Source organism: Leuresthes tenuis, unplaced genomic scaffold (assembly GCF_036924035.1).
Source record: "Leuresthes tenuis unplaced genomic scaffold, fLeuTen1.0.hap1 SCAF_23, whole genome shotgun sequence".
In the NCBI taxonomy this organism is placed as follows: domain Eukaryota; kingdom Metazoa; phylum Chordata; class Actinopteri; order Atheriniformes; family Atherinopsidae; genus Leuresthes; species Leuresthes tenuis.
In genome coordinates this window covers 12513788-12622115 of record NW_027325377.1, presented here as the reverse complement: position 1 = coordinate 12622115, position 108328 = coordinate 12513788, and the positions used below count along the sequence as shown (strand labels likewise).

At 42.1% G+C, this 108328-nt stretch overlaps 6 non-coding genes and 7 pseudogenes across 6 annotated transcripts; 7 read left to right on the top strand and 6 right to left on the bottom strand.

Annotated features, from left to right (window-relative positions):
• The first annotated feature begins 3289 nt into the window (after positions 1-3289).
• LOC140283420 (U2 spliceosomal RNA) lies at positions 3290-3466 on the top strand (annotated as a pseudogene).
• Positions 3467-15051: 11585 nt separating this feature from the next.
• Positions 15052-15242, bottom strand: LOC140283321 (U2 spliceosomal RNA). Its single transcript, XR_011910027.1, has one exon. It is a non-coding gene; the product is annotated as a U2 spliceosomal RNA (small nuclear RNA).
• Positions 15243-20228: 4986 nt separating this feature from the next.
• LOC140283417 (U2 spliceosomal RNA) lies at positions 20229-20405 on the top strand (annotated as a pseudogene).
• A 6734-nt stretch (positions 20406-27139) lies between these two features.
• On the bottom strand, positions 27140-27330 carry LOC140283572 (U2 spliceosomal RNA). The gene has a single exon (XR_011910166.1). It is a non-coding gene; the product is annotated as a U2 spliceosomal RNA (small nuclear RNA).
• A 4959-nt stretch (positions 27331-32289) lies between these two features.
• LOC140283416 (U2 spliceosomal RNA) lies at positions 32290-32466 on the top strand (annotated as a pseudogene).
• Positions 32467-38526: 6060 nt separating this feature from the next.
• LOC140283571 (U2 spliceosomal RNA) lies at positions 38527-38717 on the bottom strand. The gene has a single exon (XR_011910165.1). It is a non-coding gene; the product is annotated as a U2 spliceosomal RNA (small nuclear RNA).
• A 4897-nt stretch (positions 38718-43614) lies between these two features.
• LOC140283466 (U2 spliceosomal RNA) lies at positions 43615-43791 on the top strand (annotated as a pseudogene).
• A 9485-nt stretch (positions 43792-53276) lies between these two features.
• LOC140283289 (U2 spliceosomal RNA) lies at positions 53277-53467 on the bottom strand. The gene has a single exon (XR_011909998.1). It is a non-coding gene; the product is annotated as a U2 spliceosomal RNA (small nuclear RNA).
• Positions 53468-58428: 4961 nt separating this feature from the next.
• On the top strand, positions 58429-58605 carry LOC140283415 (U2 spliceosomal RNA; annotated as a pseudogene).
• Positions 58606-86158: 27553 nt separating this feature from the next.
• LOC140283288 (U2 spliceosomal RNA) lies at positions 86159-86349 on the bottom strand. Its single transcript, XR_011909997.1, has one exon. It is a non-coding gene; the product is annotated as a U2 spliceosomal RNA (small nuclear RNA).
• A 4778-nt stretch (positions 86350-91127) lies between these two features.
• On the top strand, positions 91128-91304 carry LOC140283414 (U2 spliceosomal RNA; annotated as a pseudogene).
• A 10476-nt stretch (positions 91305-101780) lies between these two features.
• On the bottom strand, positions 101781-101971 carry LOC140283287 (U2 spliceosomal RNA). Its single transcript, XR_011909996.1, has one exon. It is a non-coding gene; the product is annotated as a U2 spliceosomal RNA (small nuclear RNA).
• A 4966-nt stretch (positions 101972-106937) lies between these two features.
• Positions 106938-107114, top strand: LOC140283383 (U2 spliceosomal RNA; annotated as a pseudogene).
• Positions 107115-108328: the final 1214 nt, after the last annotated feature.

Below are 108328 nucleotides of genomic sequence, written 5' to 3'. Positions count from 1 at the left end.
GAGCTGTAGCAGCTTCGGTAAAAGAGTATAAGTTGAAGAGTTTGTGAATAAAGGTGTGCGCACACATAGTGAGTTGTAGGAAAATAGGCAGGGAGCAATGCCGGCTGGGGTATAGGTTCTTGTATGTTGTCTGACTGTTTGATTTGAATGTGTTGTGTAAGTGTCCTGTTGAATGTTACATGTTTGGGCTTTGACACGCTTCACTGTGGTTGTTAACTGTGTGGTGTGTCCTGAAATGTTATATGTTTGGGCTGTGTGACATGCTTAATGCTTTTCAGTAGCAACCCACTTATTCATATATAGCAACTGACAACATAAGAAGTCCGGACATACTTTGATAGTAGTTGTAGAAGTATCCTTATTGATAATAGATAAACTAATTCATAGTGATAGAACAGTAGATGAACAGGTGCCTGCACATGTCTCATGAAAATAGAATGGGTGTATGATTGCTGACGGCAGAGCAATACTGCCAAACTTATGAGTTCTTGTGGCAAACTTGATTCAGTGTCTTGACGTGTATACGCTGTTTCGCTGACTTGTCACAAGAAACAAAGTGTGTTTGATAAGATCCGACCATTTTATTACGGGAGGATCAGTATGTATGGATTCTGATGTGACTGATAAACTCATTCGTATCTTAAGCATTATCTAATACGTGAGACAACGCCCTGGCACACAATCAAAAAAAAAAAAAAGAGAGAGCGGTTTTGTGTCCCCACAGTGCAGAGTGTAGAGAAAAGAGAGAAAAGAAAGCCGTTTTGGTGTCACGGGTGTTGTGACTTACACACACACATTTCTGAATTGAGAAAGGAAATTATTTTAGAGGAAGCACTAGAGTTTAGATCCCACATTTGTTGATAGGCATTCATTTAATTTTTCTTTTAATCAGTTTTAAAGTGAATACTAACTGAGAAATGAAAAAGGTGAAGAGTTTAGAAGCTTGGTTCAAGAGCAAAACTTGGTTTATGATCAGCTGAGTCTCTAAACAGAACAGCAAAGGGCTTCATCGAACATTTAAAAAAGATTCAGATTGTTAGAATATCCAGAATTTATAGGAATGGTGGTGATTACTCTTATTTTCTAGAATGGAAATAACTGCACCATGTCTGTTTTATGAATTTAAGGGGCTAAAAAGTTTTGTTAGATGTTATTCAATTGCCATCTACAATAGACTCGTATGAATGACCGGAAGGAAAACCATACTGCCAAAGAATTTGTTTAAATATGCTGCAGTATTGAGCCACGGACCATGTCATGTCTCAACAGGAGGGATGGAAGCAATAATGAACCAGGTTTTTACAGCATATGGTTTTACTAATTATTAAAAACATTTTTTTAGAATAAATAAATGAATAAAGTTTTGTCTAGCAGGTCAAATATGTGCAAAATACATTCCACAGGGCAATCTAAGACCAAAACGAAGATAATTCCCTAAGCCAGTGTATCTTTTTCAACATATTTGTTTGGATTTCATTATTTTGTAGATTTCATTGAACTAAATTGATGTTAAGGGAAACGATTCTGCTCAGTGACAACAGAGGTTTTTACCAAATGGTCTGAAATATTTCCATGTGCACAAGCAGATGCACTCTCAGTAGCAAAATCACGCGTAAAATAACTCATTTCTAGATTTGAAATTCCTGAAAAGATCTTCAGTGATAATTTGACACACTTTGTAAACAATGTCATCTCACTGATGGCAAAGAACTTAAAATAGACCTTAGAAACCACTGTGATATAGAAGGTTTCGCTAACACATTGGAATTGTTTTACTATTTACATATGCATGTGCAGTGAAGAATTGCTTGCTGCTGATAAATGCAAAGAAGAACAGCTTACACATAAATGCTCACATATAGGCTGCTGAATGCAATGAAGACCTGCTTATCCAGTAAAGTTCAATGTCAATGTGTAATATTCAATTAGGATTTGCAAAACAGTGAAGTTAAACAATGAATGGGTCCATAGTCGGTATGAGAAGACTACAGGAATATTTACCTGGGTGTACGTTCAAACAGAGATGAGAAAATTGCGATAAATTATTGTTTGTTTGTTTGTTAGTATGTATATGAATGTTATGTGTATAAACTGTGTTGAGTTGTAGTTACTCAGTAGTGTCTCAGTGAAACAACCGACGGGGGAAGCCTTGCGGTGACAACAAAAGCAGTGTTTTACTGATCAGTCAAGTTGCTCCAGTGTACTCCATACAAACTGGTTGGCTACTGAAGGGATAGAAAATGGGGAATACTTGTTTTAAAGCAAACAAGGAATTAGATGGGAAAAATACATGTTTTAACGGGACCCAGACAATATTAAATACTCAGACAGATGGGAGAAGAAGTGTAGTTTTGTAGGAAATCACAAAATTATTACATAAAATTAGTGAAATCAATTGAAGAATGCCTTTCTGAAGAGCTGTTTACCACAGATGAGCAGCTTTGCGACCAAGCACATTGTAGATCGCTTTACTGCCAAAATGATCTAGTTTAATGGATTGGTTTAGACATTTATAACAGCATTTTAAGAACAAAGAGAGAAACAAAAAGGGACAACGCTTCATGGTGGAAGGTGATGTATAAATAACTGTGTATATGATGAAGGAGAGACCATTTGAGCAGCACAGCCATTTCGCAGCACAGGGACAGCAGTCCAAGTTAAAGGATCTCCCATGTGGTATCACCTGTCACACTGTGTCAAGGCATCAAAAGAAGAAAAAATCACCAAACTCAAGGACAAAGAGACGAAGACTCCGGTGAACGAAGAGAGAGGACTTACAAACCAGAAATACAAAAGGATGCTCGATATCAAGATCCAGAAGAAGAGGCTAACAATGCCACGAACACTTACAATGCTGGGAATGATGCCAGCAATGAACAGAGAAGAAGATTCAGTGTCATCAATCTGCAACACGTGCCTCTAATGAGGGGGTGAATATAGAATCTTCAACGATTACAACGTCTCTGGGAACTGTGACAACAACAAGGTTTAAACCATTTTGATATATATTGTAACCTATTGGCTAAGGAATAGTGCTGAAAATGAGGTAAATCTAATCCACCACTGTCCTTGGTCTTCTGTAGGGTTTTTAAACTAATACGTGGTGGTTTGTTTTTCCACAGAAATTTGGAGATGCATGAATCTAGTGACTTAAACCAAGTAGCAGATGGTTTTATGGGGATCATTGAGAACAAATAGTTAACTTTTGGTAGTATCATCATTTTAATGGTTGTAACTCTCCCCATAAGTGATATAGGTAAGGACTTCCAACGAGACAGATCGTCCTCTACTCTCTTTACTAATTGCACATAATCCATCTGTACTTATCAGTTTAATATGTGATATGTCTATGCAAGGACTACATATTAAATGGATTTTTATCAATAGGAGTTGAAAAAGGAGCTTGCTCCGTTCACTCCAAGCATCGACCCGGTACTGCAGTGCCGCTGGGAACGGTGCGCTCTCCTCTGCTCTTGTGAAAAAGCTAACAGCGGTGCAGGATGGAAGTTTCTTTTAGTCTGCTGAGAAAAGAGAGTGAATGCGAAGTAGACTTTAACACGGCTCTGGGAGCGAGCCGAGTGCGGGCTAACCAGGAGAAATGCTTGAAAGAAACGCGACACCGAATGAGCGGTCAGAACAAAGCCTCAATACGGTGTTCCTGTGGTGTTTTTATAAAATGCGGTGAAAATAAAGGTGTGAATGCCCCATAGAAAACTAAAAGGTGGAGCGGAAGTGTTCGGCTGCAAGAAGGTGTGAATGTCCGACTATATTTGGTGAAAAGCAGGTGAAGCAAGGTCTGAATGCCCAACCTTACATCATCAAAAGCGAGATCAGAGGTTTTTGGCTGCAAGAAGGCCATAGTTTGCCAAAAGTGGGTAAGGTGCGAATGACCGACTAAATATCAACAAAAGTGGGGGCGGAGGTCTTCGGATGCAAGTGGGTGTGAATATCCCACCATACAAGTATGGTGGAGAGGAAGCTGTGAATGGCCGACAATAGTTTGCAAAAAGCGTGTGAGAAAAGGTGCGAATGTCCAACCATACATGATCGAAACAGGGAGCGGAGGTGTTTGGCTGCGACAAGGTGTGAATGTCCACCCATAATTAATGAAAAGCGGGCAACAAGTAGGTTCGAATGCCATACCATACATCATCAAAAGCAGGAGTGGATGTGTTCGGCTACAAGAAGGTTTGAATGTCCGAGCATAGTTTGTAAAAAGCGGGTAAGAAAAGGTTCGAATGCCCGAACATACACCATCAAAAGAGGGAGCGGAGGTGTTCCGCTGTAAGACGGTGTGAATGTCCGACCATAGTTGGTAAAAAGTGGGTATGAAAAGGTGCGAATGCCCAAATTCGGCTGCAAAAAACTGTGTTCGGCTGCAAAAAGGTGTGAATGTTCGACTAAAGTTTGTAAAAAGCGGGTAAGACAAGGTGCGAATGCCTGACAATGTATGATCAAAAGCGGGAGCGGAGGTGTTCAGCTGCAAGAAGGTGTGAATATCCTACCATAATTGCTGAAAAATGTGTTAGAAACGGTAAGAATCCCGGACCATACCTCATCAAAAGCTAGAGAGGTGGTGTTCGGCTACAAGTAGGTGTGAATGTCTGACTAAAGTTCAAATATATTAACAAAAGCGGGAGGAGAGGTCTTCGGATGAGTGGTTGAGAATTTCCAACCATAATCTATAAAATGCGGTGAAAAAAAAGGTGTGATAGAAACCTAAAAGGTGGAGCGGAAGTGTTCGGCTGCAAGAAGGTGTGAATGTCCATCTATAGTTGGTGAAAAGCAGGAAAAGCAAGGTCTGAATGCCCAATCTTACATCATCAAAAGCGAGATCAGAGGTGTTTGGCGGCAAGAAAACGGGTAAGGTGTGAATGACCGACTAAATATCAACAAAAATGGGGGCGGAGATCTTCGGATGCAAGTGGGTGTGAATATCCCACCATACAAGTATGGTGGAGAGGAAACTGTGAATGGCCGACCATAGTTTGCAAAAAGCGGGTGAGAAAAGGTGCGAATGTCCAACCATACATGATCAAAACAGGGAGCGGAGGTGTTTGGCTGTGACAAGGTGTGAATGTCCACCCATAATTAATGAAAAGCGGGCAACAAGTAGGTTCGAATGCCCAACCATACATCAACAAAAGCAGGAGTGGATGTGTTTGGCTACAAGAAGGTTTGAATGTCCGAGCATAGTTTGTAAAAAGCGGGTAAGAAAAGGTGCGAATGCCCGACAAAGTATGATCAAAAGAGGGAGTGGAGGTTTTCGGCTACAAGAAGGTTTGAATGTACGACCATAGTTTGTAAAAAGCGGGTAAGAAAAGGTGCGAATGCCCGAACATACACCATCAAAAGAGGGAGCGGAGGTGTTACACTTGAAAGACGGTGTGAATGTCCGACCATAGTTGGTAAAAAGCGGGTAAGAAAAGGTTCGAATGCCCGAATATATACCATCAAAAGCGGAAGCGGAGGTGTTCGGCTGCAAGAAGGTGTGAACGTCCGAACAAAGTTTGTAAAAAGCAGTTAAGAAAAGGTTCGAATATCCAACCAAACATAATCAAAAGTGGGAGCAGAGCTGTTCGACTGCAAGTAGGTGTGAATATCCACCCATAATTCCTGAAAAATGGGTAAGAAAAGGTGCGAATGCCCAACCATACATCATCAAAAGAAGAAGTGGATGTGTTCTGCTACAAGAAGGTTTGAATGTCCAACCATAGTTTGTAAAAAGCGGGTAAGAAAAAGTTCGAATGCCCGAACATACACCATCAAAAGAGGGAGCGGAGGTGTTCCGCTGTAAGATGGTGCGAATGTCCGACCATAGTTGGTAAAAAGCGGGTAAGAAAAGGTTCGAATGCCCGAATATATACCATCAAAAGCGGAAACGGAGGTGTTCGGCTGCAAGAAGGTGTGAACGTCCGACCAAAGTTTGTAAAAAGCGGGTAAGAAAAGGTTAAAAAACTGGACTGTACACAATCAATAGCGGGAGCGGAGTTGTTCGGCTACAAGAAGGTGTGAAAGTCCGACCATGGTTTGTAAAAAGCGGGTAAGACAAGGTGCGAATGCCCGACAATGTATGATCAAAAGAGGGAGCGGAGTTGTTCGGCTGCAAGGTCTGAATTTCCAACCATAATTTGTAAACACCGTTGAAGAAAAGGCTCGAAAGCCCGACTATACACCATCAAAAGCGGGAGCGGAGGTGTTCAGCTGCAAGAAGGTCTGAATGTCCACCAATAATTACTGAAAAATGGGTAAGAAAAGTTGTGAATGCCCAACTATACATCATCACAAGCAGAAGTGGATGTGTTCGGCCACAAGAAGGTTTGAATGTCCGACCATAGTTTGTAAAAGGCGGGTAAGAAAAGGTTCGAATGCCCGAACATACACAATCAAAAGAGGGAGCGGAGGTGTTTCACTGCAAGAAGGTGTGAATGTCCGAGCATAGTTTGTAAAAAGTGGGTAAGAAAAGGTTCGAATGCCAGAACATACACCATCAAAAGAGGGAGCGGAGGTGTTCCGCTGTAAGAAGGTGTGAATGTCCGACCATAGTTGGTAAAAAGCGGGTAAGAAAAGGCTAAAATACCCAACTCTACACAATCAATAGCGGGAGCGGAGTTGTTCGGCTAAAAGAAGGTATGAAAGTCCGACCATGGTTTGTAAAAAGCGGGTAAGAAAAGGTGCGAATGCCAAAATATACACCATCAAAAGCGGAAGCCGAGGTGTTCGGCTGCAAGTAGGTGTGAATGTCAGATCATAATTTGTAAAAAGCTGATGAGAAAGGTGTGAATGACCGACAATAATTGCTGAAAAATGTGTTAGAAAAGGTAAGAATGCGGGACCATCCATCATCAAAAGCGGGAGAAGAGGTGTTCGGCTGCAAGAAGCTGTGAATATCCAGCCATAATAACTCAAAAACGGGTAAGAAAAGGTAGTATTGCCAGACCATAAATGATCAAAACAGGGAGCGGAGGTGTTCCGCTGTAAGAAGGTGTGAATGTCCCACCATAATTGGTAAAAAGCGGGTAAGAAAAGGTTAAAATACCCGACTGTACACAATCAATAGCGGGAGCGGAGTTGTTTGGCTACTAAAAGGTGTGAAAGTCCGACCATGGTTTGTAAAAAGCGGGTAAGAAAAGGTGCGAATGCCGGACAATGTATGATCAAAAGAGGGAACGGAGGTTTTCGGCTGCAAGAAGGTCTAAATGTCCAACCATAATTTGTAAAAACCGGGGAAGAAAAGGCTCGGAAGCCCGACTATACACCATCAAAAGCGGGAGCGGAGGTGTTCAGCTGCAAGAAGGTCTGAATGTCCATCAATAATTGCTAGAAAACATGAAAAAAAATGTTCGAATATCCAACCGCACATGATCATAAGTGGGAGAGGAGGTGTTCAGCTGCAAGAAGGTGTGAATGTCCACCCATAATTCCTCAAAAATGGGTAAAAAAAAAGGTGCGAATGCCCAACCATACATCATCAAAAGCAGGACTGGATGTGTTCGGCTACAAGAAGGTTTGAATGTCCGAGCATAGTTTGTAAAAAGCGGGTAAGAAAAGGTTCGAATGCCCGAACCTACACCATCAAAAGAGGGAGCGGAGGTGTTCGGCTACAAGAAAGTGTGAAAGTCCAACCATGTTTTGTAAAAAGTGGTTAAGAAAAGGTGCGAATGCCCGACAATGTATGATCAAAAGAGGGAGCGGAGGTTTTCGGCTGCAAGAAGGTCTGAATGTCCAACCATAATTTGTAAAAACCGGGGAAGAAAAGGCTCGAAAGCCCAACTATACACCATCAAAAGCGGGAGCAGAGGTGTTCAGCTGCAAGAAGGTCTCAATGTCCATCAATAATTGCTAGAAAACATGAAAGAAAATTTTTCGAATATCAAACCGCACATGATCATATGCGGGAGAGGAGGTGTTCAGCTGTAAGATGGTGTGAATGTCCACCCATAATTCCTGAAAAATGGGTAAAAAAAGGTGCGAATGCCCAACCCTACAACATCAAAAGCAGATGTGAATGTCATCATAATTTGCAAAAACCTGATGAGAAATGGTGAGAATGCCCGACTATACACCATCAAATGCGGGAGCGGAGGTGTTCGGCTGTGAGTAGGTGTGAATGTCCGACCATACTTGCTGAAAAATATGACAAAGCAGTTTTCACTTGGTTTGAGTGAAGGAATTCATTTTATATCAAAATCCGAAATTGTGTAGAACTCGTGGAAATAAGTTTATTCTCAGATTCCTAAAGGTTTAGTGTTGTTCTTTGGTATACTGCAAAGTAATACTTTCTATTTTGTTGAAACCGATCCAGACGTGGATAAATATGAAGGAAAAAGCAGTTTTAACTTGGTTTGAGTGAAGGAATTCATTTTATATCAAAATCCAAAATTGTGTAGAACTGGTGAAAATAAGCTTATTCTCGGATTCCTAAAGGTTTAGTGTATTTCTTTGGTATACTGCAAAGTAATACTTTCTATTTTGTTGAAACCCATTCAGACATGGATAAATATGAAGGACAAAGCAGTTTTAACTTGGTTTGAGTGAAGGAATTAATTTTATATCAAAATCCGAAATTGTGTAGAACTGGTGATAAGAAGCTTATTCTCGGATTCCTAAAGGTTTAGTGTTGTTCTTTGGTATACTGCAAAGTAATACTTTCTTTTTTGTTGAAACCTATTCAGACATGGATAAATATTAAGGACAAAGCAGTTTTAACTTGGTTTGAGTGAAGGAATTCATTTATATCAAAATCCGAAATTGTGTAGAACTGGTGATAAGAAGCTTATTCTCGGATTCCTAAAGGTTTAGTGTTGTTCTTTGGTATACTGCAAATTAATACTTTCTTTTTTGTTGAAACCTATTCAGACATGGATAAATATGAAGGACAAAGCAGTTTTAACTTGGTTTGAGTGAAGGAATTCATTTTATATCAAAATCCAAAATTGTGTAGAACTGGTGAAAAGAAGCTTATTCTCGGATTCCTAAAGGTTTAGTGTTGTTCTTTGGCATACTGCAAAGTAATACTTTCTATTTTGTTGAAACCCATTCAGACATGGATAAATATGAAGGACAAAGCAGTTTTAACTTGGTTTGAGTGAAGGAATTCATTTTATATCAAAATCCGAAATTGTGTAGAACTCGTGAAAAGAAGATTATTCTCGGATTCCTAAAGGTTTAGTGTTGTTCTTTCCTATCCTGCAAAGTACAACGTTCTTTTTTGTTTAAAGCTATTATGACATGGATAAACATGAAGGACAAAGCAGTTTTAACTTAATCGGTTTCAACAAAATAGAAAGTATTACTTTGCAGTATACCAAAGAACAACACTAAACCTTTAGGAATCCGAGAATAAATTTATTTCCACGAGTTCTACACAATTTCGGATTTTGATATAAAATGAATTCCTTCACATTTTTTTTCATGTTTTCTAGCAATTATTGATGGACATTCAGACCTTCTTGCAGCTGAACACCTCCGCTCCCGCTTTTGATGGTGTATAGTCGGGCTTCCGAGCCTTTTCTTCCCCGGTTTTTACAAACTATGGTCGGACATTCAAACCCTCTTGTAGCCGAACACATCCAGTTCTGCTTTTGAGGATGTATGGTCGGACTTTCACACCTTTTAGTAGCCAAACAACTCCGCTCCCGCTATTGATTGTGTACAGTCAGGTATTTTAACCTTTTATTACCCGCTTTTTACCAATTATGGTCGGACATTCACACCTTCTTACAGCGGAACACCTCCGCTCCCTGTTTTGATCATTTATGGTCTGGCAATACTACCTTTTCTTACCCGTTTTTGAGTAATTATATCTGGACATTCACAGCTTCTTGCATCCGAACACCTCTTCTCTGCTTTTGATGATGAATAGTCCGGCATTCTTACCTTTTCTAACACATTTTTCAGTAATTATTGTCGGTCATTCACACCTTTCTCATCAGCTTTTTGCAAATTATGATCTGACATTCACACCTACTTGCAGCCGAACACCTCGGCTTCCGTTTTTGATGGTGTATATTTTGGCATTCGAACCTTTTCTTACCCACTTTTTACAAACTATGCTCGGACATTCACACCTTCTTGCAGCGAAACACCTCCGCTCCCTCTTTTGATTGTGTATGTTCGGGCATTCGAACCTTTTCTTACCCGCTTTTTACAAACTATGGTCGGACATTCAAACCTTCTTGTGGCCGAACACATCCACTTCTGCTTTTGATGATGTATAGTTGGGCATTCACACCTTTTCTTACCCATTTTTCAGTAATTATTGGTGGACATTCAGACCTTCTTGCAGCTGAACCCCTCTGCTCCCGCTTTTGATGGTGTATAGTCGGGCTTTCGAGGCTTTTCTTCAACGGTGTTTACAAATTATGGTTGGAAATTCAGACCTTGCAGCCGAACACCTCCGCTCCCTCTTTTGATCATACATTGTCGGGCATTCGCACCTTGTCTTACCCTCGTTTTACAAACCATGGTCGGACTTTCACACCTTCTTGTAGCCGAACAACTCCGCTCCCGCTATTGATTGTGTACAGTCGGGTATTTTAACCTTTTCTTACCCGCTTTTTACCAATTATGGTCGGACTTTCACACCGTCTTACAGCGGAACACCTGCGCTCCCTCTTTTGATGGTGTATGTTCGGGCATTCGAACCTTTTCCTACCCACTTTTTACAAACTATGCTCGGAAATTCACACCTTCTTGCAGCGAAACACCTCCGCTTCCTCTTTTGATTGTGTATGTTCGGGCATTCAAACCTTTTCTTACCTCTTCTTCTTTTCAGTAATTATTGGTGGACATTCAGACCTTCTTGCAGCTGAACACCTCTGCTCCCGCTTTTGATGGTGTATAGTCGGGCTTTCGAGGCTTTTCTTCAACGGTGTTTACAAATTATGGTTGGAAATTCAGACCTTGCAGCCGAACACCTCCGCTCCCTCTTTTGATCATACATTGTCGGACATTCGCACCTTGTCTTACCCGCGTTTTACAAACCATGGTCGGACATTCACAGCTTCCTCTCCACCATACTTGTATGGTGGGATATTCACACCCACTTGCATCCGAAGACCTCCGCCCCCACTTTTGTTGATATTTAGTCGGTCATTCACACCTTACCCGTTTTCTTGCAGCCAAACACCTCTGATCTCGCTTTTGATGATGTAAGATTGGGCATTCAGACCTTGCTTTTCCTGCTTTTCACCAACTATAGACGGACATTCACACCTTCTTGCAGCCGAACACTTCCGCTCCACCTTTTAGGTTTCTATCACACCTTTTTTTTCACCGCATTTTATAGATTATGGTTGGAAATTCTCAACCACTCATCCGAAGACCTCTCCTCCCGCTTTTGTTAATATATTTGAACTTTAGTCAGACATTCACACCTACTTGCAGCCGAACACCACCTCTCTAGCTTTTGATGATGTATGGTCCGGCATTCCTACCGTTTCTAACACATTTTTCAGCAATTATGGTAGGACATTCACACCTTCTTGCAGCTGAACACCTCCTCTCCCACTTATGATCATATGCAGATTGATTTTCGAAAATTTTCTTTCATGTTTTCTAGCAATTAATGATGGACATTTAGACCTTCTTGCAGCTGAACACCTCCGCTCCCTCTTTTGATCATACATTGTCGGGCATTCGCACCTTGTCTTACCCGCGTTTTACAAACCATGGTCGGACTTTCACACCTTCTTGTAGCCGAACAACTCCGCTCCCGCTATTGATTGTGTACAGTCGGGTATTTTAACCTTTTCTTACCCGCTTTTTACCAATTATGGTCGGACTTTCACACCGTCTTACAGCGGAACACCTCCGCTCCCTCTTTTGATGGTGTATGTTCGGGCATTCGAACTTTTTCTTACCCACTTTTTACAAACTATGGTCGGACATTCAAACCTTCTTGTAGCAGAACACATCCACTTCTTCTTTTGATGATGTATGGTTGGGCATTCGCACCTTTTCTTACCCATTTTTCAGGAATTATGGGTGGACATTCACACCTATTTGCAGTCGAACAGCTCTGCTCCCACTTTTGATTATGTTTGGTTGGATATTCGAACCTTTTCTTAACTGCTTTTTACAAACTTTGGTCGGACGTTCACACCTTCTTGCAGCCGAACACCTCCGTTTCCGCTTTTGATGGTATATATTCGGGCATTCGAACCTTTTCTTACCCGCTTTTTACCAACTATGGTCGGACATTCGCACCATCTTACAGCGGAACACCTCCGCTCCCTCTTTTGATGGTGTATTTTCGGGCATTCGCACCTTTTCTTACCCGCTTTTTACAAACTATGGTTGGACATTCAAACCTTCTTGTAGCCGAAAACCTCCACTCCCTCTTTTGATCATACATTGTCGGGCATTCGCACCTTTTCTTACCCGCTTTCTACAAACAATGCTCGGACATTCAAACCTTCTTTTAGCCAAACACATCCACTCCTGCTTTTGTTGATGTATGGTTGGGCATTCGAACCTACTTGTTGCCCGCTTTTCATTAACTATGGGTGGACATTCAGACCTACTTGCAGCCGAACACCTCGGCTTCCGCTTTTGATGGTGTATATTTTTGCATTCGAACCTTTTCTTACCCGCTTTTTACAAACCATGGTCGGACTTTCACACCTTCTTTTAGCCGAACAACTCCGCTCCCGCTATTGATTGTGTAGAGTCGGGTATTTTAACCTTTTCTTACCCGCTTTTTACCAACTATGGTTGGACATTCACACCTTCTTACAGCGGAACACCTCCGCTCCCTCTTTTGATGGTGTATGTTCGGGCATTCGAACCTTTTCTTACCCACTTTTTACAAACTATGCTCGGACATTCACACCTTCTTGCAGCCGAACACCTCCGCTCCTTCTTTTGATCATACATTGTCGGACATTCGCACCTTGTCTTACCCGCGTTTTACAAACCATGGTCGGACATTCACAGCTTCCTCTCCACCATACTTGTATGGTGGGATATTCACACCCACTTGCATCCGAAGACCTCCGCCCCCACTTTTGTTGATATTTAGTCGGTCATTCACACCTTACCCGTTTTCTTGCAGCCAAACACCTCTGATCTCGCTTTTGATGATGTAAGATTGGGCATTCAGACCTTGCTTTTCCTGCTTTTCACCAACTATAGACGGACATTCACACCTTCTTGCAGCCGAACACTTCCGCTCCACCTTTTAGGTTTCTATCACACCTTTTTTTTCACCGCATTTTATAGATTATGGTTGGAAATTCTCAACCACTCATCCGAAGACCTCTCCTCCCGCTTTTGTTAATATATTTGAACTTTAGTCAGACATTCACACCTACTTGCAGCCGAACACCACCTCTCTAGCTTTTGATGATGTATGGTCCGGCATTCCTACCGTTTCTAACACATTTTTCAGCAATTATGGTAGGACATTCACACCTTCTTGCAGCTGAACACCTCCTCTCCCACTTATGATCATATGCAGATTGATTTTCGAAAATTTTCTTTCATGTTTTCTAGCAATTAATGATGGACATTTAGACCTTCTTGCAGCTGAACACCTCCGCTCCCGCTTTTGATCATACATTGTCAGGCATTCGAACCTTGTCTTACAAACTTTAGTCAAACATTCACACCTTTTTGCAGCCGAACACAGTTTTTTTCAGCCGATTTTGGGCATTCGAACCTTTTCATACCCACTTTTTACCAACTATGGTCGGACATTCAAACCTTCTTGTAGCCGAACACATCCAGTCCTGCTTTTGATGATGTATGTTCAGGCATTCGAACCTTTTCTTACCCGCTTTTTACAAACTATGCTCGGACATTCAAACCTTCTTGTAGCCGAACACATCCACTCCTGCTTTTGATGATGTATGGTTGGGCATTCGAACCTACTTGTTGCCCGCTTTTCATTAATTATGGGTGGACATTCACACCTTGTCGCAGCCAAACACCTCCGCTCCCTGTTTTGATCATGTATGGTTGGACATTCGCACCTTTTCTCACCCGCTTTTTGCAAACTATGGTCGGCCATTCACAGCTTCCTCTCCACCATACTTCTATGGTGGGATATTCACACCCACTTGCATCCGAAGATCTCCGCCCCCACTTTTGTTGATATTTAGTCGGTCATTCACACCTTACCCGTTTTCTTGCCGCCAAACACCTCTGATCTCGCTTTTGATGATGTAAGATTGGGCATTCAGACCTTGCTTTTCCTGCTTTTCACCAACTATAGATGGACATTCAAACCTTCTTGTGGCCGAACACTTCCACTTCTGCTTTTGATGATGTATAGTTGGGCATTCACACCTTTTCTTACCCATTTTTCAGTAATTATTGGTGGACATTCAGACCTTCTTGCAGCTGAACACCTCTGCTCCCGCTTTTGATGGTGTATAGTCGGGCTTTCGAGGCTTTTCTTCAACGGTGTTTACAAATTATGGTTGGAAATTCAGACCTTGCAGCCGAACACCTCCGCTCCCTCTTTTGATCATACATTGTCGGACATTCGCACCTTGTCTTACCCGCGTTTTACAAACCATGGTCGGACATTCACAGCTTCCTCTCCACCATACTTGTATGGTGGGACCTCCGCCCCCACTTTTGTTGATATTTAGTCGGTCATTCGCACCTTACCCACTTTTGGCAAACTATGGCCTTCTTGCAGCCAAAAACCTCTGATCTCGCTTTTGATGATGTAAGGTTGGGCATTCATACCTTGCTTCACCTGCTTTTCACCAAATATAGTCGGACATTCACACCTTCTTGCAGCCGAACACTTCCGCTCCACCTTTTAGTTTTCTATGGGGCATTCACCCCTTTTTTTTCACCGCATTTTATAAAAACACCACAGGAACACCGTATTGAGGCTTTGTTCTGACCGCTCATTCGGTGTCGCGTTTCTTTCAAGCAATTCTCCTGGTTAGCCCGCACTCGGCTCGCTCCCAGAACCGTGTTAAAGTCTACTTCGCATTCACTCTCTTTTCTCAGCAGACTAAAAGAAAGTTTCATCTTGGGCTCCCTGAAACTTCCATCCTGCACCGCTGTTTGCTTTTTCACAAGAGCAGAGGAGAGCGCACCGTTCCCAGGGGCACTACAGTACCGGGTCGATGCTTGGAGTGAACGGAGCAAGCTCCTTTTACAACTCCTATTGATACAAATCCATTTAATATGTAGTCCTCGCATAGAGGACACATCAGACATTAAACTAATAAGAACAGATACTACACTTGATCTTAGCCAAAAGGCAGAGAAGCGATAACTGTCCACTGGTTCACGTCTGAGGGCCCTTCCTGGCACAATGCGCACTTGTAGCGGTGTTCTTTTTATGGCCATAGTTTCACTTTGCACCTCGGCCCACCCGCTGCACTGAGCACTCTTCAGCCCTTTTAAATGGTATAACTTTACACTACCGCACGCTCCAGCGAGCACCATTCAAGCAACAACTTTGCACTCCAGCTTCGAACATTGGCACAGTCGCAACAAGTAAGGCGACTCTACTCAGAGAAGTCACTCTGCACAGTAACAAGATTTCTTTTGCACAGACAGAAAGGGCTTCATCCGCAAAGGTAAAGCCTGCCAAAAATAGAAACAACTCATTAGTGCTGCTCAACGTTGTACTTTGCAGTAAAAGAAAGAGCAAATCTAAAGATTCAGGAATCCGAGAATAAGCTTACTTCCATGAGTTCTTCACGATTTCGGATTTTGCTATAAAATGAATTCCTTCACTCAAACTAAATTAAAACTGCTAAACCGCTAATCTGTTACATGCAAGGCAGATGTCAAATTCACCGAAATAGGATCTAAGGGTATTTGGCCAATCGAGCTGTAGCAGCTTCGGTAAAAGAGTATAAGTTGAAGAGTTTGTGAATAAAGGTGTGCGCACACATAGTGAGTTGTAGGAAAATAGGCAGGGAGCAATGCCGGCTGGGGTATAGGTTCTTGTATGTTGTCTGACTGTTTGATTTGAATGTGTTGTGTAAGTGTCCTGTTGAATGTTACATGTTTGGGCTTTGACACGCTTCACTGTGGTTGTTAACTGTGTGGTGTGTCCTGAAATGTTATATGTTTGGGCTGTGTGACATGCTTAATGCTTTTCAGTAGCAACCCACTTATTCATATATAGCAACTGACAACATAAGAAGTCCGGACATACTTTGATAGTAGTTGTAGAAGTATCCTTATTGATAATAGATAAACTAATTCATAGTGATAGAACAGTAGATGAACAGGTGCCTGCACATGTCTCATGAAAATAAAATGGGTGTATGATTGCTGACGGCAGAGCAATACTGCCAAACTTATGAGTTCTTGTGGCAAACTTGATTCAGTGTCTTGACGTGTATACGCTGTTTCGCTGACTTGTCACAAGAAACAAAGTATGTTTGATAAGATCCGACCATTTTATTACGGGAGGATCAGTATGTATGGATTCTGATGTGACTGATAAACTCATTCGTATCTTAAGCATAATCTAATACGTGAGACAACGCCCTGGCACACAATCAAAAAAAAAAAAAAGAGAGAGCGGTTTTGTGTCCCCACAGTCCATAATGTAGAAAAGAGAGAAAAAAGCCTTTCTGATTTGTTTTGTGTGCTCACAGTGCAGAGTGTAGAGAAAAGAGAAAAAAGAAAGCCGTTTTGGTGTCACGGGTGTTGTGACTTACACACACACATTTCTGAATTGAGAAAGGAAATTATTTTAGAGGAAGCACTAGAGTTTAGATCCCACATTTGTTGATAGGCATTCATTTAATTTTTCTTTTAATCAGTTTTAAAGTGAATACTAACTGAGAAATGAAAAAGGTGAAGAGTTTAGAAGCTTGGTTCAAGAGCAAAACTTGGTTTATGATCAGCTGAGTCTCTAAACAGAACAGCAAAGGGCTTCATCGAACATTTAAAAAAGATTCAGATTGTTAGAATATCCAGAATTTATAGGAATGGTGGTGATTACTCTTATTTTCTAGAATGGAAATAACTGCACCATGTCTGTTTTACGAATTTAAGGGGCTAAAAAGTTTTGTTCTCGTTTTTCTATGATTAACCGAATGTATGTGAGAGTCCAAACAGACAGAAGGGTTACGGCCGAGCGCTGGACCTTCCAAAAAAGATGAGACAGGCTGGACCCGTGCCATACTAGTTAAGGCCTGCCTGTGGATTACAGGTTCTTTAAACTCTCACACACACAAACTCACACACGTTCGCACACATACACCCATACACACACACATTCTTGAACTTGCTGCAAGATTAAACCTTTGCATTAACTGACTCCAGCAACTCTGAGTCTCATTGAGAGACTTTTCTCAACAATTGGGTCCTCAAACCAGATCTCAACGTTTTTTCCGCTGTCCAGGGTCGGAGCTGAAACCGTGCACGGGGGAGTCCAGTACTCCTAATGAAAGACCCCCTGCTGAATTGCGGTAATTAGGGGCCAGTGTCCACTGAAAGGGGAAAAAGGGACGAGATCGTACTTTTGAATCAATGGCCAGAAGCCATTGGCAGTGCAGGCATCAACAATAATGGTGTTATTTCACCCATTAACACTTAAGGTACCTCATGCAGTGGCTGTGATATGGTTACTTAACAAAATATCTTTACCAGACATCTCTCCTACATAACAGTTCTTCTTTCACAGCCACACCTTGTTGTCGAGAGATGTGCTACACTTAATCCATCCACACTGCTACCTACCCCACAGATGGAAAGCCTCATGATTGCATGTCAGAAATAACCATCAGTGTTTTACCCAGGCCAGACTTAACTGATATACATTATAAAAATGCAGAAATAACTATATTTATTCAACAGATCAAGGAAAAAAACCCTGATGGCACAAATGCTACAGGATTTGCAGTAGTAACAGAAACTGAAGTTTTCTTAAAACAACCACTACCAAAAAATTACTCTGTTCAAGCAGTCGAATTGGTAGCTTTAACTGAAGCTTGTAAATTAAATAACAAAAAGGTTGTTAACGTTTACACTGACAGTCAGTATGCCTTCTCAACTGTACATGTGTTAACACAGCATTGGAAAAACAGGTATGTTGACATCCACAGCTAAATGTATAAACTACAAATATTTTAGCATTATTAGATGTTATTCAATTGCCATCTACAATAGACTCGTATGAATGACCGGAAGGAAAACCATACTGCCAAAGAATTTGTTTAAATATGCTGCAGTATTGAGCCACGGACCATGTCATGTCTCAACAGGAGGGATGGAAGCAATAATGAACCAGGTTTTTACAGCATATGGTTTTACTAATTATTAAAAAATTTTTTTTAGAATAAATAAATGAATAAAGTTTTGTCTAGCAGGTCAAATATGTGCAAAATACATTCCACAGGGCAATCTAAGACCAAAACGAAGATAATTCCCTAAGCCAGTGTATCTTTTTCAACATATTTGTTTGGATTTCATTATTTCATTATTTTGTAGATTTCATTGAACTAAATTAATGTTAAGGGAAACGATTCTGCTCAGTGACAACAGAGGTTTTTACCAAATGGTCTGAAATATTTCCATGTGCACAAGCAGATGCACTCTCAGTAGCAAAATCACGCGTAAAATAACTCATTTCTAGATTTGAAATTCCTGAAAAGATCTTCAGTGATAATTTGACACACTTTGTAAACAATGTCATCTCACTGATGGCAAAGAACTTAAAATAGACCTTAGAAACCACTGTGATATAGAAGGTTTCGCTAACACATTGGAATTGTTTTACTATTTACATATGCATGTGCAGTGAAGAATTGCTTGCTGCTGATAAATGCAAAGAAGAACAGCTTACACATAAATGCTCACATATAGGCTGCTGAATGCAATGAAGACCTGCTTATCCAGTAAAGTTCAATGTCAATGTGTAATATCCAATTAGGATTAGCAAAACAGTGAAGTTAAACAATGAATGGGTCCATAGTCGGTATGAGAAGACTACAGGAATATTTACCTGGGTGTACGTTCAAACAGAGATGAGAAAATTGCGATAAATTATTGTTTGTTTGTTTGTTAGTATGTATATGAATGTTATGTGTATAAACTGTGTTGAGTTGTAGTTACTCAGTAGTGTCTCAGTGAAACAACCGACGGGGGAAGCCTTGCGGTGACAACAAAAGCAGTGTTTTACTGATCAGTCAAGTTGCTCCAGTGTACTCCATACAAACTGGTTGGCTACTGAAGGGATAGAAAATGGGGAATACTTGTTTTAAAGCAAACAAGGAATTAGATGGGAAAAATACATGTTTTAACGGGACCCAGACAATATTAAATACTCAGACAGATGGGAGAAGAAGTGTAGTTTTGTAGGAAATCAAAAAATTATTACATAAAATGAGTGAAATCAATTGAAGAATGCCTTTCTGAAGAGCTGTTTACCACAGATGAGCAGCTTTGCGACCAAGCACATTGTAGATCGCTTTACTGCCAAAATGATATAGTTTAATGGATTGGTTTAGACATTTATAACAGCATTTTAAGAACAAAGAGAGAAACAAAAAGGGACAACGCTTCATGGTGGAAGGTGATGTATAAATAACTGTGTATATGATGAAGGAGAGACCATTTGAGCAGCACAGCCATTTCGCAGCACAGGGACAGCAGTCCAAGTTAAAGGATCTCCCATGTGGTATCACCTGTCACACTGTGTCAAGGCATCAAAAGAAGAAAAAATCACCAAACTCAAGGACAAAGAGACGAAGACTCCGGTGAACGAAGAGAGAGGACTTACAAACCAGAAATACAAAAGGATGCTCGATATCAAGATCCAGAAGAAGAGGCTAACAATGCCACGAACACTTACGATGCTGGGAATGATGCCAGCAATGAACAGAGAAGAAGATTCAGTGTCATCAATCTGCAACACGTGCCTCTAATGAGGGGGTGAATATAGAATCCTCAACGATTACAACGTCTCTGGGAACTGTGACAACAACAAGGTTTAAACCATTTTGATATATATTGTAACCTATTGGCTAAGGAATAGTGCTGAAAATGAGGTAAATCTAATCCACCACTGTCCTTGGTCTTCTGTAGGGTTTTTAAACTAATACGTGGTGGTTTGTTTTTCCACAGAAATTTGGAGATGCATGAATCTAGTGACTTAAACCAAGTAGCAGATAGTTTTATGGGGATCATTGAGAACAAATAGTTAACTTTTGGTAGTATCATCATTTTAATGGTTGTAACTCTCCCCATAAGTGATATAGGTAAGGACTTCCAACGAGAGAGATCGTCCTCTACTCTCTTTACTAATTGCACATAATCCATCTGTACTTATCAGTTTAATATGTGATATGTCTATGCAAGGACTACATATTAAATGGATTTTTATCAATAGGAGTTGAAAAAGGAGCTTGCTCCGTTCACTCCAAGCATCGACCCGGTACTGCAGTGCCGCTGGGAACGGTGCGCTCTCCTCTGCTCTTGTGAAAAAGCTAACAGCGGTGCAGGATGGAAGTTTCTTTTAGTCTGCTGAGAAAAGAGAGTGAATGCGAAGTAGACTTTAACACGGCTCTGGGAGCGAGCCGAGTGCGGGCTAACCAGGAGAAATGCTTGAAAGAAACGCGACACCGAATGAGCGGTCAGAACAAAGCCTCAATACGGTGTTCCTGTGGTGTTTTTATAAAATGCGGTGAAAATAAAGGTGTGAATGCCCCATAGAAAACTAAAAGGTGGAGCGGAAGTGTTTGGCTGCAAGAAGGTGTGAATGTCCGACTATATTTGGTGAAAAGCAGGTGAAGCAAGGTCTGAATGCCCAACCTTACATCATCAAAAGCGAGATCAGAGGTTTTTGGCTGCAAGAAGGCCATAGTTTGCCAAAAGCGGGTAAGGTGCGAATGACCGACTAAATATCAACAAAAGTGGGGGCGGAGGTCTTCGGATGCAAGTGGGTGTGAATATCCCACCATAGAAGTATGGTGGAGAGGAAGCTGTGAATGGCCGACCATAGTTTGCAAAAAGCGGGTGAGAAAAGGTGCGAATGTCCAACCATACATGATCGAAACAGGGTGTTTGGCTGCGACAAGGTGTGAATGTCCACCCATAATTAATGAAAAGCGGGCAACAAGTAGGTTCGAATGCCATACCATACATCATCAAAAGCAGGAGTGGATGTGTTCGGCTACAAGAAGGTTTGAATGTCCGAGCATAGTTTGTAAAAAGCGGGTAAGAAAAGGTTCGAATGCCCGAACATACACCATCAAAAGAGGGAGCGGAGGTGTTCCGCTGTAAGACGGTGTGAATGTCCGACCATAGTTGGTAAAAAGTGGGTATGAAAAGGTGCGAATGCCCAAATTCGGCTGCAAAAAACTGTGTTCGGCTGCAAAAAGGTGTGAATGTTCGACTAAAGTTTGTAAAAAGCGGGTAAGACAAGGTGCGAATGCCTGACAATGTATGATCAAAAGCGGGAGCGGAGGTGTTCAGCTGCAAGAAGGTCTAAATGTCCATAATTAATTGCTAGAAAACATGAAAGAAAATTTTCGAAAATCAATCCGCACATGATCATAAGAGGGAGAGGAAGTGTTCAGCTGCAAGAAGATGTGAATATCCTACCATAATTGCTGAAAAATGTGTTAGAAACGGTAAGAATCCCGGACCATACCTCATCAAAAGCTAGAGAGGTGGTGTTCGGCTACAAGTAGGTGTGAATGTCTGACTAAAGTTCAAATATATTAACAAAAGCGGGAGGAGAGGTCTTCGGATGAGTGGTTGAGAATTTCCAACCATAATCTATAAAATGCGGTGAAAAAAAAGGTGTGATAGAAACCTAAAAGGTGGAGCGGAAGTGTTCGGCTGCAAGAAGGTGTGAATGTCCATCTATAGTTGGTGAAAAGCAGGAAAAGCAAGGTCTGAATGCCCAATCTTACATCATCAAAAGCGAGATCAGAGGTGTTTGGCGGCAAGAAAACGGGTAAGGTGTGAATGACCGACTAAATATCAACAAAAGTGGGGGCGGAGATCTTCGGATGCAAGTGGGTGTGAATATCCCACCATACAAGTATGGTGGAGAGGAAGCTGTGAATGGCCGACCATAGTTTGCAAAAAGCGGGTGAGAAAAGGTGCGAATGTCCAACCATACATGATCAAAACAGGGAGCGGAGGTGTTTGGCTGTGACAAGGTGTGAATGTCCACCCATAATTAATGAAAAGCGGGCAACAAGTAGGTTCGAATGCCCAACCATACATCAACAAAAGCAGGAGTGGATGTGTTTGGCTACAAGAAGGTTTGAATGTCCGAGCATAGTTTGTAAAAAGCGGGTAAGAAAAGGTGCGAATGCCCGACAAAGTATGATCAAAAGAGGGAGTGGAGGTTTTCGGCTACAAGAAGGTTTGAATGTACGACCATAGTTTGTAAAAAGCGGGTAAGAAAAGGTGCGAATGCCCGAACATACACCATCAAAAGAGGGAGCGGAGGTGTTACACTTGAAAGACGGTGTGAATGTCCGACCATAGTTGGTAAAAAGTGGGTAAGAAAAGGTTCGAATGCCCGAATATATACCATCAAAAGCGGAAGCGGAGGTGTTCGGCTGCAAGAAGGTGTGAACGTCCGACCAAAGTTTGTAAAAAGCAGTTAAGAAAAGGTTCGAATATCCAACCAAACATAATCAAAAGTGGGAGCGGAGGTGTTTCACTGCAAGAAGGTGTGAATGTCCGAGCATAGTTTGTAAAAAGTGGGTAAGAAAAGGTTCGAATGCCAGAACATACATCATCAAAAGAGGGAGCGGAGGTGTTCCGCTGTAAGAAGGTGTGAATGTCCGACCATAGTTGGTAAAAAGCGGGTAAGAAAAGACTAAAATACCCAACTCTACACAATCAATAGCGGGAGCGGAGTTGTTCGGCTACAAGAAGGTGTGAAAGTCCGACCATGGTTTGTAAAAAGCGGGTAAGATTTTGATTTTGATATAAAATGAATTCCTTCACTCAAACCAAGTTAAAACTGCTTTGTCCTTGATATTTATCCATGTCTGAATCGGTTTCAACAAAATAAAAAGTATTACTTTGCAGTTTACCAAAGAACAACACTAAACCTTTAGGAATCCGAGAATAAACTTATTTCCACGAGTTCTACACAATTTCGGATTTTGATATAAAATGAAATCCTTCACTCAAACCAAGTGAAAACTGCTTTGTCATATTTTTCAGCAAGTATGGTCGGACATTCACACCTACTCACAGCCGAACACCTCCGCTCCCGCATTTGATGGTGTATAGTCGGGCATTCTCACCATTTCTCATCAGGTTTTTGCAAATTATGATCTGACATTCACACCTGCTTTTGATGATGTATGGTTGGGCATTCGCACCTTTTTTTTTACCCATTTTTGAGGAATTATGGGTGGACATTCACACCTTCTTGCAGCTAAACACCTCCGCTACCACTTATGATCATGTGCGGTTTGATATTCGAAAATTTTCTTTCATGTTTTCTAGCAATTATTGATGGACATTCAGACCTTCTTGCAGCTGAACCCCTCTGCTCCCGCTTTTGATGGTGTATAGTCGGGCTTTCAAGCCTTTTCTTCCCCGGTTTTTACAAATTATGGTTGCACATTCAGACCTTCTTTTAGCCGAAAACCTCCGCTCCCCTCTTTTGATCATACATTGTCGGGCATTCGCACCTTTTCTTACCCGCTTTTTAGAAAAACATGGTCGGACTTTGACACCTTCTTGTAGCCGAACACATTCGCTCCCGCTATTGATTGTGTACAGTCGGGTATTTTAACCTTTTCTTACCCACTTTTTACCAACTACGGTCGGACATTCACACCTTCTTATGGCGGAACACCTCCGCTCCCCTCTTTTGATGGTGTATGTTTGGGCATTCGAACCTTTTCTTACCCGCTTTTTACAAACTATGGTCGGACATTCAAACCTTCTTGTGGCCGAACACATCCACTTCTGCTTTTGATGATGTATAGTTGGGCATTCACACCTTTTCTTACCCATTTTTCAGTAATTATTGGTGGACATTCAGACCTTCTTGCAGCTGAACCCCTCTGCTCCCGCTTTTGATGGTGTATAGTCGGGCTTTTGAGGCTTTTCTTCAACGGTGTTTACAAATTATGGTTGGAAATTCAGACCTTGCAGCCGAACACCTCCGCTCCCCTCTTTTGATCATACATTGTCGGGCATTCGCACCTTGTCTTACCCGCGTTTTACAAACCATGGTCGGACTTTCACACCTTTTTGTAGCCGAACAACTCCGCTCCCGCTATTGATTGTGTACAGTCGGGTATTTTAACCTTTTCTTACCCGCTTTTTACCAATTATGGTCGGACTTTCACACCGTCTTACAGCGGAACACCTCCACTTCTTCTTTTGATGATGTATGGTTGGGCATTCGCACCTTTTCTTACCCATTTTTCAGGAATTATGGGTGGACATTCACACCTATTTGCAGTCTAACAGCTCTGCTCCCACTTTTGATTATGTTTGGTTGGATATTCGAACCTTTTCTTAACTGCTTTTTACAAACTTTGGTCGGACGTTCACACCTTCTTGCAGCCGAACACCTCCGTTTCCGCTTTTGATGGTATATATTCGGGCATTCGAACCTTTTCTTACCCGCTTTTTACCAACTATGGTCGGACATTCGCACCATCTTACAGCGGAACACCTCCGCTCCCTCTTTTGATGGTGTATTTTTGGGCATTCGCACCTTTTCTTACCCGCTTTTTACAAACTATGGTTGGACATTCAAACCTTCTTGTAGCCGAAAACCTCCACTCCCTCTTTTGATCATACATTGTCGGGCATTCGCACCTTTTCTTACCCGCTTTCTACAAACTATGCTCGGACATTCAAACCTTCTTGTAGCCAAACACATCCACTCCTGCTTTTGTTGATGTATGGTTGGGCATTCGAACCTACTTGTTGCCCGCTTTTCATTAATTATGGGTGGACATTCAGACCTACTTGCAGCCGAACACCTCGGCTTGCGCTTTTGATGGTGTATATTTTTGCATTCGAACCTTTTCTTACCCGCTTTTTACAAACCATGGTCGGACTTTCACACCTTCTTTTAGCCGAACAACTCCGCTCCCGCTATTGATTGTGTAGAGTCGGGTATTTTAACCTTTTCTTACCCCGCTTTTTACCAACTATGCTCGGACATTCACACCTTCTTGCAGCGAAACACCTCCGCTCCCTCTTTTGATTGTGTATGTTCGGGCATTCAAACCTTTTCTTACCTGCCTTTTACAAACTATGGTCGGACATTCAAACCTTCTTGTGGCCGAACACATCCACTTCTGCATTTGATGATGTATAGTTGGGCATTCACACCTTTTCTTACCCATTTTTCAGTAATTATTGGTGGACATTCAGACCTTCTTGCAGCTGAACACCTCTGCTCCCGCTTTTGATGGTGTATAGTCGGGCTTTCGAGGCTTTTCTTCAACGGTGTTTACAAATTATGGTTGGAAATTCAGACCTTGCAGCCGAACACCTCCGCTCCCTCTTTTGATCATACATTGTCGGACATTCGCACCTTGTCTTACCCGCGTTTTACAAACCATGGTCGGACATTCACAGCTTCCTCTCCACCATACTTGTATGGTGGGATATTCACACCCACTTGCATCCGAAGACCTCCGCTCCCACTTTTGTTGATATTTAGTCGGTCATTCACACCTTACCCCGTTTTCTTGCAGCCAAACACCTCTGATCTCGCTTTTGATGATGTAAGATTGGGCATTCAGACCTTGCTTTTCCTGCTTTTCACCAACTATAGACGGACATTCACACCTTCTTGCAGCCGAACACTTCCGCTCCACCTTTTAGGTTTCTATCACACCTTTTTTTTCACCGCATTTTATAGATTATGGTTGGAAATTCTCAACCACTCATCCGAAGACCTCTCCTCCCGCTTTTGTTAATATATTTGAACTTTAGTCAGACATTCACACCTACTTGCAGCCGAACACCACCTCTCTAGCTTTTGATGATGTATGGTCCGGCATTCCTACCGTTTCTAACACATTTTTCAGCAATTATGGTAGGACATTCACACCTTCTTGCAGCTGAACACCTCCTCTCCCACTTATGATCATGTGCAGATTGATTTTCGAAAATTTTCTTTCATGTTTTCTAGCAATTAATGATGGACATTTAGACCTTCTTGCAGCTGAACACCTCCGCTCCCGCTTTTGATCATACATTGTCAGGCATTCGAACCTTGTCTTACAAACTTTAGTCAAACATTCACACCTTTTTGCAGCCGAACACAGTTTTTTTCAGCCGAACTTGGGCATTCGAACCTTTTCATACCCACTTTTTACCAACTATGGTCGGACATTCAAACCTTCTTGTAGCCGAACACATCCAGTCCTGCTTTTGATGATGTATGTTCAGGCATTCGAACCTTTTCTTACCAGCTTTTTACAAACTATGCTCGGACATTCAAACCTTCTTGTAGCCGAACACATCCACTCCTGCTTTTGATGATGTATGGTTGGGCATTCGAACCTACTTGTTGCCCGCTTTTCATTAATTATGGGTGGACATTCACACCTTGTCGCAGCCAAACACCTCCGCTCCCTGTTTTGATCATGTATGGTTGGACATTCGCACCTTTTCTCACCCGCTTTTTGCAAACTATGGTCGGCCATTCACAGCTTCCTCTCCACCATACTTCTATGGTGGGATATTCACACCCACTTGCATCCGAAGACCTCCGCCCCCACTTTTGTTGATATTTAGTCGGTCATTCGCACCTTACCCACTTTTGGCAAACTATGGCCTTCTTGCAGCCAAAAACCTCTGATCTCGCTTTTGATGATGTAAGGTTGGGCATTCAGACCTTGCTTCACCTGCTTTTCACCAAATATAGTCGGACATTCACACCTTCTTGCAGCCGAACACTTCCGCTCCACCTTTTAGTTTTCTATGGGGCATTCACACCTTTTTTTTCACCGCATTTTATAAAAACACCACAGGAACACCGTATTGAGGCTTTGTTCTGACCGCTCATTCGGTGTCGCGTTTCTTTCAAGCAATTCTCCTGGTTAGCCCGCACTCGGCTCGCTCCCAGAGCCGTGTTAAAGTCTACTTCGCATTCACTCTCTTTTCTCAGCAGACTAAAAGAAAGTTTCATCTTGGGCTCCCTGAAACTTCCATCCTGCACCGCTGTTTGCTTTTTCACAAGAGCAGAGGAGAGCGCACCGTTCCCAGGGGCACTACAGTACCGGGTCGATGCTTGGAGTGAACGGAGCAAGCTCCTTTTTCAACTCCTATTGATACAAATCCATTTAATATGTAGTCCTCGCATAGAGGACACATCAGACATTAAACTGATAAGAACAGATACTACACTTGATCTTAGCCAAAAGGCCGAGAAGCGATAACTGTCCACTGGTTCACGTCCGAGGGCCCTTCCTGGCACAATGCGCACTTGTAGCGGTGTTCTTTTTATGGCCATAGTGTCACTTTGCACCTCCGCCCACCCGCTGCACTGAGCACTCTTCAGCCCTTTTAAATGGTATAACTTTACACTACCGCACGCTCCAGCGAGCACCATTCAAGCAACAACTTTGCACTCCAGCTTCGAACATTGGCACAGTCGCAACAAGTAAGGCGACTCTACTCAGAGAAGTCACTCTGCACAGTAACAAGATTTCTTTTGCACAGACAGAAAGGGCTTCATCCGCAAAGGTAAAGCCTGCCAAAAATAGAAACAACTCATTAGTGCTGCTCAACGTTGTACTTTGCAGTAAAAGAAAGAGCAAATCTAAAGATTCAGGAATCCGAGAATAAGCTTACTTCCATGAGTTCTTCACGATTTCGGATTTTGCTATAAAATGAATTCCTTCACTCAAACTAAATTAAAACTGCTAAACCGCTAATCTGTTACATGCAAGGCAGATGTCAAATTCACCGAAATAGGATCTAAGGGTATTTGGCCAATCGAGCTGTAGCAGCTTCGGTAAAAGAGTATAAGTTGAAGAGTTTGTGAATAAAGGTGTGCGCACACATAGTGAGTTGTAGGAAAATAGGCAGGGAGCAATGCCGGCTGGGGTATACGTTCTTGTATGTTGTCTGACTGTTTGATTTGAATGTGTTGTGTAAGTGTCCTGTTGAATGTTACATGTTTGGGCTTTGACACGCTTCACTGTGGTTGTTAACTGTGTGGTGTGTCCTGAAATGTTATATGTTTGGGCTGTGTGACATGCTTAATGCTTTTCAGTAGCAACCCACTTATTCATATATAGCAACTGACAACATAAGAAGTCCGGACATACTTTGATAGTAGTTGTAGAAGTATCCTTATTGATAATAGATAAACTAATTCATAGTGATAGAACAGTAGATGAACAGGTGCCTGCACATGTCTCATGAAAATAAAATGGGTGTATGATTGCTGACGGCAGAGCAATACTGCCAAACTTATGAGTTCTTGTGGCAAACTTGATTCAGTGTCTTGACGTGTATACGCTGTTTCGCTGACTTGTCACAAGAAACAAAGTGTGTTTGATAAGATCCGACCATTTTATTACGGGAGGATCAGTATGTATGGATTCTGATGTGACTGATAAACTCATTCGTATCTTAAGCATAATCTAATACGTGAGACAACGCCCTGGCACACAATCAAAAAAAAAAAAAGAGAGAGCGGTTTTGTGTCCCCACAGTCCATAATGTAGAAAAGAGAGAAAAAAGCCTTTCTGATTTGTTTTGTGTGCTCACAGTGCAGAGTGTAGAGAAAAGAGAAAAAAGAAAGCCGTTTTGGTGTCACGGGTGTTGTGACTTACACACACACATTTCTGAATTGAGAAAGGAAATTATTTTAGAGGAAGCACTAGAGTTTAGATCCCACATTTGTTGATAGGCATTCATTTAATTTTTCTTTTAATCAGTTTTAAAGTGAATACTAACTGAGAAATGAAAAAGGTGAAGAGTTTAGAAGCTTGGTTCAAGAGCAAAACTTGGTTTATGATCAGCTGAGTCTCTAAACAGAACAGCAAAGGGCTTCATCGAACATTTAAAAAAGATTCAGATTGTTAGAATATCCAGAATTTATAGGAATGGTGGTGATTACTCTTATTTTCTAGAATGGAAATAACTGCACCATGTCTGTTTTATGAATTTAAGGGGCTAAAAAGTTTTGTTCTCGTTTTTCTATGATTAACCGAATGTATGTGAGAGTCCAAACAGACAGAAGGGTTACGGCCGAGTGCTGGACCTTCCAAAAAAGATGAGACAGGCTGGACCCGTGCCATACTAGTTAAGGCCTGCCTGTGGATAACAGGTTCTTTAAACTCTCACACACACAAACTCACACACGTTCGCACACATACACCCATACACACACACATTCTTGAACTTGCTGCAAGATTAAACCTTTGCATTAACTGACTCCAGCAACTCTGAGTCTCATTGAGAGACTTTTCTCAACAATTGGGTCCTCAAACCAGATCTCAACGTTTTTTCCGCTGTCCAGGGTCGGAGCTGAAACCGTGCACGGGGGAGTCCAGTACTCCTAATGAAAGACCCCCTGCTGAATTGCGGTAATTAGGGGCCAGTGTCCACTGAAAGGGGGAAAAAGGGACGAGATCGTACTTTTGAATCAATGGCCAGAAGCCATTGGCAGTGCAGGCATCAACAATAATGGTGTTATTTCACCCATTAACACTTAAGGTACCTCATGCAGTGGCTGTGATATGGTTACTTAACAAAATATCTTTACCAGACATCTCTCCTACATAACAGTTCTTCTTTCACAGCCACACCTTGTTGTCGAGAGATGTGCTACACTTAATCCATCCACACTGCTACCTACCCCACAGATGGAAAGCCAGAAATAACCATCAGTGTTTTACCCAGGCCAGACTTAACTGATATACATTATGAAAATGCAGAAATAACTATATTTATTCAACAGATCAAGGAAAAAAACCCTGATGGCACAAATGCTACAGGATTTGCAGTAGTAACAGAAACTGAAGTTTTCTTAAAACAACCACTACCAAAAAATTACTCTGTTCAAGCAGTCGAATTGGTAGCTTTAACTGAAGCTTGTAAATTAAATAACAAAAAGGTTGTTAACGTTTACACTGACAGTCAGTATGCCTTCTCAACTGTACATGTGTTAACACAGCATTGGAAAAACAGGTATGTTGACATCCACAGCTAAATGTATAAACTACAAATATTTTAGCATTATTAGATGTTATTCAATTGCCATCTACAATAGACTCGTATGAATGACCGGAAGGAAAACCATACTGCCAAAGAATTTGTTTAAATATGCTGCAGTATTGAGCCACGGACCATGTCATGTCTCAACAGGAGGGATGGAAGCAATAATGAACCAGGTTTTTACAGCATATGGTTTTACTAATTATTAAAAACATTTTTTTAGAATAAATAAATGAATGAAGTTTTATCTAGCAGGTCAAATATGTGCAAAATACATTCCACAGGGCAATCTAAGACCAAAACGAAGATAATTCCCTAAGCCAGTGTATCTTTTTCAACATATTTGTTTGGATTTCATTATTTCATTATTTTGTAGATTTCATTGAACTAAATTAATGTTAAGGGAAACGATTCTGCTCAGTGACAACAGAGGTTTTTACCAAATGGTCTGAAATATTTCCATGTGCACAAGCAGATGCACTCTCAGTAGCAAAATCACGCGTAAAATAACTCATTTCTAGATTTGAAATTCCTGAAAAGATCTTCAGTGATAATTTGACACACTTTGTAAACAATGTCATCTCACTGATGGCAAAGAACTTAAAATAGACCTTAGAAACCACTGTGATATAGAAGGTTTCGCTAACACATTGGAATTGTTTTACTATTTACATATGCATGTGCAGTGAAGAATTGCTTGCTGCTGATAAATGCAAAGAAGAACAGCTTACACATAAATGCTCACATATAGGCTGCTGAATGCAATGAAGACCTGCTTATCCAGTAAAGTTCAATGTCAATGTGTAATATTCAATTAGGATTTGCAAAACAGTGAAGTTAAACAATGAATGGGTCCATAGTCGGTATGAGAAGACTACAGGAATATTTACCTGGGTGTACGTTCAAACAGAGATGAGAAAATTGCGATAAATTATTGTTTGTTTGTTTGTTAGTATGTATATGAATGTTATGTGTATAAACTGTGTTGAGTTGTAGTTACTCAGTAGTGTCTCAGTGAAACAACCGACGGGGGAAGCCTTGCGGTGACAACAAAAGCAGTGTTTTACTGATCAGTCAAGTTGCTCCAGTGTACTCCATACAAACTGGTTGGCTACTGAAGGGATAGAAAATGGGGAATACTTGTTTTAAAGCAAACAAGGAATTAGATGGGAAAAATACATGTTTTAACGGGACCCAGACAATATTAAATACTCAGACAGATGGGAGAAGAAGTGTAGTTTTGTAGGAAATCACAAAATTATTACATAAAATGAGTGAAATCAATTGAAGAATGCCTTTCTGAAGAGCTGTTTACCACAGATGAGCAGCTTTGCGACCAAGCACATTGTAGATCGCTTTACTGCCAAAATGATCTAGTTTGATGGATTGGTTTAGACATTTATAACAGCATTTTAAGAACAAAGAGAGAAACAAAAAGGGACAACGCTTCATGGTGGAAGGTGATGTATAAATAACTGTGTATATGATGAAGGAGAGACCATTTGAGCAGCACAGCCATTTCGCAGCACAGGGACAGCAGTCCAAGTTAAAGGATCTCCCATGTGGTATCACCTGTCACACTGTGTCAAGGCATCAAAAGAAGAAAAAATCACCAAACTCAAGGACAAAGAGACGAAGACTCCGGTGAACGAAGAGAGAGGACTTACAAACCAGAAATACAAAAGGATGCTCGATATCAAGATCCAGAAGAAGAGGCTAACAATGCCACGAACACTTACGATGCCAGCAATGAACAGAGAAGAAGATTCAGTGTCATCAATCTGCAACACGTGCCTCTAATGAGGGGGTGAATATAGAATCCTCAACGATTACAACGTCTCTGGGAACTGTGACAACAACAAGGTTTAAACCATTTTGATATATATTGTAACCTATTGGCTAAGGAATAGTGCTGAAAATGAGGTAAATCTAATCCACCACTGTCCTTGGTCTTCTGTAGGGTTTTTAAACTAATACGTGGTGGTTTGTTTTTCCACAGAAATTTGGAGATGCATGAATCTAGTGACTTAAACCAAGTAGCAGATGGTTTTATGGGGATCATTGAGAACAAATAGTTAACTTTTGGTAGTATCATCATTTTAATGGTTGTAACTCTCCCCATAAGTGATATAGGTAAGGACTTCCAACGAGAGAGATCGTCCTCTACTCTCTTTACTAATTGCACATAATCCATCTGTACTTATCAGTTTAATATGTGATATGTCTATGCAAGGACTACATATTAAATGGATTTTTATCAATAGGAGTTGAAAAAGGAGCTTGCTCCGTTCACTCCAAGCATCGACCCGGTACTGCAGTGCCGCTGGGAACGGTGCGCTCTCCTCTGCTCTTGTGAAAAAGCTAACAGCGGTGCAGGATGGAAGTTTCTTTTAGTCTGCTGAGAAAAGAGAGTGAATGCGAAGTAGACTTTAACACGGCTCTGGGAGCGAGCCGAGTGCGGGCTAACCAGGAGAAATGCTTGAAAGAAACGCGACACCGAATGAGCGGTCAGAACAAAGCCTCAATACGGTGTTCCTGTGGTGTTTTTATAAAATGCGGTGAAAATAAAGGTGTGAATGCCCCATAGAAAACTAAAAGGTGGAGCGGAAGTGTTCGGCTGCAAGAAGGTGTGAATGTCCGACTATATTTGGTGAAAAGCAGGTGAAGCAAGGTCTGAATGCCCAACCTTACATCATCAAAAGCGAGATCAGAGGTTTTTGGCTGCAAGAAGGCCATAGTTTGCCAAAAGCGGGTAAGGTGCGAATGACCGACTAAATATCAACAAAAGTGGGGGCGGAGGTCTTCGGATGCAAGTGGGTGTGAATATCCCACCATACAAGTATGGTGGAGAGGAAGCTGTGAATGGCCGACCATAGTTTGCAAAAAGCGGGTGAGAAAAGGTGCGAATGTCCAACCATACATGATCGAAACAGGGTGTTTGGCTGCGACAAGGTGTGAATGTCCACCCATAATTAATGAAAAGCGGGCAACAAGTAGGTTTGAATGCCATACCATACATCATCAAAAGCAGGAGTGGATGTGTTCGGCTACAAGAAGGTTTGAATGTCCGAGCATAGTTTGTAAAAAGCGGGTAAGAAAAGGTTCGAATGCCCGAACATACACCATCAAAAGAGGGAGCGGAGGTGTTCCGCTGTAAGACGGTGTGAATGTCCGACCATAGTTGGTAAAAAGTGGGTATGAAAAGGTGCGAATGCCCAAATTCGGCTGCAAAAAACTGTGTTCGGCTGCAAAAAGGTGTGAATGTTCGACTAAAGTTTGTAAAAAGCGGGTAAGACAAGGTGCGAATGCCTGACAATGTATGATCAAAAGCGGGAGCGGAGGTGTTCAGCTGCAAGAAGGTCTAAATGTCCATAATTAATTGCTAGAAAACATGAAAGAAAATTTTCGAAAATCAATCCGCACATGATCATAAGTGGGAGAGGAGGTGTTCAGCTGCAAGAAGGTGTGAATATCCTACCATAATTGCTGAAAAATGTGTTAGAAACGGTAAGAATCCCGGACCATACCTCATCAAAAGCTAGAGAGGTGGTGTTCGGCTACAAGTAGGTGTGAATGTCTGACTAAAGTTCAAATATATTAACAAAAGCGGGAGGAGAGGTCTTCGGATGAGTGGTTGAGAATTTCCAACCATAATCTATAAAATGCGGTGAAAAAAAAGGTGTGATAGAAACCTAAAAGGTGGAGCGGAAGTGTTCGGCTGCAAGAAGGTGTGAATGTCCATCTATAGTTGGTGAAAAGCAGGAAAAGCAAGGTCTGAATGCCCAATCTTACATCATCAAAAGCGAGATCAGAGGTGTTTGGCGGCAAGAAAACGGGTAAGGTGTGAATGACCGACTAAATATCAACAAAAGTGGGGGCGGAGATCTTCGGATGCAAGTGGGTGTGAATATCCCACCATACAAGTATGGTGGAGAGGAAGCTGTGAATGGCCGACCATAGTTTGCAAAAAGCGGGTGAGAAAAGATGCGAATGTCCAACCATTCATGATCAAAACAGGGAGCGGAGGTGTTTGGCTGTGACAAGGTGTGAATGTCCACCCATAATTAATGAAAAGCGGGCAACAAGTAGGTTCGAATGCCCAACCATACATCAACAAAAGCAGGAGTGGATGTGTTTGGCTACAAGAAGGTTTGAATGTCCGAGCATAGTTTGTAAAAAGCGGGTAAGAAAAGGTGCGAATGCCCGACAAAGTATGATCAAAAGAGGGAGTGGAGGTTTTCGGCTACAAGAAGGTTTGAATGTACGACCATAGTTTGTAAAAAGCGGGTAAGAAAAGGTGCGAATGCCCGAACATACACCATCAAAAGAGGGAGCGGAGGTGTTACACTTGAAAGACGGTGTGAATGTCCGACCATAGTTGGTAAAAAGTGGGTAAGAAAAGGTTCGAATGCCCGAATATATACCATCAAAAGCGGAAGTGGAGGTGTTCGGCTGCAAGAAGGTGTGAACGTCCGACCAAAGTTTGTAAAAAGCAGTTAAGAAAAGGTTCGAATATCCAACCAAACATAATCAAAAGTGGGAGCAGAGCTGTTCGACTGCAAGTAGGTGTGAATATCCACCCATAATTCCTGAAAAATGGGTAAGAAAAGGTGCGAATGCCCAACCATACATCATCAAAAGAAGAAGTGGATGTGTTCTGCTACAAGAAGGTTTGAATGTCCAACCATAGTTTGTAAAAAGCGGGTAAGAAAAAGTTCGAATGCCCGAACATACACCATCAAAAGAGGGAGCGGAGGTGTTCCGCTGTAAGATGCTGCGAATGTCCGACCATAGTTGGTAAAAAGCGGGTAAGAAAAGGTTAAAAAACCGGACTGTACACAATCAATAGCGGGAGCGGAGTTGTTCGGCTACAAGAAGGTGTGAAAGTCCGACCGTGGTTTGTAAAACGCGGGTAAGACAAGGTGCGAATGTCCGACAATGTATGATCAAAAGAGGGAGCGGAGGTGTTCGGCTGCAAGGTCTGAATTTCCAACCATAATTTGTAAACACCGTTGAAGAAAAGGCTCGAAAGCCCGACTATACACCATCAAAAGCGGGAGCGGAGGTGTTCAGCTGCAAGAAGGTCTGAATGTCCACCAATAATTACTGAAAAATGGGTAAGAAAAGGTGTGAATGCCCAACTATACATCATCACAAGCAGAAGTGGATGTGTTCGGCCACAAGAAGGTTTGAATGTCCGACCATAGTTTGTAAAAGGCGGGTAAGAAAAGGTTCGAATGCCCGAACATACACAATCAAAAGAGGGAGCGGAGGTGTTTCACTGCAAGAAGGTGTGAATGTCCGAGCATAGTTTGTAAAAAGTGGGTAAGAAAAGGTTCGAATGCCAGAACATACATCATCAAAAGAGGGAGCGGAGGTGTTCCGCTGTAAGAAGGTGTGAATGTCCGACCATAGTTGGTAAAAAGCGGGTAAGAAAAGGCTAAAATACCCAACTCTACACAATCAATAGCGGGAGCGGAGTTGTTCGGCTACAAGAAGGTGTGAAAGTCCGACCATGGTTTGTAAAAAGCGGGTAAGATTTTGATTTTGATATAAAATGAATTCCTTCACTCAAACCAAGTTAAAACTGCTTTGTCCTTGATATTTATCCATGTCTGAATCGGTTTCAACAAAATAAAAAGTATTACTTTGCAGTATACCAAAGAACAACACTAAACCTTTAGGAATCCGAGAATAAACTTATTTCCACGAGTTCTACACAATTTCGGATTTTGATATAAAATGAAATCCTTCACTCAAACCAAGTGAAAACTGCTTTGTCATATTTTTCAGCAAGTATGGTCGGACATTCACACCTACTCACAGCCGAACACCTCCGCTCCCGCATTTGATGGTGTATAGTCGGGCATTCTCACCATTTCTCATCAGGTTTTTGCAAATTATGATCTGACATTCACACCTGCTTTTGATGATGTATGGTTGGGCATTCGCACCTTTTTTTTTACCCATTTTTGAGGAATTATGGGTGGACATTCACACCTTCTTGCAGCTAAACACCTCCGCTACCACTTATGATAATGTGCGGTTTGATATTCGAAAATTTTCTTTCATGTTTTCTAGCAATTATTGATGGACATTCAGACCTTCTTGCAGCTGAACCCCTCTGCTCCCGCTTTTGATGGTGTATAGTCGGGCTTTCAAGCCTTTTCTTCCCCGGTTTTTACAAATTATGGTTGCACATTCAGACCTTCTTTTAGCCGAAAACCTCCGCTCCCTCTTTTGATCATACATTGTCGGGCATTCGCACCTTTTCTTACCCGCTTTTTAGAAAAACATGGTCGGACTTTGACACCTTCTTGTAGCCGAACACATTCGCTCCCGCTATTGATTGTGTACAGTCGGGTATTTTAACCTTTTCTTACCCACTTTTTACCAACTACGGTCGGACATTCACACCTTCTTATGGCGGAACACCTCCGCTCCCTCTTTTGATTGTGTATGTTTGGGCATTCGAACCTTTTCTTACCCGCTTTTTACAAACTATGGTCGGACATTCAAACCTTCTTGTGGCCGAACACATCCACTTCTGCTTTTGATGATGTATAGTTGGGCATTCACACCTTTTCTTACCCATTTTTCAGTAATTATTGGTGGACATTCAGACCTTCTTGCAGCTGAACACCTCTGCTCCCGCTTTTGATGGTGTATAGTCGGGCTTTCGAGGCTTTTCTTCAACGGTGTTTACAAATTATGGTTGGAAATTCAGACCTTGCAGCCGAACACCTCCGCTCCCTCTTTTGATCATACATTGTCGGACATCCACAGCTTCCTCTCCACCATACTTGTATGGTGGGATATTCACACCCACTTGCATCCGAAGACCTCCGCTCCCACTTTTGTTGATATTTAGTCGGTCATTCACACCTTACCCGTTTTCTTGCAGCCAAACACCTCTGATCTCGCTTTTGATGATGTAAGATTGGGCATTCAGACCTTGCTTTTCCTGCTTTTCACCAACTGTAGACGGACATTCACACCTTCTTGCAGCCGAACACTTCCGCTCCACCTTTTAGGTTTCTATCACACCTTTTTTTTCACCGCATTTTATAGATTATGGTTGGAAATTCTCAACCACTCATCCGAAGACCTCTCCTCCCGCTTTTGTTAATACATTTGAACTTTAGTCAGACATTCACACCTACTTGCAGCCGAACACCACCTCTCTAGCTTTTGATTATGTATGGTCCGGCATTCCTACCGTTTCTAACACATTTTTCAGCAATTATGGTAGGACATTCACACCTTCTTGCAGCTGAACACCTCCTCTCCCACTTATGATCATGTGCAGATTGATTTTCGAAAATTTTCTTTCATGTTTTCTAGCAATTAATGATGGACATTTAGACCTTCTTGCAGCTGAACACCTCCGCTCCCGCTTTTGATCATACATTGTCAGGCATTCGAACCTTGTCTTACAAACTTTAGTCAAACATTCACACCTTTTTGCAGCCGAACACAGTTTTTTTCAGCCGAACTTGGGCATTCGAACCTTTTCATACCCACTTTTTACCAACTATGGTCGGACATTCAAACCTTCTTGTAGCCGAACACATCCAGTCCTGCTTTTGATGATGTATGTTCAGGCATTCGAACCTTTTCTTACCAGCTTTTTACAAACTATGCTCGGACATTCAAACCTTCTTGTAGCCGAACACATCCACTCCTGCTTTTGATGATGTATGGTTGGGCATTCGAACCTACTTGTTGCCCGCTTTTCATTAATTATGGGTGGACATTCACACCTTGTCGCAGCCAAACACCTCCGCTCCCTGTTTTGATCATGTATGGTTGGACATTCGCACCTTTTCTCACCCGCTTTTTGCAAACTATGGTCGGCCATTCACAGCTTCCTCTCCACCATACTTCTATGGTGGGATATTCACACCCACTTGCATCCGAAGACCTCCGCCCCCACTTTTGTTGATATTTAGTCGGTCATTCGCACCTTACCCACTTTTGGCAAACTATGGCCTTCTTGCAGCCAAAAACCTCTGATCTCGCTTTTGATGATGTAAGGTTGGGCATTCAGACCTTGCTTCACCTGCTTTTCACCAAATATAGTCGGACATTCACACCTTCTTGCAGCCGAACACTTCCGCTCCACCTTTTAGTTTTCTATGGGGCATTCACACCTTTTTTTTCACCGCATTTTATAAAAACACCACAGGAACACCGTATTGAGGCTTTGTTCTGACCGCTCATTCGGTGTCGCGTTTCTTTCAAGCAATTCTCCTGGTTAGCCCGCACTCGGCTCGCTCCCAGAGCCGTGTTAAAGTCTACTTCGCATTCACTCTCTTTTCTCAGCAGACTAAAAGAAAGTTTCATCTTGGGCTCCCTGAAACTTCCATCCTGCACCGCTGTTTGCTTTTTCACAAGAGCAGAGGAGAGCGCACCGTTCCCAGGGGCACTACAGTACCGGGTCGATGCTTGGAGTGAACGGAGCAAGCTCCTTTTTCAACTCCTATTGATACAAATCCATTTAATATGTAGTCCTCGCATAGAGGACACATCAGACATTAAACTGATAAGAACAGATACTACACTTGATCTTAGCCAAAAGGCCGAGAAGCGATAACTGTCCACTGGTTCACGTCCGAGGGCCCTTCCTGGCACAATGCGCATTTGTAGCGGTGTTCTTTTTATGGCCATAGTGTCACTTTGCACCTCGGCCCACCCGCTGCACTGAGCACTCTTCAGCCCTTTTAAATGGTATAACTTTACACTACCGCACGCTCCAGCGAGCACCATTCAAGCAACAACTTTGCACTCCAGCTTCGAACATTGGCACAGTCGCAACAAGTAAGGCGACTCTACTCAGAGAAGTCACTCTGCACAGTAACAAGATTTCTTTTGCACAGACAGAAAGGGCTTCATCCGCAAAGGTAAAGCCTGCCAAAAATAGAAACAACTCATTAGTGCTGCTCAACGTTGTACTTTGCAGTAAAAGAAAGAGCAAATCTAAAGATTCAGGAATCCGAGAATAAGCTTACTTCCATGAGTTCTTCACGATTTCGGATTTTGCTATAAAATGAATTCCTTCACTCAAACTAAATTAAAACTGCTAAACCGCTAATCTGTTACATGCAAGGCAGATGTCAAATTCACCGAAATAGGATCTAAGGGTATTTGGCCAATCGAGCTGTAGCAGCTTCGGTAAAAGAGTATAAGTTGAAGAGTTTGTGAATAAAGGTGTGCGCACACATAGTGAGTTGTAGGAAAATAGGCAGGGAGCAATGCCGGCTGGGGTATAGGTTCTTGTATGTTGTCTGACTGTTTGATTTGAATGTGTTGTGTAACTGTCCTGTTGAATGTTACATGTTTGGGCTTTGACACGCTTCACTGTGGTTGTTAACTGTGTGGTGTGTCCTGAAATGTTATATGTTTGGGCTGTGTGACATGGTTAATGCTTTTCAGTAGCAACCCACTTATTCATATATAGCAACTGACAACATAAGAAGTCCGGACATACTTTGATAGTAGTTGTAGAAGTATCCTTATTGATAATAGATAAACTAATTCATAGTGATAGAACAGTAGATGAACAGGTGCCTGCACATGTCTCATGAAAATAAAATGGGTGTATGATTGCTGACGGCAGAGCAATACTGCCAAACTTATGAGTTCTTGTGGCAAACTTGATTCAGTGTCTTGACGTGTATACGCTGTTTCGCTGACTTGTCACAAGAAACAAAGTGTGTTTGATAAGATCCGACCATTTTATTACGGGAGGATCAGTATGTATGGATTCTGATGTGACTGATAAACTCATTCGTATCTTAAGCATAATCTAATACGTGAGACAACGCCCTGGCACACAATCAAAAAAAAAAAAAAAGAGAGAGCGGTTTTGTGTCCCCACAGTGCAGAGTGTAGAGAAAAGAGAGAAAAGAAAGCCGTTTTGGTGTCACGGGTGTTGTGACTTACACACACACATTTCTGAATTGAGAAAGGAAATTATTTTAGAGGAAGCACTAGAGTTTAGATCCCACATTTGTTGATAGGCATTCATTTAATTTTTCTTTTAATCAGTTTTAAAGTGAATACTAACTGAGAAATTAAAAAGGTGAAGAGTTTAGAAGCTTGGTTCAAGAGCAAAACTTGGTTTATGATCAGCTGAGTCTCTAAACAGAACAGCAAAGGGCTTCATCGAACATTTAAAAAAGATTCAGATTGTTAGAATATCCAGAATTTATAGGAATGGTGGTGATTACTCTTATTTTCTAGAATGGAAATAACTGCACCATGTCTGTTTTATGAATTTAAGGGGCTAAAAAGTTTTGTTCTCGTTTTTCTATGATTAACCGAATGTATGTGAGAGTCCAAACAGACAGAAGGGTTACGGCCGAGCGCTGGACCTTCCAAAAAAGATGAGACAGGCTGGACCCGTGCCATACTAGTTAAGGCCTGCCTGTGGATAACAGGTTCTTTAAACTCTCACACACACAAACTCACACACGTTCGCACACATACACCCATACACACACACATTCTTGAACTTGCTGCAAGATTAAACCTTTGCATTAACTGACTCCAGCAACTCTGAGTCTCATTGAGAGACTTTTCTCAACAATTGGGTCCTCAAACCAGATCTCAACGTTTTTTCCGCTGTCCAGGGTCGGAGCTGAAACCGTGCACGGGGGAGTCCAGTACTCCTAATGAAAGACCCCCTGCTGAATTGCGGTAATTAGGGGCCAGTGTCCACTGAAAGGGGAAAAAGGGACGAGATCGTACTTTTGAATCAATGGCCAGAAGCCATTGGCAGTGCAGGCATCAACAATAATGGTGTTATTTCACCCATTAACACTTAAGGTACCTCATGCAGTGGCTGTGATATGGTTACTTAACAAAATATCTTTACCAGACATCTCTCCTAACATAACAGATGTGCTACACTTAATCCATCCACACTGCTACCTACCCCACAGATGGAAAGCCTCATGATTGCATGTCAGAAATAACCATCAGTGTTTTACCCAGGCCAGACTTAACTGATATACATTATGAAAATGCAGAAATAACTATATTTATTCAACAGATCAAGGAAAAAAACCCTGATGGCACAAATGCTACAGGATTTGCAGTAGTAACAGAAACTGAAGTTTTCTTAAAACAACCACTACCAAAAAATTACTCTGTTCAAGCAGTCGAATTGGTAGCTTTAACTGAAGCTTGTAAATTGAATAACAAAAAGGTTGTTAACGTTTACACTGACAGTCAGTATGCCTTCTCAACTGTACATGTGTTAACACAGCATTGGAAAAACAGGTATGTTGACATCCACAGCTAAATGTATAAACTACAAATATTTTAGCATTATTAGATGTTATTCAATTGCCATCTACAATAGACTCGTATGAATGACCGGAAGGAAAACCATACTGCCAAAGAATTTGTTTAAATATGCTGCAGTATTGAGCCACGGACCATGTCATGTCTCAACAGGAGGGATGGAAGCAATAATGAACCAGGTTTTTACAGCATATGGTTTTACTAATTATTAAAAACATTTTTTTAGAATAAATAAATGAATAAAGTTTTGTCTAGCAGGTCAAATATGTGCAAAATACATTCCACAGGGCAATCTAAGACCAAAACGAAGATAATTCCCTAAGCCAGTGTATCTTTTTCAACATATTTGTTTGGATTTCATTATTTCATTATTTTATAGATTTCATTGAACTAAATTAATGTTAAGGGAAACGATTCTGCTCAGTGACAACAGAGGTTTTTACCAAATGGTCTGAAATATTTCCATGTGCACAAGCAGATGCACTCTCAGTAGCAAAATCACGCGTAAAATAACTCATTTCTAGATTTGAAATTCCTGAAAAGATCTTCAGTGATAATTTGACACACTTTGTAAACAATGTCATCTCACTGATGGCAAAGAACTTAAAATAGACCTTAGAAACCACTGTGATATAGAAGGTTTCGCTAACACATTGGAATTGTTTTACTATTTACATATGCATGTGCAGTGAAGAATTGCTTGCTGCTGATAAATGCAAAGAAGAACAGCTTACACATAAATGCTCACATATAGGCTGCTGAATGCAATGAAGACCTGCTTATCCAGTAAAGTTCAATGTCAATGTGTAATATTCAATTAGGATTTGCAAAACAGTGAAGTTAAACAATGAATGGGTCCATAGTCGGTATGAGAAGACTACAGGAATATTTACCTGGGTGTACGTTCAAACAGAGATGAGAAAATTGCGATAAATTATTGTTTGTTTGTTTGTTAGTATGTATATGAATGTTATGTGTATAAACTGTGTTGAGTTGTAGTTACTCAGTAGTGTCTCAGTGAAACAACCGACGGGGGAAGCCTTGCGGTGACAACAAAAGCAGTGTTTTACTGATCAGTCAAGTTGCTCCAGTGTACTCCATACAAACTGGTTGGCTGCTGAAGGGATAGAAAATGGGGAATACTTGTTTTAAAGCAAACAAGGAATTAGATGGGAAAAATACATGTTTTAACGTGACCCAGACAATATTAAATACTCAGACAGATGGGAGAAGAAGTGTAGTTTTGTAGGAAATCACAAAATTATTACATAAAATTAGTGAAATCAATTGAAGAATGCCTTTCTGAAGAGCTGTTTACCACAGATGAGCAGCTTTGCGACCAAGCACATTGTAGATCGCTTTACTGCCAAAATGATCTAGTTTAATGGATTGGTTTAGACATGCATAACAGCATTTTAAGAACAAAGAGAGAAACAAAAAGGGACAACGCTTCATGGTGGAAGGTGATGTATAAATAACTGTGTATATGATGAAGGAGAGACCATTTGAGCAGCACAGCCATTTCGCAGCACAGGGACAGCAGTCCAAGTTAAAGGATCTCCCATGTGGTATCACCTGTCACACTGTGTCAAGGCATCAAAAGAAGAAAAAATCACCAAACTCAAGGACAAAGAGACGAAGACTCCGGTGAACGAAGAGAGAGGACTTACAAACCAGAAATACAAAAGGATGCTCGATATCAAGATCCAGAAGAAGAGGCTAACAATGCCACGAACACTTACGATGCTGGGAATGATGCCAGCAATGAACAGAGAAGAAGATTCAGTGTCATCAATCTGCAACACGTGCCTCTAATGAGGGGGTGAATATAGAATCCTCAACGATTACAACGTCTCTGGGAACTGTGACAACAACAAGGTTTAAACCATTTTGATATATATTGTAACCTATTGGCTAAGGAATAGTGCTGAAAATGAGGTAAATCTAATCCACCACTGTCCTTGGTCTTCTGTAGGGTTTTTAAACTAATACGTGGTGGTTTGTTTTTCCACAGAAATTTGGAGATGCATGAATCTAGTGACTTAAACCAAGTAGCAGATGGTTTTATGGGGATCATTGAGAACAAATAGTTAACTTTTGGTAGTATCATCATTTTAATGGTTGTAACTCTCCCCATAAGTGATATAGGTAAGGACTTCCAACGAGAGAGATCGTCCTCTACTCTCTTTACTAATTGCACATAATCCATATGTACTTATCAGTTTAATATGTGATATGTCTATGCAAGGACTACATATTAAATGGATTTTTATCAATAGGAGTTGAAAAAGGAGCTTGCTCCGTTCACTCCAAGCATCGACCCGGTACTGCAGTGCCGCTGGGAACGGTGCGCTCTCCTCTGCTCTTGGGAAAAAGCTAACAGCGGTGCAGGATGGAAGTTTCTTTTAGTCTGCTGAGAAAAGAGAGTGAATGCGTAGTAGACTTTAACACGGCTCTGGGAGCGAGCCGAGTGCGGGCTAACCAGGAGAAATGCTTGAAAGAAACGCGACACCGAATGAGCGGTCAGAACAAAGCCTCAATACGGTGTTCCTGTGGTGTTTTTATAAAATGCGGTGAAAATAAAGGTGTGAATGCCCCATAGAAAACTAAAAGGTGGAGCGGAAGTGTTCGGCTGCAAGAAGGTGTGAATGTCCGACTATATTTGGTGAAAAGCAGGTGAAGCAAGGTCTGAATGCCCAACCTTACATCATCAAAAGCGAGATCAGAGGTTTTTGGCTGCAAGAAGGCCATAGTTTGCCAAAAGCGGGTAAGGTGCGAATGACCGACTAAATATCAACAAAAGTGGGGGCGGAGGTCTTTGGATGCAAGTGGGTGTGAATATCCCACCATACAAGTATGGTGGAGAGGAAGCTGTGAATGGCCGACCATAGTTTGCAAAAAGCGGGTGAGAAAAGGTGCGAATGTCCAACCATACATGATCGAAACAGGGAGCGGAGGTGTTTGGCTGCGACAAGGTGTGAATGTCCACCCATAATTAATGAAAAGCGGGCAACAAGTAGGTTCGAATGCCATACCATACATCATCAAAAGCAGGAGTGGATGTGTTCGGCTACAAGAATGTTTGAATGTCCGAGCATAGTTTGTAAAAAGCGGGTAAGAAAAGGTTCGAATGCCCGAACATACACCATCAAAAGAGGGAGCGGAGGTGTTCCGCTGTAAGACGGTGTGAATGTCCGACCATAGTTGGTAAAAAGTGGGTATGAAAAGGTGCGAATGCCCAAATTCGGCTGCAAAAAACTGTGTTCGGCTGCAAAAAGGTGTGAATGTTCGACTAAAGTTTGTAAAAAGCGGGTAAGACAAGGTGCGAATGCCTGACAATGTATGATCAAAAGCGGGAGCGGAGGTGTTCAGCTGCAAGAAGGTCCAAATGTCCATAATTAATTGCTAGAAAACATGAAAGAAAATTTTCGAAAATCAATCCGCACATGATCATAAGTGGGAGAGGAGGTGTTCAGCTGCAAGAAGGTGTGAATATCCTACCATAATTGCTGAAAAATGTGTTAGAAACGGTAAGAATCCCGGACCATACCTCATCAAAAGCTAGAGAGGTGGTGTTCGGCTACAAGTAGGTGTGAATGTCTGACTAAAGTTCAAATATATTAACAAAAGCGGGAGGAGAGGTCTTCGGATGAGTGGTTGAGAATTTCCAACCATAATCTATAAAATGCGGTGAAAAAAAAGGTGTGATAGAAACCTAAAAGGTGGAGCGGAAGTGTTCGGCTGCAAGAAGGTGTGAATGTCCATCTATAGTTGGTGAAAAGCAGGAAAAGCAAGGTCTGAATGCCCAATCTTACATCATCAAAAGCGAGATCAGAGGTGTTTGGCGGCAAGAAAACGGGTAAGGTGTGAATGACCGACTAAATATCAACAAAAGTGGGGGCGGAGATCTTCGGATGCAAGTGGGTGTGAATATCCCACCATACAAGTATGGTGGAGAGGAAGCTGTGAATGGCCGACCATAGTTTGCAAAAAGCGGGTGAGAAAAGGTGCGAATGTCCAACCATACATGATCAAAACAGGGAGCGGAGGTGTTTGGCTGTGACAAGGTGTGAATGTCCACCCATAATTAATGAAAAGCGGGCAACAAGTAGGTTCGAATGCCCAACCATACATCAACAAAAGCAGGAGTGGATGTGTTTGGCTACAAGAAGGTTTGAATGTCCGAGCATAGTTTGTAAAAAGCGGGTAAGAAAAGGTGCGAATGCCCGACAAAGTATGATCAAAAGAGGGAGTGGAGGTTTTCGGCTACAAGAAGGTTTGAATGTCCGACCATAGTTTGTAAAAAGCGGGTAAGAAAAGGTGCGAATGCCCGAACATACACCATCAAAAGAGGGAGCGGAGGTGTTCCGCTGTAAGATGCTGCGAATGTCCGACCATAGTTGGTAAAAAGCGGGTAAGAAAAGGTTAAAAAACCGGACTGTACACAATCAATAGCGGGAGCGGAGTTGTTCGGCTACAAGAAGGTGTGAAAGTCCGACCATGGTTTGTAAAAAGCGGGTAAGACAAGGTGCGAATGCCCGACAATGTATGATCAAAAGAGGGAGCGGAGTTGTTCGGCTGCAAGGTCTGAATTTCCAACCATAATTTGTAAACACCGTTGAAGAAAAGGCTCGAAAGCCCGACTATACACCATCAAAAGCGGGAGCGGAGGTGTTCAGCTGCAAGAAGGTCTGAATGTTCACCAATAATTACTGAAAAATGGGTAAGAAAAGCTGTGAATGCCCAACTATACATCATCACAAGCAGAAGTGGATGTGTTCGGCCACAAGAAGGTTTGAATGTCCGACCATAGTTTGTAAAAGGCGGGTAAGAAAAGGTTCGAATGCCCGAACATACACAATCAAAAGAGGGAGCGGAGGTGTTTCACTGCAAGAAGGTGTGAATGTCCGAGCATAGTTTGTAAAAAGTGGGTAAGAAAAGGTTCGAATGCCAGAACATACACCATCAAAAGAGGGAGCGGAGGTGTTCCGCTGTAAGAAGGTGTGAATGTCCGACCATAGTTGGTAAAAAGCGGGTAAGAAAAGGCTAAAATACCCAACTCTACACAATCAATAGCGGGAGCGGAGTTGTTCGGCTGCAAGTAGGTGTGAATGTCAGATCATAATTTGTAAAAAGCTGATGAGAAAGGTGTGAATGACCGACAATAATTGCTGAAAAATGTGTTAGAAAAGGTAAGAATGCCGGACCATTCATCATCAAAAGCGGGAGAAGAGGTGTTCGGCTGCAAGAAGCTGTGAATGTCCAGCCATAATAACTCAAAAACGGGTAAGAAAAGGTAGTATTGCCAGACCATAAATGATCAAAACAGGGAGTGGAGGTGTTCCGCTGTAAGAAGGTGTGAATGTCCCACCATAATTGGTAAAAAGCGGGTAAGAAAAGGTTAAAATACCCGACTGTACACAATCAATAGCGGGAGCGGAGTTGTTTGGCTACTAAAAGGTGTGAAAGTCCGACCATGGTTTGTAAAAAGCGGGTAAGAAAAGGTGCGAATGCCGGACAATGTATGATCAAAAGAGGGAACGGAGGTTTTCGGCTGCAAGAAGGTCTAAATGTCCAACCATAATTTGTAAAAACCGGGGAAGAAAAGGCTCGGAAGCCCGACTATACACCATCAAAAGCGGGAGCGGAGGTGTTCAGCTGCAAGAAGGTCTGAATGTCCATCAATAATTGCTAGAAAACATGAAAAAAAATGTTCGAATATCCAACCGCACATGATCATAAGTGGGAGAGGAGGTGTTCAGCTGCAAGAAGGTGTGAATGTCCACCCATAATTCCTCAAAAATTGGTAAAAAAAAAGGTGCGAATGCCCAACCATACATCATCAAAAGCAGGACTGGATGTGTTCGGCTACAAGAAGGTTTGAATGTCCGAGCATAGTTTGTAAAAAGCGGGTAAGAAAAGGTTCGAATGCCCGAACCTACACCATCAAAAGAGGGAGCGGAGGTGTTCCGCCATAAGAAGGTGTGAATGTCCGACCGTAGTTGGTAAAAAGCGGGTAAGAAAAGGTTAAAATACCCGACTGTACACAATCAATAGCGGGAAGGGATGTGTTCGGCTACAAGAAAGTGTGAAAGTCCAACCATGTTTTGTAAAAAGTGGTTAAGAAAAGGTGCGAATGCCCGACAATGTATGATCAAAAGAGGGAGCGGAGGTTTTCGGCTGCAAGAAGGTCTGAATGTCCAACGATAATTTGTAAAAACCGGGGAAGAAAAGGCTCGAAAGCCCAACTATACACCATCAAAAGCGGGAGCAGAGGTGTTCAGCTGCAAGAAGGTCTCAATGTCCATCAATAATTGCTAGAAAACATGAAAGAAAATTTTTCGAATATCAAACCGCACATGATCATATGCGGGAGAGGAGGTGTTCAGCTAAGATGGTGTGAATGTCCACCCATAATTCCTGAAAAATGGGTAAAAAAAGGTGCGAATGCCCAACCATACAACATCAAAAGCAGGTGTGAATGTCATCATAATTTGCAAAAACCTGATGAGAAATGGTGAGAATGCCCGACTATACACCATCAAATGCGGGAGCGGAGGTGTTCGGCTGTGAGTAGGTGTGAATGTCCGACCATACTTGCTGAAAAATATGACAAAGCAGTTTTCACTTGGTTTGAGTGAAGGAATTCATTTTATATCAAAATCCGAAATTGTGTAGAACTGGTGGAAATAAGTTTATTCTCGGATTCCTAAAGGTTTAGTGTTGTTCTTTGGTATACTGCAAAGTAATACTTTCTATTTTGTTGAAACCCATTCAGACATGGATAAATATGAAGGACAAAGCAGTTTTAACTTGGTTTGAGTGAAGGAATTCATTTTATATCAAAATCCGAAATTGTGTAGAACTGGTGATAAGAAGCTTATTCTCGGATTCCTAAAGGTTTAGTGTTGTTCTTTGGTATACTGCAAAGTAATACTTTCTTTTTTGTTGAAACCTATTCAGACATGGATAAATATGAAGGACAAAGCAGTTTTAACTTGGTTTGAGTGAAGGAATTCATTTTATATCAAAATCCGAAATTGTGTAGAACTGGTGATAAGAAGCTTATTCTCGGATTCCTAAAGGTTTAGTGTTGTTCTTTGGTATACTGCAAAGTAATACTTTCTTTTTTGTTGAAACCTATTCAGACATGGATAAATATGAAGGACAAAGCAGTTTTAACTTGGTTTGAGTGAAGGAATTCATTTTATATCAAAATCCGAAATTGTGTAGAACTGGCGATAAGAAGCTTATTCTCGGACTCCTAAAGGTTTAGTGTTGTTCTTTCCTATCCTGCAAAGTACAACGTTCTTTTTTGTTTAAAGCTATTTAGACATGAATAAATATGAAGGACAAAGCAGTTTTAACTTGGTTTGAGTGAAGGAATTCATTTTATATCAAAATCCGAAATTGTGTAGAACTCGTGAAAAGAAGATTATTCTCGGATTCCTAAAGGTTTAGTGTTGTTCTTTCCTATCCTGCAAAGTACAACGTTCTTTTTTGTTTAGAGCTATTATGACATGGATAAATATGAAGGACAAAGCAGTTTTAACTTAATCGGTTTCAACAAAATAGAAAGTATTACTTTGCTGTATACCAAAGAACAACAATAAACCTTTAGGAATCCGAGAATAAATTTATTTCCACGAGTTCTACACAATTTCGGATTTTGATATAAAATGAATTCCTTCACATTTTTTTTCATGTTTTCTAGCAATTATTGATGGACATTCAGACCTTCTTGCAGCTGAACACCTCCGCTCCCGCTTTTGATGGTGTATAGTCGGGCTTCCGAGCCTTTTCTTCCCCGGTTTTTACAAACTATGGTCGGACATTCAAACCTTCTTGTAGCCGAACACATCCAGTTCTGCTTTTGAGGATGTATGGTCGGACTTTCACACCTTTTAGTAGCCAAACAACTCCGCTCCCGCTATTGATTGTGTACAGTCGGGTATTTTAACCTTTTCTTACCCGCTTTTTACCAATTATGGTCGGACATTCACACCTTCTTACAGCGGAACACCTCCGCTCCCTGTTTTGATCATTTATGGTCTGGCAATACTACCTTTTCTTACCCGTTTTTGAGTAATTATGGCTGGACATTCACAGCTTCTTGCATCCAAACACCTCTTCTCTGCTTTTGATGATGAATAGTCCGGCATTCTTACCTTTTCTAACACATTTTTCAGTAATTATTGGTGGTCATTCACACCTTTCTCATCAGCTTTTTGCAAATTATGATCTGACATTCACACCTACTTGCAGCCGAACACCTCGGCTTCCGTTTTTGATGGTGTATATTTTGGCATTCGAACCTTTTCTTACCCACTTTTTACAAACTATGCTCGGACATTCACACCTTCTTGCAGCGAAACACCTCCGCTCCCTCTTTTGATTGTGTATGTTCGGGCATTCGAACCTTTTCTTACCCGCTTTTTACAAACTATGGTCGGACATTCAAACCTTCTTGTGGCCGAACACATCCACTTCTGCTTTTGATGATGTATAGTTGGGCATTCACACCTTTTCTTACCCATTTTTCAGTAATTATTGGTGGACATTCAGACCTTCTTGCAGCTGAACCCCTCTGCTCCCGCTTTTGATGGTGTATAGTCGGGCTTTCGAGGCTTTTCTTCAACGGTTTTTACAAATTATGGTTGGAAATTCAGACCTTGCAGCCGAACACCTCCGCTCCCTCTTTTGATCATACATTGTCGGGCATTCGCACCTTGTCTTACCCGCCTTTTACAAACCATGGTCGGACTTTCACACCTTCTTGTAGCCGAACAACTCCGCTCCCGCTATTGATTGTGTACAGTCGGGTTTTTTAACCTTTTCTTACCCGCTTTTTACCAACTATGGTCGGACATTCGCAGCATCTTACAGCGGAACACCTCCGCTCCCTCTTTTGATGGTGTATGTTCGGGCATTCGAAGTTTTTCTTACCCACTTTTTACAAACTATGGTCGGACATTCAAACCTTCTTGTAGCAGAACACATCCACTTCTTCTTTTGATGATGTATGGTTGGGCATTCGCACCTTTTCTTACCCATTTTTCAGGAATTATGGGTGGACATTCACACCTATTTGCAGTCGAACAGCTCTGCTCCCACTTTTGATTATGTTTGGTTGGATATTCGAACCTTTTCTTAACTGCTTTTTACCAACTATGGTCGGACATTCGCACCATCTTACAGCGGAACACCTCCGCTCCCTCTTTTGATGGTGTATTTTCGGGCATTCGCACCTTTTCTTACCCGCTTTTTACAAACTATGGTTGGACATTCAAACCTTCTTGTAGCCGAAAACCTCCACTCCCTCTTTTGATCATACATTGTCGGGCATTCGCACCTTTTCTTACCCGCTTTCTACAAACTATGCTCGGACATTCAAACCTTCTTGTAGCCAAACACATCCACTCCTGCTTTTGTTGATGTATGGTTGGGCATTCGAACCTACTTGTTGCCCGCTTTTCATTGATTATGGGTGGACATTCAGACCTACTTGCAGCCGAACACCTCGGCTTCCGCTTTTGATGGTGTATATTTTTGCATTCGAACCTTTTCTTACCCGCTTTTTACAAACCATGGTCGGACTTTCACACCTTCTTTTAGCCGAACAACTCCGCTCCCGCTATTGATTGTGTAGAGTCGGGTATTTTAACCTTTTCTTACCCGCTTTTTACCAACTATGGTTGGACATTCACACCTTCTTTCAGCGGAACACCTCCGCTCCCTCTTTTGATGGTGTATGTTCGGGCATTCGAACCTTTTCTTACCCACTTTTTACAAACTATGCTCGGACATTCACACCTTCTTGCAGCGAAACACCTCCGCTCCCTCTTTTGATTGTGTATGTTCGGGCATTCAAACCTTTTCTTACCCGCCTTTTACAAACTATGGTCGGACATTCAAACCTTCTTGTGGCCGAACACATCCACTTCTGCTTTTGATGATGTATAGTTGGGCATTCACACCTTTTCTTACCCATTTTTCAGTAATTATTGGTGGACATTCAGACCTTCTTGCAGCTGAACACCTCTGCTCCCGCTTTTGATGGTGTATAGTCGGGCTTTCGAGGCTTTTCTTCAACGGTGTTTACAAATTATGGTTGGAAATTCAGACCTTGCAGCCGAACACCTCCGCTCCCTCTTTTGATCATACATTGTCGGACATTCGCACCTTGTCTTACCCGCGTTTTACAAACCATGGTCGGACATTCACAGCTTCCTCTCCACCATACTTGTATGGTGGGATATTCACACCCACTTGCATCCGAAGACCTCCGCCCCCACTTTTGTTGATATTTAGTCGGTCATTCACACCTTACCCGTTTTCTTGCAGCCAAACACCTCTGATCTCGCTTTTGATGATGTAAGATTGGGCATTCAGACCTTGCTTTTCCTGCTTTTCACCAACTATAGACGGACATTCACACCTTCTTGCAGCCGAACACTTCCGCTCCACCTTTTAGGTTTCTATCACACCTTTTTTTTCACCGCATTTTATAGATTATGGTTGGAAATTCTCAACCACTCATCCGAAGACCTCTCCTCCCGCTTTTGTTAATATATTTGAACTTTAGTCAGACATTCACACCTACTTGCAGCCGAACACCACCTCTATAGCTTTTGATGATGTATGGTCCGGCATTCCTACCGTTTCTAACACATTTTTCAGCAATTATGGTAGGACATTCACACCTTCTTGCAGCTGAACACCTCCTCTCCCACTTATGATCATATGCAGATTGATTTTCGAAAATTTTCTTTCATGTTTTCTAGCAATTAATGATGGACATTTAGACCTTCTTGCAGCTGAACACCTCCGCTCCCGCTTTTGATCATACATTGTCAGGCATTCGAACCTTGTCTTACAAACTTTAGTCAAACATTCACACCTTTTTGCAGCCGAACACAGTTTTTTTCAGCCGATTTTGGGCATTCGAACCTTTTCATACCCACTTTTTACCAACTATGGTCGGACATTCAAACCTTCTTGTAGCCGAACACATCCAGTCCTGCTTTTGATGATGTATGTTCAGGCATTCGAACCTTTTCTTACCCGCTTTTTACAAACTATGCTCGGACATTCAAACCTTCTTGTAGCCGAACACATCCACTCCTGCTTTTGATGATGTATGGTTGGGCATTCGAACCTACTTGTTGCCCGCTTTTCATTAATTATGGGTGGACATTCACACCTTGTCGCAGCCAAACACCTCCGCTCCCTGTTTCGATCATGTATGGTTGGACATTCGCACCTTTTCTCACCCGCTTTTTGCAAACTATGGTCGGCCATTCACAGCTTCCTCTCCACAATACTTCTATGGTGGGATATTCACACCCACTTGCATCCGAAGACCTCCGCCCCCACTTTTGTTGATATTTAGTCGGTCATTCGCACCTTACCCACTTTTGGCAAACTATGGCCTTCTTGCAGCCAAAAACCTCTGATCTCGCTTTTGATGATGTAAGGTTGGGCATTCATACCTTGCTTCACCTGCTTTTCACCAAATATAGTCGGACATTCACACCTTCTTGCAGCCGAACACTTCCGCTCCACCTTTTAGTTTTCTATGGGGCATTCACACCTTTTTTTTCACCGCATTTTATAAAAACACCACAGGAACACCGTATTGAGGCTTTGTTCTGACCGCTCATTCGGTGTCGCGTTTCTTTCAAGCAATTCTCCTGGTTAGCCCGCACTCGGCTCGCTCCCAGAGCCGTGTTAAAGTCTACTTCGCATTCACTCTCTTTTCTCAGCAGACTAAAAGAAAGTTTCATCTTGGGCTCCCTGAAACTTCCATCCTGCACCGCTGTTTGCTTTTTCACAAGAGCAGAGGAGAGCGCACCGTTCCCAGGGGCACTACAGTACCGGGTCGATGCTTGGAGTGAACGGAGCAAGCTCCTTTTTCAACTCCTATTGATACAAATCCATTTAATATGTAGTCCTCGCATAGAGGACACATCAGACATTAAACTAATAAGAACAGATACTACACTTGATCTTAGCCAAAAGGCCGAGAAGCGATAACTGTCCACTGGTTCACGTCCGAGGGCCCTTCCTGGCACAATGCGCACTTGTAGCGGTGTTCTTTTTATGGCCATAGTTTCACTTTGCACCTCCGCCCACCCGCTGCACTGAGCACTCTTCAGCCCTTTTAAATGGTATAACTTTACACTACCGCACGCTCCAGCGAGCACCATTCAAGCAACAACTTTGCACTCCAGCTTCGAACATTGGCACAGTCGCAACAAGTAAGGCGACTCTACTCAGAGAAGTCACTCTGCACAGTAACAAGATTTCTTTTGCACAGACAGAAAGGGCTTCATCCGCAAAGGTAAAGCCTGCCAAAAATAGAAACAACTCATTAGTGCTGCTCAACGTTGTACTTTGCAGTAAAAGAAAGAGCAAATCTAAAGATTCAGGAATCCGAGAATAAGCTTACTTCCATGAGTTCTTCACGATTTCGGATTTTGCTATAAAATGAATTCCTTCACTCAAACTAAATTAAAACTGCTAAACCGCTAATCTGTTACATGCAAGGCAGATGTCAAATTCACCGAAATAGGATCTAAGGGTATTTGGCCAATCGAGCTGTAGCAGCTTCGGTAAAAGAGTATAAGTTGAAGAGTTTGTGAATAAAGGTGTGCGCACACATAGTGAGTTGTAGGAAAATAGGCAGGGAGCAATGCCGGCTGGGGTATAGGTTCTTGTATGTTGTCTGACTGTTTGATTTGAATGTGTTGTGTAAGTGTCCTGTTGAATGTTACATGTTTGGGCTTTGACACGCTTCACTGTGGTTGTTAACTGTGTGGTGTGTCCTGAAATGTTATATGTTTGGGCTGTGTGACATGCTTAATGCTTTTCAGTAGCAACCCACTTATTCATATATAGCAACTGACAACATAAGAAGTCCGGACATACTTTGATAGTAGTTGTAGAAGTATCCTTATTGATAATAGATAAACTAATTCATAGTGATAGAACAGTAGATGAACAGGTGCCTGCACATGTCTCATGAAAATAAAATGGGTGTATGATTGCTGACGGCAGAGCAATACTGCCAAACTTATGAGTTCTTGTGGCAAACTTGATTCAGTGTCTTGACGTGTATACGCTGTTTCGCTGACTTGTCACAAGAAACAAAGTATGTTTGAGAAGATCCGACCATTTTATTACGGGAGGATCAGTATGTATGGATTCTGATGTGACTGATAAACTCATTCGTATCTTAAGCATAATCTAATACGTGAGACAACGCCCTGGCACACAATCAAAAAAAAAAAAAGAGAGAGCGGTTTTGTGTCCCCACAGTCCATAATGTAGAAAAGAGAGAAAAAAGCCTTTCTGATTTGTTGTGTGTGCTCACAGTGCAGAGTGTAGAGAAAAGAGAGAAAAGAAAGCCGTTTTGGTGTCACGGGTGTTGTGACTTACACACACACATTTCTGAATTGAGAAAGGAAATTATTTTAGAGGAAGCACTAGAGTTTAGATCCCACATTTGTTGATAGGCATTCATTTAATTTTTCTTTTAATTAGTTTTAAAGTGAATACTAACTGAGAAATGAAAAAGGTGAAGAGTTTAGAAGCTTGGTTCAAGAGCAAAACTTGGTTTATGATCAGCTCAGTCTCTAAACAGAACAGCAAAGGGCTTCATCGAACATTTAAAAAAGATTCAGATTGTTAGAATATCCAGAATTTATAGGAATGGTGGTGATTACTCTTATTTTCTAGAATGGAAATAACTGCACCATGTCTGTTTTATGAATTTAAGGGGCTAAAAAGTTTTGTTCTCGTTTTTCTATGATTAACCGAATGTATGTGAGAGTCCAAACAGACAGAAGGGTTACGGCCGAGCGCTGGACCTTCCAAAAAAGATGAGACAGGCTGGACCCGTGCCATACTAGTTAAGGCCTGCCTGTGGATAACAGGTTCTTTAAACTCTCACACACACAAACTCACACACGTTCGCACACATACACCCATACACACACACATTCTTGAACTTGCTGCAAGATTAAACCTTTGCATTAACTGACTCCAGCAACTCTGAGTCTCATTGAGAGACTTTTCTCAACAATTGGGTCCTCAAACCAGATCTCAACGTTTTTTCCGCTGTCCAGGGTCGGAGCTGAAACCGTGCACGGGGGAGTCCAGTACTCCTAATGAAAGACCCCCTGCTGAATTGCGGTAATTAGGGGCCAGTGTCCACTGAAAGGGGGAAAAAGGGACGAGATAGTACTTTTGAATCAATGGCCAGAAGCCATTGGCAGTGCAGGCATCAACAATAATGGTGTTATTTCACCCATTAACACTTAAGGTACCTCATGCAGTGGCTGTGATATGGTTACTTAACAAAATATCTTTACCAGACATCTCTCCTACATAACAGTTCTTCTTTCACAGCCACACCTTGTTGTCGAGAGATGTGCTACACTTAATCCATCCACACTGCTACCTACCCCACAGATGGAAAGCCAGAAATAACCATCAGTGTTTTACCCAGGCCAGACTTAACTGATATACGTTATGAAAATGCAGAAATAACTATATTTATTCAACAGATCAAGGAAAAAAACCCTGATGGCACAAATGCTACAGGATTTGCAGTAGTAACAGAAACTGAAGTTTTCTTAAAACAACCACTACCAAAAAATTACTCTGTTCAAGCAGTCGAATTGGTAGCTTTAACTGAAGCTTGTAAATTAAATAACAAAAAGGTTGTTAACGTTTACACTGACAGTCAGTATGCCTTCTCAACTGTACATGTGTTAACACAGCATTGGAAAAACAGGTATGTTGACATCCACAGCTAAATGTATAAACTACAAATATTTTAGCATTATTAGATGTTATTCAATTGCCATCTACAATAGACTCGTATGAATGACCGGAAGGAAAACCATACTGCCAAAGAATTTGTTTAAATATGCTGCAGTATTGAGCCACGGACCATGTCATGTCTCAACAGGAGGGATGGAAGCAATAATGAACCAGGTTTTTACAGCATATGGTTTTACTAATTATTAAAAACATTTTTTTAGAATAAATAAATGAATAAAGTTTTGTCTAGCAGGTCAAATATGTGCAAAATACATTCCACAGGGCAATCTAAGACCAAAACGAAGATAATTCCCTAAGCCAGTGTATCTTTTTCAACATATTTGTTTGGATTTCATTATTTCATTATTTTGTAGATTTCATTGAACTAAATTGATGTTAAGGGAAACGATTCTGCTCAGTGACAACAGAGGTTTTTACCAAATGGTCTGAAATATTTCCATGTGCACAAGCAGATGCACTCTCAGTAGCAAAATCACGCGTAAAATAACTCATTTCTAGATTTGAAATTCCTGAAAAGATCTTCAGTGATAATTTGACACACTTTGTAAACAATGTCATCTCACTGATGGCAAAGAACTTAAAATAGACCTTAGAAACCACTGTGATATAGAAGGTTTCGCTAACACATTGGAATTGTTTTACTATTTACATATGCATGTGCAGTGAAGAATTGCTTGCTGCTGATAAATGCAAAGAAGAACAGCTTACACATAAATGCTCACATATAGGCTGCTGAATGCAATGAAGACCTGCTTATCCAGTAAAGTTCAATGTCAATGTGTAATATTCAATTAGGATTTGCAAAACAGTGAAGTTAAACAATGAATGGGTCCATAGTCGGTATGAGAAGACTACAGGAATATTTACCTGGGTGTACGTTCAAACAGAGATGAGAAAATTGCGATAAATTATTGTTTGTTTGTTTGTTAGTATGTATATGAATGTTATGTGTATAAACTGTGTTGAGTTGTAGTTACTCAGTAGTGTCTCAGTGAAACAACCGACGGGGGAAGCCTTGCGGTGACAACAAAAGCAGTGTTTTACTGATCAGTCAAGTTGCTCCAGTGTACTCCATACAAACTGGTTGGCTACTGAAGGGATAGAAAATGGGGAATACTTGTTTTAAAGCAAACAAGGAATTAGATGGGAAAAATACATGTTTTAACGGGACCCAGACAATATTAAATACTCAGACAGATGGGAGAAGAAGTGTAGTTTTGTAGGAAATCACAAAATTATTACATAAAATGAGTGAAATCAATTGAAGAATGCCTTTCTGAAGAGCTGTTTACCACAGATGAGCAGCTTTGCGACCAAGCACATTGTAGATCGCTTTACTGCCAAAATGATCTAGTTTAATGGATTGGTTTAGACATTTATAACAGCATTTTAAGAACAAAGAGAGAAACAACGCTTCATGGTGGAAGGTGATGTATAAATAACTGTGTATATGATGAAGGAGAGACCATTTGAGCAGCACAGCCATTTCGCAGCACAGGGACAGCAGTCCAAGTTAAAGGATCTCCCATGTGGTATCACCTGTCACACTGTGTCAAGGCATCAAAAGAAGAAAAAATCACCAAACTCAAGGACAAAGAGACGAAGACTCCGGTGAACGAAGAGAGAGGACTTACAAACCAGAAATACAAAAGGATGCTCGATATCAAGATCCAGAAGAAGAGGCTAACAATGCCACGAACACTTACGATGCTGGGAATGATGCCAGCAATGAACAGAGAAGAAGATTCAGTGTCATCAATCTGCAACACGTGCCTCTAATGAGGGGGTGAATATAGAATCCTCAACGATTACAACGTCTCTGGGAACTGTGACAACAACAAGGTTTAAACCATTTTGATATATATTGTAACCTATTGGCTAAGGAATAGTGCTGAAAATTAGGTAAATCTAATCCACCACTGTCCTTGGTCTTCTGTAGGGTTTTTAAACTAATACGTGGTGGTTTGTTTTTCCACAGAAATTTGGAGATGCATGAATCTAGTGACTTAAACCAAGTAGCAGATGGTTTTATGGGGATCATTGAGAACAAATAGTTAACTTTTGGTAGTATCATCATTTTAATGGTTGTAACTCTCCCCATAAGTGATATAGGTAAGGACTTCCAACGAGAGAGATCGTCCTCTACTCTCTTTACTAATTGCACATAATCCATCTGTACTTATCAGTTTAATATGTGATATGTCTATGCAAGGACTACATATTAAATGGATTTTTATCAATAGGAGTTGAAAAAGGAGCTTGCTCCGTTCACTCCAAGCATCGACCCGGTACTGCAGTGCCGCTGGGAACGGTGCGCTCTCCTCTGCTCTTGTGAAAAAGCTAACAGCGGTGCAGGATGGAAGTTTCTTTTAGTCTGCTGAGAAAAGAGAGTGAATGCGAAGTAGACTTTAACACGGCTCTGGGAGCGAGCCGAGTGCGGGCTAACCAGGAGAAATGCTTGAAAGAAACGCGACACCGAATGAGCGGTCAGAACAAAGCCTCAATACGGTGTTCCTGTGGTGTTTTTATAAAATACGGTGAAAATAAAGGTGTGAATGCCCCATAGAAAACTAAAAGGTGGAGCGGAAGTGTTCGGCTGCAAGAAGGTGTGAATGTCCGACTATATTTGGTGAAAAGCAGGTGAAGCAAGGTCTGAATGCCCAACCTTACATCATCAAAAGCGAGATCAGAGGTTTTTGGCTGCAAGAAGGCCATAGTTTGCCAAAAGCGGGTAAGGTACGAATGACCGACTAAATATCAACAAAAGTGGGGGCGGAGGTCTTCGGATGCAAGTGGGTGTGAATATCCCACCATACAAGTATGGTGGAGAGGAAGCTGTGAATGGCCGACCATAGTTTGCAAAAAGCGGGTGAGAAAAGGTGCGAATGTCCAACCATACATGATCGAAACAGGGTGTTTGGCTGCGACAAGGTGTGAATGTCGACCCATAATTAATGAAAAGCGGGCAACAAGTAGGTTCGAATGCCATACCATACATCATCAAAAGCAGGAGTGGATGTGTTCGGCTACAAGAAGGTTTGAATGTCCGAGCATAGTTTGTAAAAAGTGGGTAAGAAAAGGTTCGAATGCCCGAACATACACCATCAAAAGAGGGAGCGGAGGTGTTCCGCTGTAAGATGCTGCGAATGTCCGACCATAGTTGGTAAAAAGCGGGTAAGAAAAGGTTAAAAAACCGGACTGTACACAATCAATAGCGGGAGCGGAGTTTTTCGCCTACAAGAAGGTGTGAAAGTCCGACCATGGTTTGTAAAAAGCGGGTAAGACAAGGTGCGAATGCCCGACAATGTATGATCAAAAGAGGGAGCGGAGTTGTTCGGCTGCAAGGTCTGAATTTCCAACCATAATTTGTAAACACCGTTGAAGAAAAGGCTCGAAAGCCCGACTATACACCATCAAAAGCGGGAGCGGAGGTGTTCAGCTGCAAGAAGGTCTGAATGTCCACCAATAATTACTGAAAAATGGGTAAGAAAAGGTGTGAATGCCCAACTATACATCATCACAAGCAGAAGTGGATGTGTTCGGCCACAAGAAGGTTTGAATGTCCGACCATAGTTTGTAAAAGGCGGGTAAGAAAAGGTTCGAATGCCCGAACATACACAATCAAAAGAGGGAGCGGAGGTGTTTCACTGCAAGAAGGTGTGAATGTCCGAGCATAGTTTGTAAAAAGTGGGTAAGAAAAGGTTCGAATGCCAGAACATACACCATCAAAAGAGGGAGCGGAGGTGTTCCGCTGTAAGAAGGTGTGAATGTCCGACCATAGTTGGTAAAAAGCGGGTAAGAAAAGGCTAAAATACCCAACTCTACACAATCAATAGCGGGAGCGGAGTTGTTCGGCTAAAAGAAGGTATGAAAGTCCGACCATGGTTTGTAAAAAGCGGGTAAGAAAAGGTTCGAATGCCAAAATATACACCATCAAAAGCGGAAGCCGAGGGGTTCGGCTGCAAGTAGGTGTGAATGTCAGATCATAATTTGTAAAAAGCTGATGAGAAAGGTGTGAATGACCGACAATAATTGCTGAAAAATGTGTTAGAAAAGGTAAGAATGCCGGACCATTCATCATCAAAAGCCGGAGAAGAGGTGTTCGGCTGCAAGAAGCTGTGAATGTCCAGCCATAATAACTCAAAAACGGGTAAGAAAAGGTAGTATTGCCAGACCATAAATGATCAAAACAGGGAGCGGAGGTGTTCCGCTGTAAGAAGGTGTGAATGTCCCACCATAATTGGTAAAAAGCGGGTAAGAAAAGGTTAAAATACCCGACTGTACACAATCAATAGCGGGAGCGGAGTTGTTTGGCTACTAAAAGGTGTGAAAGTCCGACCATGGTTTGTAAAAAGCGGGTAAGAAAAGGTGCGAATGCCGGACAATTTATGATCAAAAGAGGGAACGGAGGTTTTCGGCTGCAAGAAGGTCTAAATGTCCAACCATAATTTGTAAAAACCGGGGAAGAAAAGGCTCGGAAGCCCGATCATAAGTGGGAGAGGAGGTGTTCAGCTGCAAGAAGGTGTGAATGTCCACCCATAATTCCTCAAAAATGGGTAAAAAAAAAGGTGCGAATGCCCAACCATACATCATCAAAAGCAGGACTGGATGTGTTCGGCTACAAGAAGGTTTGAATGTCCGAGCATAGTTTGTAAAAAGCGGGTAAGAAAAGGTTCGAATGCCCGAACCTACACCATCAAAAGAGGGAGCGGAGGTGTTCCGCCATAAGAAGGTGTGAATGTCCGACCGTAGTTGGTAAAAAGCGGGTAAGAAAAGGTTAAAATACCCGACTGTACACAATCAATAGCGGGAAGGGATGTGTTCGGCTACAAGAAAGTGTGAAAGTCCAACCATGTTTTGTAAAAAGTGGTTAAGAAATGGTGCGAATGCCCGACAATGTATGATCAAAAGAGGGAGCGGAGGTTTTCGGCTGCAAGAAGGTCTGAATGTCCAACCATAATTTGTAAAAACCGGGGAAGAAAAGGCTCGAAAGCCCAACTATACACCATCAAAAGCGGGAGCAGAGGTGTTCAGCTGCAAGAAGGTCTCAATGTCCATCAATAATTGCTAGAAAACATGAAAGAAAATTTTTCGAATATCAAACCGCACATGATCATATGCGGGAGAGGAGGTGTTCAGCTGTAAGATGGTGTGAATGTCCACCCATAATTCCTGAAAAATGGGTAAAAAAAGGTGCGAATGCCCAACCATACAACATCAAAAGCAGGTGTGAATGTCATCATAATTTGCAAAAACCTGATGAGAAATGGTGAGAATGCCCGACTATACACCATCAAATGCGGGAGCGGAGGTGTTCGGCTGTGAGTAGGTGTGAATGTCCGACCATACTTGCTGAAAAATATGACAAAGCAGTTTTCACTTGGTTTGAGTGAAGGAATTCATTTTATATCAAAATCCGAAATTGTGTAGAACTCGTGGAAATATGTTTATTCTTGGATTCCTAAAGGTTTAGTGTTGTTCTTTGGTATACTGCAAAGTAATACTTTCTATTTTGTTGAAACCGATTCAGACATGGATAAATATGAAGGACAAAGCAGTTTTAACTTGGTTTGAGTGAAGGAATTCATTTTATATCAAAATCCAAAATTGTGTAGAACTGGTGAAAAGAAGCTTATTCTCGGATTCCTAAAGGTTTAGTGTTGTTCTTTGGTATACTGCAAAGTAATACTTTCTATTTTGTTGAAACCCATTCAGACATGGATAAATATGAAGGACAAAGCAGTTTTAACTTGGTTTGAGTGAAGGAATTCATTTTATATCAAAATCCGAAATTGTGTAGAACTGGTGATAAGAAGCTTATTCTCGGATTCCTAAAGGTTTAGTGTTGTTCTTTGGTATACTGTAAAGTAATACTTTCTTTTTTGTTGAAACCTATTCAGACATGGATAAATATGAAGGACAAAGCAGTTTTAACTTGGTTTGAGTGAAGGAATTCATTTTATATCAAAATCCGAAATTGTGTAGAACTGGTGATAAGAAGCTTATTCTCGGATTCCTGAAAAGGTTTAGAGTTGTTCTTTCCTATCCTGCAAAGTACAACATTCTTTTTTGTTTAAAGCTATTTAGACATGAATAAATATGAAGGACAAAGCAGTTTTAACTTGGTTTGAGTGAAGGAATTCATTTTATATCAAAATCCGAAATTGTGTAGAACTCGTGAAAAGAAGATTATTCTCGGATTCCTAAAGGTTTAGTGTTGTTAGAGAAATAAAAGGACACCTTTATTCAAACTCATTTTGACAGGTGACCTCTGACCTCTTATCGATCAATCAAATTAATATTACTGGTGACCTTTGTTTGACATCCGTTTGCTGACATCTGGGGATATGACTTTTGACCTCTTATCGATCGATCAAGCTATTTTGACGTGTGACCTCTGTTTGACAGAGATTAGCCATCTGTTGAAGAGATCTAAGGAAGGAAGGGGGAGTTTATGGCTAGGGTTAAGAATGATTACAGCTAAAGTCAGGAGGTTGTGAGAAATATATTAGTTGAATGTTTAAATAAGAGAAAGGGTTAGGGTTAATAGAAAAGGTTAAGTTGTAGAAGCGGTCAGCATTTTAACAGCTTCAAAGACCGGTCCCTGTAAGGTAAAGATGGGAAAATAATTAGATGTGTGGGGTGGGGTATTGTTCGACCCCCAGGTTTGAGGGCCAATGGGTGGACAGGGGAGGTGTTTCGAGTAAAGGATAAAAACCCTGAGACAGTCAGTGTGTAGAGAACGACTTTGGGGTGAAAGATAGCTGATTCAAGATGCCGAGGACAAGAAGCAGAGTGAGTGTAGAGGATAAATCTACGCAGGCCCCGGAGAGGACGTGTGCTCTGCGGTCTCTCATTTGTGAGACTCCGGTAACGATAATTGAAGATCAGCCCTTGGTACCTAATGCTCCCAAGAAAAGGATGGTGTTTCTGTGCAGAACGCAGCAACCGCCGCCCGTGTCTCTACGGGAAGAATGGTCACTGGAGCCTTATGGACTGCGGGGAAGATGGGGCTATGTGTTCATGTATGAAACAGGTGACCTCTGTCTGTATCAGCTTGACGAGGGTGGTGAGAAGCCGGGACCTCTGACCACTGTGGGTATGCTAACTTCCAACGACTGGGGAGTGTTGAAACTAGCGATACCGCGTCATAGAGAAGGAGGCATGGGCTCGGCTGAGGAGGTGTTAACAGTGAAAGAAGAACCCGAAGAAATCCCGGCAACATCTGCAGCCAAACGGCCGAGACTGGAGAGTCCGAGACTGAGGAATCCTCTGGATGATGCTGAGCTGGCCAAAACAAGGATGGTTTTCACTGCTGTGTGGCAATCGAAAACAGGCGTTACAGGCCGTTGGTTCTTCCGTGCAAGCCACCGGAAATCTAATGAGAATGAAGACGGGGATCTTTTTGTTCTTGAGTGCTATAACTCTGACTGTGGTGTGTTTAGGACGCTGTTAGCAATACCTCATGCGGCCTGGGTGGAGAAGATGAATGATATAGCGGATCGAGTTTCCACGCTGTTCCGCAGTTGCCAGAACTGGGGTGAGATTCTAGCAGTCAAGAAAACCCTGGCTGTGTAGACCTCCCTCCGCTGAGAACCCTCCTCCTCAACCTCAATAACCACACCCCCTTCAGGTTTATAAGGACACACTCCAGCACAGGTCATACACCGATCAACACGAGGAACAGGATGAGAACTAGCGTCCAGAAGACATTGTGCGAGGAGATCGCTGACCGCGATCTGGAGAATGCTTCTCCGTCGCTATTGGTGCATACAGGGAGTCCTTCAGCAACATCCACATCACCGCAGTTTGGATCACCAGACAGCGACAGATACTACCTGGAGCCGTATCACCCTCCTTCACCAGCGACTTCGTCTGAGTCTTTCTTCTCCTCCAACTCCTCCTCTTCTCTCGAGATCGAGTTCTCAAATTCGGCGCCTGATGACCGCTGCTTAACGCTCTACCCGATAGGATCCACCGTGGCCGTAACAACGGAGGAAGCTAAATCTAACGAAATGGAGGACTCTCAGCTTCCACCAGGCCAGGGGTCCCCTGCACACACTCAGGATGCCGGAGGAGAGGGTGAGGACGAGTTTGATGGATGGGTCCCCTCAGGTTTCATCAAAGTTGTGAAAACTGCAGTGATACACCTCTTGAACGAGACCATCAAAAAATTTATGATTGAATCATGCTACGGGTGTAGTGTCGATCACCCTAGTTTACGCCAACATCAGTGCAAGGATGTCCTCGAGGACGACTTTTTTCATGACCATTACTACACTCTGATGCGGAGACTTTATAATCAACGATTCGTTGCTTCCATTCAACATCTTCTAACTGCGCGTAACATTTGTGAAGATGATGCCAGAGTCAGGGCTGTGGCAGAAGCTTACTTGTACGAACTAACTCTGGTGAAACAAATCAACACTTCTATACACGATATGTACGAGCAGTTGATTGGAGATGATGTAAAGAAATTGCAGCAGCTTCAAACCATGACAAAGTTCTGGGAGGGTTAAAAGAGGGGTGTTACATTCCTTCTTTCCATCAGCCGGATGTGTTTAGACTAATATTGTATTCGTGTGATGTTTTTATAACATTTAACTTTTCTTAAATCCTATATTACTAGCATTCCTGCTTTTTGTGATCATTTGTATGTGTGTGCGTGTGTGTATTATTACACATTAGAGAAAAAAATAAAAGGTTGAAATATACTTGCGTTTTGTGTTTTCTGTCATTACAAGCCAGAGTTTGTATAAGGTGAGATGGCTGAAACGAGATTAATGAAAAAGGTTTTCTACGATCCTATCCACCCTGGTAGTTTTGGGGGAGTAGAGAGGTTGCGTAAAGCTGTACAGGACGAAACGGGTAAGAAAGTCGCGTGCGAAAAAGTGCAAGACTTCTTATCAGAGCAAGATGCATATACTCTACATAAACCTGCAAGAATACATTTTCCGAGAAATAGAGTTTTTGTCACCAGCCCCTTAAAACAATTCCAAGCAGATCTCTGCGACATGCAGGCCTTGGCTGAGTACAATGACGGGTATAATTATCTATTAACCGTCATTGACGTGTTTTCAAAAAAGGCTTACGTTCGCACTATGAAGAGAAAAACAGCCGCAGAGGTCGTAAAGGCTTTTGAATCTGTTTTTAGAGAAAGCGAGACCCCTAAAAAACTTCAAACTGATGCGGGGAAAGAATTTTTTAACAAAAAATTTAAGGCATTATTAGAGAACCACAGAGTTGTGCATTTTGCTACTCCGAGCGAGGTAAAGGCATCTGTGATTGAGAGGTTTAACCGCACGTTAAAAACCAGGATGTGGAGATATTTTACTGCTAATAACACACGTCGATACGTCGACGTCCTGCAGGATCTCGTGGAAAGTTACAACCACAGTCACCACACGAGCATCAAAATGAAGCCTGTAGAAGTGACTCTAGAAAACACCTTTAAAGTTTTTCAGAACCTGTACGGCTCTGCACGCGATCGATGCTGCAAGGACTCAAGGATAAAGTTTAAAAAAGGAGATCTTGTAAGAATATCTAAACTGCGAGGCGTGTTTGACAAGAAATATGAACAAAGTTTTACAGACGAAGTGTTTACAGTGACCGAGCAGCTTGCACGATCTCCCCCTGTGTACAAACTCAAAGATTTTGATGGAGAAGCTATTGAAGGTTCATTTTACGCGGAGGAGATTCAAAAAGTTAAACTGAATAAAGACAAGATGTATCAAGTGGAGAAGATATTAAAACGACGCAACATCAGGGGTGTAAAACAGGTTTTTGTCCGTTGGAAAAACTGGCCTGAGAAATTCAACAGCTGGGTCAGAGCCAGTGACCTTCACGAGGTATAAAGGGGGCCATCGCTACTCCTAGCCCGCTACATTACACCATGAACCGAACGGTAGAGGATGAGGGGTTTTATATCACCCTGCCCTCCAACGCTAGTCTCAACGTCTTTAAGAATAATACCAGTTCCAGTTTCCGCGTGGATTTAGCCCAGCATATCGATTTGGAAGGTTCGTGGCAGGTTGCCTTGACGGAGATTTCTTATCCGTACACATGGCATAACGCCCCCAAGGACCAGGCTTTTTTTGAATGGAGGAAAGCGGGGCTGGAAAATTTCTACCGCCACAATATAGGATGGGGACATTTCAAGGATTTGAATCAGCTCAAAGCCGAGATTGAGGGTCACCTTAGAAAAATAGGTTCTGATATTTATTTAGTCGTGAACACGGTGGAAAATAGACTCGTGTATCAGGCAGGTGGCCAGTACCACCTGCGTTTTTATCCACCACTGAGCTACATGCTAGGTGTGGAGCCTGGCAAATGGATCGTGTTTGATAAAAGGAGTGCCCCTTACCCGATGGATTTAAAAGCAGGTTTCTACCAGCTTTACTGTTACAGCGATGTGGTTGCTCCTCAGATAGTCGGCGATGCTTATGCCCCGCTCTTGCGAACAGCTAGAGTAGAGGGTAAGTTTGGCGATATAATTACGCATACTTTTAACCCGGTCAACTATCTACCTGTAGCAAAGAGGCATATTGAAAACATCCACATAGAGATTAAAACGGATCAAAACACTCCGGTAAATTTTACTTATGGGAAAACCGTTGTGAGACTACACTTCCGACCCGTGATATCACAACGCGTAATGAAATGATGGTCATTCACTCTAATATCACAGAGAGAGTAAGAGGTAATATATATATATAAAAACGGGTTGATCACAGACTCATTAGTCACTATCAAACAAACGTTCAGTCAGAGGTCACCTCAGTGTCTGTGTCTGTGTCAGGAGGAGGACGACAAAACAAAGCAACATGGTTCAGATAAACATGAGGGATGATCCTCACCGCTTCGTAAACTATTACCAGAACCAGGTCGGAGGTACCCTGCCTGGTTTTTATGGAGCACCTGTAATGTACGGTCATGGAATAGGTTCTATATTTTCAAAATTATTTCGCTTCGTAGCCCCCCTTGTTAAAAAAGGTTTTGCTATAGCTAAGCCTCATCTGAAAACAGCAGCTACAAACATTGCCTCAGATGTCATAGGCAAAACCATGAGAAGGATCTCTGGTCCTGCAGAGACGGGAGGACAAGAAGGATCGGGTATCATGGTTCTGTCACGAAGACCAAGAAAGCGGCCGCCGGGTGAACGTGTGAGGAGGTCACAAATAGTGAGGCCGCTCAAAAGAAAGAAGTCAGTTGGAAGGATCAAGCCTAAAGGGAGGAAGTCTGCACGGAGCAGGGATATATTCCACTGAATCATAAATAGAGAGAGAAAGAGAGTGAAACATGGCTCTTTTGCATCACAAATCCCCTGAGTGCACCCTGGCAGAACTGGACTTATTTTCAGTCCCTATGACCCAGCTTTCTATCGAGGATAAGATCTACACGGAAATTATGCCTCTATCCGCTATTACTGAGAATGGTCCGATTGAGTTTTTTATACCGGGAGATGGTGAAAAGTATCTGGATCTCAACGATACCTTGTTACATCTACGCGTGAAGATCACCAATGCAGACGGCACAAACTTGGCGAACGACGCACCTGTGGGTCTCATCAATTATCCTCTCAATACACTATTCAGTCAATGCGATGTTACTCTGGGTGATAGATTAATTTCACAGTCTAGTGCCACCCACCCATATAGAGCTATGATCGAGACTCTGCTAAACTTTTCTGAAGACACGTTAAAGAGTCAGTTCAGCGCTGGTCTTTACTGTAAAGACACAGCCGGCGCCATAGACTCTATAGTAACCAATAATGGGCCAAACAGAGGGCTAAACCAGAGGGCTCTCTGTACAGCTAATTCCAGAGAAGTACACCTATTGGGCCCCCTCCATGGGGATATCTTTTTCTGCGAAAGGCTCCTGCTGAACTCTGTGGATATGAGAGTTAAACTAACCAGAGCCAGTGAGGCCTTCTATCTCATGGGAACCAGAGACTCGACTTACCGATTAATGATATTAGGAGCCTCTCTTTTTATCAAAAAAGTTTCCGTCTCCCCCGCTGTTCGTTTAGGCCACACATCGGCCTTAATGAGAGGAAACGCTCTCTACCCACTGTCACGAGTGAATGTAAAAACATACTCCATCCCTGAAAATTCGAGGATATGCAATCAGGAGAATCTCTTTTTGGGAGCGATGCCTAAATATATTGTTTTAGGTATGGTGCACCACGAGGCATTCACGGGAAGAAGGGACTTGTCACCCTTCAACTTTAAACATATGGATATAGAGTATCTAGCTCTTTGTCAGGATGGTAAACAAGTTCCCGCCAAGGCGTTCCAGCCTCAGTTCAACCAAGGCATTTCAGTCCGGGAATTTTACAATTTGTTCACAGCGACAGGTCGTCATTTAAAAGATCTCCCTCTGAGTATCACACGTGAAGAATTTAACAACGGTTACTCGCTGTTTATCTTTAATCTCAATCCTGGTGAGGATAGCGACGCCTTGTCACCTGTTTCTAATGGGAATTTAAGACTGGAGGCGAGGTTTAGAGTTCCGCTACCTCACACCACGACCCTCATTGTCTACGCATGTTACGATTCCATTTTGGAGATCAACTCAAGAAGACAGGTGCTGGTGGACTATTATTAAAAGAGTAAGCATGAATAACCACCAACTGGAGAGCCTGTTGCACCATCTACTGGGTGACCTATTTTGTGGCGTGTGGGCTAGTGACCAACTCCCCTTGCTCACACAAACGTTTACAAAGCCGGCTTACTTCATTGTGAACACACATCCTTCTCACATGCCTGGGGAGCATTGGCTAGCTCTGACTCTGGAGGAGAACGGTCAAGCCACCTTTTTCGACTCTTACGGGCTACCGCCAGATTTTTCTCACTACCCCTCAGACATTGTGTCATTTCTGAAAGACCGATCCCTGAAGATAACGTACCATAATCGCCAACTTCAGAACACCTTGTCCACCGTGTGCGGTCAGCAGTGCGTTTATTACCTCTGCCACCGGGCGTGCGGAATGTCTCTGCAGCAAGTATTATCCTCCTACAGTGACGATGTTCTTAAAAATGATGTGATGGTATCTAACTTTGTGAAAAAATATCAGAGATGCATCAGAAAGCACAGTGCTACCTCATTTCATCACGGAGCCTGTTCTTTACAGATGTTCAAAGAGTGCTATAAATTGTGAATGCATGAAAGTGATGACTCTGTAGACTCTGAAAATTGGAATCAATAAAATTTTTTTATTGAGAACAAATGACGGTATCATTTTATTCATTTCTTACAGAAATTTATGGTGAAAAGGTAACCTAGCGCGGAGGTTTTATCTTTTTATGCAGACTATGTTCATCTGCAGCCTCGTCTCGCTCACCATGTCCAGATCTTAAAAAATGTGGGGAGAGGGTTATCTTCTTCTTCGGTTTTACAGATGGTATTTTCTCTATTCCGCTCGACTCTGTTTTGAGACGACGATATTGTTCACGGGCTTGCGGATTATTCACAGAGGATAAAGGTATGTTCAGTTCATTCAGAACATTGAGAAAACTTGTCCAGCCTGCTGGTTGCATGGTTTGGGCTTTTCTTTTAAAAGGGAGCAGAAGGTTTTTAAGTAAATCAACCAAATGTGATCCTCTCACAACCTGCCCCTGATAAACAAATTCTCCTCTGGTGGTCCAGCCATTTCTCTCAGATAATTTCCTCAAGATGTATTCACCATTTCTGCGATCGCGCTTTGGAAGGATTTTTAATACCTCACTCGCCGTTGCATCCAATTCTAGCTGATCGGGCTCGTGAACACGATCCGTCTCACGGGAATCTGATTCAGGTATTGGATCATTAAGACTGTTTCGCTGAAGAGTCACAGTCATCCGCGGCTCCTCCATCTGACCTTGCTTGATTAGGGTGAGGTATCTTTGCAGCAGGGCGTCGTATTTCTTAATTTTTTCATAAGAGGTCATTCCTGACTCGTCGAGTATCGCTCTCATTTTACTATCCAAATCATCCTCCGCCGTCTGTCTGATAGAAGTCTCTGACTGACTCAAGTGTTTGAACTGATGAGGTGAGATGAGAAACATCTTTTGTGCTGTCCTGAGCGACATCTTATCTTCTAACGATTCCGGCCACTAGATCCCCAATTACGGGTGCAAGAGCCGTTAGGATGGGGAGAATAAACCCTCCTCCTTGACTTTTGAGAGCCAGCTGCTTACGTTTTAAACCGGTTCTCTTATCAGCCAGCAGTCTGATAACTTTCTTTTGCTTTTTCAAACTCCGATACTGGGGAGGGGATAGCTTAATGTTACCCTTTAAAATATTCAGAGCAATCTCACACAAAGCTTTAAGAAAGTCGGGTGAACAATGGCCGAGAATGTCCTTACGTTTCTGAGGTGTGGCGTGGTACAGAGCTCGGAGTAACGGAGCATTCCTTTTTATACGGGCTGACATGATAAATTACTATGCTTTCGGAACATAGACAACTGGCCACTGACTAGGAAGTAAACCCGTTCTCAGTCTGTATTGTTCTGGGTATGAGTGGGTCAGGTCGACGATTAAATACCCGTGTGGCTCTCTGGTGGCGTCCTCAAAGCTCTCCAGAAAAATAGCTTTCTCTGAGGGGAAGATTTGACGGGCTAGTATATTCACCTGCAATCTATCTCTGGGATTCTTAAACAGCACCAGGTAGTTACTGTTCAGGCTGATGGTGCGACTGTATTTCCCTTGATGAAATACATTTTGAGTCAACATCATGACACTCATATTTCTGTGATGTCTGTACTGAGTGAAAATTTTTACCACTTCAGGATGGTCTGAAGCCTGAAAAATGACATCGTCCAGAATAACCAAGTGCTTACGATCAGGAGGGAACAGATTTTCATCTTCAAAAGAATGAGGCAATCCTTCCACAAATTTGATGTTTTTATTCAACCGCTGCAGTTCAGCATACAGTGGTTGGAAAGAGGTATAAATCCAAACAATATTATCCGGTACAACATCCATCACATGGTTACACTTTTTTAAAACACTTTTAACAAAAAATGATTTTCCACATCCGCTGGGCCCCACAATCAGACATGAAAAAGGAGTCTTTAGTCTGGGGTCAAAATCAATCTCCTTCATATCAGAAAATTGCGGCATTTTTATTTATTTATTTATTTTTTTTTCCCTCTCTTAACCACCTTAATACCTTAATAACCGAAAGGCAGAGTTGTACCGTCAGGAAAAAGGCGTCTCTTGTCATACACCACCCGGAACTTTTTCTGGAATGTCACATTTTTTAACAGAAACCCCTTTTTATCTCTTCTGATGGTACGCTGAGGGGTCTCGATCACCGTTTCTCTGGAGTCAGCCAAGTATCCCTCCACTAACTCTTTGACGCTGTCAAAGTTGACCTTCTCGCTGCATTCATGCGTCTGAGTGATGCCTTTAACGCGCATCGATACTTTTTTCTGATTTCTGGTCTGGTAGGCGTAACTCTTGGGTCCTGCTGCAACAAATTCCTGAATTGTGTCACCTCCCAGCTCGTCGGTCAAATCCCCCAGATAGTTTCCCAGTTTCAGTGGAGTCTCACCTTTTTTCACCACATAGATCAGACTGTCTGTGTCTATGTAGAGAATTTTGTCCTGCATTACTTCCAGACAGCTGTACAGTTTTAAACGTGCATATGCGGTGGTAAATGCTGCAATGAATACATTGTTTACCTTGTTGGGTGGAGCGATGCACCGTTTGTTGTAAGTCCACTGCAACATGCACATGTCAGGGTTTAGAAAGTGGAAGTAGGCTATCTTGTATTTACCCGAGAACATGAAATTAAAAAATTCATTCGGGTCTGTGACGATGGTGGTCTGATGGAGGTCGCTTCTCTGCGCAAATTTCCCCCAGAAACTGTTCAGACACAGTTTAGCCACCTGTCTTTTAGCAGGGTTCACCTCTATTTTGCTGGTATCCAACTGAATACCTTGATGGAGTTTGTAATCTCTGACGTACCTCTGCTTACTCTCCTCATCAACTGCGTCTGCGGGATATCCTGAAGCCTCTTGTTTACCCTTAAGAAATGTGTGTATGTAGTCTACAAAGATTGAGCTACTGGTCCTGTCAAAGTGCCACACCTCAGTGATTTTAGCAAGACGATAACCAAGCTTTAACGCCTTGCTAAACTCCACACTCACCCACACACCTGTTAGTGCTCTCTCCTCATCGCTGTGGCTGCACGCACCTGCCTGGTTATTCATTTCAGCACAGGTGCGACAGAGAGTGAATACAAGTTTTCCGTGAGATGACTTGTAAGGTAAAACTGGGAAAAACAGCCCACGCGGAGGATAAACAACAGCTCTTATGAAACCAAAGTAGCTGTCAGGGTCATCAAAATCTCTGCAGATGATTCTGGGATGGCCGAGAGGGTAAGGAAAGCTGCAATTTACATAGGGGTAAAGAGATGTAAAGTCAGCGTAGTGCACAGTTTCATCTACCCCCGCACTGTACCTCAACCTGAGTGCGCAGGTCCGACCACCGTACAGTGCCTGTCTTGGAGAGAGAGGTTCAGGGGCGTTAAAGCTCTTGAGAAATTCAATCACCTCCGGATGGGACTTTTTCATCTCAGTCCACTCGTGCTCCCACATGATATGCAGACGAAGACCGTACACTGACTGAAGTTCTCTCTCTCTCTCATGGGTCTCTGCATAGAACTTTTCAAACGGCTCCTTCCTCAGCGGACATGTGTCTTGAGGCTGATAGCAGATGGGGCAGCCGTGAAAGAAACAGCCGTAAAACTCAAAAGCTACCCTCACACCGTCAATTTCCGCATACCCATCTACGTGATAAGGACCGATTCCTTTTTCCCCTGTGTTTAACGCATGGCTAATCTCAATCCCTCTGCTAAACGCTAACCACTCCAGCCACTGGATGGATGCGTTTGAGAAGGTCTTACTCTGCTGACTGTAATCAACGGGTGAAGGTATGGCCAGGGTTTTAGGCTGCAGAAAGTTGGCGGTAAAAACCTTCATACAGGCCGACGCGATCGTGATGCATTTCAGGGGGTCCACGCGTGTCTCGTTAAAGAATTGCTCGCGGAATTTGACACACCCCTTGAACAGTATATCTACATCATTTTTGCAGTAAAGCATGCTCTGTTCAAGAAAGTTAAAGGTGCCTTTACAAACTCCATCGTACCATCTGTAGAACTCTCCCTGCTCACTGGGGCTCATGAGTTCTACAGAGTAGTAACTCGGTGAAGGAAAAGGCCCCACATATTTCAAATTCTGCTCTGAAGAGAATCTGTGGGGAAAGAAACCTTTGGTATGATCACTGAAACCTAACGCTTTCGGCATCATACTCAGTTTCATAGCCAGGAAGGACAGACTATCGATGAATCTCAAACCATAATCACAGTCTGTAAAACAGAGAATTTTACTCCCCTGTGTGATGAGAGAGGGCTTCATACCTAGTTGCACCATGACGTTAAGGATTAGATAACTATCATAACCTCGTCCGTTGTGAGCAATAAACGTGTATCCACGGTAGCGTGGTCTCCTGAAACGGAGGAGGAATTTCTTGACACAATCCAACCCGTAGGCAGACCACTCGACACCTTTCAGCGTTTTTGCACAGACCAGAAAGGGGACATGCACATCGTTCTGACCGACTAAGGATTCAAAATCATAAAAGATCAGTTTTTCGTCAAGCCGTTCGTCGGTGCTGGTAGGCTGAATGTAACACTGATGTCCACCGAGAGTTGGTGTAGAACCGAGGGTCAGTTTCTCACCACAGATTTTACATTTTAAACCTTCACACACGTGGGGGGTTTTTACCTTAGTCATCGCAACGCGATAAAATCTCTTACACGTCGGACACCTTTTAATCAGATCACAATGACTCACTTGCATTCTGGCTTGGGGTCTCTCACGAGGTTCTTTGTGTCTGTTGAAGCACGACGAGTTACGACAGCTTCTGTTGCAATCGCCACAAAATATAGGACTGAGCTCTTGATTTGTACATGACGAGTCGCAACACACAGGACAGTAACCAGGACAGTAGTGTTAGTGTGGCTCATTGTAACTGGTGTAGCAGTGCTCGCAAATGTACCTGGATCCTATAAATCCTTTGAGGTTTTTTATTCCATAGTAATGGTTTTGGAGTAATAACAGAAAGAGAGGGCTTGATCGATCTCTGAAATCAGTCTCAAATTTACACAGAGCTCGATCACCCTTGGTTCTGTGAAACACCACAATTTTTCTGTTTAGGATTTTTTCGAATTTTCCAACATCACCGAAAGACACAGGCGTCTGATCAGTCAGCCCTGCCTGACGTTGCCACTCTCTCGCCTGGGCCGAAGCCTGACTATCGGTAAATTTAGAACCGGAGACGTGCGCGAGACTGATGGCGAAACAGAGCTGATTGTCACAGTTATCTGTAATGTACAAGTGACGTTTTTTCTTATGGATTAATTAGCATTCTAAGGTTTTTGAAGCCTTCCGTTTGGCGCCCCCTGTAGGGTTTCTTACTACCTGGAGGACTAACTCCATGTTAGTATCAGAGGCAATCTCTGCGTTCGATTGAGTTAACTCGTCTAAAAAGTCCAGAAAGGCTTTCAGGATTACATCAGACTCATTTGTGACAGAAACGGTAATATGTTGAGAAATACTCTCACCTACTAATTCTAGCTGGACGACATCATTACATCTGGCGTGTGATCGCGCTGTTTCTGCCACTTCAATAAGATTGCTCATAACAGCTGAAGTGAACTCAGCGATGTTGGGCATTCTATCAGGGCACGGACGCGGTATTGTGACGGGACGTCTTATTTCAAGACAATTGTAACGTTCCCGCTCAAACGGTGGAGGTGTAGCTCTCCGACTCGTTTCAGGGACGGCTACGTTCTCCTGATTCACCCCCCTACCATGCTGCAGAGTTTGTTCTGCTGCAGCTGGAGAAGGTAAAGAATTCAGATTTGATGAGGCTGTGTCTGATGCTGAAGATTGAGAAGCACTAATCGCTGAGGCTGTCTCTAGTGATGTGACACAAGGAGCTGGATTTGATGACTCATTTTGTAAACTCGGGCCTGGTGGCGGAGGCCCGTTTAAATTCAGGACTGATGATTTTAATTCAGGGACGGCTACGTTCTCCTGATTCACCCCCCTACCATGCTGCAGAGTTTGCTCTGCTGCAGCTGGAGAAGGTAAAGAATTCAGATTTGATGAGGCTGTGTCTGATGCTGAAGATTGAGAAGCACTAATCGCTGAGGCTGTCTCTAGTGATGTGACACTAGGAGCTGGTTTTGATGACTCATTTTGTAAACTCGGGCCGGGTGGCGGAGGCCCGTTTAAATTCAGGACTGATGATTCTAATTCATGTAACACATCAATTTGACCATTTTCATCTTCTTCAATATTCATAGGAGATGATTGATAATCGATATTAAGGAGCGCATACTCCAGTGGTGTAAAGTAATCCCACACATGAACCGGTATGGGTATGTTTTCCAAATTTCCCACAGCCTCGGATATTACAGCCGGCACAGCTCTGCCTGCTTGATTATCCATCTTTACATAGAATTGAGAATGGCTAAGAGGGGTTAAGATATCTACTTATATATATATACACACATTTACTTTACTTCGAAATCACGGCCAAGTCACGGTTAATTCTCTGTATAAGAATCTCGCTACTTCTCATGAATGCCCGAGCTCTTGATCTTTCACGTCGGATGGTAGCGTTTCTTTTCCTCCACAGACGAGGGTCGGGCCGGCTTGGAGGATTTATCCGTTCTATTGACAGATCGGCCTCTGTGGTTGAAGGAGAAATAACCATAAAAGTATTTTGAATATACCTGGTTCAGTGATTGTGAATTTAAAAAAAAAAAAAATTAAAATTAAAAATTAAAAATTAAAAATTTAAATTAAAATAAATGAAAAAAATTAAAGAAATTATATATAAAAAATTTTTAAAAAAAAATTAATAATAATAATTTAAAATAATAATAATAATAATAATAATAATAATAGGCTGTACCTTTCATTAGCCCTTTGACAAGCGACAGTCTGTTGCGCACTCTATTGCACCGCCGATTCTTCACCACGGACCTCACGGGAGCTATAACATCAGATTCTGTCAAATTGAAACACAGTTTAATAGCGTAAAATAGATAAATAAATAAATTTAAAAAAAAAAAACCTTGCTTAAGTATACACTATGTGAAATTTGCATAGATGTTACCATGTAATGCTCCCGTTGAATGCAGCACGGATAAGTGGACAGAGCAGTAATAATATATCAACTGGCTTGTTTTACAGGCACCAGACATGAGTTCTACTGGAAAAAAAAAAGGCTGCGCTCTTTTAACCCCTCTCACCCTTCACGCTCTCCCTATGCGTCACATCCGTGTTGATGACGTATGACGCTTACGCGCTCACGTGAGAAAACAAAAACAATGAGTGATGAGTTTTTTTTTTAAAAACTTACCCCGCTGATCAGGCTGTTTAGCGAGGGGTCCCTCCTCCCCGCGAGTAACGCTTGGCGCCTCTAATAGCTGCGCCGTTATGCAGCCTAGTAAACCGACAGCCCCTTCAGCCGCAGCCGTGTCGGTATGGTAGCCGCTCACAGGCGACTCGGGTCGCTGGGTTTCTCGTGGGCTGTAAGGTATACTCGGTGGTGTGTGTAGAACAGATGTTTCCTGCCGTCCGTCCTCTGTACTAACACTCGGACACTCAGTTGAAAACTGGTTGTGTTGTACAGGGAGCAGTCTTCGTCGTAGCCGGGATTTATTCAGGGAAAGTCCGTTTCCCCCTCCCGGCGCGTTTAAAGTCAATTCACCTTCGAACACGGCTGGGTTCTTCTTTTTTCGGCCTTGCTCCACACTGTTTAGTAAATCTGTGAACAATTACATCTGTTGTTATTTCATTGAAACATTTCACTTGTTAAAGGTTATTAAAGTTAAAGTAACATTACCATAATCGGCTTGCGTCAATATGAAGTCATCCAAATCCTCTGCGTCCAACTCTGGAAATTAACACTCTGTCATGGTGTGGTAATATAATTATACACGCATTCATATGTTTATCATCAGATCTTTTTTACTTACCGTTGAATACTCCTAAGAGTGCCAAAGAACCGCCGGTTGGCTGTGTATGGATGTCAGCTCTTGTTTTCCGTCCTAAAAAAGTTGTTTGTTGTTGGTTTTTTTTTTTTTTTTTTTTTTTTTTTTTTTTTTTTTTTTAAAGTTTTAAGGAGACTTTTTGCGTACCTGTGTCCATGGTTCCTATCCTGTCGGTTGAGCCCCTGACGTAAATGCCTGAACCATTTTATATAGTCTTACCCCCCTCCATAGAAATAAGGGAGTGTTTTAAAAATTTCTTGAAGTGCTAATTTCAACCCATTTGCTCTTCACACTTAGTTTATATCCACCCTACGGTTAGTAACAGATTGATTCTGTTTACTTGTGAAGTAAGACGTTGTCTCATTCCCACACAGCATGGTGCATCCTAGTGAACATAATATATGTTCATTTGTTTACTTGCGAACTAAGACAACGACACATACTGTTTACCACACTGTACTTTGCATTCTTAATGAACCCATTTGTCCCTAATGTTCAGTGCCACAGCATGATGCATTCTTGAGACCCCCTGCAGTTGACTCTCATAGTATCAGTCAGAGCGAGAACTACATGTAAACTTTATGGGCAACCTGTTCTATTAGTGAATTCTCTGTAGATTAGCCCATGATACCATATACAACATGTATGCAAACTAAGAGGGAAACCTTTTTCATGTAATTTAAACCTACCTCTATTTGCTATAAACAACCCATCCTCCGTTCAGTGTCACAGTATGGTGCAGCCAGAGACAACCAGATGTCTGTTAACACCCCCCACCCCCACCCCACCCAAATCCATGCAGTGCTAGCAACACCTGGTAAAAGGAGGACTTTCCGGCACCCTGAGCCTTGCTCGTACGAGACTTAAAATGTTATCTCATTCCCACACAGCATGGTGCATCCTAGTGAACATCATATATGTTCATTTGTTTACTTGCGAACTAAGACAACGACACATACTGTTTACCACACTGTACTTTGCATTCTTAATGAACCCATTTGTCCCTAATGTTCAGTGCCACAGCATGATGCATTCTTGAGACCCCCTGCAGTTGGCTCTCATAGTATCAGTCAGAGCGAGAACTACATGTAAACTTTATGGGTAACCTGTTCTATTAGTGAATTCTCTGTAGATTAGCCCATGATACCATATACAACATGTATGCAAACTAAGAGGGAAACCTTTTTCATGTAATTTAAACCTACCTCTATTTGCTATAAACAACCCATCCTCCGTTCAGTGTCACAGTATGGTGCAGCCAGAGACAACCAGATGTCTGTTAACAGACCCCACCCCACACATCTAATTATTTTCCCATCTTTACCTTACAGGGACCGGTCTTTGAAGCTGTTAAAATGCTGACCGCTTCTACAACTTAACCTTTTCTATTAACCCTAACCCTTTCTCTTATTTAAACATTCAACTAATATATTTCTCACAACCTCCTGACTTTAGCTGTAATCATTCTTAACCCTAGCCATAAACTCCCCCTTCCTTCCTTAGATCTCTTCAACAGATGGCTAATCTCTGTCAAACAGAGGTCACACGTCAAAATAGCTTGATCGATCGATAAGAGGTCAAAAGTCATATCCCCAGATGTCAGCAAACGGATGTCAAACAAAGGTCACCTGTCATATTAATTTGATTGATCGATAAGAGGTCAGAGGTCACCTGTAAAAATGAGTTTGAATAAAGGTGTCCTTTTATTTCTCTGTTGTTCTTTCCTATCCTGCAAAGTACAACGTTCTTTTTTGTTTAAAGCTATTATGACATGGATAAATATGAAGGACAAAGCAGTTTTAACTTAATCGGTTTCAACAAAATAGAAAGTATTACTTTGCAGTATACCAAAGAACAACACTAAACCTTTAGGAATCCGAGAATAAACTTATTTCCACGAGTTCTACACAATTTCGGATTTTGATATAAAATGAATTCCTTCACTCAAACCAAGTTAAAACTGCTTTGTCCTTTGATATTTATCCATGTCTGAATCGGTTTCAACAAAATAAAAAGTATTACTTTGCAGTATACCAAAGAACAACACTAAACCTTTAGGAATCCGAGAATAAACTTATTTCCACGAGTTCTACACAATTTCGGATTTTGATATAAAATGAAATCCTTCACTCAAACCAAGTGAAAACTGCTTTGCTTTTTTTTTCAGCAAGTATGGTCGGACATTCACACCTACTCACAGCCGAACACCTCCGCTCCCGCATTTGATGGTGTATAGTCGGGCATTCTCACCATTTCTCATCAGGTTTTTGCAAATTATGATCTGACATTCACATCTGCTTTTGATGATGTATGGTTGGGCATTCGCACCTTTTTTTTTTACCCATTTTTGAGGAATTATGGGTGGACATTCACACCTTCTTGCAGCTAAACACCTCCGCTCCCACTTATGATCATGTGCGGTTTGATATTCGAAAATTTTCTTTCATGTTTTCTAGCAATTATTGATGGACATTCAGACCTTCTTGCAGCTGAACCCCTCTGCTCCCGCTTTTGATGGTGTATAGTCGGGCTTTCAAGCCTTTTCTTCCCCGGTTTTTACAAATTATGGTTGGACATTCAGACCTTCTTTTAGCCGAAAACCTCCGCTCCCTCTTTTGATCATACATTGTCGGGCATTCGCAACTTTTCTTACCCGCTTTTTACAAAACATGGTCGGACTTTCACACCTTCTTGTAGCCGAACACATTCGCTCCCGCTATTGATTTGTGTACAGTCGGGTATTTTAACCTTTTCTTACCCACTTTTTACCAACTACGGTCAGACATTCACACCTTCTTATGGCGGAACACCTCCGCTCTCTCTTTTGATGGTGTATATTTGGGCATTCAAACCTTTTCTTACCCGCTTTTTACAAACTATGGTCGGACATTCAAACCTTCTTGTGGCCGAACACATCCACTTCTGCTTTTGATGATGTATAGTTGGGCATTCACACCTTTTCTTACCCATTTTTCAGTAATTATTGGTGGACATTCAGACCTTCTTGCAGCTGAACCCCTCTGCTCCCGCTTTTGATGGTGTATAGTCGGGCTTTCGAGGCTTTTCTTCAACGGTGTTTACAAATTATGGTTGGAAATTCAGACCTTGCAGCCGAACACCTCCGCTCCCTCTTTTGATCATACATTGTCGGGCATTCGCACCTTGTCTTACCCGCGTTTTACAAACCATGGTCGGACTTTCACACCTTCTTGTAGCCGAACAACTCCGCTCCCGCTATTGATTGTGTACAGTCGGGTATTTTAACCATTTCTTACCCGCTTTTTACCAATTATGCTCGGACATTCACACCTTCTTGCAGCGAAACACCTCCGCTCCCTCTTTTGATTGTGTATGTTCGGGCATTTAAACCTTTTCTTACCCGCCTTTTACAAACTATGGTCGGACATTCAAACCTTCTTGTGGCTGCACACATCCACTTCTGCTTGTGATGATGTATAGTTGGGCATTCACACCTTTTCTTACCCATTTCTCAGTAATTATTGGTGGACATTCAGACCTTCTTGCAGCTGAACACCTCTGCTCCCGCTTTTGATGGTGTATAGTCGGGCTTTCGAGGCTTTTCTTCAACGGTGTTTACAAATTATGGTTGGAAATTCAGACCTTGCAGCCGAACACCTCCGCTCCCTCTTTTGATCATACATTGTCGGGCATTCGCACCTTGTCTTACCCGCGTTTTACAAACCATGGTCGGACTTTCACACCTTCTTGTAGCCGAACAACTCCGCTCCCGCTATTGATTGTGTACAGTCGGGTATTTTAACCTTTTCTTACCCGCTTTTTACCAATTATGGTCGGACATTCACACCGTCTTACAGCGGAACACCTCCGCTCCCAATTTTGATGGTGTATGTTCGAGCATTCGAACTTTTTCTTACCCACTTTTTACAAGCTATGGTTGGACATTCAAACCTTCTTGTAGCAGAACACATCCACTTCTTCTTTTGATGATGTATGGTTAGGCATTCGCACCTTTTCTTACCCATTTTTCAGGAATTATGGGTGGAAATTCACACCTACTTGCAGTCGAACAGCTCTGCTCCCACTTTTGATTATGTTTGGTTGGATATTCGAACCTTTTCTTAACTGGTTTTTACAAACTTTGGTCGGACATTCGCACCATCTTACAGCGGAACACCTCCGCTCCCTCTTTTGATGGTGTATTTTCGGGCATTCGCACCTTTTCTTACCCGCTTTTTACAAACTATGGTTGGACATTCAAACCTTCTTGTAGCCGAAAACCTCCACTCCCTCTTTTGATCATACATTGTCGGGCATTCGCACCTTTTCTTACCCGCTTTTTACAAACTATGCTCGGACATTCAAACCTTCTTGTAGCCAAACACATCCACTCCTGCTTTTGTTGATGTATGGTTGGGCATTCGAACCTACTTGTTGCCCGCTTTTCATTAATTATGGGTGGACATTCAGACCTACTTGCAGCCGAACACCTCGGCTTCCGCTTTTGTTGGTGTATATTTTTGCATTCGAACCTTTTCTTACCCGCTTTTTACAAACCATGGTCGGACTTTCACACCTTCTTTTAGCCGAACAACTCCGCTCCCGCTATTGATTGTGTAGAGTCGGGTATTTTAACCTTTTCTTACCCGCTTTTTACCAACTATGGTTGGACATTCACACCTTCTTACAGCGGAACACCTCCGCTCCCTCTTTTGATGGTGTATGTTCGGGCATTCGAACCTTTTCTTACCCGCTTTTTACAAACTATGCTCGGACATTCACACCTTCTTGCAGCGAAACACCTCCGCTCCCTCTTTTGATTGTGTATGTTCGGGCATTCAAACCTTTTCTTACCCGCCTTTTACAAACTATGGTCGGACATTCAAACCTTCTTGTGGCCGAACACATCCACTTCTGCTTTTGATGATGTATAGTTGGGCATTCACACCTCTTCTTACCCATTTTTCAGTAATTATTGGTCGACATTCAGACCTTCTTGCAGCTGAACACCTCTGCTCCCGCTTTTGATGGTGTATAGTCGGGCTTTCGAGGCTTTTCTTCAACGGTGTTTACAAATTATGGTTGGAAATTCAGACCTTGCAGCCGAACACCTCCGCTCCCTCTTTTGATCATACATTGTCGGGCATTCGCACCTTGTCTTACCCGCGTTTTACAAACCATGGTCGGACTTTCACACCTTCTTGTAGCCGAACAACTCCGCTCCCGCTATTGATTGTGTACAGTCGGGTATTTTAACCTTTTCTTACCCGCTTTTTACCAATTATGGTCGGACATTCACACCGTCTTACAGCGGAACACCTCCGCTCCCAATTTTGATGGTGTATGTTCGAGCATTCGAACTTTTTCTTACCCACTTTTTACAAGCTATGGTTGGACATTCAAACCTTCTTGTAGCAGAACACATCCACTTCTTCTTTTGATGATGTATGGTTAGGCATTCGCACCTTTTCTTACCCATTTTTCAGGAATTATGGGTGGAAATTCACACCTACTTGCAGTCGAACAGCTCTGCTCCCACTTTTGATTATGTTTGGTTGGATATTCGAACCTTTTCTTAACTGGTTTTTACAAACTTTGGTCGGACATTCGCACCATCTTACAGCGGAACACCTCCGCTCCCTCTTTTGATGGTGTATTTTCGGGCATTCGCACCTTTTCTTACCCGCTTTTTACAAACTATGGTTGGACATTCAAACCTTCTTGTAGCCGAAAACCTCCACTCCCTCTTTTGATCATACATTGTCGGGCATTCGCACCTTTTCTTACCCGCTTTTTACAAACTATGCTCGGACATTCAAACCTTCTTGTAGCCAAACACATCCACTCCTGCTTTTGTTGATGTATGGTTGGGCATTCGAACCTACTTGTTGCCCGCTTTTCATTAATTATGGGTGGACATTCAGACCTACTTGCAGCCGAACACCTCGGCTTCCGCTTTTGTTGGTGTATATTTTTGCATTCGAACCTTTTCTTACCCGCTTTTTACAAACCATGGTCGGACTTTCACACCTTCTTTTAGCCGAACAACTCCGCTCCCGCTATTGATTGTGTAGAGTCGGGTATTTTAACCTTTTCTTACCCGCTTTTTACCAACTATGGTTGGACATTCACACCTTCTTACAGCGGAACACCTCCGCTCCCTCTTTTGATGGTGTATGTTCGGGCATTCGAACCTTTTCTTACCCGCTTTTTACAAACTATGCTCGGACATTCACACCTTCTTGCAGCGAAACACCTCCGCTCCCTCTTTTGATTGTGTATGTTCGGGCATTCAAACCTTTTCTTACCCGCCTTTTACAAACTATGGTCGGACATTCAAACCTTCTTGTGGCCGAACACATCCACTTCTGCTTTTGATGATGTATAGTTGGGCATTCACACCTCTTCTTACCCATTTTTCAGTAATTATTGGTCGACATTCAGACCTTCTTGCAGCTGAACACCTCTGCTCCCGCTTTTGATGGTGTATAGTCGGGCTTTCGAGGCTTTTCTTCAACGGTGTTTACAAATTATGGTTGGAAATTCAGAACTTGCAGCCGAACACCTCCGCTCCCTCTTTTGATCATACATTGTCGGACATTCGCACCTTGTCTTACCCGCGTTTTACAAACCATGGTCGGACATTCACAGCTTCCTCTCCACCATACTTGTATGGTGGGATATTCACACCCACTTGCATCCGAAGACCTCCGCCCCCACTTTTGTTGATATTTAGTCGGTCGTTCACACCTTACCCGTTTTCTTGCAGCCAAACACCTCTGATCTCGCTTTTGATGATGTAAGATTGGACATTCACACCTTCTTACAGCGGAACACCTCCGCTCCCTCTTTTGATGGTGTATGTTCGGGCATTCGAACCTTTTCTTACCCGCTTTTTACAAACTATGCTCGGACATTCACACCTTCTTGCAGCGAAACACCTCCGCTCCCTCTTTTGATTGTGTATGTTCGGGCATTCAAACCTTTTCTTACCCGCCTTTTACAAACTATGGTCGGACATTCAAACCTTCTTGTGGCCGAACACATCCACTTCTGCTTTTGATGATGTATAGTTGGGCATTCACACCTCTTCTTACCCATTTTTCAGTAATTATTGGTGGACATTCAGACCTTCTTGCAGCTGAACACCTCTGCTCCCGCTTTTGATGGTGTATAGTCGGGCTTTCGAGGCTTTTCTTCAACGGTGTTTACAAATTATGGTTGGAAATTCAGACCTTGCAGCCGAACACCTCCGCTCCCTCTTTTGATCATACATTGTCGGACATTCGCACCTTGTCTTACCCGCGTTTTACAAACCATGGTCGGACATTCACAGCTTCCTCTCCACCATACTTGTATGTTGGGATATTCACACCCACTTGCATCCGAAGACCTCCGCCCCCACTTTTGTTGATATTTAGTCGGTCGTTCACACCTTACCCGTTTTCTTGCAGCCAAACACCTCTGATCTCGCTTTTGATGATGTAAGATTGGGCATTCAGACCTTGCTTTTCCTGCTTTTCACCAACTATAGACGGACATTCACACCTTCTTGCAGCCGAACACTTCCGCTCAACCTTTTAGGTTTCTATCACACCTTTTTTTTTTTATAGATTATGGTTGGAAATTCTCAACCACTCATCCGAAGACCTCTCCTCCCGCTTTTGTTAATATATTTGAACTTTAGTCAGACATTCACACCTACTTGCAGCCGAACACCACCTCTCTAGCTTTTGATGATGTATGGTCCGGCATTCTTACCGTTTCTAAAACATTTTTCAGCAATTATGGTAGGACATTCACACCTTCTTGCAGCTGAACACCTCCTCTCCCACTTATGATCATGTGCAGATTGATTTTCGAAAATTTTCTTTCATGTTTTCTAGCAATTAATGATGGACATTTAGACCTTCTTGCAGCTGAACACCTCCGCTCCCGCTTTTGATCATACATTGTCAGGCATTCGAACCTTGTCTTACAAAGTTTAGTTAAACATTCACACCTTTTTGCAGCCGAACACAGTTTTTTTCAGCCGAACTTGGGCATTCGAACCTTTTCATACCCACTTTTTACAAACTATGCTCGGACATTCAAACCTTCTTGTAGCCGAACACATCCACTCCTGCTTTTGATGATGTATGGTTGGGCATTCGAACCTACTTGTTGCCCGCTTTTCATTAATTATGGGTGGACATTCACACCTTGTCGCAGCCAAACACCTCCGCTCCCTGTTTTGATCATGTATGGTTGGACATTCGCACCTTTTCTCACCCGCTTTTTGCAAACTATGGTCGGCCATTCACAGCTTCCTCTCCACCATACTTCTATGGTGGGATATTCACACCCACTTGCATCCGAAGACCTCCGCCCCCACTTTTGTTGATATTTAGTCGGTCATTCGCACCTTACCCACTTTTGGCAAACTATGGCCTTCTTGCAGCCAAAAACCTCTGATCTCGCTTTTGATGATGTAAGGTTGGGCATTCAGACCTTGCTTCACCTGCTTTTCACCAAATATAGTCGGACATTCACACCTTCTTGCAGCCGAACACTTCCGCTCCACCTTTTAGTTTTCTATGGGGCATTCACACCTTTTTTTTCACCGCATTTTATAAAAACACCACAGGAACACCGTATTGAGGCTTTGTTCTGACCGCTCATTCGGTGTCGCGTTTCTTTCAAGCAATTCTCCTGGTTAGCCCGCACTCGGCTCGCTCCCAGAACCGTGTTAAAGTCTACTTCGCATTCACTCTCTTTTCTCAGCAGACTAAAAGAAAGTTTCATCTTGGGCTCCCTGAAACTTCCATCCTGCACCGCTGTTTGCTTTTTCACAAGAGCAGAGGAGAGCGCACCGTTCCCAGGGGCACTACAGTACCGGGTCGATGCTTGGAGTGAACGGAGCAAGCTCCTTTTTCAACTCCTATTGATACAAATCCATTTAATATGTAGTCCTCGCATAGAGGACACATCAGACATTAAACTAATAAGAACAGATACTACACTTGATCTTAGCCAAAAGGCCGAGAAGCGATAACTGTCCACTGGTTCACGTCCGAGGGCCCTTCCTGGCACAATGCGCACTTGTAGCGGTGTTCTTTTTATGGCCATAGTTTCACTTTGCACCTCGGCCCACCCGCTGCACTGAGCACTCTTCAGCCCTTTTAAATGGTATAACTTTACACTACCGCACGCTCCAGCGAGCACCATTCAAGCAACAACTTTGCACTCCAGCTTCGAACATTGGCACAGTCGCAACAAGTAAGGCGACTCTACTCAGAGAAGTCACTCTGCACAGTAACAAGATTTCTTTTGCACAGACAGAAAGGGCTTCATCCGCAAAGGTAAAGCCTGCCAAAAATAGAAACAACTCATTAGTGCTGCTCAACGTTGTACTTTGCAGTAAAAGAAAGAGCAAATCTAAAGATTCAGGAATCCGAGAATAAGCTTACTTCCATAAGTTCTTCACGATTTCGGATTTTGCTATAAAATGAATTCCTTCACTCAAACTAAATTAAAACTGCTAAACCGCTAATCTGTTACATGCAAGGCAGATGTCAAATTCACCGAAATAGGATCTAAGGGTATTTGGCCAATCGAGCTGTAGCAGCTTCGGTAAAAGAGTATAAGTTGAAGAGTTTGTGAATAAAGGTGTGCGCACACATAGTGAGTTGTAGGAAAATAGGCAGGGAGCAATGCCGGCTGGGGTATAGGTTCTTGTATGTTGTCTGACTGTTTGATTTGAATGTGTTGTGTAAGTGTCCTGTTGAATGTTACATGTTTGGGCTTTGACACGCTTCACTGTGGTTGTTAACTGTGTGGTGTGTCCTGAAATGTTATATGTTTGGGCTGTGTGACATGCTTAATGCTTTTCAGTAGCAACCCACTTATTCATATATAGCAACTGACAACATAAGAAGTCCGGACATACTTTGATAGTAGTTGTAGAAGTATCCTTATTGATAATAGATAAACTAATTCATAGTGATAGAACAGTAGATGAACAGGTGCCTGCACATGTCTCATGAAAATAAAATGGGTGTATGATTGCTGACGGCAGAGCAATACTGCCAAACTTATGAGTTCTTGTGGCAAACTTGATTCAGTGTCTTGACGTGTATACGCTGTTTCGCTGACTTGTCACAAGAAACAAAGTGTGTTTGATAAGATCCGACCATTTTATTACGGGAGGATCAGTATGTATGGATTCTGATGTGACTGATAAACTCATTCGTATCTTAAGCATAATCTAATACGTGAGACAACGCCCTGGCACACAATCAAAAAAAAAAAAAGAGAGAGCGGTTTTGTGTCCCCACAGTCCATAATGTAGAAAAGAGAGAAAAAAGCCTTTCTGATTTGTTGTGTGTGCTCACAGTGCAGAGTGTAGAGAAAAGAGAGAAAAGAAAGCCGTTTTGGTGTCACGGGTGTTGTGACTTACACACACACATTTCTGAATTGAGAAAGGAAATTATTTTAGAGGAAGCACTAGAGTTTAGATCCCACATTTGTTGATAGGCATTCATTTAATTTTTCTTTTAATCAGTTTTAAAGTGAATACTAACTGAGAAATGAAAAAGGTGAAGAGTTTAGAAGCTTGGTTCAAGAGCAAAACTTGGTTTATGATCAGCTGAGTCTCTAAACAGAACAGCAAAGGGCTTCATCGAACATTTAAAAAAGATTCAGATTGTTAGAATATCCAGAATTTATAGGAATGGTGGTGATTATTCTTATTTTCTAGAATGGAAATAACTGCACCATGTCTGTTTTATGAATTTAAGGGGCTAAAAAGTTTTGTTCTCGTTTTTCTATGATTAACCGAATGTATGTGAGAGTCCAAACAGACAGAAGGGTTACGGCCGAGCGCTGGACCTTCCAAAAAAGATGAGACAGGCTGGACCCGTGCCATACTAGTTAAGGCCTGCCTGTGGATAACAGGTTCTTTAAACTCTCACACACACAAACTCACACACGTTCGCACACATACACCCATACACACACACATTCTTGAACTTGCTGCAAGATTAAACCTTTGCATTAACTGACTCCAGCAACTCTGAGTCTCATTGAGAGACTTTTCTCAACAATTGGGTCCTCAAACCAGATCTCAACGTTTTTTCCGCTGTCCAGGGTCGGAGCTGAAACCGTGCACGGGGGAGTCCAGTACTCCTAATGAAAGACCCCCTGCTGAATTGCGGTAATTAGGGGCCAGTCTCCACTGAAAGGGGGAAAAAGGGACGAGATCGTACTTTTGAATCAATGGCCAGAAGCCATTGGCAGTGCAGGCATCAACAATAATGGTGTTATTTCACCCATTAACACTTAAGGTACCTCATGCAGTGGCTGTGATATGGTTACTTAACAAAATATCTTTACCAGACATCTCTCCTACATAACAGTTCTTCTTTCACAGCCACACCTTGTTGTCGAGAGATGTGCTACACTTAATCCATCCACACTGCTACCTACCCCACAGATGGAAAGCCAGAAATAACCATCAGTGTTTTACCCAGGCCAGACTTAACTGATATACGTTATGAAAATGCAGAAATAACTATATTTATTCAACAGATCAAGGAAAAAAACCCTGATGGCACAAATGCTACAGGATTTGCAGTAGTAACAGAAACTGAAGTTTTCTTAAAACAACCACTACCAAAAAATTACTCTGTTCAAGCAGTCGAATTGGTAGCTTTAACTGAAGCTTGTAAATTAAATAACAAAAAGGTTGTTAACGTTTACACTGACAGTCAGTATGCCTTCTCAACTGTACATGTGTTAACACAGCATTGGGAAAACAGGTATGTTGACATCCACAGCTAAATGTATAAACTACAAATATTTTAGCATTATTAGATGTTATTCAATTGCCATCTACAATAGACTCGTATGAATGACCGGAAGGAAAACCATACTGCCAAAGAATTTGTTTAAATATGCTGCAGTATTGAGCCACGGACCATGTCATGTCTCAACAGGAGGGATGGAAGCAATAATGCACCAGGTTTTTACAGCATATGGTTTTACTAATTATTAAAAAAATTTTTTTAGAATAAATAAATGAATAAAGTTTTGTCTAGCAGGTCAAATATGTGCAAAATACATTCCACAGGGCAATCTAAGACCAAAACGAAGATAATTCCCTAAGCCAGTGTATCTTTTTCAACATATTTGTTTGGATTTCATTATTTTGTAGATTTCATTGAACTAAATTGATGTTAAGGGAAACGATTCTGCTCAGTGACAACAGAGGTTTTTACCAAATGGTCTGAAATATTTCCATGTGCACAAGCAGATGCACTCTCAGTAGCAAAATCACGCGTAAAAAAACTCATTTCTAGATTTGAAATTCCTGAAAAGATCTTCAGTGATAATTTGACACACTTTGTAAACAATGTCATCTCACCTGCTTATCCAGTAAAGTTCAATGTCAATGTGTAATATTCAATTAGGATTTGCAAAACAGTGAAGTTAAACAATGAATGGGTCCATAGTCGGTATGAGAAGACTACAGGAATATTTACCTGGGTGTACGTTCAAACAGAGATGAGAAAATTGCGATAAATTATTGTTTGTTTGTTTGTTAGTATGTATATGAATGTTATGTGTATAAACTGTGTTGAGTTGTAGTTACTCAGTAGTGTCTCAGTGAAACAACCGACGGGGGAAGCCTTGCGGTGACAACAAAAGCAGTGTTTTACTGATCAGTCAAGTTGCTCCAGTGTACTCCATACAAACTGGTTGGCTACTGAAAGGGATAGAAAATGGGGAATACTTGTTTTAAAGCAAACAAGGAATTAGATGGGAAAAATACATGTTTTAACGGGACCCAGACAATATTAAATACTCAGACAGATGGGAGAAGAAGTGTAGTTTTGTAGGAAATCACAAAATTATTACATAAAATGAGTGAAATCAATTGAAGAATGCCTTTCTGAAGAGCTGTTTACTACAGATGAGCAGCTTTGCGACCAAGCACATTGTAGATCGCTTTACTGCCAAAATGATCTAGTTTAATGGATTGGTTTAGACATTTATAACAGCATTTTAAGAACAAAGAGAGAAACAAAAAGGGACAACGCTTCATGGTGGAAGGTGATGTATAAATAACTGTGTATATGATGAAGGAGAGACCATTTGAGCAGCACAGCCATTTCGCAGCACAGGGACAGCAGTCCAAGTTAAAGGATCTCCCATGTGGTATCACCTGTCACACTGTGTCAAGGCATCAAAAGAAGAAAAAATCACCAAACTCAAGGACAAAGAGACGAAGACTCCGGTGAACGAAGAGAGAGGACTTACAAACCAGAAATACAAAAGGATGCTCGATATCAAGATCCAGAAGAAGAGGCTAACAATGCCACGAACACTTACGATGCTGGGAATGATGCCAGCAATGAACAGAGAAGAAGATTCAGTGTCATCAATCTGCAACACGTGCCTCTAATGAGGGGGTGAATATAGAATCCTCAACGATTACAACGTCTCTGGGAACTGTGACAACAACAAGGTTTAAACCATTTTGATATATATTGTAACCTATTGGCTAAGGAATAGTGCTGAAAATGAGATAAATCTAATCCACCACTGTCCTTGGTCTTCTGTAGGGTTTTTAAACTAATACGTGGTGGTTTGTTTTTCCACAGAAATTTGGAGATGCATGAATCTAGTGACTTAAACCAAGTAGCAGATGGTTTTATGGGGATCATTGAGAACAAATAGTTAACTTTTGGTAGTATCATCATTTTAATGGTTGTAACTCTCCCCATAAGTGATATAGGTAAGGACTTCCAACGAGAGAGATCGTCCTCTACTCTCTTTACTAATTGCACATAATCCATCTGTACTTATCAGTTTAATATGTGATATGTCTATGCAAGGACTACATATTAAATGGATTTTTATCAATAGGAGTTGAAAAAGGAGCTTGCTCCGTTCACTCCAAGCATCGACCCGGTACTGCAGTGCCGCTGGGAACGGTGCGCTCTCCTCTGCTCTTGTGAAAAAGCTAACAGCGGTGCAGGATGGAAGTTTCTTTTAGTCTGCTGAGAAAAGAGAGTGAATGCGAAGTAGACTTTAACACGGCTCTGGGAGCGAGCCGAGTGCGGGCTAACCAGGAGAAATGCTTGAAAGAAACGCGACACCGAATGAGCGGTCAGAACAAAGCCTCAATACGGTGTTCCTGTGGTGTTTTTATAAAATGCGGTGAAAATAAAGGTGTGAATGCCCCATAGAAAACTAAAAGGTGGAGCGGAAGCGTTCGGCTGCAAGAAGGTGTGAATGTCCGACTATATTTGGTGAAAAGCAGGTGAAGCAAGGTCTGAATGCCCAACCTTACATCATCAAAAGCGAGATCAGAGGTTTTTGGCTGCAAGAAGGCCATAGTTTGCCAAAAGCGGGTAAGGTGCGAATGACCGACTAAATATCAACAAAAGTGGGGGCGGAGGTCTTCGGATGCAAGTGGGTGTGAATATCCCACCATACAAGTATGGTGGAGAGGAAGCTGTGAATGGCCGACCATAGTTTGCAAAAAGCGGGTGAGAAAAGGTGCGAATGTCCAACCATACATGATCGAAACAGGGTGTTTGGCTGCGACAAGGTGTGAATGTCCACCCATAATTAATGAAAAGCGGGCAACAAGTAGGTTCGAATGCCATACCATACATCATCAAAAGCAGGAGTGGATGTGTTCGGCTACAAGAAGGTTTAAATGTCCGAGCATAGTTTGTAAAAAGCGGGTAAGAAAAGGTGCGAATGCCCGAACATACACCATCAAAAGAGGGAGCGGAGGTGTTCCGCTGTAAGACGGTGTGAATGTCCGACCATAGTTGGTAAAAAGTGGGTATGAAAAGGTGCGAATGCCCAAATTCGGCTGCAAAAAACTGTGTTCGGCTGCAAAAAGGTGTGAATGTTCGACTAAAGTTTGTAAAAAGCGGGTAAGACAAGGTGCGAATGCCTGACAATGTATGATCAAAAGCGGGAGCGGAGGTGTTCAGCTGCAAGAAGGTCTAAATGTCCATAATTAATTGCTAGAAAACATGAAAGAAAATTTTCGAAAATCAATCCGCACATGATCATAAGTGGGAGAGAAGGTGTTCAGCTGCAAGAAGGTGTGAATATCCTACCATAATTGCTGAAAAATGTGTTAGAAACGGTAAGAATCCCGGACCATACCTCATCAAAACCTAGAGAGGTGGTGTTCGGCTACAAGTAGGTGTGAATGTCTGACTAAAGTTCAAATATATTAACAAAAGCGGGAGGAGAGGTCTTCGGATGAGTGGTTGAGAATTTCCAACCATAATCTATAAAATGCGGTGAAAAAAAAGGTGTGATAGAAACCTAAAAGGTGGAGCGGAAGTGTTCGGCTGCAAGAAGGTGTGAATGTCCATCTATAGTTGGTGAAAAGCAGGAAAAGCAAGGTCTGAATGCCCAGTCTTACATCATCAAAAGCGAGATCAGAGGTGTTTGGCGGCAAGAAAACGGGTAAGGTGTGAATGACCGACTAAATATCAACAAAAGTGGGGGCGGAGATCTTCGGATGCAAGTGGGTGTGAATATCCCACCATACAAGTATGGTGGAGAGGAAGCTGTGAATGGCCGACCATAGTTTGCAAAAAGCGGGTGAGAAAAGGTGCGAATGTCCAACCATACATGATCAAAACAGGGAGCGGAGGTGTTTGGCTGTGACAAGGTGTGAATGTCCACCCATAATTAATGAAAAGCGGGCAACAAGTAGGTTCGAATGCCCAACCATACATCAACAAAAGCAGGAGTGGATGTGTTTGGCTACAAGAAGGTTTGAATGTCCGAGCATAGTTTGTAAAAAGCGGGTAAGAAAAGGTGCGAATGCCCGACAAAGTATGATCAAAAGAGGGAGTGGAGGTTTTCGGCTACAAGGTTTGAATGTACGACCATAGTTTGTAAAAAGCGGGTAAGAAAAGGTGCGAATGCCCGAACATACACCATCAAAAGAGGGAGCGGAGGTGTTACACTTGAAAGACGGCGTGAATGTCCGACCATAGTTGGTAAAAAGCAGCGGGTAAGAAAAGGTTCGAATGCCCGAATATATACCATCAAAAGCGGAAGCGGAGGTGTTCGGCTGCAAGAAGGTGTGAACGTCCGACCAAAGTTTGTAAAAAGCAGTTAAGAAAAGGTTCGAATATCCAACCAAACATAATCAAAAGTGGGAGCAGAGCTGTTCGACTGCAAGTAGGTGTGAATATCCACCCATAATTCCTGAAAAATGGGTAAGAAAAGGTGCGAATGCCCAACCATACATCATCAAAAGAAGAAGTGGATGTGTTCTGCTACAAGAAGGTTTGAATGTCCGACCATAGTTTGTAAAAAGCGGGTAAGAAAAAGTTCGAATGCCCGAACATACACCATCAAAAGAGGGAGCGGAGGTGTTCCGCTGTAAGATGCTGCGAATGTCCGACCATAGTTGGTAAAAAGCGGGTAAGAAAAGGTTAAAAAACCGGACTGTACACAATCAATAGCGGGAGCGGAGTTGTTCGGCTACAAGAAGGTGTGAAAGTCCGACCATGGTTTGTAAAAAGCGGGTAAGACAAGGTGCGAATGCCCGACAATGTATGATCAAAAGAGGGAGCGGAGTGTTTCGGCTGCAAGGTCTGAATTTCCAACCATAATTTGTAAACACCGTTGAAGAAAAGGCTCGAAAGCCCGACTATACACCATCAAAAGCGGGAGCGGAGGTGTTCAGCTGCAAGAAGGTCTGAATGTCCACCAATAATTACTGAAAAATGGGTAAGAAAAGGTGTGAATGCCCAACTATACATCATCACAAGCAGAAGTGGATGTGTTCGGCCACAAGAAGGTTTGAATGTCCGACCATAGTTTGTAAAAGGCGGGTAAGAAAAGGTTCGAATGCCCGAACATACACAATCAAAAGAGGGAGCGGAGGTGTTTCACTGCAAGAAGGTGTGAATGTCCGAGCATAGTTTGTAAAAAGTGGGTATGAAAAGGTTCGAATGCCAGAACATACACCATCAAAAGAGGGAGCGGAGGTGTTCCGCTGTAAGAAGGTGTGAATGTCCGACCATAGTTGGTAAAAAGCGGGTAAGAAAAGGCTAAAATACCCAACTCTACACAATCAATAGCGGGAGCAGAGTTGTTCGGCTAAAAGAAGGTATGAAAGTCCGACCATGGTTTGTAAAAAGCGGGTAAGAAAAGGTTCGAATGCCAAAATATACACCATCAAAAGCGGAAGCCGAGGTGTTCGGCTGCAAGTAGGTGTGAATGTCAGATCATAATTTGTAAAAAGCTGATGAGAAAGGTGTGAATGACCAACAATAATTGCTGAAGAATGTGTTAGAAAAGGTAAGAATGCCGGACCATTCATCATCAAAAGCGGGAGAAGAGGTGTTCGGCTGCAAGAAGCTGTGAATGTCCAGCCATAATAACTCAAAAACGGGTAAGAAAAGGTAGTATTGCCAGACCATAAATGATCAAAACAGGGAGTGGAGGTGTTCCGCTGTAAGAAGGTGTGAATGTCCCACCATAATTGGTAAAAAGCGGGTAAGAAAAGGTTAAAATACCCGACTGTACACAATCAATAGCGGGAGCGGAGTTGTTTGGCTACTAAAAGGTGTGAAAGTCCGACCATGATTTTTAAAAAGCGGGTAAGAAAAGGTGCGAATGCCGGACAATGTATGATCAAAAGAGGGAACGGAGGTTTTCGGCTGCAAGAAGGTCTAAATGTCCAACCATAATTTGTAAAAACCGGGGAAGAAAAGGCTCGGAAGCCCCACTATACACCATCAAAAGCGGGAGCGGAGGTGTTCAGCTGCAAGAAGGTCTGAATGTCCATCAATAATTGCTAGAAAACATGAAAAAAAATGTTCGAATATCCAACCGCACATGATCATAAGTGGGAGAGGAGGTGTTCAGCTGCAAGAAGGTGTGAATGTCCACCCATAATTCCTCAAAAATGGGTAAAAAAAAAGGTGCGAATGCCCAACCATACATCATCAAAAGCAGGACTGGATGTGTTCGGCTACAAGAAGGTTTGAATGTCCGAGCATAGTTTGTAAAAAGCGGGTAAGAAAAGGTTCGAATGCCCGAACCTACACCATCAAAAGAGGGAGCGGAGGTGTTCCGCCATAAGAAGGTGTGAATGTCCGACCGTAGTTGGTAAAAAGCGGGTAAGAAAAGGTTAAAATACCCGACTGTACACAATCAATAGCGGGAAGGGATGTGTTCGGCTACAAGAAAGTGTGAAAGTCCAACCATGTTTTGTAAAAAGTGGTTAAGAAAAGGTGCGAATGCCCGACAATGTATGATCAAAAGAGGGAGCGGAGGTTTTCGGCTGCAAGAAGGTCTGAATGTCCAACCATAATTTGTAAAAACCGGGGAAGAAAAGGCTCGGAAGCCCGACTATACACCATCAAAAGCGGGAGCAGAGGTGTTCAGCTGCAAGAAGGTCTCAATGTCCATCAATAATTGCTAAAAAACATGAAAGAAAATTTTCGAATATCAAACCGCACATGATCATATGCGGGAGAGGAGGTGTTCAGCTGCAAGAAGGTGTGAATGTCCACCCATAATTCCTGAAAAATGGGTAAAAAAAGGTGCGAATGCCCAACCATACATCATCAAAAGCAGGTGTGAATGTCAGATCATAATTTGCAAAAACCTGATGAGAAATGGTGAAAATGCCCGACTATACACCATCAAATGCGGGAGCGGAGGTGTTCGGCTGTGAGTAGGTGTGAATGTCCGATACATTGTCAGGCATTCACACCTTTTCTTACCCGCTTTTTACAAAACATGGTCGGACTTTCACACCTTCTTGTAGCCGAACACATCCCTTCCCGCTATTGATTGTGTACAGACGGCCATTTTAACCTTTTCTTACCCGCTTTTTACCAACTACGGTCGGACATTCACACCTTCTTATGGCGGAACACCTCCGCTCCCTCTTTTGATGGTGTATGTTCGGGCATTCGCACCTTTTCTTACCCGCTTTTAACAAACTATGCTCGGACATTCAAACCTTGTAGCCGAACACATCCAGTCCTGCTTTTGATGATGTATGGTTGGCCATTCGAACTTTTTCTTACCCGCTTTTTACCAACTACGGTCGGACATTCACATCTTCTTATGGCGGAACACCTCCGCTCCCTCTTTTGATGGTGTATGTTTGGGCATTCGAACCTTTTCTTACCCGCTTTTTACAAACTATGGTCGGACATTCAAACCTTCTTGTAGCCGAACACATCCAGTTCTGCTTTTAAGGATGTATGGTCGGACTTTCACACCTTTTAGTAGCCAAACAACTCCGCTCCCGCTATTGATTGTGTACAGTCGGGTATTTTAACCTTTTCTTACCCGCTTTTTACCAATTATGGTCGGACATTCACACCTTCTTACAGCGGAACACCTCCGCTCCCTTTTTTGATCATTTATGGTCTGGCAATACTACCTTTTCTTACCCGTTTTTTAGTAATTATGGCTGGACATTCACAGCTTCTTGCATCCGAACACCTCTTCTCTGCTTTTGATGATGAATAGTCCGGCATTCTTACCTTTTCTAACACATTTTTCAGTAATTATTGTCGGTCATTCACACCTTTCTCATCAGCTTTTTGCAAATTATGATCTCACATTCACACCTACTTGCAGCCGAACACCTCGGCTTCCGTTTTTGATGGTGTATATTTTGGCATTCGAACCTTTTCTTACCCACTTTTTACAAACTATGCTCGGACATTCACACCTTCTTGCAGCCGAACACATCCACTTCTGCTTTTTATGATGTATAGTTGGGCATTCACACCTTTTCTTACCCATTTTTCAGTAATTATTGGTTGGAAATTCAGACCTTGCAGCCGAACACCTCCGCTCCCTCTTTTGATCTTACATTTTCGGGCATTCGCACCTTGTCTTACCCGCGTTTTACAAACCATGGTCGGACTTTCACACCTTCTTGTAGCCGAACAACTCCGCTCCCGCTATTGATTGTGTAGAGTCGGGTATTTTAACCTTTTCTTACCCGCTTTTTACCAATTATGGTCGGACTTTCACACCGTCTTACAGCGGAACACCTCCGCTCCCTCTTTTGATGGTGTATGTTCGGGCATTCGAACTTTTTCTTACCCACTTTTTACAAACTATGGTCGGACATTCAAACCTTCTTGTAGCAGAACACATCCACCTCTTCTTTTGATGATGTATGGTTGGGCATTCGCACCTTTTCTTACCCATTTTTCAGGAATTATGGGTGGACATTCACACCTACTTGCAGTCGAACAGCTCTGCTCCCACTTTTGATTATGTTTGGTTGGATATTCGAACCTTTTCTTAACTGCTTTTTACAAACTTTGGTCGGACGTTCACACCTTCTTGCAGCCGAACACCTCCGCTTCCGCTTTTGATGGTATATATTCGGGCATTCGAACCTTTTCTTACCCGCTTTTTACCAACTATGGTCGGACATTCGCACCATCTTACAGCGGAACACCTCCACTCCCTCTTTTGATGGTGTATTTTCGGGCATTCGCACCTTTTCTTACCCGCTTTTTACAAACTATGGTTGGACATTCAAACCTTCTTGTAGCTGAAAATCTCCACTCCCTCTTTTGATCATACATTGTCGGGCATTCGCACCTTTTCTTACCCGCTTTTTACAAACTATGCTCGGACATTCAAACCTTCTTGTAGCCAAACACATCCACTCCTGCTTTTGTTGATGTATGGTTGGGCATTCGAACCTACTTCTTGCCCGCTTTTCATTAATTATGGGTGGACATTCACACCTACTTGCAGCCGAACACCTCGGCTTCCGCTTTTGATGGTGTGTATTTTTGCATTCGAACCTTTTCTTACCCGCTTTTTACAAACCATGGTCGGACTTTCACACCTTCTTTTAGCCGAACAACTCCGCTCCCGCTATTGATTGTGTAGAGTCGGGTATTTTAACCTTTTCTTACCCGCTTTTTACCAACTATGGTCGGACATTCACACCTTCTTACAGCGGAAAACCTCCGCTCCCTCTTTTGATGGTGTATGTTCTGGCATTCGAACCTTTTCTTACCCACTTTTTACAAACTATGGTCGGACATTCACACCTTCTTGCAGCGAAACACCTCCGCTCCCTCTTTTGATTGTGTATGTTCGGGCATTCAAACCTTTTCTTACCCGCCTTTTACAAACTATGGTCGGACATTCAAACCTTCTTGTGGCCGAACACATCCACTTCTGCTTGTGATGATGTATAGTTGGGCATTCACACCTTTTCTTATCCATTTCTCAGTAATTATTGGTGGACATTCAGACCTTCTTGCAGCTGAACACCTCTGCTCTCGCTTTTGATGGTGTATAGTCGGGCTTTCGAGGCTTTTCTTCAACGGTGTTTACAAATTATGGTTGGAAATTCAGACCTTGCAGCCGAACACCTCCGCTCCCTCTTTTGATCATACATTGTCGGGCATTCGCACCTTGTCTTACCCGCGTTTTACAAACCATGGTCGGACTTTCACACCTTCTTGTAGCCGAACAACTCCGCTCCCGCTATTGATTGTGTACAGTCGGGTATTTTAACCTTTTCTTACCCGCTTTTTACCAATTATGGTCGGACATTCACACCGTCTTACAGCGGAACACCTCCGCTTCCAATTTTGATGGTGTATGTTCGAGCATTCGAACTTTTTCTTACCCACTTTTTACAAGCTATGGTCGGACATTCAAACCTTCTTGTAGCAGAACACATCCACTTCTTCTTTTGATGATGTATGGTTGGGCATTCGCACCTTTTCTTACCCATTTTTCAGGAATTATGGGTGGAAATTCACACCTACTTGCAGTCGAACAGCTCTGCTCCCACTTTTGATTATGTTTGGTTGGATATTCGAACCTTTTCTTAACTGCTTTTTACAAACTTTGGTCGGACGTTCACACCTTCTTGCAGCCGAACACCTCCGCTTCCGCTTATGATGGTATATATTCGGGCATTCGAACCTTTTCTTACCCGCTTTTTACCAACTATGGTCGGACATTCGCACCATCTTACAGCGGAACACCTCCGCTCCCTCTTTTGATGGTGTATGTTCGGGCATTCGCACCTTTTCTTACCCGCTTTTTACAAACTATGGTTGGACATTCAAACCTTCTTGTAGCCGAAAACCTCCACTCCCTCTTTTGATCATACATTGTCGGGCATTCGCACCTTTTCTTACCCGCTTTTTGCAAACTATGCTCGGACATTCAAACCTTCTTGTAGCCAAACACATCCACTCCTGCTTTTGTTGATGTATGGTTGGGCATTCGAACCTACTTGTTGCCCGCTTTTCATTAATTATGGGTGGACATTCAGACCTACTTGCAGCCGAACACCTCGGCTTCCGCTTTTGATGGTGTATATTTTTGCATTCGAACCTTTTCTTACCCGCTTTTTACAAACCATGGTCGGACTTTCACACCTTCTTGCAGCGAAACACCTCCGCTCCCTCTTTTGATTGTGTATGTTCGGGCATTCAAACCTTTTCTTACCCGCCTTTTACAAACTATGGTCGGACATTCAAACCTTCTTGTGGCCGAACACATCCACTTCTGCTTTTGATGATGTATAGTTGGGCATTCACACCTTTTCTTACCCATTTTTCAGTAATTATTGGTGGACATTCAGACCTTCTTGCAGCTGAACACCTCTGCTCCCGCTTTTGATGGTGTATAGTCGGGCTTTCGAGGCTTTTCTTCAACGGTGTTTACAAATTATGGTTGGAAATTCAGACCTTGCAGCCGAACACCTCCGCTCCCTCTTTTGATCATACATTGTTGGACATTCGCACCTTGTCTTACCCGCGTTTTACAAACCATGGTCGGACATTCACAGCTTCCTCTCCACCATACTTGTATGGTGGGATATTCACACCCACTTGCATCCGAAGAGCTCCGCCCCCACTTTTGTTGATATTTAGTCGGTCATTCACACCTAACCCGTTTTCTTGCAGCCAAACACCTCTGATCTCGCTTTTGATGATGTAAGATTGGGCATTCAGACCTTGCTTTTCCTGCTTTTCACCAACTATAGACGGACATTCACACCTTCTTGCAGCCGAACACTTCCGCTCCACCTTTTAGGTTTCTATCACACCTTTTTTTTCACCGCATTTTATAGATTACGGTTGGAAATTCTCAACCACTCATCCGAAGAGCTCTCCTCCCGCTTTTGTTAATATATTTGAACTTTAGTCAGACATTCACACCTACTTGCAGCCGAACACCACCTCTCTAGCTTTTGATGATGTATGGTACGGCATTCCTACCGTTTCTAACACATTTTTCAGCAATTATGGTAGGACATTCACACCTTCTTGCAGCTGAACACCTCCTCTCCCACTTATGATCATATGCAGATTGATTTTCGAAAATTTTCTTTCATGTTTTCTAGCAATTAATGATGGACATTTAGACCTTCTTGCAGCTGAATACCTCCGCTCCCGCTTTTGATCATACATTGTCAGGCATTCGAACCTTGTCTTACAAACTTTAGTCAAACATTCACAACTTTTTGCAGCCGAACACAGTTTTTTTCAGCCGATTTTGGGCATTCGAACCTTTTCATACCCACTTTTTATCAACTATGGTCGGACATTCAAACCTTCTTGTAGCCGAACACATCCAGTCCTGCTTTTGATGATGTATGTTCAGGCATTCGAACCTTTTCTTACCCGCTTTTTACAAACTATGCTCGGACATTCAAACCTTCTTGTAGCCGAACACATCCACTCCTGCTTTTGATGATGTATGGTTGGGCATTCGAACCTACTTGTTGCCCGCTTTTCATTAATTATGGGTGGACATTCACACCTTGTCGCAGCCAAACACCTCCGCTCCCTGTTTTGATCATGTATGGTTGGACATTCGCACCTTTTCTCACCCGCTTTTTGCAAACTATGGTCGGCCATTCACAGCTTCCTCTCCACCATACTTCTATGGTGGGATATTCACACCCACTTGCATCCGAAGACCTCCGCCCCCACTTTTGTTGATATTTAGTCGGTCATTCGCACCTTACCCACTTTTGGCAAACTATGGCCTTCTTGCAGCCAAAAACCTCTGATCTCGCTTTTGATGATGTAAGGTTGGGCATTCAGACCTTGCTTCACCTGCTTTTCACCAAATATAGTCGGACATTCACACCTTCTTGCAGCCGAACACTTCCGCTCCACCTTTTAGTTTTCTATGGGGCATTCACACCTTTTTTTTCACCGCATTTTATAAAAACACCACAGGAACACCGTATTGAGGCTTTGTTCTGACCGCTCATTCGGTGTCGCGTTTCTTTCAAGCAATTCTCCTGGTTAGCCCGCACTCGGCTCGCTCCCAGAACCGTGTTAAAGTCTACTTCGCATTCACTCTCTTTTCTCAGCAGACTAAAAGAAAGTTTCATCTTGGGCTCCCTGAAACTTCCATCCTGCACCGCTGTTTGCTTTTTCACAAGAGCAGAGGAGAGCGCACCGTTCCCAGGGGCACTACAGTACCGGGTCGATGCTTGGAGTGAACGGAGCAAGCTCCTTTTTCAACTCCTATTGATACAAATCCATTTAATATGTAGTCCTCGCATAGAGGACACATCAGACATTAAACTAATAAGAACAGATACTACACTTGATCTTAGCCAAAAGGCCGAGAAGCGATAACTGTCCACTGGTTCACGTCCGAGGGCCCTTCCTGGCACAATGCGCACTTGTAGCGGTGTTCTTTTTATGGCCATAGTGTCACTTTGCACCTCGGCCCACCCGCTGCACTGAGCACTCTTCAGCCCTTTTAAATGGTATAACTTTACACTACCGCACGCTCCAGCGAGCACCATTCAAGCAACAACTTTGCACTCCAGCTTCGAACATTGGCACAGTCGCAACAAGTAAGGCGACTCTACTCAGAGAAGTCACTCTGCACAGTAACAAGATTTCTTTTGCACAGACAGAAAGGGCTTCAAAGGTAAAGCCTGCCAAAAATAGAAACAACTCATTAGTGCTGCTCAACGTTGTACTTTGCAGTAAAACAAAGAGCAAATCTAAAGATTCAGGAATCCGAGAATAAGCTTACTTCCATGAGTTCTTCACGATTTCGGATTTTGCTATAAAATGAATTCCTTCACTCAAACTAAATTAAAACTGCTAAACCGCTAATCTGTTACATGCAAGGCAGATGTCAAATTCACCGAAATAGGATCTAAGGGTATTTGGCCAATCGAGCTGTAGCAGCTTCGGTAAAAGAGTATAAGTTGAAGAGTTTGTGAATAAAGGTGTGCGCACACATAGTGAGTTGTAGGAAAATAGGCAGGGAGCAATGCCGGCTGGGGTATAGGTTCTTGTATGTTGTCTGACTGTTTGATTTGAATGTGTTGTGTAAGTGTCCTGTTGAATGTTACATGTTTGGGCTTTGACACGCTTCACTGTGGTTGTTAACTGTGTGGTGTGTCCTGAAATGTTATATGTTTGGGCTGTGTGACATGCTTAATGCTTTTCAGTAGTGACCCACTTATTGATATATAGCAACTGACAACATAAGAAGTCCGGACATACTTTGATAGTAGTTGTAGAAGTATCCTTATTGATAATAGATAAACTAATTCATAGTGATAGAACAGTAGATGAACAGGTGCCTGCACATGTCTCATGAAAATAAAATGGGTGTATGATTGCTGACGGCAGAGCAATACTGCCAAACTTATGAGTTCTTGTGGCAAACTTGATTCAGTGTCTTGACGTGTATACGCTGTTTTGCTGACTTGTCACAAGAAACAAAGTGTGTTTGATAAGATCCGACCATTTTATTACGGGAGGATCAGTATGTATGGATTCTGATGTGACTGATAAACTCATTCGTATCTTAAGCATAATCTAATACGTGAGACAACGCCCTGGCACACAATCAAAAAAAAAAAAAAGAGAGAGCGGTTTTGTGTCCCCACAGTCCATAATGTAGAAAAGAGAGAAAAAAAGCCTTTCTGATTTGGTGTGTGTGCTCACAGTGCAGAGTGTAGAGAAAAGAGAGAAAAGAAAGCCGTTTTGGTGTCACGGGTGTTGTGACTTACACACACACATTTCTGAATTGAGAAAGGAAATTATTTTAGAGGAAGCACTAGAGTTTAGATCCCACATTTGTTGATAGGCATTCATTTAATTTTTCTTTTAATCAGTTTTAAAGTGAATACTAACTGAGAAATGAAAAAGGTGAAGAGTTTAGAAGCTTGGTTCAAGAGCAAAACTTGGTTTATGATCAGCTGAGTCTCTAAACAGAACAGCAAAGGGCTTCATCGAACATTTAAAAAAGATTCAGATTGTTAGAATATCCAGAATTTATAGGAATGGTGGTGATTACTCTTATTTTCTAGAATGGAAATAACTGCACCATGTCTGTTTTATGAATTTAAGGGGCTAAAAAGTTTTGTTCTCGTTTTTCTATGATTAACCGAATGTATGTGAGAGTCCAAACAGACAGAAGGGTTACGGCCGAGCGCTGGACCTTCCAAAAAAGATGAGACAGGCTGGACCCGTGCCATACTAGTTAAGGCCTGCCTGTGGATAACAGGTTCTTTAAACTCTCACACACACAAACTCACACACGTTCGCACACATACACCCATACACACACACATTCTTGAACTTGCTGCAAGATTAAACCTTTGCATTAACTGACTCCAGCAACTCTGAGTCTCATTGAGAGACTTTTCTCAACAATTGGGTCCTCAAACCAGATCTCAACGTTTTTTCCGCTGTCCAGGGTCGGAGCTGAAACCGTGCACGGGGGAGTCCAGTACTCCTAATGAAAGACCCCCTGCTGAATTGCGGTAATTAGGGGCCAGTGTCCACTGAAAGGGGGAAAAAGGGACGAGATCGTACTTTTGAATCAATGGCCAGAAGCCATTGGCAGTGCAGGCATCAACAATAATGGTGTTATTTCACCCATTAACACTTAAGGTACCTCATGCAGTGGCTGTGATATGGTTACTTAACAAAATATCTTTACCAGACATCTCTCCTACATAACAGTTCTTCTTTCACAGCCACACCTTGTTGTCGAGAGATGTGCTACACTTAATCCATCCACACTGCTACCTACCCCACAGATGGAAAGCCAGAAATAACCATCAGTGTTTTACCCAGGCCAGACTTAACTGATATACGTTATGAAAATGCAGAAATAACTATATTTATTCAACAGATCAAGGAAAAAAACCCTGATGGCACAAATGCTACAGGATTTGCAGTAGTAACAGAAACTGAAGTTTTCTTAAAACAACCACTACCAAAAAATTACTCTGTTCAAGCAGTCGAATTGGTAGCTTTAACTGAAGCTTGTAAATTAAATAACAAAAAGGTTGTTAACGTTTACACTGACAGTCAGTATGCCTTCTCAACTGTACATGTGTTAACACAGCATTGGAAAAACAGGTATGTTGACATCCACAGCTAAATGTATAAACTACAAATATTTTAGCATTATTAGATGTTATTCAATTGCCATCTACAATAGACTCGTATGAATGACCGGAAGGAAAACCATACTGCCAAAGAATTTGTTTAAATATGCTGCAGTATTGAGCCACGGACCATGTCATGTCTCAACAGGAGGGATGGAAGCAATAATGAACCAGGTTTTTACAGCATATGGTTTTACTAATTATTAAAAACATTTTTTTAGAATAAATAAATGAATAAAGTTTTGTCTAGCAGGTCAAATATGTGCAAAATACATTCCACAGGGCAATCTAAGACCAAAACGAAGATAATTCCCTAAGCCAGTGTATCTTTTTCAACATATTTGTTGGATTTCATTATTTCATTATTTTGTAGATTTCATTGAACTAAATTAATGTTAAGGGAAACGATTCTGCTCAGTGACAACAGAGGTTTTTACCAAATGGTCTGAAATATTTCCATGTGCACAAGCAGATGCACTCTCAGTAGCAAAATCACGCGTAAAATAACTCATTTCTAGATTTGAAATTCCTGAAAAGATCTTCAGTGATAATTTGACACACTTTGTAAACAATGTCATCTCACTGATGGCAAAGAACTTAAAATAGACCTTAGAAACCACTGTGATATAGAAGGTTTCGCTAACACATTGGAATTGTTTTACTATTTACATATACATGTGCAGTGAAGAATTGCTTGCTGCTGATAAATGCAAAGAAGAACAGCTTACACATAAATGCTCACATATAGGCTGCTGAATGCAATGAAGACCTGCTTATCCAGTAAAGTTCAATGTCAATGTGTAATATTCAATTAGGATTTGCAAAACAGTGAAGTTAAACAATGAATGGGTCCATAGTCGGTATGAGAAGACTACAGGAATATTTACCTGGGTGTACGTTCAAACAGAGATGAGAAAATTGCGATAAATTATTGTTTGTTTGTTTGTTAGTATGTATATGAATGTTATGTGTATAAACTGTGTTGAGTTGTAGTTACTCAGTAGTGTCTCAGTGAAACAACCGACGGGGGAAGCCTTGCGGTGACAACAAAAGCAGTGTTTTACTGATCAGTCAAGTTGCTCCAGTGTACTCCATACAAACTGGTTGGCTATTGAAGGGATAGAAAATGGGGAATACTTGTTTTAAAGCAAACAAGGAATTAGATGGGAAAAATACATGTTTTAACGGGACCCAGACAATATTAAATACTCAGACAGATGGGAGAAGAAGTGTAGTTTTGTAGGAAATCACAAAATTATTACATAAAATGAGTGAAATCAATTGAAGAATGCCTTTCTGAAGAGCTGTTTACCACAGATGAGCAGCTTTGCGACCAAGCACATTGTAGATCGCTTTACTGCCAAAATGATCTAGTTTAATGGATTGGTTTAGACATTTATAACAGCATTTTAAGAACAAAGAGAGAAACAAAAAGGGACAACGCTTCATGGTGGAAGGTGATGTATAAATAACTGTGTATATGATGAAGGAGAGACCATTTGAGCAGCACAGCCATTTCGCAGCACAGGGACAGCAGTCCAAGTTAAAGGATCTCCCATGTGGTATCACCTGTCACACTGTGTCAAGGCATCAAAAGAAGAAAAAATCACCAAACTCAAGGACAAAGAGACGAAGACTCCGGTGAACGTAGAGAGAGGACTTACAAACCAGAAATACAAAAGGATGCTCGATATCAAGATCCAGAAGAAGAGGCTAACAATGCCACGAACACTTACGATGCTGGGAATGATGCCAGCAATGAACAGAGAAGAAGATTCAGTGTCATCAATCTGCAACACGTGCCTCTAATGAGGGGGTGAATATAGAATCCTCAACGATTACAACGTCTCTGGGAACTGTGACAACAACAAGGTTTAAACCATTTTGATATATATTGTAACCTATTGGCTAAGGAATAGTGCTGAAAATGAGGTAAATCTAATCCACCACTGTCCTTGGTCTTCTGTAGGGTTTTTAAACTAATATGTGGTGGTTTGTTTTTCCACAGAAATTTGGAGATGCATGAATCTAGTGACTTAAACCAAGTAGCAGATGGTTTTATGGGGATCATTGAGAACAAATAGTTAACTTTTGGTAGTATCATCATTTTAATGGTTGTAACTCTCCCCATAAGTGATATAGGTAAGGACTTCCAACGAGAGAGATCGTCCTCTACTCTCTTTACTAATTGCACATAATCCATCTGTACTTATCATTTTAATATGTGATATGTCTATGCAAGGACTACATATTAAATGGATTTTTATCAATAGGAGTTGAAAAAGGAGCTTGCTCCGTTCACTCCAAGCATCGACCCGGTACTGCAGTGCCGCTGGGAACGGTGCGCTCTCCTCTGCTCTTGTGAAAAAGCTAACAGCGGTGCAGGATGGAAGTTTCTTTTAGTCTGCTGAGAAAAGAGAGTGAATGCGAAGTAGACTTTAACACGGCTCTGGGAGCGAGCCGAGTGCGGGCTAACCAGGAGAAATGCTTGAAAGAAACGCGACACCGAATGAGCGGTCAGAACAAAGCCTCAATACGGTGTTCCTGTGGTGTTTTTATAAAATGCGGTGAAAATAAAGGTGTGAATGCCCCATAAAAAACTAAAAGGTGGAGCGGAAGTGTTCGGCTGCAAGAAGGTGTGAATGTCCGACTATATTTGGTGAAAAGCAGGTGAAGCAAGGTCTGAATGCCCAACCTTACATCATCAAAAGCGAGATCAGAGGTTTTTGGCTGCAAGAAGGCCATAGTTTGCCAAAAGCGGGTAAGGTGCGAATGACCGACTAAATATCAACAAAAGTGGGGGCGGAGGTCTTCGGATGCAAGTGGGTGTGAATATCCCACCATACAAGTATGGTGGAGAGGAAGCTGTGAATGGCCGACCATAGTTTGCAAAAAGCGGGTGAGAAAAGGTGCGAATGTCCAACCATACATGATCGAAACAGGGTGTTTGGCTGCGACAAGGTGTGAATGTCCACCCATAATTAATGAAAAGCGGGCAACAAGTAGGTTCGAATGCCATACCATACATCATCAAAAGCAGGAGTGGATGTGTTCGGCTACAAGAAGGTTTGAATGTCCGAGCATAGTTTGTAAAAAGCGGGTAAGAAAAGGTTCGAATGCCCGAACATACACCATCAAAAGAGGGAGCGGAGGTGTTCCGCTGTAAGACGGTGTGAATGTCCGACCATAGTTGGTAAAAAGTGGGTATGAAAAGGTGCGAATGCCCAAATTCGGCTGCAAAAAACTGTGTTCGGCTGCAAAAAGGTGTGAATGTTCGACTAAAGTTTGTAAAAAGCGGGTAAGACAAGGTGCGAATGCCTGGCAATGTATGATCAAAAGCGGGAGCGGAGGTGTTCAGCTGCAAGGTCTAAATGTCCATAATTAATTGCTAGAAAACATGAAAGAAAATTTTCGAAAATCAATCCGCACATGATCATAAGTGGGAGAGGAGGTGTTCAGCTGCAAGAAGGTGTGAATATCCTACCATAATTGCTGAAAAATGTGTTAGAAACGGTAAGAATCCCGGACCATACCTCATCAAAAGCTAGAGAGGTGGTGTTCGGCTA